Source organism: Schistosoma haematobium, chromosome 1, assembly GCF_000699445.3.
Source record: "Schistosoma haematobium chromosome 1, whole genome shotgun sequence".
Classification (NCBI taxonomy): Eukaryota; Metazoa; Platyhelminthes; class Trematoda; order Strigeidida; family Schistosomatidae; genus Schistosoma; species Schistosoma haematobium.
This window is the reverse complement of record NC_067196.1, coordinates 91,253,705-91,374,409: the sequence shown is the minus strand read 5'-3', so window position 1 is coordinate 91,374,409 and position 120,705 is coordinate 91,253,705. Positions and strand designations below refer to the sequence as shown.

The 120,705-nt window shown below is 34.9% G+C and overlaps 1 protein-coding gene across 1 annotated transcript; it reads right to left on the bottom strand.

The window, feature by feature from the left end:
• Window positions 1–6,720: 6,720 nt before the first annotated feature.
• Window positions 6,721–92,207, bottom strand: KCNC4_1 (Potassium voltage-gated channel sub C member 4). The gene is made up of 8 exons (XM_035731092.2): window positions 91,831–92,207; window positions 58,499–58,863; window positions 42,887–43,114; window positions 29,280–30,072; window positions 18,101–18,439; window positions 7,876–8,622; window positions 7,767–7,840; window positions 6,721–7,718 (listed from the first exon to the last, which is right to left on the bottom strand). Exons 2-6 carry the CDS (start codon window positions 58,775–58,777, stop codon window positions 7,925–7,927), a joined length of 2,337 nt encoding a protein of 778 aa, XP_035588515.1. The 5' UTR covers window positions 58,778–58,863; window positions 91,831–92,207; the 3' UTR covers window positions 6,721–7,718; window positions 7,767–7,840; window positions 7,876–7,924.
• Window positions 92,208–120,705: the final 28,498 nt, after the last annotated feature.

Below are 120,705 nucleotides of genomic sequence, written 5' to 3'. Positions count from 1 at the left end.
GACTTACCGTATTCGAATCTTTTTTCTCTACACTGCCATTAGGTTACTTGATTTCTTGAGCAAAGTTTGATAGTGGCTTGCAGTGGAATGTTCAATCTGATTTAATCCTGTTAGTCAGTGAAATTTCTGATTGTTAAAGCAAGGGGCTGTTATTTTTTTTTGTAGTAGGTGTTCTAATTTAAATCCTGCACAATTATGGAAAGTATGTACATACTTTAACTGTGTTTTGACAACTTAACTGATACCTAAACACGTCATGGTTTGAGATTTTTGAACTAATGGTATTTGTATTCACAGTTAAAGTCATGAACTGATCTTAATTAGAGAAACATTGAAGACCTAGAAACATTAGGTGGGCGTCTCATCCTAGTATGGGACTCTTCAGTAGTGATTAACTGGGACCTCACAGGTGTGAATCGATTAAAAAACCTACGGACAGGCGAGTAAACGTGTAACATCCAGACGACTGTATTGGCACTGAACAGTGTACATATTAAACTTTAGTACATGATAATGCGCAACCATTTACAATTACCTGGAGTGAATAAATACCTCACATCCTCGATATGATTAAACTCCACTGGTAACGGCTTCTCACCAGAACTCTAGGAGTTTCATTTTGAAGCTAATCACTAGCGAGCACATGGTTATTACTAATATAGGGAGGGGGGTTTGTGAACATTTTTTAGCTTTCATTTTAGTTTTACTGTTTTTATATGATATTTATTCTTCAGATAGTTGAATGAAGATGTTTACAACAAACTATTTTACAATAAACAATCGATGATATAGTTACATCTATCTTGTTTCAATCATGAATGTATGAATGACTTTTTTCATCTAATTGGTTACTACTTATTATAACATTTAGATTACAAAGATCCATGCATATTTTACCTGTGATTAACCATAGAGATTAATTTAATTGTTTTAATTGTCAAGATGTTTTTGTGTGTGTGTGTGTGTGGCATAGTTACTGTTTATTAAGTAAATTCATATGTCCTTTAGCTATTTTGAACAATGAAATGTTGGTTGAAGTTAAGATTTGTGACTTTACAACAGTTGAAATATTCTGATGACCGTTTTTCGAAGAGACCATATTGCTGTTCAGTATAAGCTAGTTGTTACTGATATATACAATGATTATCGTTACTCGAAAAATAAATTCAACTATTTGTATATCATATAGAGACTTAAGCAAAGAAATATCATGACTCTATTTCCATTGTGATCAGTTGAGTTTCTCTTATTTGTACTGAGATGTGATGATTTACTTTTTCAGAGTTATGATGAATTTGTCTATAGTTTATTGGTATCAGTGTTCAACGTCTTTTTGGGCCTCTCAGAATGGTCATTTTGTTAGCCCAATTAATGTTCTCTAACAATTAAACTACTATCAAATTGTAAATAGTGTGGTTATTCAAAAGTAAAATAAATTTCACTTATTGTAGTGGAGATGATTGCTCATGGGACAACTAATTTGTAATTCTAAAATAAAGTTTTTTCGTACAACACGAGATGGCTAACCACTTCAAAAACATTTTGAAAACTTTAGATAAATTTCTTTATCATTTCGGTTCATAACAATATCCACGTTTGATTTTCCCTATGTCATTGAACTAAGGAGGAATTGGTCTCAAGGCTACATCGTATGATAAATGCTAGAGCGCTTAACCTTTCCCAACAAAATATAAAGTTTTGAATAAAAATTCTTCATACTCACAGCTTAATTTGACTATTGAATCATGATATCTATGATTCGGTTTTCGGTAATCACCGTAGAATAAAACCATATGTATTAGGACTGGCAGAACACAGAGGTGTACATTATTCATTTCATCATCTGTTATTAAAAAATAGCATACCTTCTTGAAAATTCCAGTGAGTATCAAAGTATCGTTTGTGCATTAGTTACGTGAATAATCAGGTCACGTTATATATATGAACTGAGAATAACTTTTTTAACCAATATCAAAGTCAGAATCTTCATTACGAACGTCAAGACAGTCCTACTGTACGTAACTGAAACGTGGAGAACTACCACATTCATCATCAAACATGTACAACTATTTATAAACACTTGTCTACTCAAGATACTCAGTATCCGTTGATCGGATGCTATCAGCAATAACCTACTGTCGGTAAGAGCAAATCAGTTTCCATCTGATGAGGAAATTAGAAGACGCTGGACGTGGTAGATAAGACATAAATTGAGGAAACACCAAACTGCATAACGGGTCAAGCGCTAACTTGGAATCTTGAAAGGAAACATAAAAGAGGAATCTTTAAGAACTCGCTGTGTTGGGAATTGTAAGCAGATATGAAGAGGATGGTCAGTAACTGGAAAGAACGGGAAAGAATTGCCCAGGACAAGTTCAGATAGAAAATGGTTGTGGGTGGCCTATGCTCATTCCTGAAAGGCAACAGGCGTAGGTAAGTAGTTAACTTGAAGTACGAAAATGCAGGAAGGAAGCAGAAGAACTAGTTGGTCTTATGAAAAAAAAAACATTTAGGAAAAATATCTTAAAAATTTCATAATGTGACTGGTAGATTTTATTATTCTTTAAGAATAAATATCATTAAATACTTGAATATCCAAATCAGTTGTGTGTTCCTGAATGTGCTGATAAATCTAGGATACGCGTTTCGTCTTATATGGGACTCGCTAGCTGTACACACAGAAGCTAAGTGGATAACGTGATGACGTTTCAAACGGAGGGCACTGGGTTCGTGTTCTGGAGTGAACATCAACTCTGGGATGCAGGTATATCCAGGTAACAAGTTTCAAATAGGATGAAACGCGTGTCCTTGATTCTACTGCTAGCCACTATTCATGTTTACTTATGAATAACATAATATTCAGACTTATTTCATGCTTTACATAATCTTATTTTGTTGATTGTCACGTTGTCTGTTTTAATGGTTTAAACTATGTTTATTTGTTTTGCTAGTACAGATAATTCGATTCACACTTTGATATGTGGATAAGGATGATAATGATTAGTTGTTTGCTCAATCAAACTACTAGATAGTCTAATAGGTACTAGATGAGTTATCTATTCTTTTATCCTTATCATTACTGTGATTGTTATCGACTTTTGGTTTGGAAATATATTTACGTTCTAGTCAGACTAATCAAGTGTTCTTGATCTGAATTGTGTTGAATTCCTGTAGAATAGACACTGGAAGGGTATCTAGTGTAGATATTCGTTTATGTTAAATTAACGTTTTTTTAGCGAGTTAGTTTTCTACGGGAGCTGAAACTTGGAGGACTACCACAACCATCATCAAACATATACAAGTATTTATAAATAGTTGTCTACGCAAGATACTCAACATCCATTGGCTGGATACCGTCAGCAATAGCCTTCTGTGGAAGAGAAAAAACCAGCTTCCGACTGAAAAGAAAGTTAGGAAGAGTCGTTGGATGTGGCGGATAGGACATACATTAAGGAAATCATCAAACTACATCATGAGGCATGTGCTAACTTGGAATCATGAAGGGAAGTGGAAAAGTGGAGGGTCAAATAGCAAATTACGTCGGTAAATAGAAGCAGATATGAAAAGAATGAATAAAAACTGGAAATAACTGAGAAGGATTGCCCAGTAGAGGGTTGGGTGGAGAATGCTGGTGAGCGGCCTATGCTCCTCCTTGAGGAGTAACAGCCGTAAGGAAGTAAATTAACGTCCTATTTGTCTAGATGAAGTAAATCTAAGCGTTATAACATACATGTACATTTCAGACAGGATTAAAATGGGAAATAATAACTTCATTCAGTATATCTAATGTCCAATATTACATTATTAACTAGCGCCCATTATCCAATCATCAATTGTCCATAAATTAGTGTATTTTGGTTAAAGTAGTCGTTTTTCTTGTTGTTTTTTATTATTATTGTTGTTGTTGTTGTTGTTGTTGTTGAAGGGTTAGTAAAATCTTTATCTGGAATCACTTTTTAACTTTTTTCTTATCTCTTGTATAGATCAGTATTTTCTTATCTCAAGTATCAGTTTCCCCCAGATACAACCATTATTTCCGTTATAAAGTGATACAGGGTGGAGAATTATTAAGATATCTAGAATTCTAGATAGTTACTTTATCTTAGTTGGCTAAATCATCTCAATATTTGTTCACGTGCTCATATTCAATCAAAATGAAAAACTTAATCATTATTTCACTTCTTTTGGTTTACATCTCAAAGAATGAAAGATGGTAGGGTGACAGTGTAAACTGGTTGAAGTTAGATATAAACAAAATTTGATACTGACTCAATAGTCTAGTGATTAAGCGTTTACACGTCACAACAAAGGTCATACACTTGTAACGGTAAATAAATCCTTAAAATAAATAGCTTTGTAAGTCTTCGATATTGGATGTTGACCATATTAGTTTTAATGGACTCACCTCGCCGAAGGCGCTCAGTCATGCATCTGCACCAGATCACGAGTGGAAACGCCGTGCTCATTAACCCCTGAAATCGCTAGCCAATCTAGATCAGTCGATTCTCAATATATTGATAGCCTATCAAATATATCTTTGAACTTCCTCGCTTCTGTCTTTTGATTTCACTTGGTGGGTACGATTCATAGTAGGTGTGTTACTGGGTAAAGCGTTGTCAAACTCCATATACCTGTGTCATCTTCACACTCATGAGTGTCAACTGTTCAAGAGTCCCATGCTAGGATGAAGCGGCTTTCCAATATTCTCTGGATTTCAATAGTTGTCTAACTAAAATCTGTCCATGATGTAAGAAATACTCAAAGTATTTTTATTATGATCGTGCAATGTAAGGACTTGTGTAAAAGGTGACAACAGGCAGAACGTATGCATCTTGTTCGCGAGAAGTTACAAACTATTTACATAATACCTATGCACAGCCTTCATTCGTTCATTTTAATCTTCCTATGTGTTTTGCAATCTGAACTATCTTCTCAACTAACTTCCAAGTGTTCTGCTTAAGCTATGCTTTAGATGTACTGAAACTTTTCACTGTATCCGACAATTGTTGAAAACTTGACAAAACGTTCCACTACATGTTACCAACGAACAATCTTATGAGTTGCGCTTACTACACTTGCTCTTGATATTCGATTTAACGCATTTAGAATAACAAACATCCAACTCTTTAGTTTCATTACTATTATTGGTTGTCTCCAACTACTTTCAATATCGAAGTTATAAACTTACAAACAATTAATTTCACAGTTGTAATCACGATCTGTTTTTAGTTAGACCGCATTAAGAACCAGGAAGCACTGGATGACTGATTCCTTAGAATAGGACTCATCAGTGACCATTTAAAATCCCACAGCCAGGAATCGAATACAAAAACCTTCAGGTTCTGCAATGAGCGCTGGACCTATAGACCACTAAGCTGGTATATAGTTCTTTGCATCTTTAACTTCAATTAGTTTGAGATAATACGCAATCATCTCCTACCACATGTATCGGAGAACTATCACACATCCCCTATATGATTGGACTCCACAGATAATGGCTTCTCACCAGAACTCCAAGAGTTCGTCACTCAAACATTAACTCCTGTAATACTTACGCCTATTATTCCACGTGAAGGAACGTAGGCCGACCACCACCATTCTTCATCCAACCCTGTCCTGGACAATCTTTTTCAGCTCTTCCTAGTTGTTATTCATCCTTTTCATATCTGCTTCTATTTACCGACGTAATGTGTTCCTTGAAATTCGTCTTTTCCACTTACCTTCAGGATTACAAGTTAGCACATGCCTCATGATGCAGTTTGATGATTTGCATAATGTATATCCTATCCAACACTTCCAACAACTTTTCCTAATTTCCTCTTAAGATGGAAGCTGGTTTGTTCTCTCACGGAGTTGGTTGTTGCTGATGATATCCAGCCAATGGATGTTGAGTATTTTGCTTAGAAAGCTATTTATAAATACCTGTACCTTCTTGATGATTGTTGTATTAGTTCTCCACGTTTCAGCTCTGTATAGTAGGACTGTCTTGGGTTTCGTTTTGAAAATTCTGACTTTGATATTGGTTCACAGTTGATTTGAGTCCCATACGTTCTTCAATTGTAAGAATACAGCCCTTGTTTTACCAATCCTCGCCTTTACGTCTACATCTGATCCTCTTTTTTCATCGATTATGCTGACCATTTCATATACGTGGACGTTTCCACTTATTTCGGAGTTTCCCCATCAAGTGTGTTTGGCTTGATTGATGTTCTCCGTGTTGTATTTGAAGATATTGCTTTTTCGTTTGTATATACTGAGGTCTACTGATCCAGAAGCTGCTGTTACACTTATTGTCTCCAGCTACATTTGTTCGTGTGTATGGGATAGTAGGGCTAAGTCATCTGTGAAATTCAAATCTTCCCAGTGCTTTTTCAAATATTGATATTTAAGCAAACGAATAAGTTTGGTTTCATTTAGAATAGTGAAACCCCACTTTCTGAAGAAACACTTGTTATATCTCGATAAGCATAATGAATGGTAATTTTTGGGATCCATTTATGGACCAACTCTATGGGTATAATTTTATCGTATAATTGTTATGTTATTAAACTATTCATATTTCGCTTAATATAAGCTTTATTTTGACCCATGAACCATTATTATACATTTTACCATTCTTGCATTATGCCCTGTCTACTAGTTATTACCTCCCATATTCACAGTCACATTTGGTCAAATTTTGTACAAATGTTGTTTCATATTTTATTGGTACGTTGTGGTCTGTTTGATTTGTATATAAACCCAGTATATTTGAAATAAATGATTCATATTGCAGAGACTGAGACTGACGTTCTGGACTCAACTGGCTGGATTAGGCCGAAAACAGGACCAATCAGGACTCTAAGCTGCTGGCACGTGTTTTATGCGTCACTAGTTTGATCAATAATTCGCTGCTCTCTGATTGAGGGTATCGTTGTGTTATACAATAAACAGAGCACACAGGTTCATAAGTTATAACAATACTCTTTTTGAATTACATTTTAGCAAAAGATGAAAACAAAACTGTTTCATTTGAGTACTTCATATTTTATGTGAAAAACTGAAGCGACTGAACTAACCATTCACGTTTTGACATTAATCAACATATGCCTACTAGTGACTGGATTTAAGAGGTATTTCCTAAAGTTCTAGTGAGAAGCAGTCACTAGTGGAGTTCGACCTCGTCTGTTGTCAGATAGTAACTCACTGATGACAATTGTGGATTGGTTGAAGTTAGACATTAACACCCATGGATGCCGGCTGGTTAGAGTTGAAGCGTTCACGCACAACACTGATAGATCCTCTGTTAGAATTTCACGAAGTGGGTTTGCGTATGCACAACACTAAGGAGTCTAACACTGAGACAAAACGGTCATCTAGTACTTTCAGGTTCTCCATAGTGATCTAACTTCAATTGAATCAAGATCTTAACTATTAAATAAATTACTAAAATATCCACAAAACCTCTTTTATGCTCATTTTTTCAACTTTAATGAATAATAATGTGATATAAAGTATTGATTAAAATATACATTGTTTTGTTTTTCCATTACTCATTGAATACATTACAAAACATTACTTGATATAATTACATCATAGTTTTATAGACGATAGAATAAGTTAAATCACTGTTCAAATGGGTTTCCTTTCTGTCATTTTTGTTGCTGTTAATGTTGTTGTTGTTGTTGTAAATAAGCATCTAATAAATGAATCTCTTCAATCGTTTCATCCAGTCATTCCTAACAAGGATGTATTACATAATAATAATAATAATAACAATGAATTACCTATTGTTGCTTGGTTACAAAATACACTTGAATATTCAACAAAAATGAATCAAAATATTTGACTGAACACAATTCTATGGCTTTTCATTAATAAGTAGTATAATTATACCAATCCGTATATATATATACAAACGTATATCCATACCCTACAATAGAAATTATATTGGTGCATTTGAACCCGTAATGAATTTCATTTCTAATTTATCCCCAGATACACATGATAAACGTGGTGGTGTAATTTCATATTGATTATTATTATTACGTAATGTTAATAATTCTTCTAATTGATTTAAACTATTATCGGATGGTAAATAATTCTCTCCTTCTATATTATTATGTTCATCAAATGAAAAACATGGTGTCTTATAATTTATATATGATAATTTAATATTTTCTGAATAAGCAATTTCATCATTATTCGTTTTACTACTGATATTATTGTTAGTAGTATTCTTTGATAGTTTATAATTTTTATCGATCAAAGTATTGGGACAAACATCAGATATTGGTAAATATTGATTTTTAATATCCTTTTTAATATCTCCAGTATTATTATAACTATTTTCATCTTCTATACGATTGACTATATTTGTATTACCAATTATATTATCAAATAATTGATGTTTATTAGATTGTTTTAATGCGACTCGATCTTTTTCTTCATTATTTATTAATAAACAATTTGTTTCTAATGATGTTTGTGAAATGAATCCAGTTGATGTTTCTTTAATAATAGATGATTTTGGCCAATTCATAGATGCTTGATATTGTGATAAATTGTCTCTAGGTAATAATGGAATTTCTTCACGTCTTGGTATTAATGGTTTAAGAATGGTTTGTTCATTAGATGAATTATCTAAATGTTAGGAATAAATAAATAAATAAATTAGAATAATACATGTAAACGAACAATATTGTTTTCATTTAGATCGTAATCAGGCTTTACTCTAATCATGAACTCCGCCTGTATCTCTTCCAGAGTTACTGTCGGTCACAAGCCCGGGTAAAGGAGGAGGGTTGAGCATGGGGTCAGCGAACCCATCCCGTAGAAAACTAACTCGCTAAAAAACGCTAACCAGAAAAAAATAACTCAAATCATTTAAACTCTGCCCTGGGAGTTAGAAGGCTTTCATTTAGAAGAACTATGACGCCCCATGGTGAAAGCTGAGTCCCTTTAGAAGTCAGGAGGCTGATGCCTCTTCTAACAACCAGATCAAAGATTTTTATAGGCATATGGAACATTCGGAAAATTCGGGAAACCGGAAAGATCAGTCAAATAGCAATGGAACTGAGGAGATACAAATTGGAAGTACTGGGAATCAGCAAAACCCATTTGATCAAAGCTGGACAACAAAGGTTAGATACGGAAGGATACCTCATCAAGATTTCAAAGAAAGGAGACCTGAGAAGATATGAAAACTACAGAGGCATCAAACTACTGTCAGAACCAGGGAAAGTCCTCAACAGAATGTTGCTGAACCGGATGAAGGATAGAGCAGACGCCCAACTTCGAGATCAACAAGCTGGTTTCCGTAAGGACCGGTCGTGCGCAGACCAAATTGTGACACTACGGATCATCGTCGAACAATCAGCTTTATCATTCGTGAAAATGCGTTCAAAAGTGTAGATAGGAGAACATTATCGAAAATTCATCTACCATCAGCAACAGCCTTCTGTGGAAGAGAACAAACCAGCTTCCACCTAAAGAGAAAGTTAGGAAAAGACGTTGGATGTGGTAGATAGAACATGCATTACGAAAATCACCAAACTGCATCATGAGGCATGTGCTAACTTGTAATCCTGAAGGTAAGTGGAAAATAGGAAGTTCAAAGAACACATGTTGTCGATAAATAGAAGCAGATATGAAAAGGATGAAAAACAGCTAGAAGTAACTGGAAAGGATTACTGGGTACAGTTTTGGATGGAGAATGATGGTCGACGACCTATACTCCTTCACTTGGAGTAACAGGCATAAGTAAGTAAGCAACTCATAAACCATACTGGTAGATGTTCACTCATTCGTTGGTTAAGTTGCCTGGTAGTACGGCTAATATAACTATCTCTACAGGAGCAGATGAATTCGTAAATGCACATTGAGTAGGTCAACTCACAATAATGAAATTTAACATTCACACAGCATCCTCAACAACAACAAGAACAACAAAAAGCAAAGTCATAGTTACAAAAAAAGAAGAAAATAAGACGGAAAACAAATGACAACCAGTTGTACAAGTTGTATTAATACACAATGTTCTGTTGAGAATTATGACAAGTTATATATATATGTACTTTTGTCTAACCGTTTCCGCTTTAACATACATTTATATTATACTATGTATATTACAAAAAAACTACATTATTCCGCAATCTTTTGAATATTTTCTTTGAAATCATTTAAGAAAGAATAAAAAGATTACAATCAACCACCCACCCCAAAACCAACCGACCAAGCAACTAACCAACCTAGAAACTATTTGTAAATCTCATTAAATAAAAATCATATGGAATCAATAATATACAAGGTGAAAATTGTCTGAAATGATTTTTTTTTGAGTAGTATAGAAATTCTATAATAAAAAAAAGTTGTCAAATAAAGAAATGAATAAACAATAAGAAATTTATTCATTGAACGATTCTAATAATGTGAAATAGTTTAAGATGAATACTCCAAACAACTTTCAACCAATAACAAAGTGAGAATCTTTAATATGAACGTCAAGGCAGTTCTACTATATTGAGCTGAAACTTGGAGAACTACTATAACCATCATCAAGAAGATACAAGTATTTATAAATAGTTGTCTACGCAAAATACTCAACATCCATTGGCTGGATACCGTCAGCAATAGCCTTCTGTGGAAGACAACAAACCAGCTTCCATCTTAGGAGGAAATTAGGAAAAGTCGTTGGATGTGGCGGATAGGATATATATCACGCAAATCATCAAGCTGCATCACGAGGCAAGTGCTAACTTGGAATCATGAAGGGAAGTGGAAAAGAGGAAGTTAAAAGAACACATTACGTCGGTAAATAGAAGCAGACATGAAAAGAATGGATAACAACTGGAAGGAGCTGGAATGGATTGCGCCTAGGACAGGGTTGGATGGAGAATGCTGGTGAGCGCCCTATGCTCCTTCACGAGGAGTAACAGGCGTAAGTAAGTAAGTAAGTTTAAGATGAATAGTCCAATATTGAAGATTTCATAGCCGCTATGGCTGTTATGATTTGAAGGCCATTTAGTTATCATGTGACTTTGTTGGGGACGTTAGATCCCCAGAACCTATTTGGAAAAGGACCCAATATTGTAATTTTATTTTGAAAAATTGAATTTCTTTGTTTTCGCGCTAAAAGCGCTCATTTTCACCTTCATGGCATATTTCCCATTTGTGAGAATCTTAAATGCTATTAGTCCTTTGTGTCTTTTAGTATTCAGTTTTGTAACGCTTCCCAAGGATGGTTTTGTGCTGTATATATACGTTTTGATTTGTGTCTGTTTTTATCGCTCGCTCATGCTTCTGGCTTTTTGTGGAATATAGTTCCCCGTTTGGATTTCGACTTCTCTCTCTGGTTAGCTGGACTAGGGCGCAATAGAATAGCTAGTTTATTGGTCTTTGGTCACGAGTCTTTGTTCCTTTTTGCAGTCTAAGTGAACTCGTAACCGCTTCAAACCTAGCAGATTTATTCGCCAGTCAGGATATGACTTATACAATCTTAATACTGTGTTAAACCAGTGATGTTCGACTGGTATGAGCAGCCTAATATCTTTATTGATCCCTTATTGTTTGCCTAGACCCCGTTCAGTTAAATCCAGAACGTCAATAACAGCTTCCATTATGTGACTCATTTATTTCAAAACATACTCGGTTTATATACCAGACGAATACACCGCATCTCATCATCAAATAACAAATAACTTTTATACAAGATCAAGTCAAAAAGTGGCCATGGGAGTGATTGTGATGAGACTGTAATCAATAAACTGAGTATAATTTAAGAACAGTCAATCATATCATAATAGTCTATAGGTCGAGATGAAGCTTATAATAAGATGAATATGAATATGTATAATCTAATTACTGAATAGTTATACCATGAGAATATATGCATAGCATTAGTCCATTTATAGTTGACAGAAGTTACCCATAATGGAAGTCAATAAAAAAGAAATTGCTGTTGTGTAATATAGTCAAGATTATTATTATTGTAGTTTAAACAGAAGAATAGTAAATGAATGGTAGAAGCGTTTTTGTTACCCCCTTAACAAGTATTAACCGGAATTGTAAAAAAAATCTTTATTTATTTCATTATAGACGTGACATTTTTAAATTATTGATTTGAAATATATTTGTCTACATTTTCAGCTTCATTGTAATTGTGGTAAAGCTCAGTCGTCAGTTCAATCCATCGAAGTGCCACTATACTACTTATTGACTTTGCTAGGCCAATCGTTAAACGTTTTTTTCTAAAACTGAAATATCTAAGCAAAGATGGATAGTGGATAGTGGATAGTAGTGGAATCCAGAACGCACGTTTCGTCGTATTTGGGACTCGTTCGCTGGATGTACCTGCATCTCAGAGTTGATGTTCACTCAGGACTCAGTACCTAAGTGGATAACGAGATGGTGTTTGAAGCGAACAGTACTGGGTTCGAGTCCCGGAGTGAACATCAACTACGAGATGCAGGTACATCTAGGTGACAAGTCTGAAAAAGCTTGTAACTTAAGACTATATAGAAGCAATCCACATGGGATGCACATATGCCAACATGAGACTGACCAATTGCAGTCCCAAATAACAATAGAAAGATACAATACAATAAGGGATCAATAAGGACATTAGGCTGCTCATACCAGTCGAACATCATTGCTTTAACACATTACTAAGATTGTATAAGACGTATTCCGATTGGTGAATAAGTCACATCATATTAAACTGGCCTAAAACACACAACATAATAGATGATTGTTTAGTCTCATGAAATGAAATCATTAATAAGAAAATTTTCTTCAATAAAATTATGCTCATTCTTATTAATTTGTTATAACTTATGCCCTGTGTGCCCTGTTGATGTATAACATGATGATAACGCCAATTAGAGAACAGTGATTTATCGACTGGATCAATGACGCATAAACACGTACGAGCAGTCCACAGTCCTTATCGGTCCTGCTTCCTTCCTAGCCCTGCCTATTCAGTGCAGAACATCAATAGCAGCCTATGCAATAAGAATCATTACATTTCAAACATACTAGGTTCATATACCAACTCCGCCTGTAGCTCTGACAGGGTTACTGCCGGTCCCAAGCCCGGATAAAGGAGGAGGGTTGGGCATGGGGTTAGCGTCCCCATCCCGTAGAAAACTAACTCGCTAAAAAACGCTTACCAGAAAAAATAATCCAAACCATTTAAACTCTGCCCTGGGAGTTAGAAGGTCTTCAGTTAGAAGAATTATGACGCTTCATGGTGAAAGCCGAGTTCCTTCGGAAGCCACGAGGCCGATGCCCCTTCTAACAACTAGAGCAAAAATTTTTATAGGTACATGGAACGTTCGAACAATGTGGGAAACCGGGAAGGCCAGTCAAATAGCAATGGAAATGAGGAGATACAACTTAGCAGTACTGGGAATCAGCGAAACCCACTGGACCCAAGCTGGACAGAAAAGGCTAGCTACGGGAGAGATGCTGCTATACTCCGGTCACGAAGAGGAAAATGCTCCACACACTCAGGGAGTCGCCCTTATACTGTCCAAAGTAGCACGAAATGCACTTGTAGGATGGGAGTCTCACGGATCCAGAATCTTCAAAGCATCATTCAAAACAAAGAAGGAGGGGATCTTAATGAATATTATCCAATGTTATGCACCCACCAATGATAGCAACGACGACATTAAAGATCAGTTCTACGAGCGGCTGCAGTCAATCATTGAGAAATGCCGAAGAAACGACCTAACTATTCTGATGGGAGATCTAAATGCCAAGGTCGGAATAGACAACACTGGATATGAAGATATTATGGGACGACATGGACTGGGAGAGAGGAACGAAAATGGAGAAAGATTTGCAAATCCATGTGCATTCAACAAATTAGTCATAGGAGGCACAATATTTCCACACAAACGTATACACAAGGCTACATGGATCTCACCGGACTACACTACAGAGAACCAAATAGATCATATTTGCATCAACAAAAAATTCCGAAGGACAATGGAAGATGTGAGAACCAGGAGAGGTGCTGACGTAGCTTCAGATCACCACCTGGTTGTAGCCAATTTAAAACTGAAGCTGAAAAAGAACTGGACAAGTGGACAAACAGCACTACAAACGTTCGATACAGCCTTCCTTCGAGATACTGACAAACTCAATGAATTTAAGATAGCTCTCAACAACAGGTTTCAAGCCTTACAAGATCTACTGAATGAAGAAGAAACTACTATGGAGGACAACTGGAAAGGCATCAAGGAAGCATTAACTTCAACGTGTCAAGAGGTTCTGGGCCTAAAGAAACACCAGCATAAGGAATGGATCTCTACAGAAACACTGGACAAGATCAAAGAAAGGAAGAACAAGAAGGCAGCAATTAACAACAGCCGAACACGAACAGAGAAAGTCCAAGCACAAGCTGAATACATAGAAGCAAACAAACAAGTGAAGAGGAGCATTAGAGCCGACAAGAAGAAATACGTGGAAGAACTAGCAACGACGGCAGAAAAAGCTGCTAGAGAAGGAAATATGAAACAGCTTCACGATACAACGAAGAAACTATCAGGAAAATACAGTAAACCAGAGAGGCCGGTCAAAGACAAAGAAGGCAAGCCAATCACCGAAATTCAACAACAGCGAAACAGATGGGTAGAATACTTCGAGGAACTCCTGAGTAGGCCGGCTCCAATGAATCCACCGGACATCGAAGCAGCACACACAGATCTTCCTATAGATGTCAACCCACCAACGAAGGAAGAAATTAGAATGGCCGTCAGACAAATCAAGAACGGGAAATCAGCAGGACCCGACAACATACCAGCTGAAGCACTGAAATCAGACATCGAAGTAACTACAAACATGCTTCACCTTCTATTCAAAAAGATTTGGGAGGAGGAACAAGTGCCGATGGACTGGAAAGAAGGACACCTCGTCAAGATTCCAAAGAAAGGAGATCTGAGCAAATGTGAAAACTACAGAGGTATAACACTACTGTCAATACCAAGGAAAGTCTTCAACAGAGTGTTGCTTAACCGGATGAAGGATGCAGTAGACGCCAAACTTCGAGATCAACAAGCTGGATTCCGTAAGGATCGGTCGTGCACAGACCAAATTGCAACACTACGGATCATCGTCGAACAATCAGTTGAGTGGAACTCATCACTATACATCAACTTCATTGATTATGAAAAGGCATTCGACAGTGTAGATAGGAGGACATTATGGAAACTTCTTCGACACTACGGAGTTCCTGAGAAGATTGTCAACATTATCCGGAACTCATACGACGGACTACAGTGCAAAGTCGTGCATGGAGGACAGCTGACAGATGCATTCGAAGTAAGGACTGGAGTCAGACAAGGCTGTTTACTCTCTCCCTTCCTCTTTCTTCTGGTGGTCGACTGGATTATGAAGACCTCGACATCTGACGAAAAACACGGAATACAATGGACAGCTCAGAATCAATTAGACGATTTGGAATTCGCAGATGACCTAGCCCTCCTATCACGTACACACGAACAGATGCAGATGAAGACGGCCAGTGTAGCAGCAGTCTCTGCATCAGTAGGCCTCAGCATACACAAGGGGAAAACCAAGGTCCTCAAATTCAAGGCGGAGAACAGCAATCCAATCACTCTTGATGGCGAAACTCTGGAAGATGTGGAGTCCTTCACATACCTGGGAAGCATCATCGATGAACAAGGAGGTTCAGATGCAGACGTATAGGCGAGGATCGGCAAAGCAAGGGTCGCATTCCTACAATTGAAGAACATATGTAACTCAAAACAACTTTCAACCAATATCAAAGTGAGAATCTTCAATACGAACGTCAAGGCAGTTCTACCGTATGGAGCTGAAACTTGGAGAACTACTCCAACCATCATCAAGAAGGTACAAGTATTTATAAATAGTTGTCTACGCAAGATACTCAACATCCACTGGCCGGATACCATCAGCAATAGCCTTCTGTGGGAGAGAACAAACCAACTTCCAGCTGAAGAAGAAATTAGGAAAAGACGATGGAAATGGATAGGACATACATTACGCAAATCATCAAACTGCATCACGAGGCAAGCCCTAACTTGGAACCCTGAAGGGAAGCGAAAAAGAGGAAGGCCAAAGAACACATTGCGTCGGATAGTAGAAGCAGATATGAAAAGGATGAATTACAACTGGACGGAGCTGGATAGGATTGCCCAGGACAGGGTTGGATGGAGAATGCTGGTGAGTGGCCTATGCTCCTTCACGAGGAGTAACAGGCGTAAGTAAGTAAGTAAGGTTCATATACCAACCAGACAGACCACATCGTAGCATAAAATGGGAAACAACAACTCTATAAGATTTGACCAAAAGTGGCTGTGAATATGAGAGGTAGTAACTGACTGACTGGGTACAATTCAAAATGGAAAATCGTATAATAACAGTTCATAGGTCAAAATAAAGCTTATGATAATAGGAACATGAATATGAATAGTTTAGTCACTTAACAATTATACAATAAAAATATACGTATAGCATTAGTCCATAAATGGATCCCAAAACTTACCATTTATTATTCACATCGTGATATAACAAATGTTTTTGATGGAGTTTTGTTCTCTGAACTGGATGGTTTGGTCAAAAGAAACTATATCCCTGCTGCTCAACAACGACACGAATCTCACTAAATACACGAAGCTTCAAATTCAAAGTCTACTGGAACTCATCGATTTATGCCTAACAACATACTTTCAATTCAACAACAAAATCCACGAACAAACGAAAGGGACACCAATGGGATCACCAATATCAGGACTGATCGCAGAGGCAGTGATGCAAAGACTAGAAGCCGCGATACTACCAGTGATCAGGCCAAGAATTTGGATTCGCTATGTAGACGACACTTTCGTCATCTTCAAAAAGGATGAGCTGGAACACGACCAAACCATCCAGCTCAGAGAACAAAACTCAACCGAAATCATCCATCTGAGCTACAAATCTTCTCCAACATCTCACATAACAAATGTTTTAGATAAATGCCATGACATGTAACCAAAATTATAATAATCAATAATATTACGTAATTTTCTTTTAACGATCAATATATTTTTACTTTTCACTCTTTTTATAACGATACATTCCATGATGAATATCGTGATCTTTTAAATGTTAGTCAACAACTGTTCAACGTTTTATTTTCCTTAGTTTCAAGTAACAAGTGATATGAAGTGAGAGGTTTTTAAGAGAATGATACATACATTCAACTGGGAAAATGTTGAGATCTTGGAATGGTAACACAACACAACACTAGTGAAAGTGAAGGTAGTTAAGACTCATGTAACCATGTCAAAACAAATTCAATTCATTAATCCTTTATGAAGACTTTCTTTTTAAAGACTGATTTAAATGATAGATAGCATTCGTCAACGATCAACTTCAGTTATAGTTCCATTATAAACTATGAAGAACTGGGCAACTCATAAGTCCTTATATGGGCCTCCGCAGTAATACGTATCTATAACCTTGTCAAGGGTCGGACACCGAACTTCTAAGTCTTAAACTGAACTGCTGGTATGGTATCCACCTTTCCAAAAACGTGTAAAATACTTATTTGTCTTTATATATGTCACAGTTGATTGATCACTGGGTAGCGATCAATGTCATGTGTGTCAAGTCCTTATTTAGTGCAAATCGAATGCTATCGACTATGTTGCAATGTGGCCACCAGTCTAGGTGACTCGACACTGCGTGCACTATATACTGAGATTAGATGATGGTTAAAGGTAGTCGACAGGAAACCCTGGACTCAGTGATCAATCAATTGTGATTACATCTCAGTCCTACAGGAGGTTGATCGCGGCCCGGACAGCTCAGTGGTAACGTCCCTGACTGTGAAGCTGGGTGGCACAGGATCGGATCCGCCAGGGAGCACTAGTTTCCTCAGGATTGCAAGTACACGTTGCTGACGAGTGCCAAGTAGCACGAAACTCCGGTCCAGGGTTTCCTGTCAACTACTTCCAACCACCATCTGATATATATATATATATATATATATATATATATATATCACTACTCTAAACGGAATTACTATATTCAGGTTCAAGCATAAACATTTTGTGTTATATTTCAGTACAAACATTAAGAAATAATTTACCTGTTATTTTACAAGTTGTATCTGGAAAATGATGTCTTCTTTCACCAGTTGATGATAATCGTATAGGAGAATCATTTGATGAATTGAAATTACGTGCTAATCCAGGTGGTATAACACCAAAATTATTTTTTAATTTTACTGAAGAATTAAGTGGTGGAACTTGACTACAAGTTTTTGGTCGAACTGCTTCAACTGGTAAAATACGTCTTCTACGTTTTGGAAGTTTAGATTGAGCTTGTGTATGCGTATAAAAACGTGAAAAATTTGATACAATAACAGGAACTGGAAGAGAGATAGTCATAACACCAGTAATTGCACACATTGCACCAACTATCATACCTGTAAATATATATACCAAAGAAGTAATGTAAAAATTAACTTTAAAAGTATAAAACATAAATAAAGTGTAGGGGTTGTGGAGATAATCAAGTTTTTGATTAAGACCATGAACCGATTGATGTTAGACCATCGTGGATAGCCACTGTTGAGGAGTCTCACAACAGGATGAAACGGCCTTCCAGTACTTCGAGGTATCCAAAGGTGGTCTCACATCAATCGGTCCATGATCTCAATCAAAAAATAAATAAATAAATAAAGTGTCATAGACATTAATTTAATTTTAAATTAGTTCTCTTTATGAAATTCTAGTTTCAATACCTTGATGGAACTATATATCTATACAACTGAGTTGTTTCAAATCAAGACCAACCAGCTGTCCTGAAACCGTTGATACTTAATAATCTCCAAGTTGTTATCAATCTATGACAAATATAAACTTAATGTGTTTTTTTTTAAGAATAAGTATTGATTTTCCAGTCACTCGATGAGTAGTTGTTTACTTATTGAATGAATCTCCCCAACAGTGTTCGAGTATCATTGCCCTACTATGGGTTAGAAGTAAGAGATTCAAGAATTTAAGCTAGCGCTTCAATTGAGTCACAAGATCTTATTGCTTTAAGGAATACTATCCAAATATATTTAATTTTAGCATTGGTTTTAGTATTTCTAATGTTTAAATGTTTCCCGAAGGTAAAGGAGAAGAGGAAGACCAAAGAACACATTACACCGAGAAATGGAGACAGACATGAGAAAAATGAACAACAATTGGATAGACCTGAAAAGGAAGGCCCAGGACAAAGTGGATTGCAGAATGCTAGTCGGTGGCCTATACTCTATTGGGGATAACAGGCATAAGTAAGTAATATTTGAATGTAAATATTTAAAGAAAACAATCTTTATTTACCTGATATCTTAACACATACTGAGATATTCTAGAGTAATATTTAATTTTCATTTTTCTCGCTTAACAATTTCCGAGAATCTTAATAGTTGAGACCATGAGTCAACTGAAGCTAGACCACTATGGAAAACCTGGAGACATTGCACTTCCGTTTCGTCCTATTATAGGACTCCTCAGTAGTGCACATCCATGATCCCGCTCTCCGTGAGATTTGAACCCAGGACCTATCAGTCTCGTGCACGAGCGCCTAATCACTAGACCACTAAGCTGGCCGGAATCCAGCGGTGTTAGTGTCTAACTTCAACTAATCCATAAAATTGAGCCACACATCCAACATTGTCATCAGTGAGCTACTATCTCACGACAGACCCGGTTGAACTCCACTGATCACTGCTTCTCACTAGAAATCCATGAAATACCTCTTACAGTCAGTCACTAGTGATCATCTGCTGATTAATATCAGAAGGCATTTTGTAGAGATTTTACAAAATAATCAATCTAAATATTTTTGTTGTTGTTGAGGCAATATAGTTTTATAGTTTAACATGACCTATTTATCATTCGGTTAGTTCCCCCTTTCGATAATTTACACACAAAAATAAAAACTAAAAAAGCTGTTAACAATATACTTGATGAGGTTAACCGCAACTTGAAAAACAAACAAACAACATACACTGTCACGTAAGCTAAATCATCAATTCCATTAATGAACAATTAGGTGATCATATATATATATATATATATATATATATATATATATATATTTCCCTTCTTTATCCTTTTATTGAGTTATATAGGTATACAACCCAAGTAAATTACTTTCGACCTAAATGTATATTTTCATGTACTGGAACAGTTTTAGTGTTGTTGGTCAATATTGATCCTAATAGGTCTTGACGTTTATTATTTTTTTTTCCATTAAAAGGACACAATTTTCATTTTAATACATAACCTAAATTGAATCAGTTCATGAATTAATATCAAAACCTTATTAAGTAGGTTTATTATTTATTATTTCCCAAGAAGAAATTCGTGAGCTACACAAACACACATACATACAGAGAGATGTGAAAATGAGTTAATTAAAGCTAAACCATCATAGAAAACATGGACGGTTGTTTCGTCCTAGTATAAGAACTCTTCAGTAGTGCATATCCATGATCTTGCTCTCAGGATTCGAACTAAGAACCCCCGATCAGGCGTGTAAACGCTAAGTTTCCAGATCACTATACCGGTATCCAATGATGTGAATGTCTAAATTCAATCGGTTTCTTGTTCGTAATAAGTTGATATTTTGATTGAAAGAATATCATGTTACATGTCATATCATAATTTGCTTTTGTCTAGAAAAAAAATGGATGAAATAAAGATTTTTCATAGAAGTTAATCGTCTAATAATAATTGTCGACGTATTCTACAATATTTTCAGTATTCAGAAAATGCTTGATCTCTAGTAATTTCAGATAAACTAGTATAGGGGTTGTGGAGATTATTAAGTTCTTTTTTATTCAGATCATGAACCGATTGATGTTAGACCATCGTGGATAGCCACTGTTGAGGAGTCTCACAACAGGACGAAACGGCCTTCCAGTACTTCGAGGTATCCAAAGGTGGTCTCACATCAATCGGTCCATGATTTCAATCACGCTGGTTGGTGGTCTATGTTCCATTGAGGGTAACAGGTGTAAGCAAGTAAGTAAGTAAGTAAGTAAGTAATTAAGTAAGTAAGTAAGTTAGTTAGTTAGTAAGTAAGTTGGTAAGTAAGTACATTTTATGATACATCATTGGATAGAAACTTACAAATGATTCTGTATCTATTCAAATATTAGTCTTGTAATAATGATGGGGATCTTTAAACGACTCTTTATCTTTTGGAAATGATAATAGCTCTTAAGACTCAATATGTCAGTGAAGAAATCATTATTGTTTTTAAAAAAAAACAGATTAGTTTTTAGTTAGAATATCAATAGCAAAATGCAAGTACATGTAATTGTTATGTCCCATATTGGACGAATTCTGCTGTTAGCCGTAATTCATATTTTCTATTTGACATTGTTATATAATTGTGTACAACGACGTTAAACAAAACTGTAATACAACTCGTTGTATACAGTTTGGCTTCTGATCAGTTTTTCTAGTTTGAAATAATCATAATTATTACCCGTGTGCTCAAAAGATACAAATGGGTCACAATCCATATCTGAGACCGATTTTTTACAAGTTATTTGCTATACTACTAAATAGTAGTTCAAAGGCATATAATTTATATTGATTTTATAACCAAAAATGGTCATTTTAACATTTTAATGAAATGATGAACATATATGTAGTTCAGGTAAAGATAAGCCAAATCATAAACATACTTATTTGTTTGAAACTTATGCCAAAATAGTAGAGAGGAGATTATTCGGCGAGACTATAATTTATGGATGAACCAATCACGTATAAGATAACAGGTCTCGAATTTTGGCACCAAATTCACCCATTTATTTGGCTAAATAGAGTTTTGGAATTATAACTGATGTTAGTTCGTGGTGAAAACCCTATATCTAATTCCTAACCCTAACCATCAACTGTAAATCATAATTCCAATTCCTCACATAGGTTAATAACCCTCATTTGCTCCTGGTTATTGGGTGGACACTATCAAGGTCACTTTAGCGTCGCTCAGAGGTCATCCATAAATTATAATCTCACCTATTATTCATATTCTTTGTACAGCAGAACTACTTTCAGTCTATCTCGTCTGTCTTTCACATTGAAATCATTTGAAAATTAATGAATGCACTCAGCAGGCGGTATAATTCTTCCGTACGTGGATCTAAAGGGATCTTTATAATAAAACCTGTATTTCAATCGGAGAGTTACTAGTTATTATCTGAAGGGTTCGACATAAGATATGAGACCATTTTCCTTATGAACTTGGGATTTTTCGCAAATACTATGTCATATAATGCTTTTTAAATTATAAAAAAATTACAATAGGAACAATAGCGGGGCGGATTCGCATGCATATAGTATACGATTCTCTTTGAACCCAGCACAAAACAATATCATTGTGCACTGTCCTATCGCCCTTGAAAGATCAGGCAACCGGAAAAACTTACGAGAACACCATCAGGGTATACGACCCTATAAAAAACTTGGCTAACAATAATTTTGTTGCAAATTCCAGTATTCAAATACTACTGTAAAGTTATGTCTAAGAACTGGTTGACAAATAAAGGAATGCTGTTACATTCAGTGTACAACGAGTCAACAGGCAGAAAGATTGATTAGTAAGAGGAATTAGTAAGTGTCTACGTCATGCGTATACGCAGCCTTCGATTTGAATCTCGTATTGTGTTTTGAGATTCTGTGTTCTCATCTGTTCATCAAGTGTTTTTCCTAAACTGTGCTTTTGATTTACCGAAATTCTCCCCTCCGTCTAACGACTATGGCAACTTCAAGGTCATGTTCCACAACATACTATTTACTAACAATCTAGTGAGTAGCGTCCACCAAACAATGTCCTTTCTATCGGTAGGATAACCGAATTGTATAATTGATCTATAGATTTCGACTAACATTAAGGCTCAATCAAATATCGCACTGGTCACCATCTATTGGGAAATTAGTGTAGATTTATCAGTCCAGCAGGAGATTAGTCCCGTTCTGAATAATTGAGTGGTAATGTCTTAGGTGAACGGGAAGATTCAAATAAACAATACCAAGTGAATTTAAACTTCAGCTCATTTCACAAGCAAGTGGCTATAAGGAATCAGTAGCTAAGTGGATAGCGCCGATGGCGTTTGAAGCGAACGGTACTGAGTTCGAGTCTCAGAGTGGGCATCAACTCAGGTGCAGGCACATCCAGTTGACGAGTCCCACATAGGACGAGACGCGCGTCTTGGATTCCACTACTAACTACTATCCATCTTTGTCTTAGATTGTGAAGTTGTGTAACATGGAAACACTAGATCACTTAAGATTTCTGGTACCTTTTGCTGACGAGTGCTAGCTAGCATGAAGTTGACATCATTTGAAAACCACTCAAAACGATGATGTATAAATCACATTAATTCAAATAATAAACCTTTCATTTTTATATGTTGCCTATATTTTATATTATTCTAATTCATGTCCTTAGACTGATGCACATTCTGTAATCATCTTAAGTATATATATTAGTAAACAGGTATGTGTTGATAAGTTATAACATTTAAAATTATTAAGCAAAGATGATTGATGGCTAGTATTAGAACCCAGGACGCACGTTTCGTCCTATTTAGGACTTATCAGCTGGGTGTCTCTACATCCCAGAATTGATGTTCAAAATGAATTCTAAATTAATAGTTTATAAATATTCTGTGGGAGAGAACAAACCAACTTCCAGCTGAAGAAGAAATTAGGAAAAGACGATGGAAATGGATAGGACATACATCACGCAAATCGTCAAACTGCATCACGAGGCAAGCGCTAACTTGGAATCCTGAAGGGGAGCGGAAAAGAGGAAGGCGAAAGAACACATTACGTCGGGAAATCGAATCTTATATGAAAAGGATGAATAAAAACTGGAAAGGATTGCCCATGACAGGGTTGGATGGAGAATGCTGGTGAGTGGCCTATGCTCCTTCACGAGAAGTAATAGGCGTAAGTAAGTAAGTAATTCACATTGATATAAACGTTTACTCAGATTGTATTTCAGTGGTTCTTTTCATGTGTTATCTGTATTATTTTAAAATTCCCCCATAAATCATACATTTTCTGTCGTTTTTTTATTATCTGAATAGGGGTTTATGGAGATACTGAAGAGTCCTATAATAGGACGAAACGGTGATCTAGTGCTTCTATAGTTTTTCATAGTGGATATACTTGAATCGAATTATAAATTCAACCATTAATTTTTTCAATGGTTCAGATCATGAGTCAGTTGAAGCTAGACCACCATGGAAAACCTGGAAGCACTGGACGGCCGTTTCGTCCTAGTATGAGACTCCTCAGCAGTGCACATCCACGACCCGTCCAATGCTTTCAGGTTTTCCATGGTGGTCTAGCTTCAACTGACTCATGATCTTAACCAATGAAATTACTATAATATCCGCAAAACCCATCTGATAATAAATTTTTATTTATAAAAAGAAGAATAAAATATGTGGTCAAGTGGATAAATTCATTTGACAGATATCTGTCCAAATATCATATCCATATTATCTAAATGAATATCATCTTGAACAGTAAAACACAGAACAATAGAGAGCACCACCACCACCAACAACAACGACAAAACTCATCAAGATTCAAATCAGTTATTAAGTGATGGTAGAACAGTTTGTTTTGTTCAACAACAACAACAACAAACAACAACAACAACAAAAAAGGGATAAATAAATGAAGTGATTCACTTTTCTTTAATGAACAATGTATCACCATTATCATCAATATTCTCATCATTGACACGAATATCATCAATAGTATCATTATTATTCTAATCAATCATAATAATAATGTCAAAGAAATTTATACAAAATTCATTCTAGATTATCATGAGGGGGAAATATTCGAAGGAGAAGAAGAAAACTACATTCAAAATTGAATTTGAAGTAGATCCAATGTCTCGCTTGGTAATCTGTCTCAAGCTTTTCCAAGGAAATATAGAATCAAACATCACAATTATCGAATATAAATAAGATAACTGGTTCTCCAACTCTGCCTGGAGTCCCCCCGGGGGCTACTGCCGGTCCCAAGCCCGGATAAAGGAGGAGGGTTGGGCATGGGGTTAGCGACCCCCTCCCGTAGAAAACTAACTCGCTAAAAAAACGCTAACCAGAAAAAATCGCTAACATGATTCTCCGGTTCCTTGTATACTGAACAGGTCATTCAATCAATGTTAACAATGTTTAAAGTAGCCGATTTACTTTAGTGTGTAAGAGACTTGTGGTTTGAAATGAAAAGTGTCCAGATAACGGATGGTGTGTATACGTAAGTGAGAAGAAGAAATTTCATCGACTATATATTGTCTCCGGTCGACGAATATTAAGAAAACATAAATATGTGACCTTAACACATTTTGTTTCACACCACAAGTCTCCTACACACTAAAGTAAATCGATTACTTTAAACATTACAACGTTGATCGGATGACCTATTCAGTATACAGTGAACCAAAGAACCATGTACTTACTTACTTACGCTTGTTACTCCTCATGAAGGAGCATAGACCGCTCACCAGCATTTTCCATCCAAACCTGACATCGGCAATCCTTTCCAGCTCTTTCCAATTGTTTTTTTTCATATCTGCTTCTATTTACCGACGTAATGTGTTCTTTGACCTTCCACTTTTTCGCTTCCCTTCAGGATTCCAAGTTGAGGCTTGCCTCAGAGAACCATGTACCTTATTTATATTCGATAATTATGATGTTTGATCCTATAGTTCTTTGAAAAAGCTTGGATCAGATTGTCAGGCGAAACGTTAGATTTACTTCAAATTCAATCACTGAGATTTTACAAACACATTCTCTCTCTTGAATGTTACACATCAACTCAGTGCCCAAGTATTGTGAAACTATTCGATGAAATTTAGACGAAAGTCCTTATTTATTAGAACAAAACTACATTTTGATACGCAAGTGTGTATCTTACTTTAGGCCCCGTTTAAATGTGTGTTTTTTAACTTGTAAATTACGTTGATGAATCTTCTACTGTCGAATAAATCAGTCACTTAATTGGTTCTATTTACCTATGAATAGGGCGTAATCGGATATTGTAGTTTGACGATTAAGTATTCATCAGTATTTACTTATTTCTGTTTAGTTCTAACCTATGTGTTAAAAAGGTGAAAGAGTAATGGCAGATAAAAGTTCGATTTACCCTCTACTACTTCGACCGGAAGACACACTTTTCTGTTTAGAATTTACCGATATATGATATTTAATATCAGAAGGGGTGTTTGTGGATATTATAGTGATTTCAATAGTTGACATCATGAGTCAATTGAAGCTAGATCATCATGGTAAACCTCGAAGCACTAGATGGCTATTTTGTCCTATTGTGGGACTCCTCAGTAGTGCGCGTTCATGATCCCGCTTCGAACCCAGGACCTATAAGTTTAGCGCGCGAATGCTTAACCTCTAGACCACTGAGCCTTCATCCAACGGACGAAACGGTTGTTTAGTTGTGCCAGGTTTTCCATGCTGGTCTAGCTTCAATTGACTCAAGAATTCAACTATTAAATTACTACCATCTTCACAAAACCCCCTTTCTAATAAAAAATAAAGTAAACAAAAACAATATGATAACCACTCTGGATAACAAATCAGTAGTACTAGGGTAAGTTAAGGGTAAGAACAAATTATTTTGTGAACACATAAATGGGATTTCGGTTTCTGTATAGCCAAGGCTTCAATAAACTTTAGTATACACTCTTGAAGACTTTCGTATAACACTACAAATGCTAACTTGATATCAACCTCATGATCAGTGTCAACTAAATGTTTCACAATGAATAAAGATATCTGTCTACTCTATGTTCTTATTTGACCATAAAAATTTATTTGTTTCTGCAATTATTTAAGTATATGTTCCATCAGTCTTAGTTGCTAATCACGATCTCTCCTTCCTATATACGTGTTGATAGACTCAATGAGATATGACACAATCGCTTATGTACTGTTTGAGTATTTTATATCAGCTGATATAGGTGAATTCAAAAAGGGGAAGTCGATTTTCTTGTTATAGAAGGCTGATATGGCTGAATAAGTTCCAATTAATAAGATTAAACGGATCATATACCATTGAGAAACAAAAAAAAAGATAAAAACAAATGTAAAGTTTACGAATGAACAAGATTAGCATAAGTGAATGGTTATTGTCTGGGCTAGTGTTCATTATTATATATTCATTCAACCACTGACATTAAAACTGTTAACGCATTCTTGATCTTCAAATTTGGCAATAACTACTTAGTCAAGCGTTAAAAACATATATAATTCGTTACTAATTTGATATATTAAATTATAACACTATACGCGCAATGCTCACTAGTGTTGAAGATGGTTAGAAGAAAATTAGAGGCGGCCAAACCAAAAACGCGGCATCAGTGCTTGAAGTCACTAACTTCTAGGTGGAGACATAATGGTAGATACAGACTACTTGGTTCGTATCCGTATGACTATCGTAACTAAGGCTTGGAGAATCTGGGTGACATGGTTTGGAATCGATCACAATGGCGTAGATGTATACATTTGTAGTGTCAGTTATTATGTTAAGCCCATATTCCGTATTCTGGTTTCCCGACAGGCCAATCTACTCATTCTACTTGAGTCGCATTTTGACCTTGTTAATTATTCGCTTACCAATCTTAACTGTGTTTTGTACGAGCGCATATGTGTGTGTACATTTCTTATCCCATTACTAATCACATGTCTGTAACTTACTTTTGTGTAACTATAAATATTGATTAACGCTTGGTTAAATGAGAGTTGGCTTACCCTCCATCTCCATTGCGCGTTGCTTCACTTCAGTTTATTCCATTCGCTTCAGATACAAAATAGTATGTATTCACAAGTCCATTCTTGTTATTCGACATATTTAAATCCGTTATTGACTAACGCGATTTAAGTCGATGATTATATACGAGGATAGGCGACACATATATATTTCAACAACAATCATCATTACGATCAATTTGGAGTCAGATCCCGGGCCACTAAACACTTTCTAATTTCCCTTAAATTATGAGATTAAAATCGCTTCATATCTTTCATTCTACCAACTAATTGTTTCTCCATATACTATATCCTTATATACAATCTTTCTTTTATATATTGTTACCATTGAATTAGTTGAGCGTGTCGACCGCTTCACTTATCTTGGGAGTTTCATCAGCCCTTTTGGTCTGGTGTGTGACGAAATCTCAGCACGGATACAGAAGGCTCGACTAGCTTTTGCCAACTTGCGTCATTTATGTCGTAGGCGAGATATCCGTCTATCAACCAAAGGACGGGTTTACTGCGTAACAGTTTGTTGCGTCCTACTTTATTAAAGTGAAACATGGCCGGTAAGGATAGAGGATATTCGTAGGTTACTAGTATTCGATCATAGGTGTCTTCGAAACATTGCTCGTATATCCTGGGACCACCGAGTAAGTAATGCAGTTGTTAGGAAACGGGTACTAGGTAAGGATGGCAAATCAATTGATGAAGTAGTGAAACTTTATAAGTTGAGATGACTAGGACACGTGTTACGTATGTCCAACCACCGACTGCCCCGATGTGCGATGTTTCATGGTGTAGGAGTAGGTTGGAAGAACGTTAGGGGTGGCCAGAGCAAAGAGTGGCACAAATACATGAAGTCACTGACAAGTGGACTGAGTCATGTTGGTAGGTGTAGACTACCTGATTGGGATCCGCGATATGATAGCAACCGATGGATAGAGACCTTGAATAACATGGCTCAAAATAGTTTGCAATGACACAGGTGCATCCGCTTATTGTGTTCTCCCAAATTCTAGTCTTCTCAATTCTTCATGTCCATTTCCTTGTTCTCTTTCCAGATTTATTTCACTGGATTATGCTACATGAATAACACCTTCAAACCCTAATCTTTCTGATTACTGCTTATACTCTTACCGCCTCTACCACTACGGGATTTGAATCGACAACTGCATTTCTGTGTTAATGTGGTATGGCAACTCGAACTAATGTACGTACGTACGTACGAAGTTCTACGTTGTTACTGACTGACTGACCACCATTGAATTAACTACATCTATGAATCCGGTGTTCATCTTGTTATGCTAATGAAATAATGGCAACTTGGACCAATCCATATATGTGTCTGGTTCTACATGGTAACTGACTGACTGAGGATAAATATAGAAACAAAGTACGCACATATTTATATATATACACACAACAGTAACAACAACATAATAATAATAATAATAATAATATGGATTACCTAAATATGTTTTTGGTACTTGATCTCCATAACCAACTGTTGTCATTGTTACAATAGCCCACCATAAACCAACTGGTATAGATACAAAATCATTTTGTGGATTATATTGAAATCGTTCAGCATAATACATTAATGCAGCGAATATAACAATGAATACCATTAAAAAGAATACTAATAATACTAATTCTTTAAGACTTGCACGAAATGTATGAATGAGAATTTTTAAACCAGCTATATGGCGGGTTAATTTAAATAGTCGCATAATACGTATAATAGAAAAGAATTCTAATGCTTCATAATTAGCTTCATTGGACATAATTTTAGTTAAAATTAAATCGACATAAAATGATAATAAGGCTAATAAATCAATTATATTAATAGGGGATTTAATAAATTCTAATTTACATGGTGTTACTATAAAACGTATTATAATTTCAAATGTAAACCATCCATTTGATATACATTCTATATAACTAAATAGAATATGTGATTTAATCATACGTTTACGTATTGTCCATAAAGGATCTAGATTGAATGGAGACGATGATGATGATATAGAATGTGTATTATGATGAGTATAGATATCTGAATACATTGATGATGATGATGGAGATGACGACGATGAGGATGATGACAGTGTAGAATAAGGTGTATATGAATGTGATGTTTCATAATTTGTTAATAATTGATTTGAATCATTATATAATAATGGTATACGTAGATTGGATGATGTTTTTAAACAAAAACAAAGTATTGATAGAACAATGAAAAATACAGAGATCACAGCAATAATCTAGAAGAAAAAGAAAAAGAAAGGTCGAATGTAATTTACAAATAAGCTTATCATATATACAATGGTCAAATTAAGGTAGATAAATATAATTCGATTAGTATCAGAAGGAGTTTTTGTGGATATTATATGAATTTCAATAGTTGAGATCATAAGTCAATTGAAGCTAGATCATTATGGGAAACCTAGTGTGGGACTCCTCAGTAGTGAGCATCCACGATCCTCGCGCTCGAGTGCTTAACCACTAGACCACTAAGCTGGCCGATATCCAACGGTGTTAATGTTTAACTTTAACTAATCCACGAAATTGAGCAACACATCCACCATTGTCATCAGGGAGTTACTATCTCACAACAGATCCGGTTGAATTCCACTAGTCACTGCTTCTCGCTAATTAAGGGTGTAAGTACATTACTTAGAGTAGATCATTTAATAGTTAAGTTTACTAAAGTTGATCAGTGGTGTTTTTTACACATCGTCTCAGTTTTTTAATCCGAATGGTTACTTCTTCAGTCAATTTTTCTTGGTTTTTTTTTGTGAAAGAATTTGAGGCTTATAGGCTTTAGCAGCAAAGAAACAAACAAAACAAAACAATTCCTAACCCAATCAATAAATGTGTCATGATCTCAATAATTGAAATGAAAAAATAAAAAGATTAGTCAGATACTAGTACTATCATGATTTTCCATTAAATAGGCTAGCATCAAACTATTCCCTATTCATCATTAGACACCTTTTGCTTATCTTCTCTGAAAGGCATTCACAGATATCAACATAAATTAAGTTCAAAAAACTGATCATAAAAAAATGAAAAATAAATTAACACTGAATAACCATAATAAAATTGTTTACAAGATTATCGATAGATACAACACATTGGTATCTATCACATGAATATTAAATTATCAACTTTGTTTTTTTTCTTTTTTTTCTTTTCTTTTAAAAGGTGAATTTTTGCAGATTACATCATGTTTTCAAAACAAAACAAAAGTGCTGGTGGTGGTGGTGGGAGGGGGAATAGACATGTCCTAAAATATTCAGGGTTATATATATATATATATGTATTGTATAATTGTGTATAGAAATATCACCGTATACATATACATATATACGTGTACATGAATATAGAGGTTATATAAGGATATATATATATATATATATATATATATATATATATATATATATATATATAATGTCCCATATTTCTAAGCTTCATTGAACTTGTTTAACAATGATAAAAACAAGCAACGGAAGTTGATATATATATATATTAAGTCAGATACATTGGTATGTCATGTAATACTAATAGTAATAATGATTGTATTCAATAAACAGAGTTAGATACCATGGAATCAATTAGAATGAAATAAGTGATTATTCTAGTTCTAGTAGACTGATTTACAAGTTGATTATAAATATTATACATTTACAATTATATTATTACATAAAAACTATACTGATTATAATGTAGGGAATGTTCAGTAGGATTTTAGTCTAGACAAATAGATAGATATGAATATTTCCGGTAACAGTTTATTCATCATTGATAAGAAACAATAAGAATCAGACCTTAATAGACTATAACCATAGAATTGTAATGTATTATACACACATATATAGATAGATACCTTAGGAAATGATAAAATATAAAACTGTTTTACTGATCAATATTCATAAAACTGTATATGGATGGAATGTTATTATTCTTGATGAGAATAATGGCGAAGATTTGTAGCTTAGGTGAATGATTTCGGTGGAGTTTTGTTGTCTGAGTTGGATCATTTAGTTCTTGAGATTTTCATTGTTCTTCTTCTGAACGACATCATCAGCAGAAGAAATTTCAGGTTGAATTGATATATATCCCGATGAGAATAAGGAATGGTAATTGTTAGGATCTATTTCTGGACTAATACGATACATATATATTTCGATTGTATAATTGTTAAGTAACTAAACTATTCATATTTGTGTTCCTCTTGTCATAAGCTTTATTTTCACCTATAAACTGTTATTATTCTTGACTTATACCCGGTCTATCAATTACTATCTCCCACATTCACAGCCACATTTGGCCAAATCTTGAACAAATGTTATTTTCCATTTGATTATTATTAGCTTCATTCAATATTATATTTGTGGTACAATATAGAATTCTCAGTGCAAAGTATTTCAATAAGCTTCCTTTTCTTATTTCTTGATTGATCCTGACGATAACATATTGAGTGATTGCCAGTTATATGTTAGTACTTCGGGAATTGACATCTGAATAATGTTCGTTCTATTCAATGTATATTGCCAACCAACATGATGCCGCTGATTATACCCTTTCGTAACCTGTACAGCGAAATGTTGTAAACTTTTCATAAACGTGCCTGAATAGATTGTGCGCTCAATAGAAATAATGATGTGTTAAAACAAATAAGAAAACAAATAACTTGTTGAAATATCTAGATGGCAGGAACAGGTAGTCCAGATATTCAAGCAGGCCGCCTGTCTTTCTGATTGGTTTATAAACCTAGTATGTTTTAAATACATGATTCATATCGCAGAGTCTGAGATTGTTGTTTCTGAACTTAACAGACAGGGTTAGGCGGGAAGCAGGACCGTTAAGGACTGTGGATTGCTTGTACGGGTTTTATGCGTCATTAGTCCAGTCGATAAATCACTGTTCTCTAATTGGCGGTATCATTACGACATATACATATATATATATAGGACCCAAGACTACAAGTTATAACAATTGAATGTTACATTCTTTGAACTAGTTGGTTTAATTCATAAGCTAACTTTATTGTAGATATCAATTTGAGTAATAATAATGATAATCATAAGCCTCCATTTCTAGTTAAATTGAGTTTTACAAGGAAAATTATTTGATAAACACTAAATGAGTTCATTCATATGACCTCATAGTGACTGGTTATCTTTTATTGATTCTATTATTTTCATGTTACTTATTGATTGTGTTTATTTGATTGACCTCTGACCATATGGTTAATAAACATTTTCCATACGCTTATTGTGATAAACTAAATCTATATCATTATGCTGACTGATTAGAGATTGATATATTATACTACTATAAATTGTTTGTTATTCATAGGATTTTTTTCCCTGTTCATTTTTTGCCCGCATTATTCCACTGACTGTATTATAAGTAAACGCACATAATATAACTGAACATGTAATCTTCAGGGTATTAATGCTCACTGGCAGATCCAGCTTTATACTCACCAATGAGCTATCCGGTTTTCTACATAATGAATACGATGTCAAGTCAATTAGACTAGTAAACATATTAGAACTTGATCGATAGAATTCGATTAGCGTCCATGAACCGATTAGTGTTAGAGCACTATTGAAAACCTGGAAGGACTGAACGGCTGTTTCATCCTATTATCGAACTCCTCAGCAATGCACATCTACGATCCACGATAAATAAATATTATTGAATACAGTCTAATGAATATCTAATTGCAAACTATATTGTCTACTACTACTACTACTACCACCACCACCACAACAACAACAACAACAACAACTACTACTACTACTACTACTTCTACTACTATTACTACTTGTAGCTCAGCAGGACAACTTTCATGAACTTTTGTTCTCTGAGCTGGATGGTTTGGTCGTGAAGCTTTCATCGTTCTTCTGAACGACATCTTACTTACAAAGAAGTAAACAATGACAGGTTTAAGATCAACAAGAACCAATCAACATCAAGGTGTACATTATTCTGATATCGATTCCTGAATTGCTAATATCTAATTGACGATCACTCAATATGTTATCGTCAAGATCGATCAAGAAATGAAGAAAGAAAACTTGTTGAAGTACTTTGTGTTGAGAATTTTCCATTGTACCAAGACTAAAAAATTGAATAAAGCTAATAATAATATATATTTGCCTTAACTTAATACTCTAAAGTCTGTTGTCAAGACAGTTACATTGAAATTTCTAAAAAAAAAATGATCACGTTATACAAATGTTACCATGACAATGTGTTCATGTAAATGTAACTTGGAATAAAATACGTTGTATGATACGTTAATAGATATGTCTCTATGTGGTTTTTTTTTAAAAAAATAAAATCTTATTAGGTATAGACGTAAATTAATTAACAGAAAACTAAGGAAGAAGTTTAACAAATGTCAATTTATTGATTTTCTGAGCTCTTTCTTGATGAATAACAAGTTCAATTACTGAGTTAAAGTAAGTAAATGAAGAATTCTGTACTTAAGACTAATATATACATTCGGTAAGTTAACTGATTAAAGTGTGATAATCAAAACTCTGATTATTACGTAGAATAGATGGAGTGTCAATGGTAGTGTAACTCAAGCTGTAGCTCATCTATAGGTATTTCTAATCGAAAACCCGTGTAGAAAAGGAAGGTTTAGGATAGAGTCAAATACCTTATTCCTTAGAAAATAACGTTGCCAAAAAACGTTAACCAGAATAAACATTTTAAACCATTTAAACTCTGTCCTCCGAGTTGAACGATTTTCATTCAGAAGAATCATGATGCCTCATGGTGAAAGCTGAGATTCTTCGGAAGTCACGAGGTTGACGTCCGTTCTAACAACCAGATCAATAAATTTTGTAGGTATATAGAACGTTCGGACAATGAGAAAGACCAGGAGAACCACTTAAATAGCAACGGAAGTGAGGAAGTACAACTTGACGGTGCTTAGAATAAGTGAAATCCATTGCACACAATTTGGACAGAAAAGGATAGATTCAGGAGAAATGCTACTGTACACTGGTCATGGAAAAGAAAATGCTCCACACACTCAGAGAGTTGCTGTGATACTGTCCAAAAAGCATGAAGATCACTTATAGGATGAGGATCTCGTGGATTTAGGATAATCAGTGCATCCTTCAAAACAAAGAAGGAGGGGGTTACAATGAAAGTTATCCAGTGTCATGCACCTACCAAAGATAGCAGGGGGAGACAATAAAAATCGGTTTTATGAGAGGCAGCAGTAGATTGTAGAGAAGTGCATAGGGAAATACGTAACTATCCTGATGAGAGACCTAAACGTTAAAGTAGGAATGGACAATAACGTTTATTAAGATATCATAGGACGACATGGACTGACTAGGAGAAACGAACGAAAATAGTGACGGACTTGAACAGTTATGTGCATTCATTAAATTGTTCATAGGTGGCAGAATATTCCCATGCAAATACATACACAAAGCTACATGGGTTTATCTCCTCGGATCACACCACGAAGAACCAAATAGATCATATTTACGTCAGTAAAAATTTCACAAGGTCGATCGAACACGTGAGAACCAGGAGAGGAGCTGACATAATTTCAATTCACCACCAAATGATGATTGCCAAGATGAAACTGAAATTAAATAAACACTGTAGAGCTGGAGAAACAGTTGTACAATGGTTCAATACAGCCTCTCTACAGTATACTAACAAAATCAAAGAATTCAGGATGATTCTCAACAACAGGTTCCAAGTCTTACAAAATCTAATCAAAGAAGAAGAAATTTCGATAGACGACAACTGGAAAGGGACCAAAGATGCAACAACTTTAACGTGTCATACGGTGACAGGAGGCGGCAACAAGCATTATCATAAGGAATGGATTTTTATCGAAACCCTGGACAAGATTCAAAAAAGAAAGAAGGCAGCAATTAACAACAGTCGAACAAGAACAGACAAATTCAAGCCACAAACTGATTACAAGGAAACAAACAGGCAAATGAGGAAGAACATCAGAGCTGACAAGCAGACATATATTCGACAATATAAAAAGCTAAAAGAGAAGGAAATATCAAACAACTATAAGACACGACGAAAACAACAGTAAGGAAATATAGTAAACCAGAGAGATCGGTCAAGGACAAATAAGGCAAGACAATCACCGAGATTCAAAAACACAGCAAAAGATGTGTAGAACACTTCGAGGAAATGTTGAATAGACCAGCCCTACTGAATCCACTGGACACTGGAACAACACACACAGACCTTACTATCGATGTCACTCTACCAACGATCGAAGAAATCAGGATGGTCATCAGACAAATCAAGAGTGAGAAAGCAGCGCAACTTGACAATATACCAGCTGAAGCACTAGTCACACATAGAAGTAACTGCAAACATGCTCCGTGTTCTATTCAGGAAGATTTGGGAGGAAGAAAAAGTGCCACCGGCAGATTAGAAAGAAAGATATCTAATCAAAATACCAAGGAAAGGATATCTGAGCACATATGAGAACTACAGAGGGGTCACAATACTGTCAATACCAGGAAATGTTTTCAATAGATTCAGTGGACGTCAGTCTTCGAGATCGATAGAATGGACTTTGTAAGGACTGGTTGTGCACAGACCAAATTACGGCACTACGAATCATCGTTGAACTCGTCACTATACATCAACTTGATTGACTATGAGTGGGGAAATATAGTAAACCAGAGAGACTGGTCAAGGACAAAGAAGGCAAGACAATCACGGAGATTGAAGGACAGAGGAACAGATGAATAGAATACTTTGAAGAAACACTGGATGGCCATTTCGTCTTAGGATGCGACTCTTTAACAGTGAGCATCGACGACTATGCTCGCAGGGTTTGAACCCAGAACGTTCGGTCTCGCACGAAAACATTTAACCTCTAGATCACTGAGCCAATCGGCATCCAACGGTATTAATGTCTAACATGAACCAATCTATGAAATTACGCCACAATTCACCATTATCTTCACTAAATTATTATCTGACAACAGATCCAATTGAACTCTACTAGTTATTTTTGTCATTTTATTTTTATATATAATCAAATCAAGAATCATATTGAAGGTCATATTTCAGATGGTAAAGATAATTATGATAAAAGAAAATGAAGTATCCGATCAGAAAAAAACCCCGGAGAAATCAGTTTATAAGGCTAAATTCTGTGTTCATAGATAAGAGATAAAGTTTCATATTGTTTTATGGTTCAGAAAGAAAAGGAAAGAGAAGAAAAGAAGAAAAAAAGAGAAAAGAAATGAGAAAAACAGGGTATGAAATAGTGTTTTAAATTAGTGTATATGAATTGAAGCAGAATAGAAATAAGGTTATACTTTGTAATTTGAGATTAGAATACTTTTAAGTAGGATAGAGATTTATAAGTAAAGATGAATAGGGATTAGTAATGGAATTTAGTTAGATGCATGTTTCGTCCAATTTGAAGTTCGTCAGCTGGTTTTGCCTATATCTCAGAATTGATGTTCAACAATGGGAAGATACAAGTAAATAACATGAAATGATGATAGAGATTTATTACTATAAAATAGTTTGTTTTTAATAGTGTACAAAAAGAACTAAATTATCTATCACAGACATTTGTTTGTATATTTTCTTGAACTATTCTCAATCCATAGTTTTTTATGATCAACTTCTGTAAGATTTGGATTTGTTTTTTATCTACTGTCGTATTCATTTATGAGGGAGCATTAGTTCTTTCAGGATTACAGGTACACCTTGCTGATGAGTAGCAAAAAGTACAAAACCTAGGTTCAGAGTTTTCTGTTGACTACCTCCAACTACCATCTAATCTCAACATAATGCACGCAATGTCGAGTCACTTAGACTAGTGGCCATATTGCAACTTGTTCGATATGATTTGATATGCACTAAAAAGGACCTGACATAAATGACATTGATCATCACCCAGTGATTAATCAATTGCAAATTTAAAATGAAACATTAGTTCTTTCTAGATTACAGACATTCTTTTGTTCGCAATATTAGTAGTAATTGTAAAGATTTATTATAAACAGTATGGTTTGAGAATCTTCAATACGAACATCAAGGCAGTTCTACTGTATAGAGCTGAAACTTGGAGAACTACAACAACCACAATCAAGAAAGTACAAGTATTTATAAATAGCTGTCTACGCAAGATACTCAACATTCATTGGCCGGATGCCATCAGTAACAGCCTTTTGTGGGAGAGAACAAACCAGATTCCAGTTGAAGAGGAAATCAGGAAAAGACGATGGAAATGGATAGGACATACATTACGTAAATCATCAAACTGCATCACGAGGCAAGTGCTAACTTGGAGTCCTGAAGGAAGGCGGAAAAGAGGAAGGCCAAAGAACACCTTACGTCAGTAAATAGAAGCCGATATGAAAAGGATGAATAGGAAGTGGAAGGAGCTGGAAAGGATTTCCCATGACAGGGTTGGATGGAGAATGCTGGTGAGCGGCCTATGCTCCTTCACTTGGAGTAACAGGCGTAAGTAAGTAAGTAATGGTTTGAGAAGGAGGAATAGAATTTGTGAAATGAAAAAGGATTGAATTATTTTATGACTCAAGATGTAAAACAAGATAAAGAAAAGCGAATCTGGATTATCACGACAGATTATAAGCCACGTTAAATAAAGACTTCAACCACTGTTCATGTTAGTTACATGAATGACAACCGGATAGTCTATATCCAACAATATGTCTCGTTCCTCCCACAACCGGTGACTTGCAAAAGTGATGCCACATCTTGAGCTGGTTACGTCCAAATTTCTTCAAACTCATTCTTATATCATCCAACAAACTTTTATTGTTTTGTTACATTATTCATTGTTCAAATATACAGACTAATGGATTAATCCATTGGTGAATTATACTAGGGCTAAAGTTTTGAAGGATATTATGCTATCTCGTGATCTAGAATGTTAGATCCATATTGTTGGTAATAAGTAAGTAAAAGGAATTCTTGTGGATTTTCGAATAGAGCAAGCCAGTTTATTACTTTTTTTTTAGAATTGTATATGCTAGTGGTGAATAATTATCCGGTTGATAGGAATTGTTTGAACAATAGAGCACCATCGTCTATCAATTATAATAATAATTTTATTAGAGTTCTACTAGTTATTATTGAAATCACTATAAATATTGAAACTTTGACCAATATTTTCTTCTTAAAAAGAATAATTTAGTTTGGAGATGGCAGATTGTTAACATGGTGAACATTTAGTGACAGCTACAGACTTGTTCGAAGACCGATGTCAGGCAAGGTTACTTACTCTCACCCTTTCTCTTTCTCCTGGTGATCAACTAGATCATGAAGACGTCAACATCTGGGGGGAAGCATGAGATAAAATGGACAGCTAGGATGCAGCTGGACGATCTAAACTTCGCGGATGATCTGGCTCTTCTATCGCACACACAACAACAAATTTAGAGGAAGATGACCAGTGTAGAAACAACTTCAACAGTATGTATTGACCAACTTTATCAAGAGAACGCGATTAGTGTTATTGTGGTGTTTGAATGAACTGATGATTCCTTTGCACTTGTTGAATGCTTGATTTCGACTTCTAAATACAGTACATTCGTTTGTGGTTATCTAGTACTTCTTAATCCGACTACGTTATTTCTGGGATCTTAGTTCGTACTATAATTCAAATACTTCTAATTATCATAGTAATGGAAACAATTATTATTATAACCAATTCTACCACAGATTATTTTACCGTATTTGTTTGTTTAACTGTACAAAAATGCATACATGTTATGTCCCGATGAGAATAATGAGTGGTAATTTTCGGGATCCATTTGTGGATCAAATACTATACGTATATTTTTATCGTATAATTGTTATGTTATTAAACTATTCATATTCATGTCTCTCTTGACACAAGCTTTATTTTGACTTATGAACTGTTATTATAAGATTTTCCATTCTTGAATTATTCCCTGTCTACTAGTTATTACCTCCCATATTCACAGCCACATTTGGCCAAATCTTGTACAAATGTTGTTTTCTATTTTATGATACGATGTGGTCTGTATAGTTGGTATATAAACCCAGTATGTTTGAAATACATGATTCGTATCGCAGAGCCTCGGATTGGCGTTCTAGACTCAACTGGCTGGGATAGGCTGAAAGCAGGACCAAACAGAACTCTAGGCAGTCCTTGGTCCGATCGATAATTTACTACTCTCTAATCGGCGATCACAAGTTATAACAATACATTCTTCCGTTGATTGTGACCTTGCACGAAGTCGGTTATGCTCAGTAACTACACTTGTAACCTGGCACGATATCGGTATTATTTCGATACCATGAGATCGCCAACAAATACATCTTGACTACAGCCAGCAACTGCCTTCTGATATTTGGCCCACGGAGGATCTTATCGGGTAACTGGCACGTAGTCTTCCTGTAGTGGTGATCATAGTTAAACGTGACTCGACGCCACACTACAAGCAGTAGGTATCAACATACGCAAACGGAAAAGCAAGATTCTCCGATTTAACACAACATGCACCAATCAAATCACACTTGATGGAGAAGCTTTCGAGGATGTAAAAATCTTCACATATATAGGCAGCATCATTGATGAATACGGCACATCTGATACAGATATGAAAGCGTGGATCGACAAAGCAAAAACAGCATATCTACCATTCAACAACAAATGGAACTCAAAACAACTATCCACAAACCAACACCAATGTCAGAATTTTCAATACAAATGTGAAGACAGTTCTATTGTATGGTTTAGAAACTTGGAGAACTACCACAACCATCATCCACAAGATACAAGTGTTTGTTAACAGTTGTCAACACAAAATACTTCACATCCATTGGTCAGACACTCTCAGCAACAACCTACTATGGGAGAGAAGATAGCAGATTTCAGTGGAGTAAAAATTCAGGAAGATGTGCTGGATGTGGATAGAATACAAATTGAGGAAAGCACCCAACTACGTCACAATTTAAGGCCTTACTTATAATCTCGAAGGTGAAAGGAGAAGAGAAAGACCAAAGAAGACATTATTTCGATAAATGGAGAAAGACATGAGAAGAAGGAACAAAAATTGAATAGAACTGTAAAGGAAGGCCGAGTACAGAGTGAGTTGTAGAATGTTGGTCGGCAGCCTATGCTCCATTGTGAGTAACAGGCCTATGTAAGTAAAATAAGATCATAGCTATGATATGAATTTTTCTTTACAAACTTAATTCATTTAAATAATGCCCCTTAATTAATTTGTATATTGTTCCTAATGGTGTTGAGGCTGAACTATTTAGGTATTTTACAGAACTCAATAGTAAAGTATATGGAGATCCTTAGACAAATTCATTCGGGTTTCAAACTGTCAAAAAAAGAAGATATATTGATCCTGACATTTACTTTGGATCTAAAATAAACAACTTTGACTGTGATTATGTACTTCTGAACAGTGGGTAAATAAAGAGACTTTTTTGATTAAAATCATGTGTCAATTGAAGCGAGACCACCATGGAAAACCTGGAAGCACTAGACGGTCGTTTCGTCCTAGTATGGGACTCCTCAGCAGTGCGCATCCACGATCCCGCACTCCGCGAGATTCGAACCAAGGACCTACATCTGAACTATCCCACGGATAGGGAAGGGGTTAGGTTTATTCTAACCTTCCTAGAATAGTGGTATTAGGATGAGGTCTTCACAGACTGACAGAATTTAGTAAATCTATGCAATATACATGGGATTTAGTCTTTTTATCAAACATTTGTCAAAATTATTCATTTGAAGTTTATACAAATAGGATAGCTGAAGTACATTTTTTCCCAGTTAAATGGAAAGATGTGAATAACTTAAGATTTACTATAAAATTTACCTTGGATAATCATCCTCTACTAAGCAAGTTTTAAATTATGGAGTGGAATCATTAATAAGATTGTAGATGGGAATCATATAGGAATTCCATGTTAAGTCAAAATAAGCATTCACTGCTCATCTAGCTGCTACACAGGAATAGGAAATGTACAAGTATCTATAAACAGTTGTCTACTCAAATTACTCAATATCCGTTCACCGGATACTATGAGCAACAGCCTACTGTGAGAGAGAATAAATCAGCTCCCAGATAAAGAGAAAATTAGGAAAAGACGTTGGAAGTGGATAGGACATACATTACGGAAATCACCGAACTGCATCATGAGGCAAGCACTAACTTGGAATCGTGAAGTTTAGCGAGAAAGAGGAAGACCGAAGAACACAGTACGTTAAGAATTGCAAGCAGATATAAAAATGATGAATAGCATCTGGAAAGAGCTAGGAAAGACCACCTAGGACAGGGTTGGATGAATAGTGCTGGTGGGTGGCCTATGACAGTCCACGAGGGGTAATATGCGTAAATAAATAAATAATAAATAAATGTCTTGGATAAAACCAGAGGATGATTCTTTAGAAAAATTTTCATGAACTGGTTATAACTCTATTGTTACAACGTGGGCAGTAATCTTATAGTTCTGAAACACAAAAATGACTTACTGGGCCCTATTAGACAAATCCATTAAGTGCTTCATATTCCTTTACTGGATGTTTCATTAATGAGATGATTGGATAGAACAGTAGGAGGAATTTTCTGTCGAAACACAAACTTCATTTCTTGTGCTTTACATAGTAAAATTAGTTTATTATTTGATTCACGCAACTAAAGCTATCTAGCCAGAATAGACATTCAGAAGTAACTTAAATCTAGCCATGAATTGTTGAGTGAAAATGTCTATGTTCATGAAATTACAGTCCAAAGGTGACAGTTAATGAAATCATGACATATCATCTAAAACCTACAACAAGTACACTCAACGCCGTAAGATGAATCTCTTCTTTCTTTAGCTAACCATTACTGATTTTAAATAATATAGTTAAACCATCATGTTCCACAACCTCGACTGATAATTATTACTGCAACTATTCTTGTTAACGAAGTTACACTTAATGTACAATGAAACACATTCATCGATTCTTTGTTCTTTCACGTTCGTTACATACAGATTATCTGATCAATGTAGATTTATAGAAGTAAATTCACTTACCTTTGCCCCTAATGATGAATAACATTCATCGAATAACATCCAAATTTTTGGTTTATACCTTTGCCATAAAGTTAATTTACCAGATTGATATGCATCATCCCAACCAAATTTTGAATATAATTCTTCGTCAGTTCTCCTTTCTGTATCTAAATCTAAATCATTTAATATTTGAAGTGTTTCTTGAGTTTCACGATGTGATGTATATGTCATCCAACAACATGGTTCAACCTATCAAAAACATACCAACAACAAGATTATATAAATAAAATAGACAATATTATTAAAATATAATTGAAAATCTGAAAGCACTGGACTGTCGTTTCGTCCTATTGTAAGACTCCTCATCAGTGCGCACCCACGATGTCGCTTCGTGAGACTCAAACCTAGGACCTATCAGTCTCGCGCGCGAGCAATTAACTTCTAGACCACTGAGCCGTCATCCGACGGTGTTAATGTCTAACTTCAACCAATCCACGAAATCGCACCACTGTCCACCATTGGCTTTAGTAAGTTACTATCTCTAACTTTAATCGAATCATGAATTCAACTATTGAATAAATACAATTTTCAAAAAAAAACCCTTTCTGATTTTAACTAATCCTTAGCAGTAACCAGACCTTATCAGTAGGGAATATTATGCTATCATTCAGCTAACAAATATAACCTTTAACCAAAACATTTAGTAGATGTAAGTAAATGTCAGGACCTTAAAACCTAACTATTCAATTTCATTGACAGTACTCATCAAGACCGATTACTTAATCTCATAAAATGAACATTATTCCTTGAGTTAAACAAACTCATCTCGTTCCGAGCACATAACAGAAATAATATTGAAATAAAAAGGACTGGTAATGTGATGTCATTCATTCTTCTGTGAATATTTATTCTGAATGGAGAAGTTAATAAGTTCGTTTTGATCACCCTAGTAACAAAATTCACTGATGTTGGTTATATATACATATATATATCCTTGAAGTTATTTAAGACATTAAGTACTCATTATACACCTAAGTTTTTGGTTTCTATGTTGTAAATACAACAAACTGTTCATTTATATTACTGATAAGGATCAGTATAACACAAAGCTAAGTAAATCAAAGCTCGTTCCATCATAATATTGACTAACTATCAGTTAGCAACCAAATATGGAGAACTACCACAACCATCGTCAAGCATGTACAAGTATTTATAAATAGTAGTTTACACAAGATAGTCAACATCTATTGGTCGAATACCATTAGCAACAGCCTACTGTGAGAGAGAACAAATCAATTTCCAGCTAAAGAGGAAATTAGGAAAAGACGTTGAAAGTGGATAGGACATACATTAAGAAAATCATCAAAGTACATCATGAGGCAAGTGCTAACTTGTAATCCTGAAGGGAAAAGGAAAAGAGGAAGAGCTAAGAACACACTACGTCGGGAAATACGAGCAGATATGAAAATAATGAATAGCAACTGGAAAGAACTGCTTGGGACAGGGTTGGATGGAGACTACTGATTGTTGACCTATGCTCCATGACGAGTGGTAACAGAAGTAAGTAAGTAAGTAAGTAAGTAAGTAAGTAAGTAAGTAAGAAAGTAAGTAAGTAAGTAAGTAAGTAAGTAAGTAAGCAAGCAATTACTTAGCATTAATCTTATTTTCATACAGACATATAAATTAAAACAACTCCGCCTGTAGCTCTGACAGGGTTACTGCCGGTCCCAAGCCCGGATAAAGGAGGAGGGTTGGGCATGGGGTTAGCGTCCCCATCCCGTAGAAAACTAACTCACTAAAAAACGCTTACCAGAAAAAATAATCCAAACCATTTAAACTCTGCCCTGGGAGTTAGAAGGTCTTCAGTTAGAAGAATTATGACGCTCCATGGTGAAAGCCGAGTTCCTTCGGAAGCCACGAGGCCGATGCCCCTTCTAACAACTAGAGCAAAAATTTTTATAGGTACATGGAACGTTCGAACAATGTGGGAAACCGGGAAGGCCAGTCAAATAGCAATGGAAATGAGGAGATACAACTTAGCAGTACTGGGAATCAGCGAAACCCACTGGACCCAAGCTGGACAGAAAAGGCTAGCTACGGGAGAGATGCTGCTATACTCCGGTCACGAAGAGGAAAATGCTCCACACACTCAGGGAGTCGCTCTTATGCTGTCCAAAGTAGCACGAAATGCACTTGTAGGATGGGAGTCTCACGGATCCAGAATCTTCAAAGCATCATTCAAAACAAAGAAGGAGGGGATCTTAATGAATATTATCCAATGTTATGCACCCACCAATGATAGCAACGACGAAATTAAAGATCATTTCTACGAGCGGCTGCAGTCAATCATTGAGAAATGCCCAAGGAAGGACCTAACTATTCTGATGGGAGATCTAAATGCCAAAGTCGGAATAGACAACACTGGATATGAAGATATTATGGGACGACATGGACTGGGAGAGAGGAACGAAAATGGAGAAAGATTTGAAAATCTATGTGCATTCAACAAATTAGTCATAGGAGGCACAATATTTCCACACAAACGTATACACAAGGCTACATGGATCTCACCGGACCACACTACAGAGAACCAAATCGATCATATTTGCATCAACAAAAAATTCCGAAGGACAATGGAAGATGTGAGAACCAGGAGAGGTGCTGACGTAGCTTCAGATCACCACCTGGTTGTAGCCAATTTAAAACTGAAGCTGAAAAAGAACTGGACAAGTGGACAAACAGCAATACAAAGGTTCAATACAGCCTTCCCTCGAGATACTGACAAACTCAATGAATTCAAGATAGCTCTCAACAACAGGTTTCAAGCCTTACAAGATCTACTGAAGGAAGAAGAAACTAGTATGGAGGACAACTGGAAAGGCATCAAGGAAGCATTAATTTCAACGTGCAAAGAGGTTCTGGGCCTAAAGAAACATCATCATAAGGAATGGATCTCTACAGAAACACTGGACAAGATCAAAGAAAGGAAGAACAAGAAGGCAGTAGTTAACAACAGCCGAACACGAGCAGAGAAAGTCCAAGCACAAGCTGAATACATAGAAGCAAACAAACAAGTGAAGAGGAGCATTAGAGCCGACAAGAAGAAATACGTGGAAGAACTAGCAACGACGGCAGAAAAAGCTGCTAGAGAAGGAAATATGAAACAGCTTTACGATACAACGAAGAAACTATCAGGAAAATACAGTAAACCAGAGAGGCCGGTCAAAGGCAAAGAAGGCAAGCCAATCACCGAAATTCAACAACAGCGAAACAGATGGGTAGAATACTTCGAGGAAATCCTGAATAGGCCGGCTCCAATGAATCCACCGGACATCGAAGCAGCACACACAGATCTTCCTATAGATGTCAACCCACCAACGACGGAAGAAATTAGAATAGCCGTCAGACAAATCAAGAACGGGAAAGCAGCAGGACCCGACAACATACCAGCTGAAGCACTGAAATCAGACATCGAAGCAACCACAAGCATGCTTCACCTTCTATTCAAAAAGATTTGGGAGGAGGAACAAGTGCCGATGGACTGGAGAGAAGGACACCTCGTCAAGATTCCAAAGAAAGGAGATCTGAGCAAATGTGAAAACTACAGAGGCATTACACTACTGTCAATACCAAGGAAAGTCTTCAACAGAGTGTTGCTTAACCGGATGAAGGATGCAGTAGACGCCCAACTTCGAGATCAACAAGCTGGATTCCGTAAGGATCGGTCGTGCACAGACCAAATTGCAACACTACGGATCATCGTCGAACAATCAGTTGAGTGGAACTCATCACTATACATCAACTTCATTGATTATGAAAAGGCATTCAACAGTGTAGATAGGAGGACATTATGGAAACTTCTGCGACACTACGGAGTTCCTGAGAAGATTGTCAACATTATCCGGAACTCATACGACGGACTACAGTGCAAAGTCGTGCATGGAGGACAGCTGACAGATGCATTCGAAGTAAGGACTGGAGTCAGACAAGGCTGTTTACTCTCTCCCTTCCTCTTTCTTCTGGTGGTCGACTGGATTATGAAGACCTCGACATCTGACGAAAAACACGGAATACAATGGACAGCTCAGAATCAATTAGACGATTTGGAATTCGCAGATGACCTAGCCCTCCTATTACGTACACACGAGCAGATGCAGATGAAGACAGCCAGTGTAGCAGCAGTCTCTGCATCAGTAGGCCTCAGCATACACAAGGGGAAAACCAAGGTCCTCAAATTCAAGGCGGAGAACAGCAATCCAATCACTCTTGATGGCGAAACTCTGGAAGATGTGGAGTCCTTCACATACCTGGGAAGCATCATCGATGAACAAGGAGGTTCAGATGCAGACGTAAAGGCGAGGATCGGCAAAGCAAGGGTCGCATTCCTACAATTGAAGAACATATGGAACTCCAAACAACTGTCTGTCAAGCAATATCAAAGTGAGAATCTTCAATACGAACGTCAAGGCAGTTCTACTGTATGGAGCTGAAACTTGGAGAACTACAACAACCATCATCAAGAAAGTAAAAGTATTTATAAATAGCTGTCTACGCAAGATACTCAACATCCATTGGCCAGATACCATCAGCAACAGCCTTCTGTGGGAGAGAACAAACCAGCTTCCAGCTGAAGAGGAAATTAGGAAAAGACGATGGAAATGGATAGGACATACATTACGTAAATCATCAAACTGCATCACGAGGCAAGCCCTAACTTGGAACCCTGAGGGGAAGCGGAGAAGAGGAAGGCCAAAGAACACATTGCGTCGGATAGTAGAAGCAGATATGAAAAGGATGAATTACAACTGGACGGAGCTGGAAAGGATTGCCCAGGACAGGGTTGGATGGAGAATGCTGGTGAGTGGCCTATGCTCCTTCACGAGGAGTAACAGGCGTAAGTAAGTAAGTAAGTAAGTAAGTAATATAAATTAAAACAGTTCAATATAAATGGTAATTTAATGGTAGGTTTATTCTTTATTGATGTATATACTATTGGGATTAATTATGGTAGTTAAATATAAATATGTCAATTATTGGTGAATAGAAGATTTCAGATAAGTGAACAGTTATCGAAGAATCTATTGTCCTGTCATTTATTTCAGATAACGTTTATTATTACGTCATAGTGATTACGAATCGAATTGTATTTTAGATAAGTATTTTAAGTAGTATAAAGTATTAAATGATTTCAGTGAAAACATTACTATTTTTATTCTATTACAAATTCATTAGTATCTAATTGAATTAGAAGTATATAGTTGTTATTGCTTCATTACGTCGAGAAATAGAGACAGACATGAGAAAAATGAACAAAAATTGGATAGAACCAGATAGGAAGGCCCAGGATAGAGTGGGTTGGAGAAGGCTGGTCTGTAGCCTATGCTCCATTGTTGGTAACAAGCGTAAGTAAGTTAGTAAGTTAGTAAGTAAGTAAGTAAAGCAAGTAAGTAGTTAGTTGTTAATATTAGTTACAAAAAAGGATGAAAGCAGTTTCGTAATTAAATGAACTAATCAGAGAGGAGTTTTTTGGATATTATAGTAATTTAATAGTTAAATTCATGAGTCAATTGAATTTAGACATTGACAACGTTAGATGCCGGCTGGCTCACTAGTCTAGTGGTTGACAGCTCACGCGTGAAACTGATAAGTCCTTGATTTGAATCTTGCAGTTCGCGACCGTGGATAAGCACTGCTGAGGAATCCCATAATAGGACGAAATGGACGTCCAATGCTTCAAGGTGATCTGAAAAATGTGATGTATTTGTGCTATACATTACGAACAATCTGGTCACACATATGTCTGTTACGACATTATTATATGAAAAGCAATGAAGGTCAATTAAATGAAAGTTCAAGTAAAAAAAGTAACAAACGGGAGAGAAACAATTTTACATCGTATAGGAAAAATAACAAATGATCGCGTTATCCTAGGCGATAGAATGACTTAACGATTTAGAACAACATATATAAGTGAACAATATTGTTTTCGATTAGATCCTCATTGAGGATTACCAGGGTAAATTCAAGGTTATGACAAATTGTTTTTGTACACATTAGGGGGAGGGGGTTGAATCTGAGAACTCGTCCTTGACAATTTCTACACAACGTTTTAAAAGATGTATTAATTGCAAATTTTGTGCCCCGTTCCAATTATATGTTTCGCTATTGATGAAAATGGTTTTCTACCTCCCACATTGATTGGATCATTCGACACAGATTGATTTTGAAACCATCTAGGCACGTGTTCAATGACTCTTGATTGCATCGAAATGTATACAGAACATTTTTCAGATCAAATCTGTTTTCTCATTGTTCTATCTTAGCGATTGAAATGTAAGTAATTCTAAGGTTTCTTGTAGGAATCTTGTCTAGATTTCATCAGGTAGTCATCAAAACCAAAATTGTCAGTATGAATTGTGAAGATTTTTTAGTTTCACTAAAATCTGAGTTAGACAACTATTGTAAAGCTACGGGAACTAGACTGTCGTTTCTCCCCTGTATAGAACTCCTCAGTAATGCGCATGCACGACGTCGGGAGTGGAAATCGAACTCAAAAGCTTCGGCCATTCTCGTGAAAGGTTAATCTCTAAACCATTGAACTGGGTTTGATTCCCACCTGCGAAAGCATAGATACACACTTCCGAGGAGTCTCATACAAGGAAGAAACGGTCATCTATTATCCACAGCATTGAAATGGTTGTCTAACTTGGATCGATTCGTGATCTCAACAAAGATTAAAATTGTCGAAGAATATATAGATTGTAATAATCAAATCTACACTTCAAGCATACCCAATCACATTCAAATGTTAATTTTAGTAAATAGGAATATACAAGTCAGTAAGATAAGAATAATGTAAAAAGTTCCTTGTGAATAGGAACGGATTTGTGTTTGTGTGTGCGTATGTCAATAATATTTAAGATTTGGTGAATAGTTTCTATCAAACTGTTCGATGAGATGCAACCAAGAAGAACACAAGTGGAACAAACGAATGTATTTAAACATGACATTGCAGAACATCCCACTGAAATCTGATGACCATACGGTAAATACTTCATTTGCAAAATATTAACCAATCGTCTCAAACTTAACTGTTTCTTTTGCAAATATCGATCCATCGTCTCAGAGTTCATTGTTCCTGAATTTTCATATCAATTGCCTTCCGTTCCCGTTCTTTCCTTCTCTATCTTCCATTGTAATACATTCTATTCCTGACTATCTTTATATACTACTTATATAGTTATAAGTAGCTCACAACACACATATAGTAAAGTTATTCAATTATTTGAATGCTTACACATAATTTGTCCAGTCATAGAAATATTACTGTGTAGCATTCATGGTGAATCAACATTATTCCTTTCAAAGCATTTCACACACATATTGGCTTAAAAGTCTTTAGTGAGCAACTAAAATCAAAGACTATTTAAGCGAACATTTATTTTTATTAAATTCATCATTAGGTTCAACAGGTATTGCTACTTTAGGTAGATTATCAGGTACTTGACGCAAACACAGAATCATGAAGTCTCCTTCTACTTTCATGTACTGTTTACTGTCTACCAGGTGAGAAAGAATGTTGATGCCAATAGATTTCTTGATTCCTTAATCTCACACATCCTAGTACATGTTAGTAAATACTCAACGTAAGGCTTTTTAACTACAGTACTTCAATTAAATTAATAGTTCATTTTAAAAAAAACATGAATAGAGATAGATCACTTGGAGTTTTACTCTCAAATTCTTGAGTATTTGTTCGGATCTCCAACTTTTCTCTCTCTGTTTTTATTATTTCAGTAATAGTTTCATAACGAATATGGTGGAGAATGTTTATAGATGAGGTGGATGATTTTGGTGGAGTTTTGTTCTCTGAGCTGGATAGTTTGGTCATGGAGCTTTCATCATTCTTCTGAACGACATCATCAGCTTAGAATCCAAATAGAACTGAAGTGTTCGAATTTCTCCACAGCACAAGCTGGGAGTCACATTGTGGGATGTGCCACTGAAGTCAACATACATAAGTAGTATGTATCATCAATCGAAAGTGAAATACCTGGCAGCAGAAGGTTAAGAAGATCAAACAAAGGAGAACGAGGACAAAGAATGATTGATGTGGAAACGAAAGAACAATGAAATTTGAGACGATTGACTGATATATTGCAAACGAAGTAATTTACTGTATGGTTCTCAGATTTTACCAGGAAATTCTGTAATTTTGTATTCAAATGAATACGTATATCCCCAATTGTGTTCTGGTTCAATACAATATGTGAACGAATTCGAACACTTCACTTCAAAGTGAATTTTATGCTAATGATGTTGTTTAGAAGAACAATGGAAGCTCCATGACGAAATCATTTAACACGAAGAACTAAACTCCACGAAGAGCCTATTAGTTTTATACATTGATCACAGCTTTTCATTAGATATTCATCATAAATCTTCACTTTTTAAATAATAAACAAATGTTTACTTATTTCAATTTGTTTACTTACATAAATATAGTATCAGTTCAGGGGTTGTGGAGATTGTTAAGTTTTTTTATTGAGATCATGAGCCGATTGATGTTAGACAATCATTGAAAACCCGGAAGCATTGGACGGCCGTTTCGTTCTATTGTGGGACTCCTCGATAGTGCGTGTCCACGATCTCACTCGCGGGATTCGAACCCAGGACCTTCAGTCTCTCGTGCGAACGCTTAACCTACTGGATCACTCAGCTGGCCGGCATCCAGTGGTGTTAATGTCCAAGCTCAACCAATCCACCAAGTTGTGCCACCATCTTCCATTGTACTGAGGTAAACACCTGTTTCTACCCGACACGGATTAGCTCCACTGGTCACGGCTTCCCTAGTAGTTACTAATAACCTTAACGATTAATATAATGGTTATACTAACTAGTTGAGCATAATAGAATGAATATATATTATGACGAGAAACAATCATAACTATCATAATTAAAGAAGTGATAAACCTAGTCTTTCTCACTCTCCCTCCTCTCTCTCTCTTCCCATCTCCCTTCTTCACACACACACACACACACACACACTCCCTCTCTCTCTTTCTATTTATTCTTATCATTTTGCTTATCACTCTTGTAGTTACTTAACAACAATTCTTATGAAAATTAGAATTGTGTTTATTTTCTCAGGTGACCGTTAAGTTAACGATTGAAGAAAAGAAAAATTGATTTGGATTTGTTTCAATTTCTTTTCCCCTTTAAAAAAAAATTCTTTGAGATTAAGGGTAGGTTAATGAAACAGTAATTAGAAATCACCAATATATGTATATACATATATATGTTAATAGGGCTTTAGTCTATTACATTTCTGTCATCAGGTCAAATGAACTATATATCTAAGTGAATAGATACAATGAATGTTCCGCCCTAATAAGAAAAGTAACTTGTCAACTAAGATGATAGACATTAAAAGAAAAAATATATATATACTGGTTAATTGCTAAGTGTCAGTTAATGAATCTTGTTCTTTATTAATTTTCTGTCAGAATTGATCAGATAGAAATGGATGAAATGAATGTTCAAAATTTAAATGTTTCATTGAGGTTAGTTGAATTGTGTTTAATATTCAAGTGAGCTACTTATGAATCAAATGTAAAATACATTTAATATTATATCAGAAGGGGCTTTGTATGGATATTATAGTAATTTCAATGGTTAAGATCATGAGTCAATTGAAGCTAGAACACCATGGAAAACTCGGAAGCACTGGATGGCTGTTTCGTCCTATTGTGGGACTCCTAAGCCATGCGCATCCATGACCTCGCCCCCTGAGAGATTCAAACTCAGGAACTACTGGTTTCGCTCGCGAGCACTTAACATTTGATATTGTTTATTTGTATCTTCTTATTGTTGTTTTACGACTGAAAGTGATCAATCACATATGGATATATGTGTATCCTATGCGAACTGCCTCGATATCGACTTAGATCACAAGCTTTATAAGCGAATGGTACTGAATGAATATCAACCCTGAGGTGCAGTATATCCAACTGATGAATCTCAAATAGGACGAAACACACCTCCAACTGGATCTCACCGCTCGCCATTATTCATCTATGTGAAATAGGTAATAACTGATAATAATAATAATAATAATAATAATAATAATAAATTGGATAGGTGAGTAGTTCTAATCTTAAGTTATGTTAATCTGAACTCGTCAACAAAGCAGATCTAACATTATTAGGAAATTGATTAATCAGCTTAATCTAGTGTAAATCCTATGCATTTTTGGATGTATAAGCAATGGTTTACAGTTAAGGTGACTTTGCATTTACCAATTTACAGATACATGCTAAAGTATATGTATATTGGAAGGACAGAGAGAAGAGTGCATGTTCATATTTCCGAGCATGTTCCTAAGAACTTGAGATTAAGAAGCAAAATACCTCTAGATAGTTCAGGAGCTTGGTATTTAATTGATACTGGGCATACCATATCAATGAGAAGATTCAAGTAAACAATGAAAAAAAAATGAATTAAAACTTCACCTCACTACACAAGCTAGTAGCTATCTGTACTCAGTATTTAAGTGAAAAAAATGTGATGGCGTTTAAAGGGGACAGTGCTGGGTTCAAGTCCCGAGGTGAACATTATCTCTCTGGGATGCAGGTACATCCAGCTGATAAAACGTGCGTCCTATATTCTACTACTAACCAACATCCATCTTGGCTTATACATATATAGTTATATAGTATGTCTTTGAACATTCAATGAATTGTAGGATCTTTTGTTTCATTGTTATTGTAGATTTTAAAATACAAAAAAAATCTGGATAACTTTTTTTGTTTATCATTATAGTGATATCATTTATTTAACTATTGTCCAATATTTAAGGTTGAAAATGGACTCATATTGACTCTGTTTCAATGCATTGTGATTAATCAGTGTATATCTCACCTAATCATATAGTATCATAATAATAAAGAAGTCACCATCATTGATATTTATTATAATTCTATATATATATATATATAGAGCTACATATCTATGTATTGTGTTTTTATAACAGTAACTACTTGATGTCAATATTGTTGATGTTATTCAAGTTATCCGGTGTTTATTAGATCTACTGTGTTAACTTGACTATGATTGTTTATCTCATTTGGATAATTATTGTTTACTTCCTATGGGAAAATTGTTTACAGATTTTAAATCTATGCTCATATGTTGTCTACTGATTTGAAAATAATGTACACGCAATAACAAATTTAGGAGATGACTAGTGTAACAGCAGTCTCAACAGTAAGAGGTATCAACATAAACGAACGGAAAAGTAATAACTTCCATTTCAACACAACATGCACCAATCAAATCACACTTGATGGACAAGCTTTCGAGGATGTAAAAATCTTCACATATATAGGCAGCATCATTGATGAATACGGCACATCTGATGCAGATATGAAAGCGTGGATCGACAAAGCAAAAACAGCATATCTACCATTCAACAACAAATGGAACTCAAAACAACTATCCACAAACCAACACCAATGTCAGAATTTTCAATACAAATGTGAAGACAGTTCTATTGTATGGTTTAGAAACTTGGAGAACTACCACAACCATCATCCACAAGATACAAGTGTTTGTTAACAGTTGTCAACACAAAATACTTCACATCCATTGGTCAGACACTCTCAGCAACAACCTACTATGGGAGAGAAGATAGCAGATTTCAGTGGAGTAAAAATTCAGGAAGATGTGCTGGATGTGGATAGAATACAAATTGAGGAAAGCACCCAACTACGTCACAATTTAAGGCCTTACTTATAATCTCGAAGGTGAAAGGAGAAGAGAAAGACCAAAGAAGACATTATTTCGATAAATGGAGAAAGACATGAGAAGAAGGAACAAAAATTGAATAGAACTGTAAAGGAAGGCCGAGTACAGAGTGAGTTGTAGAATGTTGGTCGGCGGCCTATATTCTATTATTGGTAATAGGCGTAAGGAAGTAAATACAGAATAAGTTAAATCACGCTATTATTTAAAATATTATAATTAGTCAATAGTTTAAATCGTATATTTTGTTTATTGACTCTGTTAGCGAGTTATAAGGTGTAAAGTAAAAGGTTTCAGGTAGATTAACCTATACAGATTCAGTATCTTCAGTACCAAATGGAGTATACCCAGTGGATGGTTTCGTAACATAACAGGAGTGAAATTATGAACTGTAAGCCTTAAAGTACCCATGAACAACTCGATCCGTTTATTTAAAATCACTATTCACTTGCTTGTTTATCTCCTATGGGTGCGTTGTTCTTAAACCACTGCTCATGAGAACCTCTGTTTGAAGTACCACAACTTACTTATGCCCGTTATTCCTCATGGAATAGCATGGGCCAACCACCAGCACTCTCCATTCAACTCTGTCCTGGACAATCCTTTCCAGTTACCACTGATCCATTCGATGTCTGCTTCCAATTCCCAACGTACTGTGTTCTTCGGTCTTCCACTTTTCCGCTTTCCTTCAGGATCACATGTTAGCATTTGCCTTGTGATGCAGTTTGTTGATTTCCGTAATGTACCTCTTATCCAATACCAACGTCTTTTTCTAATTTCCTTTTCAGCTGGAAGCTGGTTTCTCCTCTCCCACAGAAGGCTGTTGCTGATGGTATCCATTCGATGGACATTGGGTATCCTGCGTATCACAACAACCGGCTCTAATAGATGCCATTAAAGTCAAGTACAAGCGCTCGAATGAACATTTGCAAGGTATTTGTCTACTTCCAATCTCTCATTAGAGATAGAGAAACTCTCCGAGTTCAAGATAACTATGATTTACTCATTAGCATGCAGTTGAGTTTCATAGGAACTGAGATTGATCCTTCTGTTATGCTCAGTTGATGTCTTGCAAAACGACTAGGAGGGACCGGATTGCTTTTCAATCGCAGGATAAACACAGGCTCAAGCAATCTATAAATCAGCTTCCATCCAACAAGTATATTTGATACAAGCCATATCTGACATATTTATAGGTCAGATATGGTACACCTCACCGGTCATAACAACTAACTCTATGGTATTGGCCCATGAATATCCCAACATACAATGAGACCACGGAAGATTGTCATACGGTGATCATAACCCCACTCCAACAATTGTGTGCCCTATTGCATAATATCGATAGATTTGTGATTTCTTTATCTATCCAATTTTAGCTTTTCATACCATTCTTTAGTTAATTTTTACCTTAATGAAATATTAACCAGTTGAAAAACAGCAAAAAATCTTAGTCTTGTAACCGACAACAATTATTGTTTTAAAGTTTTCTGGAGACTGTAGTAATCTCAATAGTTGAGATCATGAGTCAATTGAAGCTAGACCACCATGGAAAAGCTGGAAGCACTGGATGGCCGTTTCGTTCTATTGTGTGACTCCTCCTTTTGATATTAATCAACATATGCTCACTAGCGACTGGCTTCAAGAAGTATTTCCTGTAGTTCTAGTGAGGAGCAGAGACTAATGGAGTTCAACCTGTTAGATGGTGGTTAGAGGTAGTCGACATGAAACCCTGGACCCGGGTTTCGTGCTACTTGGCACTCGTCAGCAAGTTGTACCTGTAATCTCGAGGGAACTGGTGCTCCCTGACGGATTCGATCTGCACTAATAAGGACTAGACACGCATGACATCGATCGCCACTCAGTGATCAGTCAATTGTGATTACATCTCAGTCCTACAGGAGGTCGGTCGCGGCTCGGATAACTCAGTTGTAAATTCTTTGACTGTAAAGCTGGGTGACACGAGATCGAATCCGCCAGGGAGCACCAGTTCCGTCGAGATTACATGTACACCTTGCTGACGAGTGCCAAGTAGCACGAAACTCGTGTCCATAGTTTCCTATCAACTACCTCCAAACACCATCTAATCTCAATACATAGTGCCCGCAGTGTCGAGTCACCTAGACTGGTGGCCACATTGCAACATGATCGATAGCATTCGATCTGCACTAATAAGGACTAGACACGCATGACATTGATCGCTACCCAGTGATCAATGAATTGGGAGTTCAACCGAGTCTGTTGTGAGATAGCAACTCACTGATGAAAATGGTGGATGTGTCGCTCAATTTCGTGGATTGTTTGAAGTTAACACATTAACACCGTTGGATGCCAGCTCAGTAGTCTAGAGGTTAAGCGTTCGCATGCGAGACTGATAGGTCCTGTGTTTGAATCTCGCGAGGCAGAATCGTGTATAGGCATTGCTGAGAAGTTCCACAATAGGACAAAACGGCCGTCTTATGCTTCCAAGTTTCCCATGGTGGTCTAGCTTCAACTGACACATGATCTCAACTATTAAATTGTTCTGTTATAAATTGTTTAGTTTCCCTCGATTAAAAACATTTTTTTTTACTTGAGTTTCATCACATTTCCTTCAATTGTCACTTTTCTGATTAACAGTGTGTGTGTGTCTATTTATTTGTGCATCCATGTATCTATTTCTATGAGATGTACATAGTCGATAGATTAGAATACTGTAGAGGTATATTGGTTACTAAACTAAAGAACATGCCATCCCCTCCCCTCAACCCCCTCCTCTCCAAAAAAAATGTGATAAATTGATCGGTAGATTTATATTTTAAGATAAAAGATATTGTCATAGAAATTATATAAACACACAATATAGAAATCATAATCATAAATAAATAATTACAAGACTGAAATAGAAAGATTAAATACTGGACTACATAGAAGATAGACAATGAATAGTTTATAATGTGACTTCTAAAGAAAACTAATATATATAGAAGGTGACTTTGAAGTTCAATTGTTTTCTAGATATTAGATAATGTTAAAACATTACTGTAAAGTATATTATAGAAGAACCAACAACAAGGTCGGAATTCTCAATACAAATATCAAGACAGTTCTATTGTATGGGGTGGAAACTTATAGAGCCACGAAATCCATCATTCAGAAGATACAAGTGTTTATTAACAGTTGTCTACACAAAATACTTCACATCGATTTGTCAAACACTATCAGCAACAACCTACTATGGGAGAGAACAAAGCAGATTTCAGTGGAGGAAGATATCAGGAAGAAGCGTTGGACGGGGATAGGACACACATTGAATTTGATGGTTTTGTAGATAATACTGAATATTTAATCGTCGATAGATAGTGACAATTAATTCGAAATGGATAAGAAATCATTATACAATGATTCCATATTTTGAACTGATCATTATGTAATAGAAGCCACTTTTTGATTATAAAAACTCTGAATAAAAGTTTAGTAATCCTTTTTGTTTTGTTTCCGATCCTTCAAAATGACCGTCAAAGATCCTCAATGTTTAGTCACTGATAACAGTGATTTCTTATATATATTTTTGTTAAAAGTTATACTAGTCTCACTATTCAGTTATACCCACTGAAGACAATGAAAGTTGTTCGTGCACTCTCATGGATTGATTGAAGTTAGACATTAACATCATTGGATAGGATCTAGAGATTAAGCATTTGCTTACGAGATCAAAGGTGCTGAATTCGACTCCTATATTAGAATAAAACGGCACTCTATTACTTTCAGGTTTCTGATGGTTAAGTAATAAAAAAACATTTAAATTTTATACTGATATCTTCTTTAACATTCAAAATCAAATCTACTTACTTGATTAGCATCAAGACCCCAAAACTCAAGTTCTTCTTCAAATAATGGTCCGCATACATCTGTAGGATAATGTAATTTACCGGTACGATAATAATTCAATATTTGATTGAAAACACCTGGATGACGATCAAAAAAATATTCATTTAATATTGGATCATAATTTGCTACTGCTTCAGTTAATTTTGATAACCGTGTAGCAGGTATCTTCTTCAATGTGGCTTTGTATGTTTCATGTCTTATACCGCCAACATTTAAAATGACACGATTTTCAGAATCCATTAATATTTGAAATTTATCAATGTAAGTAAGTAATATTGATTGTAGTTTCTCATTCACTATTTGATGAAATTATGAATGCCGATCTCCTGCAAAGAAAAGAAGAAGTCAATTAAAATGATAAAATCATTTGTAAGCAATGCTAGTGGCTAGCAGTGGAATCCAGGACGCGTGTTTCGTCTTATTTGGGACTCGTCACCTGGATGTACCTGCATCTCATAGTTGACATTCACTCTGGGACTCGAACCCAGTACCATTCGCTTCAAACGCCATCGCGTTATCCACATAGCTACTGAGTCCTGACAGCCAGTTGCTTGTGCAATGGGGTAAATTTCAATTCACCAGAAAGAACATCAACTCTGAGATGCAGGTATATCCAACTGACGAGTCCCAAATAGGACGAAATGCGCGTCCTGGAAATCACTGCTAGTCACTATCCATCATTGTTTACAAAAAGCTTGTGAATTAAGGCAATATCGAGGCATATGCACAGTATGCACATATGCCGATAACAGACTGATCAATTGCAGTCTTAAGCCTCAATGGGAAGATACAAGCCAAATAATACCGAGTGAAGATCAAACCATTTATTCTATGAAAATAAACTATTTAGGAATAAGAACAGAATCTGTATTCAGCATCTAAAAATGCCTATACCATCCAAAAATTCAAAGGTGTTTCAAATAGCCCTTTTTTGAAACAATAGCGGTGAGACTATAATTTATGAACGACCTTTGAGCGACGCTAGACTAACTTTGAGAGTGTCCACTTAATAACCAAGACCAAATGAGGGTTATAAACCTGTGTAAGGAATTAGAACTATGATTGACAGTTGATGATTAAGCTTAGGAATTAGATTTCGGGTTTTCATCATGAACTGACTTCACCTATAATGCTAAAACTTTATTTATCCAAATGGATGAGTGAATTTCGCGGCAAAATTTGAGACCTGTTATATTATACGTGATTAGTTCGTCTATAATGTATAGTCTCGCCACAGTAGCTTAAAATGGTGAACAACAGAACATTTTCTGTAACCCAGATCATCAATATTTAGAACTGAAAGTTTATGCTTCATCAGAAAATTCAAACAAAATGTAAATTGATGTGTTACATTCATCTGAGTTTTCAATGGAAGGGTGAGTGAAGATGAGAAATTTAAATCCTTTCAACCTCATGAAACTTGCTTGTTTGATTGATATAGTGCTCATTTCTCAAAGTCAGAGTATTATTAACTCAGCCTGTAGCTCTTCTAGTGTTACTGCTGCTCGCAAGTCCATACACAGGAGGAGGGTGAGGCATGGAGTCAACAACCTCATCCTGTATAAAACAACTTTGGTAAAACAAAAACACTAACCAGAGTATTATTACGGTTAGAACAATCAAATTGCCCACTTTCTTGTGAAAATATTTTTAAAAAATATCTTGAGGGGAACTTCGTTTAGTTAAATCTTTATAACAATGTAGATGTAATGTTTGTGATACTATGAACGATCGTAAATTATCATTTTATTATAGTGTATAGCTTGTAATGTCGGTTGCTATGTTAACCCCATATAACTTATTCTAATTTCTGGACAGGCCAATTTATCCATTCGTCTTGAGTCATGTTTTGACCTTATTAATTATTCACTGACTTTTTATATGAGCGTATATATGTGTATACATTGTATCCTATTCATCACATGTCTACAACTTATTTTGTGTGACTATGATTATCGATTAACGCTTGATTAAATGGAGTTAGTTAGCACACATTCCCTCATTGTGTATCGTTTCGCTTCGCTCTCTTCTATTCGCTTTATCCCTTTCATTTCCTGTCCAGATCAATGAGAAGACAAAATATATGTATTCAAAAATCCATTCTCGTATTTGTCTTATTTAATTCCGTCATTCACCAACCTGAGTGAAGTAGAGGATTAACGATATTGTATATTTCGATAGCAATCATTCAATAATGATCAACATATGATCTAGTTGGAATCAGATTCTGGGTCACTAAAAGCTTTTTTACTTGTAAGTGTATTCTTAACAGATTATACATATTTTGATTACCAGTATTCAGAAGTTACTTTTAGGGGGGGATGTTACACTCTCAGAGAATACAACATCTCCAACATCAACATCCTGAACTGAAAATATTCTCTAATACTTCAGATTGTTTTTAGTATGAAGGAAAGTAATTAGTTTATTCGTTTAAAGATCCTCTATTATCTTCAAAAGATTAATCTATAAGTGGAGATTATTCTTTTCGATTAATTCTCTTCAAGTTCTACAATTCAACATATCAAATTTAATGATCCGAAAATTGGTCAAGTTTAAAGCAAAGCGCATCGTTTTAAGTTTAAGCATGTGAACTGTAGGATTGTTAAACAAAATAGAATAATGTCAATAGTTGAAGTTAGACTACCATTGAAAGCATGGAAGCACTAAATGGCCGTTTTGTCCTATTTTAGGACTCTTCAGAATAAAATTGTTCATGTTGATATGACTTAAATGGAATGTTCACTTGAATCTGTATATATGTGAAGTGAAATTGTTAAGATCTATGATCTGAGTAAATATGGATCAGATAGGATGAGAGAAATAATAGTGCAATTACAATTCGATCAAATATTTTATGGAAGATTATATTATGTGAAAAATTAATAAGCGTGGCTAAGCAAAGGTTTGGTGAAGAAAGTGAACAGCTCAATATTGTCCCATTTAGTGCAAACTGGTCATAGTGCCAGTATAAACCAACCCTTTTCAATTATTTATAGGGTCAATAAGTTTTTGTCAAATCTTGTCAAACTTAAAGTCCTTCAAACGGCAGAAGTAGTAACCAGTCGGATGAAGAAACTGGAGCTATACGTACAGAAGAAATATTTTGAACCGCTTCTCCTCCCTTGGCCAACTTCAAGGCCGAATAACCAATAGTAATGTTAGCCGTTGAATAACCTAACTTGACTATTGTACTTACGACCTTTCGTAGTCCAATGTAGTTGTCCATGTTATCTTTATTCACAAATCTTTGTAATGTTATTATTATCGATGGTTAAACATTATTATTAATCCTCCGAATACATGATTCATTCACTTCGTACTCATCCCACTTCATTATGTCTTACTAATCATTTTCCACTAATTATTTGATCGAATTGTAATTGCACTAATATTTCTCTCATCCTATCTGATCCATATTTACTCAGATCATGGATCTTAACAATTTTACTGAACATATAAGCTGAGTTATATTAACATTGACAATTTTGTTCTGAGAAGTCCCATAATTGGACGAAATGGCCGTCAAGTGCTTCCAGCTTTTCTATGGTGTCTCATGATCTCAACTATTGACATTATTCTATTTTGTTTAACAATCCTACAATCTATATGCTATAACTTTAAACGATTTACTTTACCCTTAACCTGACCATTTATCAGACTATTAATGTGGATATATTGAATTGTAGAACCTGAAGAGAATTGATTGAAAAGAATATTCTTTATTCCATATATTAATTATTTTACTCATTACACTAATGCTTTACTCATTACCTTTAAAGAAATAATTACATAAACACCTTGATCCCTTGTATCCACAAAACATACATACATACATACATATATCATGTCATTGTGTGTGTGTGAAGAACCATTCTGAAAAAATTGGCACTAGATATAGTTCACCTTATTTGAAACATTTCATTGGGTCCAGTTGAAATAATTCAAGTCATTTATGTTCTTCTTCTTCTTCTTCTTCTTCTTCTTCTTATTATTATTATTATTATTATTATTATTATTATTATTATTGAGTATTAGGTAAACCACAATCATTGATTAGTATAAAAACGTTTACATATCTGGGCAGTATCATTGATGAACACAGTGGATGTGATGGAGATGTGAAGGCGCTAATCAATAAAGCAAGAGCAGCATATTTACAACTGAAGAAAATCTGGAACTCAAAACAACTGTTCACAAGCCAGAACCAATGTCAGAATCTTCAGTGCAAATGTCAAGACAGTTCTACTGAACGAGGTGGAAATTTGCAAAACTACGAAAGCCATCATTCAGAAGATAAAGGTGTTTATTAACAGTTGTCTACACAAAATACTTCACATTCATTGGTCAAACAATATCAGTAACAACTCACCATGGGAGAGAACAAACCAGATTTTAGTGGAGGAAGAAATCAGAGAGATGTGCTGGAAGTGGATAGGACACACATTGAGAAAAGCACCCAACTGTATCACAAGTCAAGCCCTTACTCATAATCTCGAAGGCGAAAGGAGGTGAAGAGAAAGACCAAAGAAGAAATTACTTCGAGAAATAGAGACAGACATAAGAAGAATGAACAGAAATTGAATAGAACTGCAAATGAGGGCCGAGTACAGAGTGATTTGTAGAATCCTGGTCTATAACCTGTTCTCCATTGTTGCTAACAGGCTTAAGTAATAAAAATATTCTTAATAATGAAAAAAACCTACTTCTATCTTGTTGGATAATTTGAGGAAAAAGAAGAAAAAAAAGAAGTAAAATTCGATAAAATATAAAATTGATTTATTGATTTCTGAGATGAAACGAAGTAGAATTTAAGGGAAAAAAATTCACGTTTTGTTTTTAATAGATTTTGTTTCTTGAAATTGTATCCTTAACATTAGAGATTATACAAAAATTTAATGAATATTTAGTTACTAGGCAAAAGATAAAGAGTTGAATTCACAAAATTAATTTATATTAGACCATTCTTAAATATTTGAAAGCATTAGATGGTCATTTCATTTTAGTATGAAATTTCTCTACAATGTATATTAATGATTCTGTGTACAAGACTCGAACTTAGATACTGTGATCATATAAGAGAACACTTAATCTCTAGACTATTAAGTCGATATTCAAGAGTGTTAATGTTTGATGGCTATCTAGTGCTTCTAGGTTTCTAATGATGATATGGCTTAAATCGATCTGTGAAATGACTAGAATCTCCACAAATTGTCTTGTAGTGAGCAGAACAGGGGTGGGAACAATCTAATGTATTTAACACAAAACTACAGGACTTGTTAATAAAATCTAACAATCATAAAGTAAATGCTTAATTTGCAAAATGTCCACCGATTGTCTCAGAATGACTCAGACTTCATTGTTCTTGCATTTTCATACAAATTGCATTCTGTTTTTATTCTTTACTGTTCGATCTTCTTGTCTCTCTGCCGCCAAACCTTTTGTTCACGACTAACATCATCTACTACTTATGTCAATATAAGTAGCACACACCAAAGTCTTACGGATAATTGAAAAAAGTATTGAATATATTTATATCAAATTGAAAAAAAGAAATATGTCATTGAACTATTACCATAGAGTATTATGAACTAGCTAAATACCAATTCTATAGTTTAAGGATTAAGCATTCACGACGAAGAATAACAGCTATAAGTTTGATTTCTAGTACGACCACTGCCATGATAATAGTAATAGTATCAAAATTGACTGATCACTGGGTGGTGATCAATGTCATGTGTATCAAGTCATTTTAAGTGCAGATCAAATTCTATCGACCAAGTGGCAATGTAGCCACTAGTCTAGGTGACTTGACGTTGCGTGCATTATGTTGAGATTAGATGGTGGTTGGAGGTAGTTATGGAGCACTAGTTCCCTCAAGATTACAGGTACACCTTGCTGACAAGTGCCAAGCAGTACGAAACCCGGGTCCAGGGTTTTCTGCTGACTACCCCCAACAACCATACAACAGTATAGTGGAGATTGATTTTCATCAATTCGTGACATAAATTATGAGGTTATAATGAACTAACAGGAACGAATAGGTTGATACTAATTGATTGATAAGCGCAAAAAATAATCAATTAATCATTGATTTATGACATCATGTTCAAAATTACTGATATTGCTATGTTGAAAATATGTTTACACCTATCAATTAATATCATTCTAATCACTAGGGGTTTTGTGGAGATTGTAGTAATTTCAATAGTTGGGATCATGAGTCAGTTGTGAGACAGTAACTCACTGAAGACAATAGTGGATGTGTCGCTTAATTTCGTGAATTAGTTAGACATTTACACCGTTGGATGCTGGCCGGCTCAGTGGTCTAATGGTTAAGTGCCCTCACGCGTGATTGATAGGTCCTGTGTTCGAATCCCGCGAGGCGGTGTCATGGATGCGCACTGCTGAGGAGTCTCATAATATCATTCTTGTTAGTAAATTATAGGTATTATTTTTTTAAATGATTACTGAATTAATACCATTGATAACAATTAACGTGATCATATACATAGGTATATATATATATATATATTTATATATATATATTCCTTTTATTATAATCTTTCATTTGACCTATTGGCTAATATTATACGATTTACTATTCTTTAGTTATTCCCGAATTATTAGTTATACTATCTCACAATCACAGCCACTTTGTTGTTTTCCGTTTTATGGTATGATGCGACCTAAGTTGTTTGTATATGTGGTAAGTATATCTGAAATATATGATTTATACAGTGGAATCTGAGTTGGTGTTCTGGACTTGACGAGCAAAGCTAAGCAAAAAGAACTAATAAGGACTCAGAGTTAACTCTAGGCATTGGTATGGCACAGGGCCAAAGTCGTATAAATCGATATTCTGACTGACGATCTTGTCATGTAATAATTAATAGGGCAGGTGTAATAACACCACTTTATACACTAAACACTTTAGATTCATATAGAAATTTAATGTCAAATTCAGCGAAATCATTAATAATCTCGATATTTAGATATCCTACTAATTCATAGGCAACATCAAGAATCCTGTTCATTTCGAATTGAAATGAGCATTGTGCTAATTCTTCTATTTCTTATCTCTGTTAACATGTTCCCACTATTCTTTTAACAAAACACGATGGTGTAGAGAATTGTTGAAAACTAAATTTGTAAATTGGAAACAATTAACATCACAATTAGAAGCAAAGATGGATAGTGGTTAGTAATGGAATCCAGGACGCGCGTTTCATCCTATTTGGAACTCGTCAGCTGGATGTGCCTCCATCTCAGAGTTGATTGCAGTCGATTTCAGTCCTAAATATCAATGAGAAGATTCTAGTCAACAATACCAATTGAATTTATAGTTTGATGGTTGGAAAGTAGTTGATAGTTATCACTGATAAACAGTCAGCTAAATAATTCTCATACCCTGTGACATTCATTTAGAATACAGGAATTTATATTAATAAACAGAAATAAGTTTTTCTGCATTCATTCATAACTCATATGATTATATAATTGGAGTATCATCATATAATGTACAGCAATTCATATATTTAATTGAGTAAAATTATCTATACTACGAATCTGATAGCATTTTTATTCAGTTAAATGAACGGAATAATCATTGATAAATCAGGAGCAGTGAGTTCACAGCTAAAACTGTTTCCAAAAATAATGGTTCAAACACCAGTGGAGCTAATCCGTGTCGGGTAGGGAGAATTATCTACCTCAGTACAATGGAAGATAGTCACACAATTTCATGGATTGATTGAGGTTAGACATTAACACCGTTGGATGCCAGCCCAGTGGTCTAAAGGTTAAGCGTTCACGTGCAAGACCAAAGGCCCTGGGTTCGAGTCCCGCGAGCAGCATCGTATATGCGTACTGCTTAAAAGTCCCACAATAGGACAAAATGGCCCTTCAGTGCTTCCGGGTTTTCAATGATGGTTTAACATTAATCGGTTCATGATCTCAATCAAAAATATAATACAAATATTATTCTAACATATATCATTACTAACGTTTATTTAACTGTGGTGTTACCATGTCATGCCGCTAAATACTTGAAACAGGGAAGAGCCACTATAATTTTGTACAATGTGAAGTAAGGCTGCGGAATATGTTAGATGACGGTTTATTTGATATCCAAAATAAGTCAAAATGAATATCTTAGTGTATTAGTTTTTATATGGATTATGCTAACAGTCAGATTGGTTTCCATCAAGGCAACTAGTATTTGATAATAATAATAATAATAATTCATGAATAATTTATTGAATAAATATAGGTATACAATATCAATAAATCAACCACCTATGATAAGCAAATATAAGTAATGTCATAGACAGTTGAAAAAAAACACAATTAATCAGTATCGTATGTTAATCTCACTGAAATCAATTATGTCCTTGCTTACTATACTGCCGAGTGAAGTGATTAATAACTATTTAGATGGTGAAATCTATTTGTAACTGAGAATAAGAAGTTTGAAGGTTACATGTTTTATGAGCTGGAAGATTGAGTTATGAATCTTTTATTATCTTTCTAGATCATCTCATCATGATATACTTCAAAAGGAAGTCTTCTTTTAAAACCACTAACCTTAATTATCATATTAAAAGTAAGAGCTATTCATGAAACTACTGAGTTTTTTTCCTAATATTTACCCTTAAGTAGTGAACTACACTTTTTACATACACCTGACAAAGTACTTGGGAGGAACAGATTTAAAATAAATTTAATTAGGTCTATACACTGCCTCATCAGACAATAATGCCAAATGTGGTAAGACTATAATTTATGGACAAGCCAATCAGAAGCGTTTGAGGGTTTTCAAGTCCATTGTGTCAATTTCAGTACCTGATGCTCATGTACGATCGGTTCACAGTGGTAACAATAAAAGAGACTACTAAGAACTCCTTTCATCTGTGATTGTGGTAATCAAATGACTTTTGGACCATGTGCAGAATATCATGATGTTGTTGTCTTTCGATGTGATATGTGTTGGAGAAACGTTTTTCGCTCGATCCAGAGTGAGACTAAGTCAAATATGATAATTGTTGCAACATGCCTCAATCAAATCACACTTGATGGAGAAGCTTTAGAGGATGTAAAAATCTTCACATATCTGGCCAGCATCATTGATGAACACGGTGGATGTGACGTAGATGTGAAGGCGCTAATCAACAAAGCAAGAGCAGCATATTTACAACTGAAGAAAATCTGGAACTCAAAACAATTATCCACAAGCCAACAAAAATGTCAGAATTTTCAATACAAATGTCAAGACAGTTCTACTGCATGAGGCAGAAACTTGGAGAACTACCACAACCATCATCCAGAAGATACAAGTGTTTATTAACAGTTGTTTAAACAAAATGCTTCTAATCAGACACTATCAGCAACAACCTACTATGGGAGAGAAGAAACGAGATTGCAGTGGAGGAAGAAATCAAGAAAATATGCTGGATGTGGATAGGATACACATTGAGAAAACCAGCGAACTGTCTCACAAGTCAAGTCCTCATATCGAATCCTCAAAGCCAAAGAAGAAGTGAATGATCAAAGAACATATTACACCGAAAAATGGAGATAGACATGAGAAGAATGAACCGAAAACTGATTACAACTAGAAAGGAAGGCCTAGGAGAGAGTGGATTATACAATAATACTGATCAATGGTCTGCACTCCATTGTTGGTAACAAACGTAAGTACCTAAGTAAGTAATTATACAACTTGTATATATAAAATTTAATTGATAAAAACTATTTTTCTTTCTTTGTTTTTCTCTTTTTTCTTTCTTTTTTTCTTCTTTTTACTTAAACTCACGCCAATGTTATTCATTATATAGTTACTCTTTTTTTTGTTTTTTTATCTTTTCAATATTCAATGTGTATCATTATTTTATTTCAAAATTTTTTCTTAAATTTAAAACTTAATTAAAACTTTTATGTAAAAAGAAAAAAAACAAAATAAAAGAAGAAACTCTTTTAATCTCCATTCAATGTTCAATGTTCAATTGCTCATTTAAACAAACAAACATTAAAGATAATTGAAAATGTAACAAAATTATTCGTTGTTCAATCTTTCACACTAGAATTGTAAAACAAAAACAATTTAATTTTTCTAAACAAAGATGAATAGTGGCTAGTAGTGGAATGTAGGATGAGCGTTTCGTCCGTTTTGAGACTCGTCAGCTGAATGTATCAGTATTTTAGAGTTAATATTGACTATGTGATTCGAATCCAATACAGTACACTTCAAATGTCATCATGTTATTCACTTAGTTACTGAGTCCTGTTAGCCAGATGTTTGTGCTATGAGGTGAAGTTTTAAATTCACTTGATGTTGTCTACTTGTATATTCCCATTATTATTTAGGACTGCATTTGATCAATCTTTTATTGGCATATGTGTATTCTGTGCGGACTCCCTCGACATTGCCTTAACTCACAAGGTTTATAAGCAAAGATAGGTGGTGGTTAGCCGAAGAGTCTCAAATTGGACGAAACCTGAGTCCTATATTCCACTGCTAGCCACTATCCATCTTTACCTGTAATGCTTATAAATTAAGGTAATATCGATGTATTACGCACAGTATGCATATATGCCAATAAGAGACTGATCAATCACAGTCCTACGTTAATCTTCATTTATTATGTTTTTTTCTTAATTATCAACAATGAACATTTAAATAATGGTTAAGATGTAGGGAAGTCATTAAAATTTAATTTATTTAAAATTTACTTTAATAACATTAATATTATCCCTATGGAGTTGTGGAGATTATTAACATTTTGATTGAGATCATGAATCGATTGATGTCAGACCACCATTGAAAACCTGAAAGCACTGGACGGCTATTAGGCTATTGGATTCCGACTCAGTGGTCTACAGGTTAAGTGTTCGCATGCGGGACTTTAGTTCCCGGATTCAGATCCCACAAGAAGGATCGTGGGTAAGCACTGCCGAGAAATACCACAATAAGACTAAACGCCCATCCAGTACTTCCAGGTTTTTAATGGCGGTCTAACATCGATCGATTCACTGGTTTATAACCTTTTTATTTAGTCTTAATTAGTAGATATCCAATCTTAAGGTCACTTCAGTGTCATTCAAATGTTGTCCATAAACTATGGTCTCACAGATAATCAGATGTCGGAGAAGATGTAATATTCTTAAATAATTTTCTGTTGAGTATTGAGTAAACAGATTTCTTATTTATTTGAGGAATGTTAAACTTTGAACTATTTGAATGATTACTGTAGAGAAAGTAACTTTCATATTGAAGTCAAAAATAAATGTCAATTTCCTGGTGAACTACATTGAGATCTATTATGGAAGGCCTAGTGATACTTTATGATTGACATCTTTTAAAATTATATCAACAATCAGGTGTTTACTGACCGAAGGGACTAGATGATGGTTATGGAATATACTAAATGTATTATCCTGCACCGAAATTGATTGTTCTGTCCAAAACAACACGTTCTTTGACACAATCAAAGGTTGACAGGTATTCCTTTCATGTTACCACCAACTGTGTATACAAATTTACATGTATCTGCCAGAGCAGTTACATTGGTAGAACAGAAAGGAGAGCCTACGTCCGATTCAAAGAACATATTCCGAAAAGTTCAAGATTAAATGGATTGAACGCATTCAACAGTGCTATCGCAAGACATCTCCTTGATACAGGACATAAAGCTGATATACTGAAGTCCTTCAAGGTGATTAACAAACAATCAAACTCCAACCTTTTGAAATTTGCTGAAGCAATAGAAATCAAACGTTTAAAACCAGATCTATGTATACAAAAAGAGACAGTAATAAATCTTTCTTTACCCTGGTAACAATAACCCCCACTCTTTCTATTAATTTGCTCCTATTTATTTATTTATGGCGTCATTATTGCAACTCTTTCTGAAGTTTAAATTACATCATACATAAGTGACTGATTTCAATTCATATCTTCCTTTATTACCATTAATCTATTTTCATGAGTTCTAATTACTATTTCAATGTTTTGGAACTTTCCCTCTCAACTGTGTCGGAATCTTTGCTACATCATGATACACATATATTCATCTTTAATCACCCTCTTATGTATAAGTATGTCAATATCTGTGATAACTTTGGTTTTCAAATATTTCAGATTGTAGGCAGCTGATGAGAACCTAACGAAATCAAATGAATCCATTTATTACTCTGAATCGATCTTTGTTCTTGCTCTCTTTAAGAATATAGATAATTGGAAAGTATCTTTCTGATTACAAAATATCGCATTCTTCGAGGAATTCAACGAACTTGGGTATGATTTATTTTTTACCAAAAACACAATTGAAAAGTATCAAATGAAGTATAATAAACTAGATGATCATCATCTCTATGATTTTTAATAGTTTCTGTGATTGTTATTTCAATTTTTCATAAACTCATATCTCTCTTTATTACTATGTGTTTCATTGTACCATACATATAGTTATTGTAATTTATAACGCAGACTGACCGTCGATTAAAAATAAAACTATTGAAAAGCAAGGAGAACTAAACAGCTATTTCGTCTTATTATGGAACTTATCTGCGTCGCACACTAATGAATACATTTGGAATCATTTTGAATCCCTAATCTATAGAGCCTTAAGTTAGCTTTTAGTCATTTTTGTGTCTAAATTCAATCAATTCATCATAATACGTGACTACCATCTAATGTCATTTTCAAATAACAGTTTTATGGTCAATATGTTTGAACTCCATTAATTGTAAACTCCGCCTGGAGCGCCTCTAGGGATACTGCCGATTTCAAGTCCAAATAAAGGAGGAGGGTTGGGCATGGGGTTTAGCGACCTCATCTCGTCGAAAACTAACTCGCAAAAAATAAAACACTAACCAGAGAAAAATCATGCAAGTCATTTTAATTCTGTCCTAGTAATTAGAAGGTCTTCATTTCGAAGAATTATGATATCTTATAATAAAAGTCGAGTTTCTTTCAGAACTCACAAGATGAATATTCCTTCTGACAACCAGAGCAACTATTAATTTATGTACATGGAATGTTCATACATTGTATGAAATCGGGAAAGTTATCCAAATTACTATAACTATTCATTCAATTTCTATCAAAAAACTTATTAAAGCTAACCAATCATAAGTGGTGAAACACCGATCATTTATTTATTCATATTCATATCATGTAATGTTTGTTACTATTATTATTACTTACTTACTTACGCCTGTTACTCCTAATGAAGCATAGGCCGCAGACCAGCATTCCACAACTCACTCTGTCTTGGGCCTTCTTTTCTAGTTCCATCCAATTCTTGTTCATTTTTCTCATGTCTATCTCCATTCCCCGGTGTAATGTGTTCTTTGGTCTTCCTCTCCTCCTTTGGCCTTGAGGATTCCATGTGAGGGCTTGTCTTGTGATGCAGTTGGGTGCTTTCCTCAATCTGTGTCCTATCCACTTCCAGCGCTTCTTCATGATTTCTTCCTCCGCTGGGATCTGATTTGTTCTCTCCCACAGTACGTTGTTGCTAATAGTGTCCGGCCAACGGATCCGAAATATTTTGTGTAGACAACTGTTAATAAACACCTGTATCTTATGGATGATGGCTTTCGTGGTTGTCCAGGTTTCTGCCCCATACAGTAGAACTGTCTTGACATTTGTATTGAAACTCCTGACCTTGGTGTTGGTTGACAGACAGTTGTTTTGAGTTCCAGATGTTCTTCAGTTGTAGATGTGCGGCATTATTATCATTATCATTACTATGACATAATAAGTTACACTAGCCTGTTTAAAATTGAGTAGAACTTTATAAAATAAAAAAGTTTGAGGGCTACATTATTGACCATTTTAACTTTTCTCTTTTATTTATGTATTTATATTTATTTGTTTATTTATTTATGTTTACTCAACACATTGGTTATATAGGCCATTTAACATTAATCTAATATTAGATTATTCCGATCAAAATAACAGAATTGACAATAAAACAAATCAACCAACCAACCAACCAACCAAGCAAACACACAAAATCATACGGAAATATTATATTTATAGACTTTTAGGATAATATTAGGCCATAGTGACAACCCCCCCCGCCCAAGAAAACAAACAAACGAGCAATAAGATTCATATAAAGCTTAAACTATTTATGAACATACCCATAATGATTATACTGACTTGCTCTATGTATATTGGTATGGACACATTAACGGTGTATCGATTGGTCATACTTTTGATGATTATATATATATATAATCATACGCAAATCCAAAAAAACATTATGTCAGAAATCACTCATGCGTACATGGTCAGTCATATACACTATGGATATACAAATTACAGGAGAGAATATGAAAAAAAGAAAAAAAAGAGGAAACAAGAGAAAGAAAGAAATCATTAAAATACATTTATAATGATTATGAATCGGTTGACTTGATCATTGAAAAAAAAATTTAAAAAAAAATTAATGATTACTATTGTTAGTAATACGGTAATATTGATAGGAATGAGAGAAAAAAAAAAGAGAAAAGAACAACAGTAACAATAATATGAATAACGTGTACAACTTTAGTTATAGATTCTCTAAAACATTTGATAAGAGGACAAATGAAGTATAAAAAAAAAAGAGGAGAGACATAAATCAAATGGAGTTAATGTTCATTAATGAAGAGATCAATAAGTAAGGAAGTGAGTAAAGTAAAGTAGATCGGTATGTTAGGGGGTACTAGTTATAAATTACTCAATGATAGACTAGACTAAAATATAAAACAGTTAAATATTCACTATTATAATTAATCTTATAATGGACTAATATCCAATGTGATTTTGTATAGTAAGTTTATATGGTTTGAAAACAGTTTATCTATTGAATATGTTATATGTTACTTATATGTGAAATAATGTTTATCTATCAAGTGATGAATTCAATCCATGTTTTGAATAAGATCAACGGTATCTTGTAATGGCTGTGCTTCGTTAACCAATCACCGTCGTAACCATTATCATATAATCCTTAACGGTGTTTGAAATCAGAAGGCAAAGAGAAGCAGCGACTACAGTTTTATTAGCAGATAACTCAGATCACAAAGCCGAGAGGCAAATGAATAAGTCAGCGAACCGACAGTATAGAGTGTTAAATGTACATGTATATACATAGGGAAATGAATGGATCATCGAATCAATTAAGCAGTTAATAATAAAGCTAGCAGAATGAATCTATGAGTAAGCGGTAAGCAATGTTCAAGCATACATATTTCATACAAGCACAGTAATAATAAAGGTACAATAAGTTGTTATGGTACGGATGACTTTCTCCACCAAATAAGTTAACAAAAAGGCTTAACTGAGTTAAATGAGAACAAACTCAATTGCACGTGAGGTGCTATAATGTCATTGATTTATATTATATCTTTCTTATTTACCCTTATGGTTCGGTTAATCTATAAAAATAACTTCAAGATGAATTGATATAATGTCTATGGAATAACTGAAAAGCTCACCTCTACAAGATTTAGATGTTGATGGTACTTTATAGTAAAACGATGAAAATACCATCAGTAGACAGTTTAACTAAGAAAACTTTGTAGCACAAATAACAATAGTCTGACCTGAGAATCCTCTTCATACAAAGATGTATATATCGACTATGCCTATTGCTTGCTGAAGTTACTGCTACATTGGTCGTCTTCTCTTAAATTTGTTGTTGCGTGTGCGATAGAAGAGATGATCTGGCTCTTCTATCCCACACGCAAAAACAAATTTAGGAGAAGACGATCAGTGTAGCAGCCGATTCAACACTAGTAGGTATCAACATACACAAATGGAAAAGTAACAACATCCGATACAACACAACATATACTAATCAAATCGCACTTGATGGACAAGCTTTCGAGGATGTAAAAATCTTCACATATATAGGCAGCATCATTGATGAATACGGCACATCTGATGCACATATGAAGGCGTGGATCGACAAAGCAAGAGCAGCATATCTACCGTTGAACAACAAATGGAACTCAAAACAACTGTCCATAAGCCAACATCAATATCAGAATCTTCAATGCAAATGTCAAAACAGTTCTATTGTATGGTTTAGAAACTTGGAGAACTACCACAACCATCATCCATAAGATACAAGTGTTTATTAACAGTTTTCTACACGAAATACTTCGAATCCGTCGATCAAACACTATCAGCAACAACCTACTATGGGAGAGGACAAACCAGATTGTAGTGGTGGAAGAAATGAAGAAGAAGTGCTGGATGTAGATAGTACACACAGTGAGGAAAGCACCCAACTGCGTCACAAGTCAAGCACTCACTTGGAATCATCAAAGACCAATGGAGATAGACATGAGAAGAATGAACAAGAACTGAATATAACTAGAAAGGAAGGCCGAGTACAGAGTAGGTTGAAGAATGCTGGTTGATGGCCTATGCTCCATCAGGGGTAACAGGCAACAGGTAATTAAGTATGATAATTAATGAATTGGTTATTGAGTCACAGTTTTAAAATGGATTTCATGCCAACAAACCATTCAACAACTTCCAATGAAACATTTGATTAATCAAGAAGTGTTTTTTTTCCACAAACAAATAATTTTGATTTCATTAATTGAGATCATCAGTCAGCTGAAGCTAGACCAGCATGGAAAATCTGGAAGCACTGGATGGCTATTTTATCTTATTGTGGAACTCCTCCTTTTTATATTAATCAACATATGCTCACTAGTGACGGTCTCCAAGAGTTGTTTCCTGGAGTTCTACTGAGGAGCAGTGATCAGTGAAGTTCAACCGGATCTGTTGTGAGATAGTAATTCATTGAAGACAATGGTGGATGTGTTGTTCCATTTCGTGGATTGATTAAAGTTAGACATTAACACCGTTGAATGTGAGTAGTCTAGTGGTTAAGCGTTCACGCGCAAGACTGATACGTCCCGGGGTTCAAATCTCACGAGGCGGTATTGTGGATGCGTACTGCTGGGGAGTCCCATACTAAAACGAAACGATCATCCAGTGCTTCCAAGTTTTTTATGATAGTCTAGCTTCAATTCACTCATGATCTTAACTCTTAGAATTGAAAAATGTCTATCAAAATAAAATCACTTTTGTTGACTAGACGAATAATTCAGTGATAAACAATCATTTCAACTGTTATGCACATCTAATAAACAATGAAATACTTTGATTGACAGTTCATAGAATTAAGGAAAGAAAAATTTATTCAATAGCGTGTTGAACAAAAGATTAAAACAAAGGAAAAAGAAGAATACAGTTTTACCCATTATGAGATATGTGAAGATGATTGAATGTTATTGACATTATGAACTGATCTAGGTTAGATATATTATATCTAGAGTATAGATTCTTAATATAACGTTTATGATTTAAATACTCGAGTGCTAGAACCTTCTCAAATCTCAAATGTGAACAATGAAGAAGACTGAAGAAAGTGCTTGTTGGGTAAGTATCAAAATGTACAGAGAATCATGGGTATTTATAGAGATTAGTGTTTGTTAAATCAACATCATCATTCAATCAGTCTGCAAACAAGCATGTTAGGCTACTGTCCAATAGTAGTATACCATATTGATATTATATAAAGCTCTATTGTGTTCTGATTGGATGAAAATTTTCTGCTCTTCTAGAGTCTCTGGAGGCTCCATGGTAGTTCTTGGAAGCTGTCTCAACAAGATAGTGGTTGTAAAATCTGGAAACACGACATGACCGTTTCATCCTAGCGTTTGACTTGTTATCAGTACATAACTATAACTCCACTACTGGGTATTGAATCCAGGATCTTTAGTCTTGTATATAGAAGTCTAACCTCTAAGACACTGATCAAAAGGTTCATTAGTGGTGGTACCTCATTTCAATCAATCTAAACGAAAAGGCTATTCAATGTTTCCAAGATTTTAATGGTTTTCCAACTTGAATCGATTTATAGTCTTGATAAAACAACTTCAATTTGTCTGCTAATAATGAAGTTTATATTCACATCCACCAGCTTCCTAACATCTCCATTAACTCATTATTATGAATATGTTTTTAACTTTAAAATGATGAAGTAATTAGATTGAATTGATCTCTAAGTAATTTGATATGAATAGACCAATTACAACTGTAAGCCACTACACAAAATGTAGTATTTCATAATGACAATACTTAGTACTACACTATAAAGTGATATAGTGTATTACACTGTATGAATGAATCGTTGAATTATGTGGAAACGATTCATTATATTTTCCCCCTACTCTATCTGATAATAAATATACCTTTGAAAATATATAGCTCTAATGTTAACATTACAAAAAAATACTTCAGATCCGTTGACCAGACCCTATCAGTAACAACCTACTGTGGAAGAGAACAAACCAGATTGCAGTGGAGGAAGAAATCAGAAAGAAGTGCTGGAAGTGGATAAGACACACATTGAAGAAAGCACGCAACTGTGTCACAAGGCAATCACTCACTAGGAATCTTCAAAGCCAAGGGAGGAGAAGAAGACTAAGGAAGACATTACTTCGAAAAATGGAGAGAGATATGTGAAGAATGAAAAACAATTGGCGAGAACTAGAATGGAAGGCAGAGTGGGACAGAGGCAGTTGGAGAATACTGGTTGGCGGCCTATTCTCTATTGTTGGCAACAGGCGTAAGTAAGTAAGTAAAGTAAATAAAAGGAAAACTATTATTACGATGACATAAATACTAGGCTTATAACTTTATTAAAGACTTAATATTTAATCTTAGGTGAATGACAGGTGGAAGTAGAATCTAGGTCGAGCATTTTGTCCAGTTTGGAGCAGGTCAGCTGGATTTACCTACATCTCAGATTTGATGTTTGTTCTGGGACTCGGACTCAGTACTGTGTTAATGTGATTATTTAAACAATCAAAAGATATGAATTGATTTTCGCCCTATTTAAATAATTCAGTGGTTATCTGGACTCCGTAGATAAAAGGATAACTTGATAGCATTTGAGTTAGATGATACTGAGTTCGAGTTATCAACTCTGAGATGAAGATACATCTAGCTGACGAGTCCTAAGTAGTACGAAACGCGTGTCTTGAATTTCACTTCTAAACACTATCCATCTTTACTTATCATGCTTATAAATTAAGGCAATATCGAGTTAATACGCACAGTATGCACATGTGCCAATAACAGACTGTTCAAATGCAGTCTTAAATCTCAATGGGAAGATTCAAGCAAAACAATACCAAATGAATTCAAAGTGTAACATAGTTACTAGAAAGCTTTTGTTATCTTTAATCAAATAGGATACTAAGAAAACTCATTTGAAAAATTACCCCCCACTCCACCCCCTTTCATTACATAAACAATCAGAGAATTAGGGAAAATCAACTTTAAAGAAACATGGAAACAGATTTATTCGTGAATTATTGTGATAAAAATTACAAAAAAAAACAGGATACAAATATACGTATATTGATTTTTTTATTTTTATGATAATTTTATCCATGCATATTACAGTGTAGTGTCGGTTATTGTCTTAAGCCGATATTACCTTATTCTAGCTTTCGGACAGCCCATTCTATTCATCCTACCTGAGTCACATTCTGACCTTGTTAATTACTCGTTTATCAATCTTGACTGTTTTTATATGAGTGAGTAGGTGTGTGTACATTTCTTATCCCATTACTCATCACATGGCTAACCAACCATCTCCACTCTGCGTCGTTTCTCTTCTCTCCATTACATTCGCTCTATATACAAAATTATATGTGGTCACAAATCTATTCTCGTTATTCGACTTATTTAATTCCGTTATTGACTAACGCGATTTAAGTCGATGGATTATATACGAGGATAGGCGATAACAAACATTTATACGATCATCTTGGAGTCAGATCCACGGGCCACTAAAACAGAACAATCTTCTATTGGAACTCAGCAATTCTGAGAATGTTTTAAGTTTAGGTCAATCCATTATGTAAACTATGAAAATGTCTTTATCTCATTATTAGAATATCATATTTGTTTGAACACTTGTATTAATGTTGTCTTTTTAAAAATATCTACGAGTTAGTTAACAAGACATAAAGGTTGTGAACTGTCATAGTTGTTTTTATTCCATAAAACTAAATCTGAAGATAGTTTGGGATAAATTGTGATTAAGCTATCTATACGTGTTTATTTGATGATCTGATATTATTCACATTGTATACTTGAGAAACATCATCATAAGAATAAGTTGCGTAATGTTGGTTAGTGATTATGGTTAACTAAAAACTCCAAAAGATAAGTTTGTATTAAAGAATTTGATTAGTAATGATTATTTGACTAGTAAAGAGTTTTTCATCAGAAAGTTTGGCACTTATTTATTTATTTAAACACATAAATATTGGTACACAGGGACAACGAATACATATGTGCCATACAGGTCAGTTGATTTGTGTTTGAGCTGTGATACTGCCTGGGTGCCCAGACTGAAGCAGGTGGTATTCTTAGGGGACCACAGAAGGAACCTTGACCTTAAAGGTCTGATCCAAAAGACAGTGGAACAACGTCAGCAGACTCAGTCTCATGATAGCCAGTGACCAACAATAGGTTCATATGCAATTTGTTTCCTTAGGATCCTGGAGTCCATGTGCACCATTGGTTTGGAATCAGAGTTTTTCAACACATCTAGGTAGATCCTCCATATCCACTAATTCGATTAAAGCACCTGAAATTTGCTTTTTGTCCTCTCAATTTCGTAAACAACGCCCCGGCAGCAAGAACACAGTGGATGTATACGTGTGTCCATACGAGAGCATATCGAGAGGGAGAGCTGATTCTCCCCACCCTCGACTGTACCAGCGCATTTAGGAGCTGCAGTTTTTGACATGAATAGGTATATATATATATATATATATATATATATATATATATGTCGATAAACGTTCTTCTGATTTCGACCTGTTTGTTCCAATATAAATTATACTTTCATCTACTTAATTTTAGCATCAATAGCGAGACTATAATTTATGGACGAACCGATCAGACACGAGATAATAGGTCTTGTATTTTGGCGCCGTTCACTCATTTATTTGGTCAAATAGAGTTTTGGCATTTTAGCTAATTTCAGTTCATGATGGAAACCCTAAATCTAATTATCAGTATAGGATTGTGGATATTATTAAATTTTTGATTAAGATCATGAACCGATTGATGTTAGACCACCATTGAAAACTTGGAAGCTCTGAACAGCCGTTTAGTTTTATTGTGAGACCCCTTAACAGTGAGCATCCACGATCCCGCTAACGGGATTCGAACCCAGGGCCTTCAGTCTCGCACACGAAATCTAATTCCTAACCTTAACCACTAACTGCGATTCATAATTCTAATTCCTCACACAGGTTTATAACCGTCATTTAGTCCTAGTTATTAAGAGGACACTCTCAAGGTCACTTTCGTGTCATTCAAATATCGTCCATAAATTCTAGTCTCATTGAATTCCCATTTAGAGAAAGAAACGAAAAGGGTGAAAAGAAAACGACCACCACCACCACAACAACAACAAATCACATCAAACTGGATCATTTTGTCAATTTATTCTTGTTCTTTGTTTGTTTTTAATGCTAAAATAATAAGTAAAACTTATAAGATTGACACAATATAAACAAACTATTTTTTGTAATTCAAGGTAAATCATTTAAAATGACATTTAGTTAACAACTAAATTAGAAGAAAACAAAACAAACAACAACTAAAGTAAATAAAAATTTAGTTTTATAATGAATATTCGAGTATTTTTTTTTCTTATTTGAGAAATTGTATGTATCTTTTTTTCGTTTTCTTTCTTCTATTTTTCTTCTTTTTTTCTTTTTTGTTGTTTTTTATTGTTCTCAATTGATTGTCATCCATTGTGATTAATCACAATTTTCATTAAATTCCATTAGTGAAATGATAAAGTTGTCATTTCAAAAGAAGAAGAGAAGGATTTATCTCCATAATTTAGGATTATTGATTGAAATAGTTAGTTAAGTTCAATTTCAATTTTAATTTGAGTCCATTTGTGCTAGATCACCATGGAAAACCTGGAAGAACTGAACGGCTGTATCGAACTAGTTTGGGACTACTCAACCGTACGCACCCACTATCCCGCTCGTATGATTCGGTCTCACGTGCTAACGTTTAACCTTTAGACCATTGAGCTGGCCAGCATCCAACGGTGTTAATGTGTAACTTCAACTAATCCACGAAATTGAGCGATACATCGACCATTGTCTTCAGTGAGTTACTATCTCACAACAGACTCGGCTGAACTCCACTAGTCACAGCTTTTCACTAGAACTCGAGGGAATTCCTCTTGAAGCCAGTCACTAGTGAGCATATGTTGATTAGTATCAGAAGGGGTTTTCGTGGATATTATAGTAATTTCAATAGTTGAGATCATGAGTCAATTGAAGCTAGCCTACCATGGAACACCTGGAAGCACTGGATGGCCGTTTCGTCCTACTGTGGGACTCCTCAACAGTGCACATCCTTACACCTGCTTTGCGAGTTTCGAACCCGAGATCTGTCAGTCTCGCGCGAGAGCGCCTAAACAATTTGAATGTTACTTAATTAGAAGGTAACTATTATTAGTAAGTAGTTTTGATTGATATAATTTTGTTTTGATCTTTTTGTTAGTTATGACTTATCAACAAAATGAATTAGGAAGGATTTATTACAATCAGTAAGACTACAAAAACGTTTGTGAAAGTTGATATTTTTGGGATTTTTTTCTTTGTTTTTAGGGTAATATTTTGTATTTTTGTGAATTTTTGTTCACTGAATTGGATGGTTTGGTCGTGGATCTTTCATTGTTCTTCTGAACAACATCGTTAGCATAATCTTCAAGTGGAAGTGACATGTTTAAATTTCTCCACATATGACTTACAAATTGTTCAGTCGACCTCGATTTTGATTGGTTATTGTTGTCCTTAAACCGGTCAATGTTTAGTTTATTGTGATTGTATATTCCATTGATATGATTCTTTGTCGTATATTTGTTAATGATTTTTCTGAAGGGTTGATAAATTGGATCGATTTCAATGTGCTTGTTGATTGACGATTGGCCTAAGTGCTAAGATTCCAGAAATTCTCTGGTGTTTTTATAATTGCTTCTATCAAAGAGTTTCACATTTTCCAGTCGAATATGCGTCCACAGTTGTCCACATACATTGATATAAGTGAGAATATGCCATGGCGTTTGACCATCAATTGATGTGCTTTCACGCGAAGATGAAGAAAGTGTCCGCTTTGTATAATGTAGTGTTTTTCTCAGATGGCACAATTTATTTTGCAAATGATGTTTAGTTTTTCTTCTCTTGTCATTTTACCCTTTGGTTTACATGGGATTGATTGAAGTGATTTTATTGATTTGTGTGCCATATCTATTCCAAAAAGTTTCAACAATCTTATTATAATTTTTGATCAAAATCTTATCCTTTTGATGAGTTCCAAAGTTAGTATTTCATGAAAATCAATTGATCACATATATGACTATTATTCTAGTATTCATTATTTTGTCCAATGGATAGAATGGATATTTACATTGCCTTATATAATAGTATTATTTTAGCAACTGTTGTAACTAAGCGAATCTAATTTTCAAGTTCTTTTCTAATCCATTAACAAGTACTTTTTAAGCAAAGATGGATTGTGGTTAGCAGTGGAATTTAGTTTGTCACGCGTTTCTTCCTATTCGGGACTCGTCAACTAGATCTACCCACATCCTAGGGTTGACGTTCACTCCGGGACTCGAACACGGTACCGTCTGCCTCAAATGCCATCGCGTTATCCACTTAGCTACTGAGTCTGATCAATTGCAGTCCTAAATAACAATCGGAAGGTACATGTAAAACAACACCAAGTGGATTTGAACTTCAATCAATTGCACAAGCAGGTGGCTATCAGGTCTCAGTAGGTAATTGGGTAACGCGATGGCGTTTGAATTGAACGGTACCGGGTTCGAGTCTTGGAGCGAACATCAACTCTGAGATGCATGTACACCCAGTTAACGAGTCCAAATTAGGACGATAGTCCTTGATTCCACTACTAGTCACTATCCATCTTTGCTTAAAAAGCTTGTGACTTAAGGCAATATCACGGAAATCTGCACAGGATGCACGTATGCCAATAGGAGATTGATCAATTATAGTGCTAAATAACAATAAGAAGATACACGTAAAACATCACCAATTGGACATAAAAAACAAGTACTTTTATCATTGTTATTTATTTTAGTTTGTCATTCAATTTATTCCTAAAGAGAAACTAGTTATTTAATCCTATTTCCTTATTTTCAATAAAAGCCGTGACCAGTGGAGCTAATCTGTGTCGGGTAGAAACACGAGTCTACCTCAATACAATGGAAGATGGTCGCGTAACTTTATGGATTGGTTGGGGTTAGACATTAACACCATTGGATACCGTCTCAGTGATCCAGTGGGTTAAGCGTTCGTGCGCGAGACTGAACACCCCGGGTTCGAATCCCGCGAGCGGGATCGTGGATGCCCACTGCTGAGGAGTCCCTCAATAGGACGAAACGGTCTTACAGTGCTTCCAAGTTTTCAATAGTGGTCTAACATCAATCAATTCATGATCTCAATCAAAAAAATAAAAGATGTTAAAATATGATATTACTTAAAAATCTTATTAGTAGTAATTTGAATTCATGAATGAAAGTTTTATGTATATGCACATGTGAACTATTTTGGTATAGATACAAGTAGTATAACTATTTGATCGATATATTTATTTTAGTTCATATATTTATATCATAAGAAATAAATGTAAACGAGTTTTATCTCAATTAACAAATGATGATTGTCATTTAAGAACCTTAAAAGTTTGGTACGATCTTGTTGTTGTTGTTGTTCAAATGGATCTAAATACATATCTGATAAGATAGAATCTAATACAAAAAAGACATGACCTAATCTTACAGTAATAAATCATGTTACTGACCTATAATCTGTTATCAGTATAATATGTAAATATTATATTCATACAATATCTTAAAAATATGATGTATTTAGTTAAACATGAATATTCTAGCATTCAAGTTATTTATATTGATTTCAATAGTTGAAATCATGATTCAATTGAAGCTAGACAACTACGAAAAATATGGAAAGAGTGGACGGTTGTTTCGTCCCATTGCAGGATTCCTCAGTAGTGAATCAAACAACATAATGCACCGAGAAATGGAACTAGACATGAGAAGAATGAACAGGCTAAGGATAGATCGGGTTGGAAAATGCTGGTCGGTGGCCTATGATTTATTGTTGGTAACAGGAGTTAGTAAGGAAGTTTATTCGTATATTAATTTAATAATAATGTATAACTTATATATATTAATCCTATTCATTTGTCTCGTGCGCTCACTCACTCGCTTGCTTGTCGTCATTAGCCTTTCATTCATGTTTCGCATGTCTGGAGTATTGGTGATCTGTTTGTCGTGTAATAATATACACAATCAATACTCCATACTCGCCTTCTGAATAATTCACTACTGAGTCGTTATCTACTGACGATGATCACAATGAACTGTATACAAAGTTTATAGATTAAATTAAGTATTTGACCACCACAATAGATGTTCAAGAATTTCAATACGTTAGGTATTTTAGTTTGATTTTGTTGTTTACTTTTGAACAGATTATATTTAACAAAGGGGAGTAGGGCCAACTGTAAACTCATCAATATAACATGTAAAAGTGTCAATAGTTTAATTAAATAGGAATGTAACAATTATATCGAAAAAAAAATGTTTCTTCTTTTTTTTCTTCAAAAATGGAACTGGAAACTTGTTGTCATGGTAACTTGAAACTTTAAAATGAAATTAAGTTATCCAATGTAAAGGGTATTAAATAAATCTTAAATGTTTATTAAATTTATTTTTGTGTATTTTTTTATTTTTGTAAATAAATAATTTTGTAAACAAAACCAATAAATATCTTATTTCACAAGTTGAAATCATCACTCAGTTGAAGCTAGACCAACATTGGAAACCTGGAAGCACTGGACGGCCGTTTCGTCCTAGCATGGGACTCCTCAGCAGTGCGCATCCACGATCCCGCACTACGTGGGGCTCGAACCCAGGACCTACCAGTCTCGCGACAAGCGCTTAACCTCTAGACCACTGAGCCAGCCAGTATCCGATGGTGTTAATGTCTAACTTCAACCAATCCACGAAATTGAGCAACACATCCACCATTGTCTTCAATGAGTTACTCTCTCACAACAGACCCGGTTGAACTCCACTAGTCACTACTTCTTAATGAAACTCCAGGAAATATCTAGTATGGGACTTCTCAGAAATGCATATCCACGATCCTACACTCGGCATTCGAACCCAAGACTTTCGATCTCACATGCAAACACTTAATCTCCAGACCACTTCTGAGGAATTCCATAGTACAATGAAACGACTGTACACAACTTACAGATTTTCATTGGTGGTCTAACATTGATCGATTCATGATCTCAATTAAAAAACTCAACAATCTCTACAACTCCATACTCCATATACATTTGTTAAGTGAATATCGTTAAAATAAATAAAAGCAACAAATAAAACGAAACTAGTTTAATATCGAATTTACTTTCCATTACTTAATGACTGCAAGATGTTTACAGGTTGCAAAACAAAACAAGATGGACTTTAAATCAGAAAGTGATTAAATACAATGGATATCCCCCTTACTCAATATGCATATTTGATAATTCTTTCATTACTATATGTGTAAGTTAAAAGTAAACATTATTTGGATAAATTATGTCAAAATTAGAGTATTTTTTGTTTAATACTTAACCGCTACATAATCTATACACATCAAAGCGGTTTCCCTTACTTTTAATGATGAGTAATCATGGAAACCGAGAGTCTTGTAACCATGTTAACATTTGTGCTTAAATTTCAAGTTGTTGTTGTTGTTGTTTTGTAGGGATAAAAAGACTTGCAAGTAAATGATATTGTTGAATAAACCAGTAAGATTTATTAATAAAATGCTTTGAAATGGTTTCATTCATATTGGACTATGAAAAATTAACATATTCTTTTATAATTTAATTGTTGAATCTATGAATTATATTAAAGCTAGACCATTATGGAGAACTTAGAAGTATTGGATGGTCGTTTCGTTGTAGTTTAGGACTTTTCAACAGTGTGCATCCATAATTTCGCCGCGCGAGATTCGAACACAGGACCAAACAGTCTTTAGTGTGAAACGCTTACCTCCAAACTACTGAGTCGACATTCAACAGTGTTAATGTCTAACTTCAACTAATTCAAGAAATGGAGACACCATCCACCATCATCTTCAGTGAGTTATTATCTCAAAACAGATCTGGTTGAACTTCACTAGTTGTGCTTTCTCACTAGAACTCCAGGAAATACTTATTGAAGTCAGTCATTAGTGAGCATATGATGATTATAATCAGAGAGGGGTTTTGTGGATATTATAGTAATTTAGTAGTTAAATTCATAAGTCAATTAAAGCTGGACCACAATGGAAAACCTGGAAGCACTGGACGGTCATTTCGTCCTAGTATGGGACTGCTCAGTAGTGCTCATCTACTATCCCGCCTCACGCGATCCGAAACCAGGACCTATCGGCTTCACAATCGAACGCTTAACCTCTAGACCATTGAGACGGCATCCAACGGTGTTAATATCTTACTTCGATCAATCCAATGCTTCCAGGTTTTTCATGGTGGCCTAGCTTTAATTGACTCATGAATTCAGCTATTATATTCTCTTATAATTAAAAAACATTTCATCTCTATTTGATGAAAGATACTATTGAAAATACATTGTTTCAAATTACATAGGAGAAATGAAATGAAGCTTATTTGATCACATTTAACAAGGTTTGAAGTAAAGTATAGATAATCTCATACTAAGTCTAAGAGGGTGTATTTATGATCCCAAATAAACAATTTAGTAAACTGATAATGTAGTTAATGAACAGATATAGTTTTGATGGAGTTTTGTTCTCTGAGCTGGATCACGACCAAGCCATCCAGCTCAGAGAACAAAACTCCGCCAAAATCATCCACCTGACCTACAAATCTTCTCTGCCAACAGATATAGTTCAATGTATTTAATGATTAAATAGCTTAGTTCATTATAGATTGTTTCATCAAAGTTTCTCATTTCTTTAGAAAAAAAAGGTCATAGACTAAAATAAAGGCTTATCGGGTAGAATTTATCTGATACGATAAATAATGAGTAACAATTTAAATAGAACATAACCATACTACTCTATTCATTGGTTGTAGTATTACTTACTTACGCCTGTTACTCCTAATGGAGCATAGGCCGCCGACCAGCATTCTCCAACCCACTCTGTTGGTTATAGTATATCTATAGTTTAATCCTATTAATTATTAGGATGTTTATAGATTGTAGCGTACCTAGTGACAATACGCTGTAGAATATCGAGAGAAATTACTCGATTTAAGTTTCTTTTTTGGATGAACGTCTCAAATTATGCCGTTCCTTAAGTCAATTCTTAAAATCTTTGAGCTCATGTGTAACTTCCACCTTCCCTTAAAAATATTCAACGCATCAAAAATTCTCACATAGAATCAACAAAGTTACTAGTTGAACGTTTGAAGGCAGAATTTAATGCCTTTGATAAGTTAGTCAATGATCTAAAGAACATTGTTCGGCGTGGCTAAAAAGAGGAGGCAACGGTTCAATAAGAAGTTCTATAATCGAACACTTTGTGAACACAGGTCATTCAATCAAGACAGACTCTGCGTTCAAAGTCATCTACAAGGTAAGCAGAAGCCTTCCTAAGACAATTAGACTGCATCTTCTTTGCATAGCCGAGGCAATAGCCATACATTTTGAAAAACCAGAATTGTGTGTACAAAAGAGACTGGTACAACCTCTTCTTCTACCATGATCTTAATGTATTAAAAAAATTTTTTTTTCTCTTTCTTCATACTCTTGTTCCCTTACAGCCACCTGCTTCACCTTCCATCTTCCCTTCAAATCTTCTACCCCCAACCGGTTTGTTTTTATTTCCATTCTGATTACATTTCATCTCTGTTTCAACATTTTATTAAAACTTTCCTTGTTTTAAAAACTTTTTTCTAATACATTTGTTTATTTAACCTCACTGTCACCATGTATAACAGAAGTTTTATTGTCAGTATTATTATCATCCTGTAAAAATACGTATACATATTTGTGATTGTACAGCTTTGAAAATGAATTCGCCAAAAAGAGAACTCTTCACTGAACTAATCTTTCTTTCTTATTTAACGATCTAAATATCATATGTCGTTTATAGATTGATTTATTATTTTCTTTCTGGTTAACATTTGCCTAGGACAGTGTTGGATGAAGAATGCTGATGGGTAGCCTATACTCTTCCACGAAGAGTAACAGGCATAAATAAACTAAGTCAAGTTGTAGATTGATCAATAATGATGAAAATATAAATGAAATATTATATATATGAATAAAATACAGCTTCAACTGACTCTTCATTTCAACCTGTGAAATTTTTAAAACTCTCCACAAAACCCATTCTGATAATAATCAACTGCTCACTAGTGACTGACTTCAGGAAAAACTCTTGGAGTTCTATTGAGAAGCCGTTACCAGTGGAGTTCAATCAGGTCTGTTGTGAGATAACAACTCACTTAAGACAATGGTGTACGGTGGCGCAACTTCGTGGATTGGTTGGAGTTAGACATTAACACCGTTGGATGCCGGCTCAGTGGTCTAATGGTTAAGTGCTCGCTCGCGAAGCCAGGAGGTCCTGCGTTCGAATCCTGCGGGGGGCGGGTTCGTGGATGCGCACTGCTGAGGAGTCCCATACTAGGACGAAACGGCCTTTCAGTGCTCCCAGGCTTTCAATGTTGGTCTAGCTTCAACTGAGTGATGATTTCAACATGTGAAATTTCTAAAACTCTCCACAAAACCCATTATGATACTGCAAAATAGTTTTAATTCTTCGTATAAATCAATAAACAGGATCTTTTTTGTTTCTATGACGGTTTTTGTAATTTTTTTGATTGAAATATTACAAAAAAAAGATTTTTTTGTGTGTGTGGATTTTGTTTTATATTTTTAATGAAGTTTTAAAACTTATAAAATTACTGATTAGTATAGTTGGCAACTGATGAATAATGAGAAGATAAGATAAACATTAGGAATAATAAAATGTATTTGAATTTAATACAAAAATATTAGTGATCATGTAATAAGAAGACAAAGATGATCAGAACTATGTGATGATATGTTAGCGCAATACATTTCGAACAATCTGATCACACATAATGCACTTGTTCATGTTAGGATAGTCGGAAAAATATACCAATAATTATCGAGTTAAGTCTATGGTGGCCTTGGAGGTTAAATGTACATTTCCCATTTGTCGATGTTTGTTTCACTTGTTAAATATTGTGTAAATGTTGTTTCCTATTTTATGGTACGATGTGGTTTGTTTGGTTAGTATATAAATAGAGTATGTCTGAAATAAAATGTTTCATAACTCAGAGGCTGTGACTTGTGTTCTGGACTCAACTGGCTGGGCTAGAAAGGAAAACGGGACCAATCGGGACTCTAGGTCGTCCGTACGTGTTTACGTATCATTGGATCGATCGATATAAACACTGCTTATCAAAACCTGCAGTCCACACGTTACAAAAGTTAAGAACTTTTATATATAAAAAAATAAAAGATTAACTAGACTGGAAATGGGGTAAGAGGAGACAAGGATGTGAACACAATTTGAAACCTAATCACTCTGGATAATCAACCAATATTACCAGGTTAGGTTGAAGATGAGAACAGACTGTTTTTGAATACAAAAAAGGGGTTTGAATTTTCGTATGGCTAAAGATTCAATAAACCTTAGTATACTCCCTTTTACACGTTTTTACATCACCACAAAAGCCGAGTTTAGATCAATCTTATGTCCTGTTTCGATTATAGGTTTAGCAATAGAGGATGATGGATGATTATCCTCTACTCTTATTGGGTCACTTGATTCTATTTGTTTCCGCAACCATCAGATTGTTCGAAATGTATTGCGCTAATATTATCATCATCACATTGTTCTGATCATCTTCGTCTTCTTATTACATGATCGAAATTTATCAAAGGGACTAATATTAGTGATAATATCATATTTGGTAAATTAAATATGATGTACTAGCCATTTGAACTAATTCATAGAGAGAAAGAGGGAGAGCGAGGGAAAGAGAGAGAGAGGGAGAGGGAAAGAAAGGTATCAAGTATGCAATATACATGTAAATGTATTCATAACCATTAATTCGATAGTTCACTTCATTTGTTCTCTTATATACCTGGTTATTGATAGGTCAGATTTAATATTAAATCAATAGATTATCAATTATTACTAATCATTAATTTAAGATTAAAATAAAATTTAATTTAATAATATCGATAAAATATGGAACTCAAAACAACTATCTGTCAATCAATGTCAAAGTCAGAATCTTCAAAACGAATGTCAAGACAGTTCTACTGTACAGAGCTGAAACTTAGAGAACTACAACAACCATCATCAAGAAGGTACAAGTATTTATAAGTAGTTGTCTACTCAAAATACTCAACATCCATTGACCGGATAACATCAGCAACAGCCTTCTGTGGGAGAGAACAAACCAGCTTCCAGATGAAGAGGAAATTAGGAAAAGACGATGGAAATGGATAGAATATACATTACGCAAATCATCAAACTGCATCACGAGACAAGCCCTAACTTGGAATCCTGAAGTGAAGCTGTTAAGAGGAAGGCCAAAGAACACATAACGTCGGTAAATAGAGTCACATATGAAAAGAATGAATAACAACTGGAAGGAGCTGGAAAGGATTGCCCAGAACAGGATTGGATGGAGAATGCTGGTAAGCGGTCTATGCTCCTTCACTTGGAGTAACAGGCGTAAGTAAGTAAGTAAGCAAGTTGGCAAGTAAGTACATTTTATGATATATTATTGGATAGAAACTTACAAATGATTCTGTATGTATTCAAATATTAGTCTTTTAATATGATGGGGATCTTTAAATGAGGACAGTTTTCCCTTCCAAAAAAAGTTTCCCCTATAAATAAGTATTCATTAAGATATAGTTCAATAATTAAACAGTAGTGATGTACAGAAGTAAATAGTAAAAAAACGTTTGTTTCTATATTTTCTTTATTTTAATCATGTACAATAATCTAATGAACAAAAATGACACTTTAATATATTCGATCCATGATTAATTCTACAATGTACTTTATTTCAACAGTTGACATCATGAGCCAGTTGAAGCTAGGCAACCATGGAAAGCCTGGAAGCACTGGACGGCCGTTTCATCCTATTGTAAGACTCCTCAGCAGTACTTTATTATTGAATTAAACGGCTAAATGTTACTGTTTATATAACTAACTTTAGTATGTGATGTACATCTTTCTTAAATATTTAAAGATATAAATAGTTTTATGAATTACAAATTAGAGATTTATGGAGATAGTAGTAAACAATGAACAATGGTATAGTTTCGTGAATGAGTTAAATTTGAATATATATTAACACTATTGGATTTTGGCTTAATAGTGTGGTGGTCATTATTCAATATCATCTCTAAACTTCGTAAACAGCTCGTCTTGATAACCGTCACTAGATAACGCCCCAACGGTACATTATTCAGAAGGCCAATACAAAGTGTTGATTACGTTTATTATGGGACCACATACACAGATATCCAGAATTACAGGTGCGTTGAACAAGCACAGAAGAGTTGTGCCGAAAGGCAAGCAGGCAAGCAGGCAAGCGAGCGAGCGAGCGAGTGAGTGAGTCAGCGAATATGAGTACGGGTAAACGAGTACAATTAAACGAGAGAGATCAATGAACATGAATAACATTGACATATATATATATACATAGTGAAATGAATGAATCACCGAATCAATTAAGCGGTTAGTAGTAAGCCTAACAGCGTGAATACATGCGTAGGTAGGCAGTAAGCAATGCTCAAGCATACCTGTTCATACATTCGTAACAAGAATCAAGATACAATGATTTAGATAAGTTGTTGTTGTTCTTGTACGGATGACTCAATTCGTTAATGAGTTAACAAAATGACCTAACCGAATTTAATGTGAACCAACTCAATTGCACGTGAGTTGCTATAATAGTCTACAGGTTAAATGTTCACAAGCTTCGAATCCCGTTACATTTTTCATTGATTTTTCTCAATGAATTGAATGGACTAATACACAAATTGAAAGTTACAAATGAAAAACTTTAAATTAAACATAAATCATATAAAACTTACTTTACTTATTGTGTTAGTCTCATTTATTTTAATCCACAATAGTACAATAATTACATAGTTACTAATGTTTCTATGATTTGCTCTTACTATGTCTCCCTCCCTCTCTCTTTCTATCTTTGTCGTTCCTCAACTTGTCATTGAATTCAAAAAGAAGAAGAAGAACATGAACAAGAAGAAGAAGAAGAATGTTTCCATTAGTACATTTTACAAATTGAAAGTTTTCCTGTATTTATGACTACTATTTATTTCTTTGAAGAGTATCAGTCATTTCTATGATTATAATCATTGCTATTCTTATTCTTATTATTATTATCCTCTTATAATGAATTAACTATGTGTACTATCAGGGATAGATTTTTATCCAATCAAAATTAAAATAAATGGGAAATGTGATAAAATGAAGTAAAATAACCAATCAAATTGTCTTCTTAAAACTTTGTTTTCTAAGTATTAACAATAATAATAATAAAAAATTATTATTATTATTTTGACTGAGATCATGAATCAATGAATGTTAGACCAGTATTGAAAACCTGAAAGTAATGGATGATCATTTCGTTTCAGTACAGAACTCTTCAACAAATGGATGCCAGCTCAGTTCTTTAAAGATTAAGTGTTCACGTTCAAGACTGATGGTCTTGAGTTCGAGTCCCTCTTGCACGATTATGAATGTACACTGTTGAGGAGTCTCATACTATGATGGGATGGCTATCCAATACCTACAGGTTTTCAGTGGTGGTTTAACATTTATCGATTCATGATCTCTACCAAAAAAATTAACAATCTCTATAATCCTACAGTAATAATTTATTACTTAAATAACAATGATTTATGTTGCTAGATATTCTGTTACTGACTAGCGTTATGTACCACTTATGTCAAAATAAGTAGCATACTCCACAGTATTAGTGTAGAGGCTAACTAACTAACTAACTAACCCACTAACTCGCTAAACAAACGCTAATGAGAGGAAATTTGTTCAATATTTCATCTTAGTGATATCTATCAAAACGTAAATGACTAAACAAATTTGTCTTGAATGACAGTAGTTGAATGAAATATCAACTGATAACTTGTTGTTACATTTGATTATCCTCTTGAAAAGTTATTCTATAGATGAATGGAAATGAAACGAAGGTCTATTCATCGTCTTTCCAGTAAGTTACGTTTTATAGAGATAAGTGTTTGTGTTCACTAGTGAATAACTTCAAGATGGATTCTTTGAAGTTCTAGTGAGTAGCCGTGATCAATGAGGTTTCAATCTATGTCAGGTGAAAACAGGTATTTATATCATATCGTTGCTCACTGGTCTAGAGGTTAAGCATTAGAGCGCCAGATCAATGGTAATGGGATTGAGTCCAATGTACGAGATTGTGGATGTACACTGCTAACGAGTCCTATACTAGGACAGGATGATCGTCCAATGCTTCCAGGTTTTCAATAATAATCTAGCTTAGATTGACTCATGAGTTCAACTATTGAAAATAAATTTTTGTAACAAATACAGCGTAAAAGCGAAAATTGAAAAATCTTTTTTCAAAAAATCTATAAGAATTTTATAATTGGGTTATCATATATATAATGTAAAGACAGTTCTACTGTATGGGGCGGAAACTTGGTGAACTACCACAGCCGTCATTAAAAAGATATGAGTATTTACTAACAGCTGTATATGCAAGATAACTCAGATGAGTTGGTCAGACACTATCAGCAACAACCTATTATAGGAGAGAAAAAACCAGATTCCAGTAGAGGAAGAAATCAGGATGAAGCGTCGTAAATTATCAAACTGCATCACGAGGCAAGGTCTCACTTGGAATCTTGAAGGCCATAAGAGAAGAGGTAGATCAAAGAACACATTCCGCTAAGAAATGAAAACAGATATGAAAAGAATGAATAACATATGGCGCTAGAACTAGAAAGGAAGGCCGAGGACAGAGTGAGTTAGAGAATGCATATCAGCGGCCTATGCTCCATTGTAAGCAAAAGGCGTAAGTAAGCTATATTACACATAACGATGTAAACCAACTATTTTGTTGTTGTTGGGAGAGTTCTAAGAAACATTTTTTGTAATAAATATAAGAAGTGAGTGGTAATAAAAGAAATCAATAACCGTTCTAATTACACTATTAAAATATTGACTAATCATAATGATATTGATTATTGTACATTTTAGTAGATAAATGACGGGATATACATTGATTATAGGAAAGAAAGAAGGAAACAATGAAAGAAAAGTTTAAAAAATATATACTTCAAAGATCAATAATATAAATGTCAAGTACTCAAGTTAGCTATGGAATAAATGGTATAATTATAATTATTATTGATTTATATAAATAATTATTATGTCATATTATCTCTGATTGACATTAAACCATTCAGATTATTACCTACTTACGCCTATTACCCCTCGTAGAGGAGCATAGGCCAACCACCATAACTCTCCATCCAACCTTGTCTTAGGCGGCCTTTTCTAGCTCTTTCCAGTTGCTCTTCATTCTTTTCATATCTGGTTCTATTTCCCTAAGTAATGTGTTCTTTGACCTTCCTCTTTTCTGCTTCCCTCCAGGATTTCAAGTTAGGGCTTGCCTCGTGGTGCACTTTGGTGATTTCCTCAATATGTGTCCTATCCATTTCTATCGTCTTTTCCTAATTTCCTCCTCAGTTTGAAGCTGGTTTGTTCTCTCCCACAAAAGGCTGTTGCTGATGGTATCCAGTCAATGGATGTTGAGTATTTTGAGTAGACAACTGCTTATAATTACTTGTACCTTCTTGATGATGGTTGTTGTAGTTCTCGAAGTTTCAGTTCTGTACAATACAACTAATTTGAAGTTCATATTGAAGATTGTAACTTTAATATTGGTTTACAGACAGTTGTTTTGAATTCTATATGTTCTTCAACTGTAGGAATGCGGACCTTGCTTTGCCAATCCTCACCTTTACGTCTGCATCTGATCCTCTTTGTTCATAGACGATGTTTCAAAGGTGCATGCAGGATTCCACATCTTACAGAGTTTCTCCATCATGTGTGATTGAGTTGGTTGGTGTTCTTCATGTGGTACTTGAGGATTTTGGTTTTCCGCTTGTGTATATTGAGGCCTACGGTATTTATTAAATGAGGATTTATTATAACTTTACAGTTCAACAGGTTTCATATTTTATTTTATCTAAGGCTCTTTGTATATCAAAATAATAAATGAATAAGGCTATTTATACTGAAAGATTACTGTTTAGTACTCAATGTTATGTCTACCTAATCCATAAATCATCCCACTTTAGAATAAGGCCTATATGATGTTAAATAAACTATAATCACATTAATAAATGAACAAGGATGACATTGATTGATATACCGATAATCAATGTAAATACTTTTATTCTTCAAACGATCATCATTACTCAAATAGCTCAGTAGTACTTACTGATTGTGATATTGAAAGATATCTGTTATAGTTTCCCAGGAGTTCAAAGTTTAGATACACATAACTGACAGATATCAACAAAAACGAAATCTACCTCAGTAAATGTTCCTTAACAAATGCCTACTTACTTGCTTACTTACACTTGATATTCCCAATGAAGCATAGGCCGCCGACCAGCATTCTACAACTCACTCTGTCCTGGGCCTTGACTTCTAGTTATAACCAATTCTTGTTCATTCTTATGTCTGTCTCCATTTCTCAGCATAATATGTTCTTAGATCATTTTCTTCTCCTTTGACCTTGAGGATTCCAAGTAAGTGCTTGCCTTGTGACACAGTCGGGTGCTTTTGCCAGTGTATGTATCCTATCCCACAACGAACGTCTACACGAACCTCATATATTTTGAAAGAGAATTACTATTTCCGATAAGTATCCCGTTAGTAATGTGAATTCTGCCAATAAGTCATACACATCTACTCAATTTTAATGGTTAAGATCATGAGTCAGTTGAAGCTAGACCACTATGGAAAACCTGAAAGCACTAAACTCATGATCTTAACCATTGAAATTACTACAATCTCCACAAGAAAACCCATCTGATATTAATCAAGATATGCTATCTAGTGACTGGCTTTACGAGGTATATCCTGGAGTTCTAGTGAGAAGTAGTGATCAGTGGAGTTCAACCGGGTCAGTTGTTAGATAGTAACTCCCTTGTGACAATGGTGAATGTGTCACTCAATTTCGTGGATTAGTTGAAGTTAGACATTAACACCTCTGGATGCGGGCTCAGTGGTCTAGTGGTTAAGTGCTCGCGCTCGAAAAAAATAGGTCCTGTGTTCGAATCCCGCAGGGGGCGAGGTCGTGGATGTTCACTGCTAAGGAGTTCCTAAATAGGACGAAACAGCCGTCCAGTGCTTCCACGTTTCCCATGGTGGTCTAGCTTCAACTGACTCATGATCTTAACCATTGAAATTTCTTCAATCTCTACAAGAAAACCCATCTGATACATCTAGTTAAGTCAAAATGATCTAAGTTGAAATACAAAATGTTTCTATTAATAACACTCTATGAACTGAATGTTTAACATTATTTCTCAGTTGAATGCACATTCTCATTAACTTTTCTAATGTCTATTTGATAACTAGTTTAATTGTTCAGTAAGCAAAATGAATGGTGTTAAAGTAAACTTCTTTTTTAATTTATAACTAAACATTCTCAATTTGAACTTTAGTAAAGGTTTCACTGATTACCATTGAATGATCTAAACCCCCTTTTTTTTTTAAAAAAAAAAAGGAAAATAATTAAAATTATCAAGGATAAATCAGGTCAGATATAATTGACTATTAGTGTTAGTGTTATGATTATTACGTGTTTACTGACTTAATTACTTAAGCCTGTTACCAACAATAGAGTATAGGCCACCGACCAATAAACTCGACCTCACTCTGTCTTCGTTTCTAATTCTATTCAATTCTTGTTTATTCTTATTATGTATGTCTTCACTTCTCAAAGCAATGTCTTCTTTAGTCTTCCTCTTCGCGTAACATCGTGAATTAATTGAAGTTAAATATTACCACTGTTTGATGACAACTCGGTGATCTAGGAGTTAAGCACTCGTGCCAAAGGCTAAAAGATCTCATGTTCGATTCCTTATACGGTAGATTGCGAATGAGCACTTCTGAAGAGTTCAATACTAGAATGAGACAGATGTTTGTTGATTCCCAATTTCCAATGTTGATCTAACACTTATCAATTCATGAAATTCAACTATCTCCATAATCTTATATTGTAAGTTGTTTTAATAAATTAAACTATGTTTAAACAAAAGAAATAAAGTGAATACCATGATCAATCAATAAACTGATAGACATAATATTGGATGAATTACTGATTTACAATATCATTTATTATCATAGAATAAACTGAATGTCCGGTAGGCTACATAACTATTTTTAAGGACTTATTTATATCAGATGGGTTTTTTTAGATATTATAGTAATTTTGTTATTAATAGTTGAGATCATGAATCATTTGAAGCTAGATCACTTGAAAGTACTGGACAACCATTTCGTTCTATTGTGGCTCTCTTCAGCAGTGTGCATACATGATACTGCCTCGCGAGATTCGAACACAGGATATATCAGTCTCGCAAACGAATGCTTAACCTCCAGACCACTGAGTAAAATGCACAAATACTTATATATATATACTACTTTAACCTTCAGAAATTGACCCATTTATTAGCCAATGAAACATTTTCAGTGTGCATTTCTTCTTCTCCATCATAATCATCCACCAGAGCTACAAATCTTCTCCACTATCTCAACAGGTATATCTAATTTTGTTCCATGTTACTCGTTTACGCAAAATACTGCATTCAGAAATATTAATCTTAAATTTTAAAAGAATAATCATGTATCAGAAGGGGATTTTGAGAATACTATAGTAATTTCAATGGTTGAGATTATGAGTCAATTGATGCCAGATCACCATCAAAAACCCGGAAGTACTGGATAGCCGTTTTTTCATATTGTGGAACTCCTCAGTAGTGCGCACCCACGATCCCACTCCTCGAGATTCGAAAACAGGATATATCGGTGTCGTGCGCGAACGCTTACCCTATTGATCACTGAACCGGCATCCAAGTGTGTTAATGTCTTACTTCAACTAATCCATGGAATTGAGCAACATATTCACTATTTTCTTCATTGAGTTACTATCTCACAACAGACCCAGTTGAACCCGACTGGTTACTACTTCTCACTAGAACTCCAGGAAATACTTCTTGATGCCAGTCACTAATGAGCATACGATGAATATTATCAGAAAGGGTTTATATATTTCATTTCTAAATAATAGGTAAGCTGTTTTCATCACTGATTAGTTGCCACTTAATAGTAAATTAGATTAGTTTGTTTTAATTCTTCACAACAAACATCAATCTATTGGTTGGTTATAAATATTTTATATAGTTCCTTTCATTCACTTAATTAATTGAATTATTACTCCCTCTGACTTCGCAGATGACCTGGCCCTCCTATCGCATACACATGAACAAATGCAGATAAAGACAGCCAGTGTAGCAGCAGTCTCTGCATCAGTAGGCCTCAGCATACACAAGGGGAAAACCAAGGTCCGCAAATTCAACACTGAGAACAGCAACCCTCTAAATGTCAAGACTATAATTTATGGATGAACCAATCAGATTTGGGATAATACGTCTTGGATATTGGCGCAAAATTCACTCACCCATTTGGCAAAATAGCGTCTTAGCATTTTAGCTGATGAAAAATCGTAAATCTCATTCCTGACCCTAACCATCAACTGTGAATCACAATCCTTATTGTTCAAGCTACATTATAACCCTCACTTAGCCTTAGTAAGTAGGTAGACACTCTAAAGGTCACTTTGGCGTCGCTCACAGGTCGTCCATATATTATATTCTCACCATCTAAACTAAACTAACGACTTACAGGATGGAACCCTAATGTAGTGTAATGTCGGTTACTACGCTAAGTTCATATACCTTAGTCTAGCTTTCGGACAGGCCAATCTATTGATTCTTCCAGAGTCACATTTTGACTTTGTTAATTACTCGCTTATCGACCTTGACTATATTTATATGACCGTATGTATGTGCACTTCTTATCCTATTCATTACATGCATGTAACTTATTTTTATCTGACTATAAATAGCGATTAGAGTTTAACTGAGTTGACTCACACGCATTCGCCACTGTATGTTATTTCGCTTCGTCCCTCCAATTGTCTGTTCAAATCAATGCGTGTACAAAGTATACGTATTCAAAAATCCATTGTCGTATTTGACTTATTTAATTCCGTTATTCCCTAACGTGATTCAAGTCGATGATTATATACGAGGATTGGCGACATGTATATTACAATAATAGTCAAAAACGATCTAACTGGAGTCAGATATTCGAGGGCTAGAAAAAACAGTTTCACTAGTCTTCTTAACTAAAGACTAGGCAACAAGTTAAATATTACAAACAATACTTTGTTTAGAAGTTACGTTACGTTTAAAAATAACTGAAGTTCTTCATTATTAAACTTTACACTAATTTAATTGGAGTTTAGAGAGTTTTATGTCTAATTGGCTGGTCGGCAAAGTAAGAGCAGCATATCTACAATTGAAAAATATCTAGAAATCAAAACAACTTTCCACAAGCCAACACCAATGTCAGAATCTTCAATACAAATGTCAAGACATTTCTATTGTATGGCGTGGAAACTTGGAGAACTACGTGAGCTATCATCCAGAAGATACAGGTGTTTATAAACAGTTGTCTACAGAAAATACTTCAAATCCGTTGGACAAACCATCGGCAACAACCAATTAGGGAGAGAACATACCAGTTTTCAGTGGAGGAAGAAATCAGGAAGAAGTCTTGGAAGTATATAGGACACACATTGAGGAAAGCACCGAACTGTGTCACAAGGCAAGCCCCCACTTGGAATCCTGAAGGCCAAAGTAGACGAGGAAGTCCAAAGAACACATTACGCCGGGAAATGGAGACATACATGATAAGAATGAACAAGAATTGAATAAAATTAGAAAGGAAGGCTCAGGGCAGAGTGGGTTGAAGAATGCTGGTCGGCGGCCAATGCTCCATTGGGAGTAACAGGCGTAAGCAAGTAAGTAATGAAACTCAATATCCCGTTCTAACTTAACAGGTTATTTATTCAATATACTATATTTCTTAACAGTTTTACTGTGACCTTTGGTGGTCATAACATGGACCATTTGTTTTACATTAGCTCTTTAATAAAACTTATTAACTCCTTATTACGGTAATGTACATTTATCCATAGACCGATAAATCCCCAAATGTCAATAAAATTCACATATCAAGTCAGATATACCGAATGACAATTACCCTTAAAGAGATGAGTAAACGGATCATTCATCAATTTTGTTATAATTAATTTTAATAATTGAGAAGAATATACTCAATGTTCCTTATAAAGTAATTACCTATCATTAGAGATCATATCCAGTCTTTCTTATTAATGTAACTTTCTATAGTAAACAGATAGTTTTATATTTATTTGAATGTAAAATATCAGCTCAAATTTGTTGGATTTTTCTTATATCGGAGAATCTTGCTTTTCCCTTTGTGTATGTTGAGACCCACTGCTGTTGAGGCTGCTGCTACACCGGTCGTCTTCTCATGCATTTGTTGTTTCGTGTGTGATAGAAGATTCAGATCATCTGCGAAGTCTAGATCGTCCAACTTCATTCTAGCTACCAATGATACCCCATGCTTCCTCTCAGATGTTGACGTCTTCATGATCCAATCGATCACCAGAAGAAATAGAAAGGGTGACAGTAAACAACCTTGCCTAACACCGGTCGTTATCGTGAACGAGTGAATTAGGGCAATATCAAGGCAATACACACAATATGCACATAAGCCAATAACAAAACTGATCCATTGTAGTTCTAAACATCAATGGAAAAATTCAAGTAAACAACAATCCCGAATAAGTATCAGAAAGGGTTTTGTGGAGATTGTAGTAATTTCAACACTTGAGATCATGATTCAATTGAAGCTAGACGACCATGGAAGATTTGGAAGCACTGGAAGACCGTTTTGTCTCATTGTGGGACTTCTCAGCGGTGCGCATCCACAACCCCGCCTCGAAGGATTCGAACCCAGGACTGTCGGCTACTCAATATTTATCGTCACGATCAATCAAGAACCACCATCTGTTACACTAGACTAACCATATTACATATGCTTACTTGATCTTGCTGTTTATCCTGATAGATCGAACTCATATCTATTTATATGAGTTCATTTTCTGTTTTTACTTTTCAATTTACATTTGTGGTTTATTTAAGTAAACTATACATTTCAATGTTGGTTAATGAGTAAATGAATGAATTAATTAATTAATCCAAATAAATACAGAACAACAAACTGATTATTATTTACTTAAATGGTTGGTTTTCAATGTTGATTTATTCGTTACATTAGAAACAAAAAAAAAAAACTAAAACAAGCTTAGTAAATATACGATCTATTCATTATGTTGTTGTTGGTGGTGGTAGTGGTGGTGGCGGCAGTGGCGGTGATGGTAGAGGTAGTGGTGGTGTTGATAGGTTTATTTACTTTGTTAACTCACTGCTAAATTAAATGAACCAATGTATATGACCGATATATTTCTATATGTATTATTTTTGATGATACCTGAATAAAATAACACGAATATCATGAATGACCTTTATTGAACATAGTGAATAGAGATTTGTTGGTTATATTTTTCTTTTGTTCATTAATTGGAATGTAGATGATCAAAGTGATTTCCATAATTGAATTCATGAGTTGATATAAGAAAGATTATTATCAAAAAACTGGAAGCGCTGAATAGTCACTTCATCCTAGTATGAGACTTTTCATGGTTGCATGTTCACGAACCCGTACGTGGGTCTCTAGATCACTGAAACGGCATATAACTGTGTTAATGTCTAATTTCAGCCAATCCACGAAATTGAGTCACACATCCACCACTGTCACCAGGGAGTTACTATCTCATAACAGACCTAGTTGAACTCCACTGGTCACTTTTTCCTACTAGAACTCCAGGATATACATCTTGAGGCCAGTCACTAGTGAGCATATGTTAATTGATATCAGAAGGGGTTTTGTGAAGATTTCATTAATTTGAAAAACTACTGAAAAACTGGAAGCGCTGAATAGTAATTTCGTCCTAGTATTAGACTGTTCATCGTTGTGCGTTCACGATCCGTACGTGGGTCTCGCATGCGAACGCTTGATCTCTAAATCACTGAGCCAGCATATAACTGTGTTTATGTCGTGCAAGATTATGGATCGACTAAAATTTGACCAAAGATCCTGAGTTCGAGTCATACATGCGAGATCATAGATGTGCAATCATGAGAGGTTCCTTACTGGGAAAAGTTGGTCGTCCAGTGCTTCTAGTTTTTCAGTGATAATCTAGCCTAGATCGACTCGTGAGTTTTACTATGAAAATACGACAATCTCCACAAATCCCTGTACTGAAAATGTAATTTTCCTTCCTTACTTACGCCTGTTTCTTTTCGTGAAGGAGCATAGACGGCTCACCGGCATTCTCCATCCAACCCTGTCCTGGGCAATTCATTCCAGCTCCTTCCAATTGTTATTCATTCTTTTCATGTCTATTTCTATTTCCCAACGTAATGTGTTCTTTGGCCTTCCTCTTTTTCGCTTCCCTTCAGGATTCCAAGTTAGGGCTTGTCTCGTGATGCAGTTTGATGATTTGCGTAATGTATGTCCTATCCAACACTTCCAATGACTTTTCCTAATTTCCTCTTTAGATGGAAGCTGGTTTGTTCTTTCCCATAGTAGGTTGTTGCTCATAGTGTCCGGTCAACGGATCCGAAGTATTTTGCGTAGAGAACTGTTAATAAACACTTGTATCTTCTGAATGACACCTTTTTTAGTTCTCCAAATTTTTATTTCATACAATGGAACTGTCTTGACATTTGTATTGAAAATTCTGACCTTGGTGTTGGTTGACAGTTGTATTGAGTTTCAAATGTTTTTCAGTTGAAGATATGCTGTTCTTGCTTTACCGATCCGCGCTTTCACATCTGCATCAGATCCACCGTGTTCATCAATGATGCTGGCTAAATATATAAAGGTTAACTATACACATAGACTTAATCAATAATTATGTAATAACCTTATAGATAGTAATTTATTCATAATAGAAACGATTTATACAATCATCCAATCAATAAGTTTAAAAGGTAATCAAAGAAAAAACGAGGTGGAACTTTCGCGGAACAAAAATTTTTTTTTGATTTTTTTTTCTGAAGGGAAAATGTTTTAGACAATAAATCACGTTCAATTAATGAATGTTTAATAGTTTGAATGCGGGGGGGGGTAGTTGGAAAGTATCTAAAAAGAAACTCATTAAAACTAATGAGAAAGTCACGAAATTATCGATGGAGATTTTAGTTCACTTTGAATAAGAATAATATTTAAGTGTTATTTAGTTCATTTTACGTGTGAAGTAATCATGACAATTAAGATTTTATATTGTTTAAACATTCTCATCATATTAAAAGATTAATATACATTGAATGAAATTTATTAATTCCTTCCTTCTTTCCTTCCTTCCTTCCTTCCTTCCTTACTTACTTACTTACTTACTTACTTATTTACTTACTTACTTACTTCAACACTTACTTACTTACTTACTTACTTAAACACTTACTTACTTACTTCAACACTTACTTACTTACTTCAACACTTACTTACTTACTTCAATACGTACTTACTTACTTACTTACTTACTTACTTACTTACTTACTTACTACTTACTTGCTTAGTCACTACATCCTGCCTTCCTTCTTTACTTACTTCCTTACTTACTTACCTGCTTACTTACTTGGTACTTACTAACTTACTTACTTAATTAATTACTTAATTACGCTTGTCACTCCTAATGGAGCATAGGCTGCCGACCGTCATTCTTCAACCCACTCTGTTCTACTCTGCCTTCCTCTCTAATTCTACCCAATTTTTGTTCATTCTTCTCATGTATGTCTTCATTACTCGGTGTAATGTATTCCTTGGTCTTTCTCTTCTCTTTTGGTTTTGAGGATTTTGGGTGAAGGCTTGCCTTGTGACATAGTTCGGTGCTTTCCTCAATGTTTTTCTTATCCACTTCCAACACTTCTTTCTCATTTCTTCCTCTACTGGATTCTAGTTTGTGCTCTCACACAATAGGTTGTTGTTAATAGTTTCTGGTCAATAGGTCTGAAGTATTTTGTGTAGACAGCTGGTATTAAACATTTGTCTTCTGGATGATTGCTTTCGTAGTACTCCAAGTCATCATAATAAAAGATTATTATATTCTTTTTGATAAATTTTCTTCAGGTTCTACAATTCATACATCCAAATTAATAATCCTAAACAATGGCCAGATTTAAAGGAAAGTACATCGTTTAAAGTTAAAGCATATGAATTTTGGATTTTTAAACATAATAGTGTGTTCGAGTCCCAGAGTGAACATCAACTCTGAGATACAGGTACATCTAGCTGACGAGTCCCAAATAAGACAATACGCGTATCCTTGATTCCACTGTTAGCCATTATCCATCTTTACTTAGAATGCTTATGTATAAAGTCAATATCGAATCAATCCGCACAGTTTTCACATATGCCAACAAATATTTGATCAATTGCAGTCCTAAACAATAATGGGAAGATTTAAGCAAAATAATACCAAATAGATCTAAAAAAAAATAGAATAAAATTGTTAATATTGAGATGACTTACATGAAATATTCACTTGATTCAACTTATAGGTTAAGTGAAATTGTTAAGATCCCATGATCCGCAATAAAAATACGATCAAATAGGAGAAAGAGAAAGTATAAAATAGTACAATTACAAATTCATTCAATTGTGTAATGTAAGACTATAATGTATAAAACATAATAAAGTAGGATCCATATTTATTCGGATTATGGATCTTAACAATTTCATTGAATATAAGATTTTATAATTAAGTGACTGATAGATTTGTTTTATCTTCATAGTTTTAATTAAATGATTCATTTTTGAAGACTGTTGTGACTTTTTTGTAATCAATGATGGACAGTGGCTAGCAGTGGAATCCATGAAGCGCGTTTCGCCCTATTTGGGACTCGTCATCTGGATTTACCTGTATCTCAGAGTTGATGTTTACTTTGGGACTCGAATCCAGTACCATTCGCTTCAAATGCCATAGCGTTATCCACTCAGCTACTGAGTCCTGGTAGCCACAGACTGATCAATTACAGTCTTAAACCTCAATTAGAAGATACAAGCCAAACAATACCAAGGGAATCTATTATAAGTTTGTTTTATTTTTAGGCGGTAAATACGAAATGTTAATTTACAAATGACTTATATCGTTATCCAACATCGATTTAAGAAGTGATTTAAGTCAGTGTATTGATAAGCTGAATTATTTAGTACGTCTGATCATTCTTCATGAATTAATAAATGGTGACAGTGATGATTTAATTACGGGTAACTACTGAGGACTATTAATGGACTAATATTAGTTATACATCTTCTTATTATATAATTATTCAGTAACTAGATTATGTATATCGATATTCCTCTTTTTTTGATGGAGTTTTGTTCTCTGAGCTGGATGGTTTGGTTGTGGAGCTTTCATCGTTCTTCTGAACGAAATCATCAGCACAAACTTCACATAGAAGTGAAGTGTTCGAATTTCTACATATGTGTTTCACAGCTTGTTCCTGACTTATATCAATACACGTGGACAACTGCGGACACTCATTCGATTGGAAAAATGTGGAAATCTTGAACAGAGGAAATTCCAAAAACACCGCAGAATATTTAGAAGCCTGGCACTCAGGTCAATCATCAATCAACAAGCACATTGAAATCAATCCAATTTATCAACCAATCAGGAAAATTATGCACAAATATAGGAACAAAAATCAAACCAATGGGAGATACAACCAAAACAAAGAAGTAAACAATGTTAAATTTCAGGTCAATAAGAATCAATCAACATCGAGGTGTACAGAACAAGCTGTGAAACGCATGTGGAGAAATTCGAACACTTTACTTCTATCTGAAATTTGTGCTGATGATGTCGATCAGAAGAACGATGAAAGCCCCACGGCTAAACCATCCGGGTCAGAGAACAAAACTCCATCCAAATCATCCACCTGAGCTAAAAATCTCCACCATCTATCTTCCTCCTATCATAAGCTTCAGTTTGACTTATAGACTATTATGATACGATGTACTGTTCTTAAATTATGTTCACTTTATTGATTACAGTCTCCCACAATCACAGACACTTCTTGACTTCATATTGTATAAATGTTATTTCGTATTTTATAACGGGATGTGGTCTGTTTAGTTGGTATATAAACTAAGTATGTTTAAAATAAATGATCAGTATAGTGGAGGCTGTTATTGTTATTCTGGAATCAACTGGGCTAGGCGAACAAAAGACCAATAAGGACTTTAGGCTGCTCATAACGGCTGAACGTCATTGGCGCGGCACAGTGCTAAGATTTTATAAGTCGTATTGCAATTGACGAATAAATCACGTGGTAACTAGCCGGGTTTAAAGTCACGACACACAGTATCTCTGCAATATAAAAAAAATAAAAGTTTAATGTTCACCACATTATTTACTCGTAGAATAGGCAAGATTCAATTATTAGGATTTAATGGGAATTCGTGGGTTTCCATTATTGAATTACATGTTGTTCTTTTTAACTGATTTTTTTGGCACACAACTGAGCCATTGAGTGATTAATATTATCCATAATCATTAACTAGTACAGCTTGGCATAGCAAATCAATTCATGTGATCGAACGTTTCTCGTCAGACATGAACGACCTATACTTTACAGATTCATCGAGTATTTCGTTGGGCTACATTTGAAGAAAAAGCTATCAATTCATTTTTTCTGCCATTAATCTGAGTTTTTAAGTTTCCTTTTATCCGTCCCTTAACACTTTACTTATGGAATCATACTCTTTAATCATCGAGTTAGAAATGCATCCTATAATTATGCTATTGAATCGTACACAATGAGCAAAATAATTTTCCAACTAGTTAGTTGATTGTAGGATTTATTACAAATCGCATAATATAACCTAGTTACTGATTCCTTTGTCATGGTTAATAATCCTATAATTTCAATAGTTGAGCTCATCAGTCAATTGATGCTAGATCACCATGGAAAATGTGGATATACAGGAAAGCCGTTTTTTTCATATTGTGGAACTCCTCAGCAGTGCAAATCCTCTATCCCGCTTCACGAGATTCGAACACAGAACATATCGGTCTCGTGCGCGAATGCTTAACCACTAAACCACTGAGCCGGACGGCAACCAACGGTGTAATGTATAACTTCAACCAATCCACGAAATTGAGAGACACATTCACCACTGTCCTCAATAAGTTACTATCTCACAACAGACCCAGTTGAACTCGACTGGTCACTGCTTCTCTTTAGAACTCCAGGAAATACCTCTTGAAATTGAAATTATTACAACATCCACAAAAACCCCTTCTGATAATTATCCTATAATTGTTAGATCATATAAAAATCATGGAAAATTGAGTTCTTCTTCTTGCAAAATATCCAAACACACTGAATGGTTTGAGAAACTTACAGAAAAACTAAAAAATACCTTCTATTTCTTAATACAGACTTTGGTGTTTGTCAAATGAGAGAGGGGTGTTATTTCTTAATATAAACACTCTATTTCTCTATCAAGTAGATGGATTCCTTGGAATGTAAAGATTTTACAGTACAGTTTTTAAAAGTAGACTCAATGAATGGTTGAATTTATAAAATTATCTCAAAGATCCCATATCAGTAACTCGCAGTCTATTCATTGTGGAATTATATAATCGGTCTAGATGATTTATAACTTTCTAAGTAAAAAAATTGGTCTATATTTGAACAACAGGAGGTCTCATCATAACCTCGGTGATATACTCACATGGTATTGTTTGCTTGTATCTTCTCATTGTTGTTTTAGGATTGCATTTGATCAGTCTGTTGCTGGCATATGGGACGACTCTCAAATAGGACGAAACACGCCTCCTGAATTCCACTACCAGCCAGTATCCATCTTTGTTTACAAAGTTCTATGATATACCTGTCAAGTTACATTATTTTCCATTTATTCAGTAATTTTTCGATCGTATCTACTTATTTACTTACTTTACTTACGCATGTCACTCCTAGTAGAACATCGGCCGCTGACCAACATTCTCCAACCCACTCTGTCCCACTCTGCCTTCCTTTCTACTTCTATCCAATTCTTGTTCATTCTCCTCATGTCTGTCTGCATTTCTCGGTGTAATGTGTTCTTTGGTCTTCTTCTTCACGTTTTGTTTTGAGGATTCTAGGTGAAGACTTGTCGTGTGACACAGTTTGGTGCTTTCCTCAATGTGTGTCTTATCCACTTTCAACACTTCTTCCTGATTTCTTCCTCCACTAGAATGTGATTTGTTCTCTCATCTTATCTATTGGTATCAGTATAATAAAAATCTACAAATTATCAATATAAAGTAACATAGTTAAACAATATCCAACTATTTATGTTTCCAACCCGAAGGAAAGAATAATCAGTTTCAATTAAATGATTACTTTATTGAAATTCTTGGATAATTCAATATAAATGATTCTCTTGTTTCCTTCTTCTTGTTCTTCTTCTCCTTCTTTACATTCCATCTGAATAGTGATTAGATAAATAAGATACATGTGGTAGCATTTGAGTACACAAAAACTACACACAAAAAAACAATATGGCTGATTATTTTTGTCAGAAGAAAAGGAAATGGATTGCATCAAGTTGACATTATTAATGTAATAAGATAAATGATAATCCATCACTGACATATATACTTAATGTATATATATATATATATATATATATATATATATATATATATATATATATATATATAGAATAGACATTGAGGATTAATAATGAAGATGAACGAATTATGTAATTGTGGGTAATAAACTAAATTAACTATATAATTAAGATAATTTCAATGAAATTCTATGTAAGTATTAACTTAATTACTTACTTACGCCTGTTACTCCTAATGGAGCATAGGCCGTCAACCAGCATTCTTCAACCCACTCTGTCCTGGGCCTTCTTTTCTAGTTCCGCCTGGAGTCCCTCCGAGGGCTACTGCCGGTCCCAAGCCCGGATAAAGGAGGAGGGTTGGGCATGGGGTTAACGACTCCAACCCGTAGAAAACTAACTTGCTGAAAAAACGCTAACCAGAAAGCAGGAACTACTAACTAGTTTTTAGCATTTACTGGCACTCTTTGAAGTATATTAGAAAAAACTGAGTAGCCATGATAACTGTTTTCTCCATTACTTGTTACTTTCATATATATATATATATATTCAGGGAGGGATTTTGTAGATATTATAGTAATTTAAAAGTTGAATTCATGGGTCGATTTTAGCTAGATCACCATGGAAAACCTGAAAGCATTGGATGGCCGATTCATCCTAGTATGGGAATTCTCAGTAGTGAGCATACACGATCTCACCTCGCGAGATTTGAACATAGGATCTATTGGTCTCGCGTGCGAATGCCTGACCCATAGACTACTGAGTCGACATCCAATGGTGTTAATGTCTAACTTCAACTAATCTACAAAATTGAACGATACATCCACAATTTTCTTCAATAAGTTACTATCTCACAACAGACCCGGTTGAACTCCACTGGTCACTAAGAATTCAATATCCACTAAGCTTTATTCATAAATTTCATTCAATTAGTTACCCTTTAAAGAATTGTTATTCTGAATTGATTTAGATTAATCCATGAATTTCAGTATTGAATGAAGATGATCTTAAACATAAAAAAACAATTCGAACCCAGGACCAACCAGTCTCGCACGTGAGCTCTTAACCTCTAGATCATTCCAGGTTTTCTATGGTGGTCTAGCTTTAATTGACTCATGACCTCAACTATCAAGATTACTATAATATCCACAAAACTCCTCTCTGATTATAACCATCATATGCTCACTAGTGACGGTTTCAAAGATGTATTTAGAGGAGTTCCGATGAGAAGCCGTGACCAGTGGAGTGAGTCTGTTGTGAGATAGTAACCCACTGAAGTTAGACATTAACACCTTTGAATGCCGGCTAAGTGATCCAGATGTTAAGTGAAACTGATAGATCCTGTATTCGAATCTTGCGAGGCGGGTTTGCGGATTCGCATTGCTGAGGATTCCCATACTAGAATGAAACGACCGTCCAGTGCTTCCAGATTTTCCATGGTGGTCTAGCTTCAATGGATTCATGAATTCCAATATTTAAAAAAATGTATATAACAGTTTATTAAACAGTTGATAAATTAGAAACTCAACAATCACCATGTTTGAACTAATTCGTTTACTGAAATAAGCCACTTTTTTTTAGAAGCCTCTAAATATGATAGTCACAGAAATACTGTCGAAATATAATTTTAGTGCTTCCAAACTTTTTGATATTACTGATGAAATAAATTATTCATTAGTACTTTACGAAGCACAGTATTCCAAAACCGTAAATGAGTAATATCATGCCTGATATAATATTAAGTGATTAAAGGGTTATAGGCAATATGATATTCTGGTTAGCGATTTTTTAAGAACGTTGTTTTCTACAGGATAGGGTTGTTGACCTCATTCCCAAACCTTTTACTTTACCCGGGTTTCGGACCGTCAATAACTGGAAAATCATCGAATTGCATCATGAGGCAAGTGTTAACTTGAAATCCTGAAGGAAAACAAAAAAGAGGAAGACCAAAGAACACATGGTGCCGAGAATTGGAAGCAGACATGAAAAGGACGAATAGCAACTGGAAACAACTAGAACGGATTACTCAGGACAGGGTTGGATGGAGAATGTTGATGGTTGGCCTATGCTTTTTCATGAGGGATAACAGCAGTAAGTAAGTAATTAAGTGATGTGTATGATACTGTAGTGGCATTGTGCCCTAACCATACAATCATCAAAGCTGGACACAAGACAACTCGGGAAACAAATGTTCAACGTTTAACGCGGAGAATAACCCAACGATGGAGAAGGCGAGAACAAGGAATTGAAGGAAATTCGAACTAGTGGGACGGTATGGCTCGGTCTTGCACGAGTGATCGATCTGTACAACTTGCTTTTACTCATATTATGAACGTGGAAAAATACCTACGAGACAACTATTACCCACAAATGTTTATTGACAAATATAAAAAGCCATAAGAAAACAATACTGACGTAATTATAGTCAATAAAAAAACAATAATTATAAATCTTAACTTGCAAACACAATCAACAGGAGACTTAATACTGCGCTAGCCAGAACTTATCCGGCGGCCAAACTTCAAATCCTTTATAAAACATGTTCAATAACTCAATCAAAGGTTGATAAGCATTCTTTTCATGTTACCGCCAATTGTATTTATAAATTTATGTGTACCTGCCAAAGTAGCTACATTGGCCGAACAGAGAGGAGGGCATATTCTAGATTTTTTGGAACATGTTCCAAAAAGCCTTAGAACAAGAAAAAGACTCTAAACAGTGCAATTACCAAAAATATACTGGATACAGGACATCAGGTCGATAACTTGCAATCTTTCAAGGTGATTAGTAAGCAGCCGAACTTCAGTCTTCTGATATTTGCTGAAGCAAATGCTATCAGACACCAAAAACCTGACCTATGTGTTCAAAAGGAGATGGTTATTAATCTTTCATTGCCTTGATGACAAATATTCCTTCGTTGAATCTTAGGCATTTTTTCAAACTCTTCCCTGCATTTATTACAACATCATTGAGTTTTATCTCAACTATCTTTCAAATTAATAATCTTATTATATCAACTGAGCTCTACTCATTATATTTCTATCAATGTTTAATCATTATGTAATCACTTGTTTCTAGCCGTTTGAACTGTTGTCACAATCAATGTTGTAGAATGTTCTGTCACATAAGGTATATATATTTACAATAGTCAATCTATTACATTTATTTACACGCTTGTTATACCATACTAATCTGTCTTCAATATAACTTCCAACCAAACCCTCATATATAAGTCATTTAAATGCATTATGTAATTATGATTCTTAAATATCACAGGTTGTAAGCAGCTGACGAGAACTAGACGAAATCGAAATGAATTCATGCTATTCTACTAGAATCTTTGGTTCTTGCTCTTTTCAAAATGATAAAGGGAACTATGTGTGTCATATTAAATATATTGTTCTATCTCTAGCTTGATTGTATTCTCCATCATCATTTTATATTGGTAATTATTACCATACTATGAGTCAGTGTGGACAATGATATGACTTCCACGTAAGATCAATAGATTAGGCAGTTACATTATAATAAATCTACAATCTTAAGATTAAGTCTATTAATTAGAGTGGTACTAATATCATATTAGACCATAATATTACATTGGTGAACCCAACATGATATGAACACGCAACTTTCTGATCTGGAGTCAGAAATGATTTTCTAATACCATAGTGAAGGAGAACACAAGTGAAAACAATCGAATTATATTAAGGACAAAATACCGAGTTACTTGGTAAACTAGAAAAACCATACTATAATACCTAATTTGCAAAATGTTAAATAATTGTCTCGAACTTCATTGTTCTTGCATTTCCATACTAATTGCTTTCTATTCCCGTTCTTCTTTTCTTGATCTTCCGTCATCTTCTGATGCTAGACATTACATTTCTGACTCACGTTATATACTACTTATGTGAATATATAAGTAGCACGCGCCATAATACTACCTTATTTTTAAAGATTACAATACTGATATTAATTGAAAAATGAAAAACATCTTTAAATACGTACAATTATCATAATTGAATTTCTTATTTATTGGACAGTATTTTTTTTTGTTTTAACTTAGTTGTCAAGCTCTCATTTAGTTGTTATGACATAATCAATGAGGCTTTCATTGATTTTTTTTTGAATAATTTTAAAACCTGTATTTTATTGGAAATCGATAATTTGTGAAAATGTTTCCATGTTTCTAATAAATAAATAATAATATACTTTTAATATCCCAATGAGTAGAAAATTAGATTTTCTGACGTTTCGTGACTTAGTTTAAGTCACTTCTTCAGAGAATAAATAACCAAATAGTACAATGGAACAATGCAAGAATAATATTTGATCAATCAAAAAACAGGTCTGAACAAGTTGATGTCATGTCATTTCTGTCAAGGTGATTCATAAGTGATCTGTATGTAAATTTGTGTGTATGTATGTATGTGTGCATTGTTTAAGAATGAAAACTTGTGTGACCTTTATTGTAAGAAAGGATAGAGTTTAAATTTGTAATATGATAGTGTGAAATTGTAAATACGATCAGACTGAATGGTTAGGATAGATGGTCCAAGTAGGATGTATGGTAAGACCTTCCTTTCTGTTGAGCGAAGTAGGATTAAGCATTATATGGGATGCTTCAACTACTCTCCTTTCTTTGTAATTGGGAAAGCCTTTTTAAAATCAATTTGGTAGTTGTTGAAAATGGCATGAACTGCTATTGTCTATTTAATTTGAAGTTGATCCAATTCTACGGGATTGTTAAGAGGTTTCTTTGTGTACCTAATATGTTCTTTGGCTCTAGTCAAGATTTCGCGAGATGTTTCTCCAATATAGAAAGCATCGCAATCGATACAACCTAATTTGTAGACACAGTTCTGTGTTGACATAAAGGGGAATTTTTCTTTTCAGTGAACTAAAGTATTTCGAAATGTGTTCGTTGTTTTGTAATATACTTTAATTCTGTTTTAAGATCCTTTAGAGTTCTTCTGTTGTGCCATGACGGTATGGTAGAACTACAGTACCAATCCATGGCATTTCATTCGAATTATTATTAATATAACGCACTAAACTGTCTTGTTTTAATATACTTCTGGTAATCTTCATAGGAAAATTATTAAATCGTAAGATACTAATTACGTTCTTTTATTTTTGTTTGTCTTCTTCTGATGTGATGATCTTGTCAGCTCTTCTAAAAAAATTTAAGGCTAGCGAGATCTTAGCACTGAAAGGATGTGCTGAATGGAAGTCAGTATAGCGACTTGAGTGTGTACGTTTTTGTTAGATGGATAGATTTAGAATTCCATTTAGATTTCTTTTTACTAAGCAATCCAAGAATGGTAGCTCACCATGTACATTTTCATTTTCATTCATGAATTTGATATGCTATGAAAGCGTATTTATTCGTTTTGAAAAAGATCTTAGATGAGTCTTTTTTATCACAACAAATGTATCATCTATACATCTAAGCCAAATTCATGGTATAATGTCGTGGGCGAAGATATTTGATTCTATGTGTGCCATAAAAAGGTTGGCTACAACAATGCACACATACATACACACACAAATTTACATACATATCACTTATTATTATTATTATTATTATTATTATTATTATTATTATTATTAATGGCAATGGAAGATGTGAGAACCAGGAGAGGTGCTGACGTAGCTTCAGATCACCACCTAGTTGTAGCCTATTTAAAACTGAAGCTGAAAAAGAACTGGACAAGTGGACAAACAGCAATACAAAGGTTCAATACAGCCTTCCCTCGAGATACTGACAAACTCAATGAATTCAAGATAGCTCTCAACAACAGGTTTCAAGCCTTACAAGATCTACTGAATGAAGAAGAAACTACTATGGAGGACAACTGGAAAGGCATCAAAGAAACATTGACTTCAACGTGTCAAGAGGTTCTGAGCCTAAAGAAACACCATCATGAGGAGTGTATTTCTATAGAAACTCTGGAGAAGATCAAAGAAAGGAAGAACAAGAAGGCAGCAATTAACAACAGCCGAACACGAGCTGAGAAAGTCCTAGCACAAGCTGAATACACAGAAACAAACAAACAAGTGAAGAGGAGCATTAGAACCGACAAGAAAAAGTACGTCGAAGAACTAGCAACGACGGCGGAAAAAGCTGCTAGAGAAGGAAATATGAAACAGCTTCACGATACAACGAAGAAACTAGCAGGGAAATATAGTAAACCAGAGAGATCGGTCAAAGACAAAGAAGGCAAGCCAATCCTTAAAATTCAACAACAGCGGAACAGATGGGTAGAGTACTTCGAGGAAATCCTGAATAGGCCGGCTCCAATGAATCCACCGGACATCGAAGCAGCACACACAGATCTTCCTATAGATGTCAACCCACCAACGAAGGAAGAAATTAGAATGGCCGTCAGACAAATCAAGAACGGGAAAGCAGCGGGACCCGACAACATACCAGCTGAAGCACTGAAGTCAGATATCGAAGTTACTACAAGCATGCTTTACCTTCTATCCAAAAAGATTTGGGAGGAGGAACAAGTGCCGATGGATTGGAAAGAAGGATACCTCGTCAAGATTCAAAAGAAAGGAGATCTGAGCAAATGCGAAAACTACAGAGGCATTACACTACTGTCAATACCAAGGAAAGTCTTCAACAGAGTGTTGCTGAACCGGATGAAGGATGCAGTAGACGCCAAACTTTGAGATCAACAAGCTGGACTCCGTAAGGATCGGTCGTGCACAGACCAAATTGCAACACTACGGATCATCGTCGAACAATCAGTTGAGTGGAACTCATCACTATACATCAACTCCATTGATTATGAAAAGGCATTCAACAGTGTAGATAGGAGGACATTATGGAAACTTCTTCGACACTACGGAGTTCCTGAGAAGATTGTCAATATTATCCGGAACTCATACGACGGACTATAGTGCAAAGTCGTGCATGGAGGACAGCTGACAGATGCATTCGAAGTAAGGACCGGAGTCAGACAAGGCTGTTTACTCTCTCCCTTCCTCTTTCTTCTGGTGGTCGACTGGATTATGAAGACCTCGACATCTGACGAAAAACACGGAATACAATGGACAGCTCAGAATCAATTAGACGATTTGGAATTCGCAGATGACCTAGCCCTCCTATTACGTACACACGAGCAGATGCAGATGAAGACAGCCAGTGTAGCAGCAGTCTCTGCATCAGTAGGCCTCAGCATACACAAAGGGAAAACTAAGGTCCTCAAATTCAAAGTGGAGAACAGCAATCCAATCACTCTTGATGGCGAAACTCTGGAAGATGTAGAATCCTTCACATACCTAGGAAGCATCATCGATGAACAAGGAGGATCCGATGCAGACGTAAAGGCGAGGATCGGCAAAGCAAGGGTCGCATTCCTACAATTGAAGAACATATGTAACTCAAAACAACTGTCTCTCAACCAATATCAAAGTGAGAATCTTCAATACGAACGTCAAGATGGTTCTACTGTATGGAGCTGAAACTTGGAGAACTACAACAACCACAATCAAGAAAGTAAAAGTATTTATAAATAGCTGCCTACGCAAGATACTCAACATCCATTGGCCAGATACCATCAGCAACAGCCTTCTGTGGGAGAGAACAAACCAACTTCCAGATGAAGAGGAAATTAGGAAAAGACGATGGAAATGGATAGGACATACATTACGTAAATCATCAAACTGCATCACGAGACAAGCCCTAACTTGGAACCCTGAAGGGAAGCGGAGAAGAGGAAGGCCAAAGAACACATTGCGTCGGATGTAGAAGCAGATATGAAAAGGATGAATTACAACTGGACGGAGCTGGAAAGGATTGCCCAGGACAGGGTTGGACGGAGAATGCTGGTGAGTGGCCTATGCCCTTTCACTTGGAGTAACAGGCGTAAGTAAGTAAGTAAGTTAATCTTCAACCCTAGTTCTTAAGTTTTAGTGAGTTGGAATAGTATTTATTCCATGGTGATTATTTCTGAATTTTTAGATTGAAAACAATTGCTTATTACAAAATGATATCAGTTGTAGTAGTATTGAAAAAACTGATGATAGAAGATAACTATATTAGTTGTAGCTGAAAACTGTTCAAAAGTGGATATAAACAAAGTGTTTACTTATTATCTAGTCCAGAGCCGAAGATGTATCTAATACACTTTGAAAATGAATGATTATTTAATTAGCGTTAATCGTCAAGGAAACTAAAACAATAAAGGAAACTCAATATGTGAAATTTTTAAATTAATCTTCAAAAATATTTCAACAAAAAGTTTTATTGTGATGTAGAAGTTTAATGGAAATTCATTTTATTCATAAGTGGTATTCTTGGCAGATGAGATTCAGATATTTCAGGAGTAAAACAATCGTTAGAAATAAGAATGAAAGAACCTTATAGCAACTCATGTGCAATCGAGTTGGTTCACATTTAATTGGGTTAAGTCATTTTGTTAAATTATTAACGAACTGAGTCATTTGTACAACGACAACAACAACTTATCTATATCATTTTATTTTGATTCTTGTTGCGAATGTATGAACAGGTATGCTTGAGCATTTCTTACTGCCTGCCTACGCATTTATTCACGCTGCTAGGCTTACTACTAACCGCTTAATTGATTCGATGCTTCATTCATTTCACTATGTATGTATATATGTCCATGATATTCATGTTCATTGCTCCCTCTCGCTTAATTGTACTCGTTTACCCGTACTCATATTCACTCACTCACTGACTCACTCGCTCGCTCGCCTGCCTGCTTGCCTTTCGGCACAACTCTTCTGTGCTTGTTCAATGCACCTATAATTTTGGTTATCTGTATGTGAACCCATAATAAACGTAATCAACACTTTGTATTGGCCTTCTGATTAACGTACCGTTGAGGCGTTATCTAGTGATGCTTATCAAGACGAACTGTATACGAAGTTTAAAGATTGTATTGAATACCGACCACCACATAAACCTTTAAGTATATCACTAATCGATTGAAATTTAAAATCTGTGTCTACACGGTTGTCTGACACTTAAGTGCTCGTTGACAGAAATGAAAATTCTGAATTTAATCCTTAGTGAAATCATGTTTGCGGACTGTTGAAGAGTTCCGTTTAATACAAAATAATTATGTAATGATTCATGTTTTTACTAGTACTTCCTTTACAATTGAATTCAATTCCTAATGAATACTACCTAACAACAAGCATAGTTATCATTGCCAGAGTTGAATAACAAAAAAAGATTGACTATGAAACTCTATAAAATCTGACCAAAATAGACTAAACTGAAAATAAACATCAGGTTTTAATTGTGATTAATTTCTATTTTAGTATTGAATTTCAATCATTTATCACAAAATGGATTATTTTAAACAAAAACATTTATAATCAGAGAGAGGTTTTGTGGATATTATAGTCATTTTAATTGTTGAGATCATGAAGCCAGACTACAATGGAAAACCAGTAAACACTAAACGGCTGTTTTGCCCTATTCTAAGACTCCTCAGCAATGTGCACCCATGATCCTATCCCTCGATATTCCATAGGTATTATACCGGCTTAGGCTCGAATCCTGCGGAGCGGGATCGTGGATGTGTATTGCTGAAGAGTCCTATACTAAAATAACATGGCTGTGCAATGCTTTCAGGTTTTCTATGGCGATCTAACTTCAATCAACTGATCAATTCAATCAATAAAAACATTTATAGTGTTATCATTATTGTACATTGAACTAAATGAATAAAAATGATACATCTATCAAGTAGATTTTATGAGTTTTCTTTTTTTCCGTTTGGTTATGATTTTTATTTGTTTCAGTTATCACTATAGCATACACTAAATATAACTGTATCTATATAGATCGAGTAATTGAATTACCTTTCATAATTTCATCCCTGTCAGTATAGTATATGTATTTATTAATGGATTTTGAGATGGTGGAGAAGATTTGTAGCTCAGGTGAATGACTTTCATGGAGTTTTGTTCTTTGAGCTGGATGGTTTGGTTGTGTCCTAATGGGCAGTTGATTAGAGGTCTATATCTTCACACTTGTTGGTAGAGCATGCTGTCGTAGACACTCATGAAGAAAATATAGTTGTTGTCGAGTGAAAGCCTGACTTTTGACGAAATTCTCCCATTTCCAAACAACGAGAAGCGTATTACGCTCATATGATATCAATGGTGGCCTATTTGAACATCTTGGCTACTTGTTCCTACCATCTAAATATTTCAACAAGTTATCCTGTTTTCTCATTTGTTTTAATAGATCATTATATCGATTAATTGCATAACTTCTATTCAAGTGAGTTTATGTAAAGTGTACAACCTTTTGTTGTACAAGTAAAAGAGCTCAGTCAGAGACATCGTGGTTGCTGACGATATGCAATGAAAAGAATATACATTATTAAGATGTCAATTGACTGGACTGCTAACATCTAACTGGTGATCACTCAGTATTTATCATCAGAAGATCCTAACCAGAGACATCGTAGTTACTCGCAATATGCAGTGAAAAGAATGTATATTATTCAGATGTCAATGAACTGGACTGCTAACATCTAATTAATGATGACTCAATTTTTATTCTCAGGATCAAACCAAGAAATAAGAAACGGAAACTTGTTGAGATACTTTGTACTGAAAATTCTATATTGTACCATGAATATCATATTGAATAAAGCTAATAATAATAACAATAAATAAGAAAGATTAGTTCAGCGAAAAGTTCTCTTTTCGGCGAATTCATTTTCAAAGCTGTACAATCGCATATATATATGTACGTATTTATCTGTTCATTTGGAGCTAGGTATATAGGCCGTTCAATGTGTTCTTTATCTAAAAGAATTTAAGAAAATTATCCAGTATGGCTAAGAAGAGGAAGAAACGGCTCAAGAACAAAAAGTCTCAGATAACTCAAGCCGCTAAATATATAAAGTACAATTTATGATTATTAAGTCTTAAAGTGGGTGAAAGGATATACTAATACTGTTACTACTACTACTACTACTACTACTACTACTACTACTACTACTACTACTACTACTACTACTACTACTACTACTGTGGTGTGGGTTACTTATATCCACACAAGTAGTATATTACGGTGGTCAGGCATAGAATACATTTTAGTAGAAGGTCGATAAAGAAAGAAAGGGAACGGAGCCTAGTTGGTATTGAAACGCATGAACAATGAAATCTGAGACAATGGATTGATATTTGCAACAGAAACTGTCAAGTTTGAGATAATGGATTGATATTTTGCAAATTAGCTAGTTACTATATGATTCTCAGATTTTAATAAAATGCTCTGTAATTCCGTGTCAAATACATTCGATTGTCTCCACTGGTGTTCTTGTTCACTACACAACAACTACTACTACTAATAGTAATAATAATAATTGAATGCCAGTATACATAACTTATACCATAATAATGAAGATTAGTAAAACGGCAATACACATAAGAGAACTATAAACCTACCCTTTTGATTGAATATTTATTCTGTATAAAAATTCTAGATTAAAAGTAATTAACGTATGAATGTAAATGAATATCATCAGTTCAATGGTTGTAAACATGAAAATGTATAATACAAAAATGAAGAAATCAAATTTATGATTCAGAGGATGACATATAGGATATTACTTAACTCACCACTGAAAACTAAAGTCCTTCTGGTAATATAAGATTGATAGTTATATTCCTTTTGAATATTTTATAAGTTCAGTTTAATCCCTTGTATACTGTGATAACTTCTGTTGTGAGATGGTAACTCATGGAAGACAAAGGTGGACGTGTCGCTCAATTTCGTGGATTAGTTGAAGTTAGACATTAACACCGTTAGATGCCGGCCAGCTCAGTGGTCTAGTGGTTAGGCGTTTACGCGCGAGACCGATAGATCCTGGGTTCGGATCTCGCGAGTCGGGGTCGTGAATGAGCACCGCTGAGGAGTCCCACGAAAGGACGGAATGGCTGTCCAGTGCTCGCAGGTTTTCAATGGTGGTCTAACACCAGTAAATGATCTCAATCAAATGCATTCTAGGAGAAAATTACAGGACATC

Bases quoted from the DNA above. Each gene is read 5' to 3' on its own strand.
- KCNC4_1 (XM_035731092.2), bottom strand. From the start codon at position 58,777: ATGGATTCTGAAAATCGTGTCATTTTAAATGTTGGCGGTATAAGACAT. The intron at 43,115-58,498 runs GTAAGTAGATTT...TGTTTTTGATAG, and splicing joins GGGGTCTTGATGCTAATCAA to GTTGAACCATGTTGTTGGAT. The intron at 30,073-42,886 runs GTAAGTGAATTT...TTTTTCTTCTAG, and splicing joins ATTCATCATTAGGGGCAAAG to ATTATTGCTGTGATCTCTGT.